We start from the raw sequence: 130,095 nt of genomic DNA, 5'->3' as shown, positions 1-130,095 counted from the left end.
CCTCCTCCTCCCCCTCCTCCTCCTCCTCTTCCGTGTCTTTAATTGCTGCCTTAGGCAGTCGGAATTATCTGCCAGGAGAGAATTCCCCTCCAAGAAAATGCAGCCTCCCTAAAACTGCTTTTGATTTGTAATGGAAACTACTCGGTAGCTAGGACAGGGGCTGATAACTCAGTTCCCACAGCTCATTAAAGCAAAGAATTTTAATAAGTATTTCTGCCTTTTGCAGCCCAGGTATTTGGAAGTCCAGACTGCAGTCAGGCAGCTCTTCTCTGGATTTCATTCTCAAGCCATAAGGCATGCAATGCTTTCTGCTACTCTTGGTTCGAAACAAGTCCGAAGCAAGTTATTTCATCCGTGATTCTCTCAGTCTCCCACCCCAGTTTCAGAACTGCCATCATGTCCAGCCAATGCCGTATATAGTATGGTCAAGTACCTTTCTCCCATAACGATTTCCCTTCAAACAGTTAAATCTTTGGTTTTACCTGAGTTTAACGCAGTGTTTTTAAAAAAAATTTCTGTGACACTTGCTAATTCTCGTTTAACCATGGCTACTAAAATTTGTTTTGCCCTTCAAAACAAAAGAACAAGGTGAATTATATTTGTAATCCCTCAAATAAAGAAAATGTTCCATTGTTTGGGGGGGAGCATAGTCTCAAAAGAAAGGCCTGGAAAATTCTCTTCCATCTCTCCCTGTCCTTCCATTATCAGTTTCTACCCAGGACTGTATCACTCCCCACTTCATGTCCTGCCAGGAACCCCAGTCCCCACCCTTCTACGAAACAGAACTCTTAAAGGTCACGCCTGATTGCCTAATCACAAATCCAGTGGCCCTTTCTCAGATTTCGTTCCTGATGGCTCAGCAACATCTGACCCCATGGACTCCACTCCTTGAAATGCTGGCAGCTTCTTCCTAATGTGTCTGGTCTTTCCTCAGCTCTTATCCTTCCTGTTCTATCAAGAGGCAGTCTGGAGAAGCAGTTAAGAGTGTGGGCTCTGCCCAAAGGGTGAATCCTGGCCCTAGCCCTTGCTAACTGTGTGACTTCGCAGGAGTGATTTACAACCCTGTGCCTCAGTTTCCTCCTCAGTAAAATGGGAAGAAGAAGAGTGGCTATGTCATAAGGCTGTCAGGAAGAGGATGAAATGAGTGTGCCTAGAAAACAGTAAGCACTCAGTCAGTGTCACCTTTTATCATTATAACTTCCTGTTTGGATGCCTTTGGAGACTCTCTTGTAGCTGCAAGATAAAACCGTAACTTTAGCACCTGGTTAGTTTGCTTCCTGCCCCGACCCTTTCCAGTGTGTGCCCACTTCCGAGCCTTTGCTCTGCCCTTCCTTCCCTGGCCAGAGGAGGGAAAGAGAGCTGAGGGCTGTGTCTGCCTGGAGGCTCTGAGCACAGACCGCCTTGTAATGAAAGACATCCTCCCTTGGGCACCAAGCCTATCCCTCTCAGGCAGATTATAAATTACTTAAGGACACCAGCTGTGATTTATACTTAAAAAAAAATATACGCCTCAACATTTAGCACTATACTTTACACATAGTAGGAATTTAACTCATATCTTTGGACTGCCAAAACATTATAGGTTTTCTTAGTCCTTCCAAAATCCTTTTTCCTCCTACACTGAAACTTCTATTGATCAGTCCTAAAGCCCATTTAAGCTTTATATGGGAAAATTGAGTCAACACCACAGGGCGAGTTAACCACTTCAACGTTTTTGGAATAAGGAGGGATATACAGAAATCATTAAAACAATGGGATCACAGGGAGTAATTTAATGCTTTTTAAAAGGAGTTTGAAATCCTACCAACCCATGAAGCTGTTAGGATTTTATAGTGTGTGGAGCTTTTTTCTGTCCTCACACCATCACTCCCAAGTAAAGTGAGCTCTGAGGGTATAAGTGGAAAATCTTCAGACCTTGTCACAGGCCTGCTCCTGAGCCAGTGCTCTAGTCCTGTTTTCTTTCCCCTTACTACCCAGGTGAAGAGGACATTGAGGTTGAATGAAGATCAAAGGAAGGGCTGCCTACTTAAAAAAAAAAAAATTAATCCCATTCCTGACGTTCTTCGTTCTTCGCTGGCATGGCAAATATTCCATCAGTTTCTGCTGTGTATCTGAGGTCGTGTACAGTCACAGAGCTGGGCTACCAATAAAACCAATAGAATTTGTGCTCCCCTGGAAGCCTTAAGGACCATGTTCTTTGCATCTTGAGATTCTATAGCAGGGTTTTTAAGGACCAGCACTTTTGGGACCGGATAATTCCTTGTTGGGGGGAGCTGCCCTGTGCATTGTAGGGTGTTCAGCAGCATCCCTGGCCTCTACCTATTAGATGCCAGTTGCACTACCACCCTCCCCCAGTTGTGATAACCAAAAACGTCTCTACACATTGCCAAATGCCCCCCTGGGAACATTTGGCATCTCCCATTTGAGAACCGTTGCTCTATAGAATCAATCAAGAAAACTCAGCATCTTACCATTTTGTAGAATACCAGAGTGTAGACAGTTGGGGGCAATTGAAGATAAAGATTTTAATAGCTATGAAAGGTAAATTTGGGTTTGAAATTACTAACACAGAGAAAATTTAGTGTTAATAAGCAGTTATAGATTCTATCATAAATAAGAAGTAAACAAATGAAGCAGTTACAGAAATTGAGACCATTCAGGTCTGAACACAGCAGCACATTCTAGGACTGTTTCAATCATCCTTGGAGTATTTTTGTTGGAATTGTATTTAAGTGCCCCACATACTTTTAGGCCTTTGACAGTAAGTATATTAAGCCAAAAATCATTAATATTTCTAGTGAAATCTTGGTTGATTACCAATGGAGAAAATTATATTTGACCTAAGGTAGGCTGGCTCTCTTCACCAGAGTCTGCTTCTGATCACAAACCTGCTTGAAAACAGCACTTTCAGGCACTTCAGGGGCGAAGTAGGAATGACAAGGCACTTTGGGCTTTGGTGAAGGGCAACAATTGATCAGCGATCTCCATGGCTATTAGAAAATTTAACTGTATACTTGTGATTTGAAACCCACCTCCAACTGACAGTCACCATTGTGTTCTTTCTAAATGCAGTAGCTAATTTGCATGCCACACCCCAAAACTGAAAGTAATAGTTAAATATACAGCTTTCTGAAAAATGTTAAGGCTCCAACCTTAGGAGAGACCTGCTTTGGTCAGAGATCACATTTGGTGTATTAATTGCCTTTGAAAAGGAAAAACATACACAAGAAGACCCCAAGATGCTCACTACCCGAGAGTAGAGAAATAAGCCTTGTGCAGTTTCTTGAATCAAGAAGGTCAGGTGGAATTACTGATTCCACAGGTAATTGTGATCATCTTCAATGTTCCAGACTTGTGCTAATAGGTGGAAGGAACTCCAGTGTCGTGTCAGTGCTGTGGACTGGATGGGGACCCCCAAAATGCATATGTTGAAACCCTAACCCCCAGTGTTATTGTATGTGGAGATAGGATCTTTAGGAGGTAGCTGTCTGCAAGCCAGGAAGAGAGCTCTCACCAGAACTAGACCATACTGGCACCCTGATCTTGGACTTTTCAGTCTCCAGAACTCTGAGGAAATAAGTTTCTGTTGTTTAAGCCATGCAGTCTATGGTATTTTGTTATGGCAGCCCGAGCTGACTAATTCATCCAGCATCCTCATTGTACAGATGAGGAAACTGGACCCAGAGAGGTAAACGACTTTCCCACGGTCAAGCTACTAGTTAATGGTAGAACTGGAACACAAAACCTAGGTTTCCTGACTCCTAGTCCAATGTCTATTCCCCTTTCCCCACTGCCTTGGGTCATATAGCACTTTTATTCATTATCTCTAGAACCCGTGGCTCATCACAGTCTTTATACTTGCCCTGTTTATCTCAGCATTGTTGTGAGGATCAGTGAGATGGTACAAAAAAAGGCAGTTTAAGTTTCTGAACTACAAAATATTTTACTAATATAAATATCATACTCAACTCAGATTGTGCCTGGATAGCAGGAATCTATTTGGCTCTGAAAATTGTAAGTTGACCTCTAGTCAAGTCGGAACTTCTGTGAGGTAGTATTAGGCTAGGAGGTCTCAGGTAGGGGGGCTGGCCCTTAGCTTTAGGGAATGAATCAGAGGACGGAGAAGGCAGAAAGAGGTAGGGCACCTGGTTCAGTGGTGTACCATCTCAAAGAACAGCTGAGAGCAAGACAACTGCTCTTTTTTGTTGAATTGTAAAAGTTGTGGGTGATGTGAGTTTGCCTAGTAAGAGAAATGTCCCTCTTATAAGGACAGAATATCAGAGCTGAAAGAGAGCTTGTGGTACCATTTGGAGTTCCTGGTGGTAAACAACAGAACAGTTTATGAACTACAAAATATTTTATAAATGTAAATACAACCATTCTCAACTTTTATTTATTGAAAATATATCATGAAGGAATATGCTTATCTGAAAGTAACAGAAGGTCTGAAAAACAGTGGCTTGAATAGGTAAATAACTTATTTTTATTGTGTAAGAAGTCTAAAGGTGGTGGTCCAGGCTTGCCTTGCTGCTCAGAGATATCATCAGAGGCTAGGGTTCTATTTAGCATTTTGTTCCTCGTGGTCATGAGCAGCTGCTTCACCTCCAAGCATTTCATCTGTATTCCAGGCAGGAGGAAGGAGAGGGACAAATGTGAAGTGCAAAAGCTTTCTCCTCTCCAGGTTTTGCCTTCATTTGGGGGAAGGGACTTATTCCTTTATTTTAATAATCAGAACTGTATCACATGACCACTTCTTAATGCAAAGGCATCTGGGGATTCAAGTATTTTGCTTTCTAGCTTCTAGGGTAGAGGGAAACAAGGGAGAAAGAGTTTGAATGGGGCTTGTGAGTCAAGTTAAAATAACTATCACAGAAGAACATGGCATTTCTGCAGAATCATAGGGGGCTAGAGAGCCAGCCTCAGCAAATAAGCAAGGTGGCCAGGCACAGCTCAAGGACACTGGGCACTCCTGTACTCTTCTAGGCTGGTCACTTCCAGTCAGCATTCATGCCATACCCCTGGACTTCTCATTCCACCACAGCTAGACTTTTGCATTCTTAAGGATTCAAAGTCCTCAGCTGAGCCTGGGTCACATTTCCATGCTGTAGTATATGGGAGGGGTAGGGAATGAGACTATGTGCCCTCCTCTTGGGCTTCCACGATGGACCAGGAGGGAGTCTGCCTGCATCCCATCTTGGAATTCCTCCAAAACGAGAGGATACTCCAATGCTTTGTAGCCACAAATATTCACCATCCCCCTATTTTATAGATGGGGACCCTGGAGCCCAGAAGGAGGAAAGGGCTCAGGCTGTACCACTGAGTGGGTGAAGGGCAGAGGCGGGGTTTTGTCTTATCCTCGTGCACCTGATCTGGTTGGTTCCAGGGAGGCGGCTCCCCTCAGAGTCTTCCCCTCAGAGTCCTTGACATTCCCTAAGGTGAGGGGATTTGTCCTTGGAGGCAGCCCCTCCTTTTCCCAGCAGTCCGTGGGCAGTTCCCTTTCTCTCCCTAGGACCTTCCCAGCGGCTCCTTCCTCTTTGTGTAATGTCTTCCTTTCCAAAAGTAAGAACTACCCTCCCACCTTGCAAACAACACTTAGGACTCTTCTAAGAGAATACTGACTGGGACTTTTTTTATGAAGATACTAGGTGGTACGTATCCCCACCTTCTAAAGAGGAACAGCTAGGCACAACCGCTCAAGATTTATGTAAAGGTGGTTGAACTTTTCTGGCTGCCATCACCCACCTATATCGCCTGTGTGAAGAAAAGACTAGACATTCAAGGAGAGTTGATTCCCTGGGCAGAGTGTGAGGGACAGTGCAATGGTGGGGGGTGGGAGAGCGGGGAGAGCCTTGATTCCTCCCAGCCAAGGGAGAGGGCTCCCAGAGCACCATCAGTTTGGTGCCCCTGACTCAGATCCTTTGGAGATTCCCATAAGGCCTTTTCAGAAGCCATAGCTGCATCCCACGGCACATTCGGCATTTGGACACCAGCCCAGAGAATGCTGTCAGCCAAGGGAGATCTAGAAACAGTCAAGTGCAGAGACTTTAGTCCCTTGACTTCAACCCTTGACAACTCCCCCACCCCAGGCCCACCAGTGATCCTGGGAAGCCAGAGCCATGGAAGAAGGGGAGGAGGAGAGAAAGCAGATTTCACCCCCTTCCCCATCACAAGACCTCAAGCTGTGAGCCATGATCACAGGCTGAGCCACGATCAGGGGAAGAGCTTTGAGCTGGATGTGAGATTGAAAACTTGATTTAGACCAGATGAGTTTTTTTTTTTTTTGAAACACCTGAAAATTAGTCTTAATGGCTGAAATGAGGTGGTTCTCCAAAGTGTAACCAGAAAGCTATAGTCTGTTTGAAGGCAAAGGTTGGAGAGAAATAAAGCTGTTTCTAGTCGTAACCACATTCAGGCTGTTGTTACTCTCCTTTTCCAAAGATAACATTCCAACTTTTGAGAAGAAGCACGGGACTAAGGTATGAGGATTTCTGGAGTCCAGCCCCAGCTATTCCACACGCTAGGAGGGCAGCTCTAGAACAGTCACTTTACTCTCCTGGGTCTTGGCATCCTCTTCCCAAATGATGGGATTGTGCTTTGTGGTTTATGTGTCCCAGAATAATTTCTCTACTCCTCTGAACCGTGCAGTGACTTAAAACAGCAGGACAAAATAATTCGCACAGTGAGTTTGCTTTTCAAATTGTACTTCGGTTCTATTTGTTGGAAGACTCAAGCATAGATGAATGGCATTTGGCAGGAGAAAACCTTAGTACACCCGAAACCCTTAATTATACACGATAGGCAGCTCTGTAGCTTGGTCTGTGTCAAAAGATGCCACATTATCAAATGACACATGGTAGAGATATTCAGAGTTTTTGCAACAGCTTGTTCATCTGTAGCATGATTGGCCTGTGTCAGGTAGCATCCACGTTTTCACCTGAGTCTGCGTTTGAAAACCTGAGGGCTCCTGTATTTAGATTAAAGGCCTCTTGTCTGGTTCCTGTGGAGATGGGTCCGTTGAAATTGATGACACTCAATAGGAAGTTTGGGGCCCATAGCTAGTGACACGTATTTATTTCCAGAGTTTGTATGTAGTTAAATATTATCACCACACTAGGTATAAGTTTTATACACAGCTCTTTATGTATTTTATTACATATGTAATATATAAAAATCACACATAAGTAATACATAAATTAGAAATACTTTTCCTGCAATAAGAAAATCATATGTAACCCTAAAGATAATTATTATTCCCCTTTTGTTCCTATCCTTTCAGACTTGTTATACATGTATACATATATTAATTATCTTTTTCTTTTCATTATTATTTTGGTAAAATACACATAACATAGAATTTACCAGTTTGACTAATTTTTTTTTTTTTTTTTGCGGTACGTGAGCCTCTCACTGTTGTGGCCTCTCCCGTTGCGGAGCACAGGCTCCGGAGGCGCAGGCTCAGCGGCCATGGCTCACAGGCCTAGGCGCTCCGCGGCATGTGGGATCTTCCCGGACCGGGGCACGAACCCGTGTCCCCTGCATCGGCAGGCGGACTCTCAACCACTGAGCCACCAGGGAAGCCCCAGTTTGACTATTTTTAAATGTACAGTTTAGTGACATTAAGTACATTCACATTGTCGTGCAGCCATCACCACCATCCACGTCCAGAACTCTTTTCGTCTTGTGAAACCGAAACTCTGTACCTGTTAAACACAAAAACTCCTTTGCAGCTCCACACCCCCCTACACACACTCTGTGTTATTGATGTCACAAATTTTCTCTTTATATCTTACATTTTTAGGTAGTATACGTTCAGTTTAATAACCTGCTGAAGACAGCAAGGAGGCCTGTGTAACCAAAGTGCTGTGATGAAGGGGGTAGGAAATGAAAACTGGAAAGGGAGCTTGCAGGGCCTTGTGGACCATGGTGAGCACTTGGACTTCATTTAAAATTAACTGGGACGTCTTTGGATAGTGGAGGGCAGAGGAGTAACATGACTTAGTCTCAGAAGGTTCACTGGGCTGCTCCTTAGAGCTTGACTGGTAGGGGTTGGGAGAGGAAACAGGAGAGCAGTGGGGAGGCTCTTTCAGGTGAGAGTTGATGGTGGCGTGGATCAGGTTGCTCTCAGTGGAAGCAGAGGCAAGTGGTTGGATTCTGGATATATGTTGAAGGTAGAGCCGGTAGGATTTGCTGATGGATTGGATGTGGGGTGGGAGAGAAAGAGGAGTCAAGGTTGACTTAAAGGTTCTGGGCTTGAGCAACTGAATGAAATTGCCATTTCCCGAAGTGGAGACGGAGGAGGAGGAGATTTTAGGTGGGGGGAAATGAAGAGTTCTGTTTCAATCACGTTAAGTTTTACAGTCTATTAGATGTCTCACTAAAGAAGTTCAAGTAGGCAGGCAGATACACAAGTCTGGAGTTCAGGGGAAAGAATGGGGCCAGAAATAGAAATTTTGGAGAAAGCCTGTGTGGATGACATTTTAAGCCGTGAGATTGAATGAGCTCACCTAGGCCCTGGCAGAGAGGATAGATGGATAAGATACGAGGCTTGAGTACTGAGCCCTGGGGCACGTCACCATTTAGAGGTCAAGAGGAGGTGGAGGACCCAGGGAAGGAAACTGAGAAGGAACATCCAATGAGGGCAGAGAAAAAGAGAACAAAATATTTCAAGGAGAAGGAAGGAGTGGTCCGTTGTGTCCAATGAGGCTGAGAAACTGAGTGTTGTATTTAGCAACGTGAAGGTCATGGCTCGTACTTGGGATGCGGCTCCCGTCACCAGGGTCTGTGTCTAACCAGTGATGCGGGGGGGACTCCTGAATCAGGCAATTCTCCTTCCTTTTAGTGCTTCTGATTCTTACTGTTCTTCTGTCAGATATTCACATACATTTTGAAATTGGGGCTATATTTTGTCTACACAGATGCTTCACCAAATCCTGTCTGGGAGGAGAGGAAGACATTTTGGGTCCTCTAACTTTCCTTCCTGAAAGATCTATGCCATATTTCTTGATAGAAAATCACATTCCCTGTCTTAACAGTTACCACTTATGTAAAAGAACTTTACCTTTTAGCTGAATGTTAAACATCTCATCCTCTAGGAGATAATTATCTAATTTTCTAAATCAGTTGACTCAAAACAAGTATTCTCTCTTCTCTTGGACCTTCCAAGCAAACAGGTGTTTTTTTCCTGCCTCACAATGGAGAGCAGTCTTGTTTTGGTGTGATCTGTGCTTTAACCGACACTAGTTCCCCTTACATTCATCAACCAACAGTTATTGAACAAAATTCCGACAATAGACTGTATTATATGCATCGAGTCTAATTGGAGAAAGAAACTCTCAGGAAGAGTTTATCAAGTCCCAGGCACAAGTGATTCCCATGGTCAGGGTAGGAAGACCTCAGAGGAAAGCAGGATTGTGAGAAGCTGTGGAGAGTAAGAAAATGTCATGCCCTGGGAAGGTGAGGGGTTAGCTGGGCCTCAAAAGGTAGAAAGGATTTGAAGAGGTAGAGTAAAAGATAATCATGCCAGATATTTGATATCATAGTCAAATTTAATGCTAATTGCAATTACAGTTTATAGTGACAGATTGGCCTGAAGAGATGTCAGAGATAATTCACATTGAATCATGAGCCCATGAAACCCATTCACACTGGCCTGTGCTTGAGAGGCCTATGATATCAAGATTCTAGATTTCCTTTCAGAGGGATATTGATGGTATATAGCGGTAGTGAGGTGCCTTAGAATTTAGAAATAAGATTGCCTTAATTTAGCTCTTCAGTCTCATTCATGTATGAGACACTGAAGATGTATGAATACAGATAGATAGGTCCAGTGTTCAAAAGCCTCGAATGGTGGCGCCAAATCCCCCCAACTGCGAAAGATACTCACATGAAGTCCCCAGAACCTGTAAATGTTACCTTATTTGGAAAAAGATGTGATTAAGTTAAGGATCTTGAGATGAGGTAATTCTGGATTATCAGTATGAAAGTCACGGAGAAGAAGACGTGGCAGTGTGGCCACGGAGGCAGAGATTGGAGTGATGAGACCCAAGCCAAGGAACACCTGGAGTGACCAGAAGCTGGAAGAGGCCAGGACCAGATTCTTCCCCAGAGCCTTCAGAGGGAGCCCAGCCCCACTGACACACTGGTTTTGGACCTTTGGCCTCAAGAACTGTAAGAGAATAAATTTCTATTCTTTAAAAAGAATACCACCAGGCTTCCCTGGTGGCACAGTGGTTGAGAGTCTGCCTGCCGATGCAGGGGACATCGGTTCGTGCCCCGGTCCGGGAAGATCCCACATGCCGCGGAGTGGCTGGGCCCATGAGCCGTGGCCACTAAGCCTGCGTGTCCGTAGCCTGTGCTCCGCAACAGGAGAGGCCACAACAGTGAGAGGCCTGCGTACCGCCAAAAAAAAAAAAAGAGAGAATACCACCAAGTTTGTTGTACTTTGTTATAGTAGCTACAGGAAACTAATGCAGGCGGTATTAGTTATTATGGTATTAAACAAATTGTAAATGTGGGTTTGGAAGAACCCGGAACTTCAGTTAAGATTACCTGCTTTGTGATCTTAGGGAGGCAAGTCCAGACATAACTGTAATATAGCAAGTTTAAACATAATCATTTAACACCCTGTTTAGAGGACAGCTATGTGAATGGAAGTGGGGCAGTTGGCCCCAGACCATGGAGAAGAAGAGCCAGAAAACCAGAAACTTGCAGTGAATGCTGCAGACAGGTGGGCCTGAACTTTGTGGTCTGTCGTGGTACAGGGAAGGCCACTGGGCCTCTCTGTGGCCTGGATGGAGTCCCTTCCTCTTTGCTTGCTGGGTGGTGCCCTGCCTCCTTGCTTTCATTCCATACAACTTACAGTCACTGATCAGCTTCCAGGTGTGCTGACTCTGGGCCCCTGCCAGTGAACTTGAGCATTTTGGATCCTGAAAGAGAAGCTTTCTCTCTTTCTCACACACATACAGATCAATACATTTGCAGCCTTGTTTTTATTCCTTGGGAATTTGATTAGCATGATTTAGCTAATCATGCTAAGGTTGACTCAACCTTGAGATTGACAAAACTAGAAGCCGCATCCTGACACTTACTGAATTTGCCAGCTAAAGCCACACGATGAGACTTTTTGATAGACAGCCTTCGGGTCTTCCAGATACTATCTAGTGTTATTGTTGATCCCTCCATGCTAACTCAGGGACATCATGCTTCTCCCTCAATTTAAGATCTGGGAAATGCATTTATTCAGCATACATTTTTTCTTGGCACTCACATATAGGGGTGTAGCTAGGGGCTGGAGAGCTCCTTAACGTGCCCTTTAGGGAGAATGACCTCAGCTCCTGTATTTGTTTCCTAGGGATGGTGTAACAAAGTACAACAAACTGAGTGGCTTAAAAGAACAGAAATTCATTCTCTCACAGTTCTGGAGGCCATAAGTCTAAGATCAAGGAGTCAACAGGGCTATATTCCCTCCAGAAGCTCTAGGGGCGAATCCTTCTTTGCCAGTTCTGGTGGATTCAGGTCTTCCTTGGCTTGTGGCCTCATCGCTCCAAGCTCTGCATCTGTCTTCACTTGACCTTCTCTGTCTCCTCTTCTGTCTCTTATAAGGAAAGCTGTCATTGGATTAGGGCTTACCCTACTCCATATAACCTTATCTTAACTAATTACAAAGACTGATTTCTGAATAAGATCACATTCTGAGGTTCTGGGTGGACATGAATTTTGTGGGGACACTATTCAACTGACTATATAGCTCCTCAAGTTGGAGAAGCTGCCAGGGCTGGAATGAGTCTTAGGTTATGCTAAAATAAATGTGAGTCAACTACAGCACAGACTAAGTAGATACCAATTTGTTAAGTGCATGGGCTATAAGATAATAAGGAAGCTTGGTAATGATCAAGAGACCACCCTCTCTGGTGGCAGCAGTGATACACAATGATGTCTCCTGTTAATATCCCTAAAGGCACCTCTCCAAACGGGGAACCTGCCCATCTGGCTCTCCTGCCCTCCTCTAATTCAGATCACTCCAGTAGTACTGCTCTCTACAGGTGGAACAAGTTCCCACATCGCCTGCTGTTCTCTGTGGGTGTGGATACCTGTCTCCTGGTGCAGGATCTTCACAGCTTTGTAGCTTTCCATGGACACTGGCAATTCTTCCAAAGGCTCTTTTTCTCCTCTTGGGATAGGTTTGTCTTCTAAGGGCTGCCCCACCCATAGTCACTCTGGTTATCACCCAAGTTATTGCCATCTTGGCATTTGTGCCCCGAGCTCAAAAGGTCACATGAAGGCATGTCTCCATGGCACTCTTGGACTCCATGGGACTCTGTGGAGAAGCTATTGACCTCATCTTTAGCTAGGTTAACCTGTGATGTACTCCAGTGTTGGTTTTTTTCTGATCCTTCCCATCTCAATAAGAAGACAATGTGTTCTATGCCAAAGTGTTACATTCTAGCCTCCCAAACTGTCTTCTTATTCCTCATACACTGGTATGAGACCCTGGAGGGCACATTATGCAAATTAAACCGACCCTATAGGCAAAAACTGCCTGTCCCACCTTGCACTGTGCCTAGGCTACAGCTGTATTGGAGCAAAACATCTGAAACCAGTGAGAAGGGACAAGAACTCAAGTTCTGTGGCTCCCAAGTTGCCACAGGACTTGAGTTCCAAATCCAAGTCACCCACTCACTGACAGTGTAGATCCAGGAAAGGTTTTTAACCTCCTTGAACCCAAGTTCTGTAAATTGTAATTTATCTGTAAATTGGGCCTAAAACTATATACTTTGAAAAATTATGAAAATTTAGTGAGATGGCGAATATATGTGAAAACTCCCAGCATTGTGCTGGTTGCACAGTCACCAGTCCATAAACCTGCTACCGTGATTATGGGCAGAATCCATGACACAGCTGACAAAAAGTGATTGTCTGATAGCACCATGCAGATTCAGGAAAATGTCCAGTGAACCACGTGACTGTAATAACTACCAAGGGTTAGTGTCTTTTCTCTAGATCTTTCCCCATTTTCCTGCCCTTTTCTCTTACCTCAAAGGAAGAATTGTTCTTCCTTTTCAAAACTGAAAATCTCTGTATTCGTGATTCCATCCTTTCCACCTATGGCAGAACTGTATTTACATATTTCATCCCTTTACCTCTGTTGGCTGTATTCCCTCAACAAACCCAAGTTGTGCCTTTGCTTAAAAACACTCTTCCCCCAACTTTGCGGCCCACCCAGGATACATGTAATCTCTCTTTCCATTAGCTGTCAAACTCCTTGAACACTTCTAAAATTGACTAATTCACAAATGTCTGTTTCACGTGACCCTGTGCCGGATGCAGTGATGGACAGTGGACAGCCGTCATGGCTGTCAGCAGAGGATGATACTACCAGGTGTGCTGCTGCTCTGTCTTGTCCAAGACGGTGGCCACATGTGAGCAGCTTCCGGTCTGGCCCTTGCCCAACTCTTTTCCCTCACACGGGGCCCATTAGTCTCTGTTCTCAAACCTCCGCCAGCTTAATTTCAGTTTCCTGAACAGTCTCAGGTTCTCTCCCACAATAAGGAGCAGCACACTTCACCTGATTAGTTCCTTCCTGTGTCTCCTTTAGATTCCAGTATTATTTGCTCAGGGAAACCTTCCATGCCCCCTCCCCACCCTATTTAGGACAGATTCTTGTTTACGTATTCGTAGACTCATCACTCCCTGTGTTCAGACCACTTAACTCAGTTTCTAATTCTGCATTTGTGAGTGTGATTACTTGGCATTCTTCTCCACCCTACCCTAAGCTCTAGGAGAGCAGGGACCATGACTGTTATTACTCATTCTATGCATAGCAGCTAGTATAGTGTCTGTCTGGTGGTAGACCATCATTAAATAGTGGTAGTAGTGTCTTCCAGGAGCTAGTCGGGCAGCAAGTAGAAAATAATGTGTTCTAGTGCTTTGAGCAGAGTATTCTAACGGAGTTATATCCTGTATGTTAAGGGAGCACAGAATAGCAGCAATTAACTCACAGGGGTGTGGGTACAGGTGTGAAGTAATCAGCACATAGCTCTGAAAAGGTGAGTGGGCATTCGCTATGCAAATGCAGCAGAGGGAAGGACTTAAACAAAGAAGTGAAAGAACTTCATGAGTTGAGGGAACTGAGTGAGGTTAGTATGACTGGAGCAAAGGGAACATGTGGAGAAGTAGCAAGAGATGAAGCTGAACAATTGGGACACAGATAATGGAGAGCCTTGCCTATTTCCTTTGGAATGTGAACATGTGTGGAGAGAGCCAGAGATGGTCTTTAAGTAGGAAAATAGTATGACAGATTTGCATTTGAAAAAGACTTGTTTTGGCAACTGGAACTCTCAGACACGGCTGGTGGAATTATAAATACTAGAACCATACTGGAAAGCCGTTTCGCGGTTTCTTATAAAATTTAACGTACACCTATCCCGTGAACTGGCAATTCTACTCCTGCATACTTCTCTAAAATTGAAAATATTATGTCCAAAAAAGACTTACACAAAAATGTTCATGACAGCTTTTTCATACGAGCCAAAACTAGAAACAACTCAATTTTTCATCAACAGATGAATAGAAAAATAAGTTGTGGTATATCCATACAGTTGGACACTACTCAGCAATATAAAGGAACAAACTAGTGAAAATGCAATAACCTAGATGACTCTCACAGACACTGTGTGGACTAAAGAATCCAGACACAAGATAATCCATACCATGTGACTCCATTTATATACAGTTCCAGAACAGGCAAAACTAATCTATGGTGATAGAAATTAAGATTTCAGCTGCCTCTGGGTATCAGGGGCTTGACTGAAAAGAATCACAAGGGAACTTTCTGAGACTACAGAAATGTTGTATATCTTGATTCGAGTGGTGGTTCTGTTTAAACCCATCAAACTTTACACTTATAATTTGTGTGTTTTATTGTGTGTAAATTATGCATCCATTTTTTTAAGTACTAGAGGAAAAAGACTTCTTTGGAAGCAGTTGGAGAATGCTGGAAGAGGGATTGAGAATTGAATTGGGGAGATTGTAACAATGCAGCTGAAAATTTTTAGGGCTGGGATTTAAGCTGTGGGTTTGGAAAAAGAGGGGACACATTTCTGGATTATTGAGGTGATAGGATTTTTTTTCTCTTCTCCCCTCAACCCCCTCCCCTCTAGCAACCACAGTTCTCTGTATCAGTGCCTCTGTTATTTAGTTATGTTGTTCATTTACTTTGTTTTTAAAATTCCATATGTAAGTGAAATCATACAGTATTGTCTTTGTCTGTATTATTTCACTTAGCACCTCTAGGTCCATCCATGTTGTCACAAATGGCAAGATTTCATTCTTTTTTATGGCCAAGTAATACTCCATTGTGTGTATGTATGTATGTGTGTGTGTATCTATAAATCTGTATATCACCACTTCTTTATCCATTTTTCTGTTGATGGGCACTTAGATTGCTTCCATATCTTGGCTATTGTTAATAATGCTGTAATTAACATAGGGGTGCATATATCTTTTCATTTTCTTTGGATAAATACCCAGGAGTGGAATTGCTTGATTGTATGGTAGTTCTATTTTCAGTTTTTTAAGGGGCCTCCATACTGGTTTCCAGAGTAGCCGCGCCAATTTACATTACCACCAACAGTGCACAAGGGTTCCCTTTTTCCACATCCTCACCAACACTTGTCTTCTCTTTTCTTTCCGATAATGGCCATTCTGACAGGTGTGAGGTGATATCTCATTGTGGTTTTGATTTGCATTTCCATGATGATTAGTGATGTTGAGCATCTTTTCATGTGTCTTTTGACCATCTGCGTGTCTTCTTTGGAAAAATGTCTATTCAACTCCTCTGCCCCTTTTTTTTTGTTTGTTTGCGATACACGGGCCTCTCACTGTTGTGGCCTCTCCCGTTGCGGAGCACAGGCTCCGGATGCACAGGCTCAGCGGCCATGGCTCACGGTCCCAGCCGCTCCTCGTCATGTGGGATCTTCCCGGACCAGGGCACGAACCCGTGTCCCCTGCATCGGCTGGCGGACTCTCAACCACTGCGCCACCAGGGAAGCCCATCTCTGCCCATTTTTTAATCGGGTTTTTTGTCTTCTAGATGTTGGGTTGTGTAAGTTCTTTGTGTATTTTGGATATTAACCCCTTATCAGTTATATCATTTGCAGATATCTTCTCCCATTCAGTAGGCAGCCTTTTCATTTTGTTAATAGTTTCCTTCACTGTGCAAAAGCTTTTTAGTTTGATGTAGTCCTATTTGATTATTTTTGCTTTTGTTTCCCTTGCCTGAGGAGACATCCAAAGGAGTATTGCTAAGACTGATGTCAAAGAGCATATTGCCTATGCTTTCTTCTAGAAGTTTTATGGTTTCAGGTCTTTTTCTATGATGATCTTTTATTTATTTATTTTTTGCCACACAGTATGTGGGATCTTAGTTCCCTGACCAGGGATTGAACACTCACCCCTTGCATTGGAAGCATAGAGTCTTAACCACTGTACCGCCAGGGAAGTCCCCCAGGTCTTACATTTAATTAAGTCTTTAATTCATTTTCAGTTTGTTCTTGTATATGGTGTAAGAGAGTAGTCAGTCTGATTCTTTTGCATGTAGTTTTGCCTAGTTTTCCTTATACCATTTATTGAAGAGGCTGTCTTTTCCCCATTGAATATTCTTGCCTCCTTTGTCGTAGATGGATTGACCATATAAGTGTGGGTTCATTTATGGGCTCTCTATTCTGTTCCATTGATCTATGTGTCTGTTTTTATGCCAGTAACATATAGTTTTGATTACTGTAGATTTGTAGTTTGAAATCAGGGAGTGTGATACCTCCAGCTTTGTCTTCTTTCTTAAGACTGCTTTGGCTATTCAGGGTGTTTTGTGTTTCTATACAAATTTTAGAATTATTTGTTCTAGTTCTGTGAAAAAATGCCATTGGCATTTTGATAGGGATTGCATTGAATCTGTAGATTGCCTTGAGTGATATATTCATTTTAACAATATTAATTCTTCCAATCCATGAGCACAGTATGTCTTTCCATTTGTTTGTGTCATCTTTGATTTCTTTCATCAATGTCTTATAGTTTTTCTGAGTACAGGTCTTTTACCTCCTTAGTTATATTTATTCCTAGGCATTTTATTCTTTTTGATGTGATTGTAAATGGGATTGCTTTCTTGATTTCTCTTTCTGATGGTTCTTTTTTAGTGTATAAAATGAAGGTGATAGGAATGACAAAACTTAAAAAGTGATAAGAGGAAAGAGTTAAGAAAACTTTGGGTTGTACCCTTTGGTAGGTAGGTATAGTTGGTGAAAATTGAGAAGCAAGTTTTCGAGGGAGATTTTTGGTGGTGGGAGATGAGTTGAGTTCCAGAAATGTGAGCTTGCTGTGCCCCTGGGGCATCTACATATCCAACAGGTGGAGTTAAATATGGGTCTGAAGCCTGGGGATATTCCAAGGCTGGAGATAAGGATGTGGGGTCGCCAAGAGGTAGGCATCATTGAAATCATCATGAATGGGAGCAGAGACAAGATCTAAAAACAGAACCTTGGAAACCTTGACATTTAAAGGGCAGTAGAGAACAAGGAGCCCATGAAGGAATCTGAGGGGATGTAAAAATGTGCCTCATAGAAGCCAAAGAAGGGGAAAGTGATTCAATAAATAGGCAGGGTTGATGTCAAATGCTGTAGCAGTCAGGTCAGAAAAGAACTGCTTCCACACCACTTCCTCTCTCCTAAGCCCTTCAGATCTCATCAGCTCCTTCCTCATGCTACTGGAATGCTTTTTCCTGAAGGTGGCCAGAGACCTCCAAGTCTCCAGATACCATGACCTATTCCCAGCCTCATCTTTCAACCTCCCTGCAGCATTTGACATCACTGACCATCTCCTTCTCCTTGAAATTCTCTCCCCTAGGCCTTTGTGACTCTATAGGGTCCTTATTACCCTCACGCAACCCTTTCCATGGTTCCCCTTCCTGCTCCTGAACATACTCGTTCCCTGAGGTTTTGCCGCCTTTTCTTCCCTTGACATCGAATTGAAGCATCTTCTCATGGTTAGATCTGTGCTGGGTGCTGATGATACCAGTAAGTGTAACACACGCCTGGCTTCCCAGGAGTTGACAGCATAGCCACAGAGGAAGAGGAAAATAGATCTCAACAATATTGTATGCTAGAAAGTTATTAGCAGGGTTGTCTGGGAATGTGGAAGGACAACTGAGCCTGACAAAGTTAGGAATGAAACAGTAAATAAGAATGCATAGAGCCGTGAAGGGGAAAGTCTAGGAAGGGATGGGATCCTCAGAAATTTCTATGGCTGAAGTCTATGTAGAAAATGTGGGGGTGAAGGGTGAGAGGAGGGTTGGAAATGTAAATGTAGAGAGGTAAATTGCAAAGTATTTTGTATAATCCTAAGGAGTTTAAGTACTGTTCTATATATATAAGCAGTAGGGAGCCAGCTGGGGTCTTAAACAGAGGAAAGGTATGATCACACACACACAAAAATTTTTGGAAGGTAACTAGTTGAATGAAGGATAGAGAGACTGGGAGGAGGCTGGGGGCAGAGGGGCCAGTTAGGGGGCTGTTTCCGTAATTCAAGTGAGAAATGATGAGGATTCGAATTAAGGTAGCAGTGAGAATAGGGAAGGTGATGAAATTCCAGAGATATTTCTGATATAGACTTGAATAGATTAGGCAACTGGTTAGGAGATATGAAAGAGGGAGAGGTTGAGGATGACGGCACAGTTCTTAAATAGGGAGATTTGGGTCAATGGTGACTCCATGATCCCAAATTAAAACCACAAGAATGGAAATAGCCTTTGAATGTAGGTAAACTAATGATTAAGATTCAGACATACTCGGCAATTCCCTGGCGGTCCAGTGGTTACGACTCAGCGCTTTCACTGCCAAGGGCGTGGGTTCGACCCCTGGTCGGTGAACTAAGATCCCACAAGCTGTGCAGCACAGCCAAAAAAAAAAAAAAAGATTTAGACATACTAATTTTTTTTAACATCTTTATTGGAGTATAATTACTTTACAATGGGGTATTAGTTTTTGCTTTATAACAAAGTGAATCAGCTATACATATACATATATCCCCATATCTCCTTCCTCTTGCGTCTCCCTCCCACCCTCCCTATCCCACCCCTCTAGGTGGTCACAAAGCACCTAGCTGATCTCCCTGTGCTATGCAGCTGCTTCCCACTAGCTATTTATTTTACATTTGGGAATGTATATATGCCCATGCCTCTCTCTCACTTCATCCCAGCCTACCCTTCCCCATCACTGTGTCCTCAAGTCCATTCTCTACGTCTGCATCGTTATTCCTGTCCTGCCCTTAGGTTCTTCAGAAACTTTTTTTTTAGATTCCATGTATGTGTGTTAGCATACGGTATTTGTTTTTCTCTTTCTGACTTACTTCACTCTGTATGACAGACTGTAGGTCCATCCACCTCACTGCAAATAATTCAATTTCGTTTCTTTTTATGGCTGAGTAATATTCCATTGTATATATGTGCCACATCTTCTTTATCCATTCATCTGTTGATGAACACTTAGGTTGCTTCCATGTCCTGGCTATTGTAAATAGAGCTGCAATGAACATTGTGGTACATGACTCTCTGAATTATGGTTTTCTCAGGGTATATGCCCAATAGCAGGATTGCTGGGTCGTATGGTAGTTCTATTTTTAGGTTTTTAAGGAACGTCCATACTGTTCTCCATAGTGGCTGTACCAATTTACATTCCCACCAGCAGTGCAAGAGGGTTCCCTTTTCTCCACACCCTCTCTAGCATTTATTGTTTCTAGATTTTTTGATGATGGCCATTCTGACAGGTGTGAGGTGATACCTCATTGTAGTTTTGATTGGCATTTCTCTAATGATTAGTGATGTTGAGCATCCTTTCATGTGTTTGTTGACAATCTGTATATGTTCTTTGGAGAAATGTCTATTTAGGTCTTCTGCCCATTTTTGGATTGGCTTGTTTGTTTTTTTGATATTGAGCTGCATGAGCTGCTTGTTAATTTTGGAGATTAATCCTTGGTCAGTTGCTTCATCTGCAAGTGTTTTCTCCCATTCTGAGGGTTGTCTTTTGGTCTTGTTTATGTTTTTCTTTGCTGTGCAAAAGCTTTGAAGTTTCATTAGGCCCCATTTGTTTATTTTTGTTTTTATTTCCATTTCTCTAGGAGGTGGGTCAAAAAGGATCTTGCCGTGATATATGTCATAGAGTGTTCTGCTTATGTTTTCCTCTAAGAGTTTTATAGTGTCTGGCCTTACATTTAGGTCTTTAATCCATTTGGAGTTTATTTTTGTGTATGGTGTTAGGGAGTGTTCTAATTTCATTCTTTTACATGTAGCTGTCCAGTTTTTCCAGCATCATTCATTGAAGAGGCTGTCTTTTCTCCATTGTATGTTCTTGCCTCCTTTGTTGTAAATTAGGTGCCCATATGTGTGGGGGTTTATCTCTGGGCATTCTATCCTGTACCTTTGATCTATATTTCTGTTTTTGTGCCAGTACCATACTGTCTCGATTAGTGTAGCTTTGTAGAATAGTTGGAGCTCCAGGAGCCTGATTCCTCCAGCTCTGTTTTTCTTTCTCAAGATTGCTTTGGCTATTTGGGGTCTTTTGTGTTTCCATACAAATTGTGAAATTTTTTGTTCTAGTTCTGTGAAAAATGCCAGTGGTAGTTTGATAGGGATTGCATTGAATCTGTAGATTGCTTTGGGTAGTATAGTCATTTTCACAATGTTGATTCTTCCAATCCAAGAACATGGTATATCTCTCCATCTGCTTGTATCATCTTTAATTTTTTTCATCAGTGTCTTAGTTTTCTGCATACAGGTCTTTTGTCTCCTTAGACGTACTAATTTTGAAATTATTATGCAGAGTTTAGTTAGAGCTCTGTTTCAACACAGAGATGGTGGCTGAAGTCCTGGTGTTAGATGAGCCTTTTCAGAAAGCCCATGTAGAAGAGACCATCAGTGGGCAGAGATGGAGCATCAAAGAATATCAGCATTGAAGGGTTGTGAAGAGAAGGAAAAACTTTAAAGGAAATAAAAGCAGAAAGGAAGGAAAGAACAAAGAATCCCCAAAACCAAGAGAATAAAGAGTTTTAATAATCACACGGTCATCAGCAATGTCAAATTTCACAGGAAGTTTTAGGACTAAAGGTGTCCATTGTGTTTGGTAGTTAGGAGGCTCCTGACTAACATATCAAGATCATTTTTATTGCAGGGCAGGGGTGGCAACCACAGTGTTGAAGTAGGAAGAGAAAAATTAGAAAAAGCATAATGTAAAATTTTGTCACATTCAGGCATGCAAATACTCAGAACATCTCCTTTCCACATAATTTTACTCAGGAAAATTACTTGAGGATGTAACTCCAGCGTAAATAAAAGGAATTCAGCAAAGAGGAGGACATGGTATCTGAGGTGGAAAAAAATGGAACCGGGCTTCGCTGGTGGCGCAGTGGTTGGGGGTCCGCCTGCCGATGCAGGGGACGTGGGTTCGTGCCCTGGTCCGGGAGGATCCCACGTGCCGCGGAGCGGCTGGGCCCGTGAGCCATGGCCGCTGGGCCTGCGCGTCCGGAACCAAGCCAGGATAACAGCTGTGCAGCAGATCCATAGAGTAATGTGTCCAAAATTGACCATTTAACAGGAAAATTAGAAATCTTGATGATCTTACCATAAGATGAAGAAAACATATATATATATATACTTTCTGTAAGAAAAAAAGGCAGTGAGAAACTTCAGAAGTATAAAGAAAAACCTGCGGAAGACGTCTGGACTAAGCGCGAAGCATACTAAAGTATAGAATGATTTTGAGCAGCTTGATGGCGTACAAGAAAAGAAAAACAAACCTATATACTTGAACTTTTTCCATCCAGAAACTTCGATAGAAATAGTGTTACATCCCTTTCTGTCCTGATTTAATCACACTACCTGATTCTGCAGTGGATATAATCATAAATATAAATGTTGCTTATTGCTCTACAAGTTTTAGATGCAATTTATGAGCAATTTGCAAAGCATGCAAAAATTCATGTAGCTCCAAAACACACTCTGAATGATTTAAACCTTGACATGTAAAGAAGCATTGGTAATCAATCAATCAGCTAATCGAAAGTTGGAATGTGGAGAAGGGTATTAGTAATTTGATAGCTAACATTTATTGACTCTCCACTATGTCCCACTCCCTATCCTAAGCCTACTATAGGTTATTGAATTCATAACAAAGCTATGAGTTAGGTGCTATTTTTATATCCATTTTCCAGATAAGAAAACTGAAGTACAGAGAGGCTAAGTAACCTGCCCAGGGTCACACAGCTAGAAAATGGAAGCAATGACATTAGCACCCCAGCGATCTGGCTCCAGAGCCTACATCTACATACAATCCACTGTCCTGTCTCCTCAGGAGAGGCCGAGAGAAGTGTCCAGGCCAATGTCTTCATCACACATCCTGGAGGGACAGGAGATACTGACCCAAATGGATGCAGCAGACAGGAAACATATATTTTAAAAAGTAACCTGAGGTGGTTGCCTCTGCAGGTTAGGACTGGGGGGTGGGAGGCTGAGAGGAAAACTTACTTTCTGTCATATTGTATACCTGTGTACCATTTGAATTGTTATTACTATGTGCATAGATTCGTTTCATCATTTAAAACTCCTGGGCTTCCCTGGTGGCGCAGTGGTTGAGAGTCCGCCTGCCGGTCCAGGAGGATCCCACGTGCCGCGGAGCGGCTGAGCCCGTGAGCGGTGGCCGCTGGGCCTGCGCGTCCAGAGCCTGTGCTCCGCAGTGGGAGAGGCCACAACAGTGAGGGGCCCGCGTACCGAAAAAAAAAAAACTCCTACCCTTCCTTTAGGGTAAAAGTTTCCTCCCAAAGCTTCCCTAATTCCTTTAGTAAAAAATGGGCTTTCAATCCTCTGAGATCCTGTAGGGTTTTGTCTCTGTCTCTGCCCTCTTTAGAACCCACTGCTTCTTTATTTTTTCTATTAATTTTTGTGTTTTTAAAAAATTTTTATTGGAGTATAGTTGATTAGAACCCACTACTTCTGACTTTACTACAGTTGCCTTTGAAAATGCCTTGAGGACAGCATCTTTGTCAGATTTATCTCACTGATCACCATAGCCTTGGCACCATGCCCTGCCTATGGTATATGCTCAGTAAATATTGAATGAACTGGATGAGTGGCTTCTTTTAGCACCAGATCATGTCCATTTCTTTCAATTTGGGGAACTTGGAAAATGTAGCTTAAGTATGTCTATGTGTCAGTCATTGTTCTGCCACTGGGGAAGAGGGAGGTGGGAAGAGAAGGAGGTGTGGAGTGGACACTCTGCCTCATTCTTCTATAAGAGCAAAGTCACAAAATGACAACGCTGAAATGAACCTTAGGTCATTACGTCTAACCCCATCATTTTACAGATGAGGAAACTAAGGCCAGGGAGCAGAAAGGACTTGAAAACCTACAGTTAAATTGTAATAGCTGTATCAGCTTAGGTTCTTAAGGGTTTTTTTCCTAATTACCAAAGCAATACATGTTCAATGCTTAGCTTGGGTTTGTTTTTTTTTTTTAACCCCCTATAATCTCTCTCTATTTCTACCTGAACATGGATTTGAGCTTTTATTTTTCTCTTAGAGGTCATGCTTTGTATGTGATATTTTAAGCTGGCACAGATTCTGTTTGGATGTCAGTGAATGATGGATGGGTGGATAAATGGATGAATTAGTGACTTTCCCAGGATAACATAGCTGGTCGGTGACAGTAGCAAACCATCTCACTGAGGGATGCCAAGTACCTGACGCAAAAGCACTTCTGAGTTGCCATGACAACTACAGTAGTCCTCTAATTTCCATCAGAGCATGTGAGGATCAGGGTCAGACCCTTACGTACAGGCACAGAGGTTAAGGCCCAAAGGAGGATGCTCCTTACCAGGCTGTGATGGCACAGCCCAGGCTAGACTCAGGAATCAGCATTTTGTTGAAACCACCACGCCTGGTCTGAAAGAGGGGCCAAGGGAAACGGATCCAAAGGACACTGTTATCCAGACAGCACCATGTGGTGAAGAGATGCAGGAGGCGGACCCAGATTCCAGTCCTGGCTCAGATACTAACTCACTGAGTGACTTTGGGCAGGACCCTGGGCCTCGGTTTGTTTACCTATGAGGTGAGGTTGTTGGACTAGTGCCTAGGTGATGTCCACGGGCTCTTCCAGTGTGAAAATGCCCTGACACTTTGCAATTGCAGGCCACACCAATTGCAACATGTCTCGTCAGAATCCAGAAAAGGCTGGGATTCCAGCCTCAGACCCACATAGAGGAGACATCCCTCCCTGCACCCCTTTGTCACACACAGACTCCGCTCCCCTCTGACAGCCAGCCGGAGCAGTGGGAGGGCAGCCCGAAGGCAGGTAGACCCCCCAACCCTGGCCAGCTGCCCACTTCAGGTGAGGTGGGAGTGGGGCCAGGAGCAGGTGCTCTTCTTCAGAGACTGCCTCCCCCTTTGGAGGCACTTGGGAACCGCTCCAGCTACTAGCGTGGTAAACAAAGAGCCAGGTTCCTTGGCTGGAAGCGGGGTGTGTGTCTCCTACTCCATGAAGATGGGGGCTGGCAGGAGGTCAGCAGTTCTGGGAGCAGTGCTGGGAGGATAAAGAAGCCATCTGGCTAGAGGGGCAAGGTGATCTGGCGACCTTTGGTGACTCTCCATCCATGCCCAGTCCCTGAGGGTCGTGTCCCCCAGCCTGTTCTTGAGCCATCTACCTCCCAAGCCTCTCCACATTCCTGTGCTCATTGCCACTTATACTTCATTCATTCCATAAATATTTCTTGAGCACCTGTTGTTCTGGGTGCTGAGGATACCGTGGTAAATGAGAGAGACACAAAATCCCTGCTCTCAAGGAGCTTATGTTCTAGTGGGGGAGGTACTTAATAAATAATTACTAATCATATAGTATATTATACAGATGGTGAGATGTGCTGTGAAAAGAATAAAGCTGGTAGAGGAGACAGGAAATGTGGGCAGAGCGTATTATTTGAATTAGGGTGGTCCAGAAAGACCTTGCTAATAAGGTGGCATTTGAGAAAAGACCTGAAGGAGGTGAGGGCACAAGCCCTGGGACGTCTCAGGGAAGAGCATCCCAGGCAGAGAAGAGGCCCAGAGTGGGGAGTGTGCTTGACACGTTTGAAGAACGAAGCTAGCATGGCTGGAGAGGTGAGCACAGAGGAGACAGGTGGAAGTTGCAGGGGCTCCAGGGGGCAGGGTACAGAACCTTGAGGGCCGTCACTCGGCAGTCAGGGTAGGGAGCTACTGGAGGTGGTGAGCAGCAGGGTGATGAATCTGCCTTGGGTTTTAAAAGGGTTTCTGCTGGGTGAAGGACAGGCGAAGGAGAAAGCAGGGGGACAGGTGAGCTGTTTATTGCAGTAATCCAGCTGAGAGATGATGGGGGGCGTGGACCAGAGTAGAGAGGTGGTGAGAAGTGTTAAATTTTGGGATGTATCTTGAAGGCAGAACTGACAGATTTGCGGACAGGTTGGATGTGGGGCATGAAAGGAAGGAGTCAGAGATGACCCCAAGGCCTTTTGGCCTGAGCAACTGGAAGGATGGGGTTGTTGTTCACAGAGACGGGAAAGGCTGTGGTGAGGCAGGTGACACATCTAAGTGCAGTTGTCTGGTCAGCAGTTGGTTCCACGAGTCTGGAATTAAGGGGAACAGTTGAGGGTAAAGACGTATTTGGGAGCCATCAGCAAATAGACCTGCACTGTCCAGTATGGTAGCCACTATCCACGAATGGCTTTTTAAATTTGACATAAGTTAAAATTAACTAACATTTAAAATTCAGTCCCTCAAGCACTCTAGCCACAGTTCAAGTGCTCAATAGCCAAATGTTAGCAGGGGCTACCATACTGGACAGCACAGGTATAGAACATTTCCATCATCACAGCAAGCTCGTTGGACAGTGCGTATATGTCTGGATGAGATTCCCAGGGGAGTAAATGGAGAAAAGTGAGCATTTATCTGTTGGCAAGGTGAGGAAGAGTGACCTGTACAGGAGGAGGAAGACCCAGGAAAGGATAGATTCCTAGATGCCAGTAAAGAAAGTGTACTGCAGAAGAGGTCAAATGCATTTATTAGCCAGTGAGCCTGTGCGTCCGGAGCCTGTGCTCCGCAACGGGAGAGGCCACAACAGTGAGAGGCCCGCGTACCGCAAAAAAAAAAAAAAAAAAAAAAAGAAAAGAAAAGAAAAAGAATTGACCCGTAGAGGGACTTCCCTGGCAGTCCAGTGGTTAGGACTGTGCGCTTCCACTGCAGGGGACCCAGAGGTTCAATCCCTGGGCGGGGAACTAAGATCCCACATGCCATGTGGTGTGGCCAAAAAAAAAAAAAAAGCCTGTTTGGAAGAATTGACCAGTAGATTTAACAACAAGTAGGTCATCAGTGACCTCAGTGAGAGCAGTTTTGAGGAGGGGGAGGCAAAAGCTTGAAGGAAGATAGATTCCAGAGAGAAGGAGGAGAGAGGGATTGGAGGCAGCACATGCACACACCTTTTCAGATGAATGTGCTGTGAAGGAGCAGAGAGAGGGGCAGAGGCTTATGATGTTAAGGGAAATTTTCAGGACAAGAGGAGGAGTATAGCATGTTTGAAGCACTTGAGATTAATCCAATGGAGAAGGAGAAATTGATGATGCAAGAGACAGTTGAGAAAACCATGCCTTGAGTAAGGAAGAGCCGACAGGATCTAATCCCCAGCGGTAGGATGGTCTTTGGTTAGATATGGACAATTCATCTGGAGGATGGAGGGAGGGCAGAGTTGGTGGCAAGGCAGCAGGTAAGAGGGAAGCTGGGGAGCATGTGGAGGTTCTCTTGTGATTGCCTCAGTTCCCCCAGGGCAGTAAGGAGTTCATCAGCTGAGTGTGAACAGAGGCATTGGAGGTGTGAGGAGAGAGAGGAAGGCATCGAGTAGTCATCCAGGAAAGCGCGAGAGTGGTGGGATTAGGGGATGGATGTGGGGTTGCCAGGCTGCACCAAGGGCTTGCTTAAAGTCTGTGGTCCTGGGCTTCCCTGGTGGTGCTGTGGTTGAGAATCCGCCTGCCAATGCAGGGGACACGGGTTCGAGCCCTGTTCTGGGAAGATCCCACATGCTGCGGAGCAACTAAGCCCATGTGCCACAACTGCTGAGCCTGCGCTGTAGAACCTGTGCTCCACAAGAGAAGCCACCACAATGAGAGGCCCACGCACCGCAAGGAAGAGTAGCCCCCGCTCGCCACAACTAGGGAAAAGCCCACACGCAGCAGCCAAGACCCAACGCAGCCAAAAATAAATAAACAAAAATATTTTTTAATGAATAAAATCTATCTTTAAAATAAAGAAAAGGCCTGTGGTCCTGCCAGAGCCAACTTCCAGAATTTGCCCTGTTTTACCTCCGTGTGTTCACATATGCAGCTCTTTCTCATAGGAGGGTCCTTTCCATTTCTCTACTCCCTTGTCTGCCCAGCCAACCCGTGGTCCTGCAAGGCACAGCTTGAGCATCAGCCCCTCTGATACCTCCTTCCCTTTCTTTTCAGCAGTGCCCATCCTTCTCCCAGAACTCTGGTAGTGTCACATTATCATTATTTGTTTACATGGGTGTTGCTCGAAGACAGGGGTCAGTAAACACTTTCTACAAAGGGCCAGATAGTGAATATTTTAGGCGTTGTGGGCTGTTTGATCTCTGTCACACTATTCATTCTGCACAAATTGTAGCACAAAAGCAGTCAGACAATACAGAAAAGATTGGGCGTGACTGTGTTCCAGTAAAATGCTATTTACTAAAGCAGGCAGTGGGCTAGATTTTGCCTACGGGCCATAGTCTGCCAGCCCCTGCTCAAGGGGATGGCAGAGATGGTGTCTCAGTTACCTCTGTGGCTCCCATATCTGTTGTCGGATCTGGGTATCGGGTAGGGGCTCAGGAAATGTTTGAATGGATGAAAGATGAATGGATGTGCTGAAATAAATACTTGGCCTGCCGAGATGCTTAGATTACAAGACAGTGCTCCCTCAGACATGCAAGTTTTGGTCTATTTGTCAGTGGTCTGTCATTACAGTCACCTTGTGACTAGGGAAGGATTACTTGCGAGAGCATGAGCCCTGGACACCCGGGAAAGATCGGAGATGGCCTAAGCTGCCACCCTGTCTAGCCAACCTCGCTCCTACTTGTTCCCAGGTGCACAGCCCCCCAGTTCTGAGGGTCCAGCCTCTTCACAAACAAGCCCTCTGTGTTCACTCTCCCTCTGCATGGTTCCTGTGTTCTCCTTCAGCCCACCACCCCTCGGCCCCTGCAAAGAACAGTCATCAGTCGTTTGCAAGGCATGGTGGGAGAATCATAGGCCCTTCCCTGAAGAAGCTCACTCACAGTCTGTGCATCCCTCTAGGGACGCCCTCTGCCTACCCACACCACACTCACCTGAGCTCCTCCTGAAAGCTTGCCATAGCCACCCCAGGCCGCCTGATTCCCCCTTCCTTTCTACTTTTTCACAATTCTGTGCTTCTGCACCGCACTGGGGTTCTCTTGGGTGTGGATTCGCATGTAAATATCATCTCCCCATCACAGTGCACGCTAACAGAGCACAAGGACAGCAGCGTGTGCTTTTGTTTCTCTGAGACCAGCACTGTCCAATAGAAATGTAAGCCACATACACAATTTTAAAATTTTCTAGGGGCACATACAAAGAGTTCAAAGAAACTGGTGAAATTAATTTTAATGTATTTTATATAACCAATATATCTAGAATATTATCATTCCAACGTGTAATCAATATAAAAATGATTTTATTCATACTAGGTCTTCAGTGTCCAGTGTGTATTTTGCATGGACAGAACATCTTAGTTTGGGCTAGCTACACTAGAGTACGTAGTTCATGCAGGGCACGTGGTGGTAGCTGCCTACTAAGTGACTGCATTGAGTCCTCCTTGTGAAGTGCTTCACACCTACTGTCCAACCCTCACAGCAACCATATGAAAGAGGAACTGTTATCCCATTTTCTAGATGAGAAAACTGAGATTTAAGAGGTTGCTTGTACCCAGCTGCTAAGTCACAAAGCTCAAATTTGAACCCAGATCTCGGTCCAAATCCTGTCCTTAAAATAGAATATTTAAGCTGGAAGTTTCTTTAGAAAATGATCCAAATGTCAACTCCATAAATATCACGTGTGTTCTCAGCACCTAGCCCCAGTGTCAGGCTCATCCCAGGAGCTCAAATACTTGAATGGGCGAATCTGGTCTCACTTCACAGATGTGGAAATTGAGAAATGCGGGGAGACTTGTCCAAATCAATCAAAATAGGGAAGTCAGGGGCTTCCCTGGTGGCGCAGTGGTTGAGAGTCCGCCTGCCGATGCAGGGGACACGGGTTCGTGCCCCGGTCCGGGAAGATCCCACATGCCGCGGAGCGGCTGGGCCCGTGAGCCATGGCCGCTGAGCCTGCGCGTCCGGAGCCTGTGCTCCGCAACGGGAGAGCCCACAACAGTGAGAGGCCCGCGTACCACAAAAAAAAAAAAAAAAAAAAAAAAGAGGGAAGTCAGGAGCTAGAACCCACATTGCTGGTTCCCACCGCACTGCTTTTTTTCTGTGTCCTTCTGTCATGCAGATGGTCAACGCCAAAACAGCATGGGAATTTGATATCTGAAGCTTTCTTCGTATTTGCAGGGACAGATTTTAGCAGGCATATTCTTCCCCATCTCCACAGCCTCGGAACGCGCCATAGATCTTCCTTGCAATTCCCTTCTCTCCTCTTAACTCCACCTACCCAGCAGCCCAAAGGACGGGCAGAGCAGTTGAGCCTGCTCCGTGACCGGGACTCCAGGTCTCCAAGTGAAACCGCATAAACCGGCAAAGCTCACTGCACGTGGGCACCACCCCCAGCTTTCATCTCGGGTCACGCTCCATCGTGACAACTTGCGCTGTTTCCTTGGCTGGAGGGCAGCACGAATTTACAACAGGGTCGCGCTAGCTAGCCGCCAGCAGCTGCCTGCCGTGCCTGGATGCCTGCCGTGGTGCCTGGTTAGGGAGGCACCCTGAGGCTCACTTCAGGCCTAGCCAGTCAGCATCCTCCCAGGGAACTCCTAGCAGCCTCCTTCCTGATCAGGTCATAGTAAAGGTCACAAATTGTAGAAGCTTAGAACTGAAAGGGAATTTAACATCATGCATCCTACTGCTCTTCAAAGTGTAATGTCCTACAAGTGTCCCGGGAATCTTGTTAAGATGCAGGTTTCTGATTCAGTAGGTCTGGAATGAGATGAGAATCTGCATTTCTAACAAGCTCTCAGGGGATGTCAATGCTGCTACTGGTCTAGGGACCACACTCAGAAAAGCTAGGATTTTGGTGAGAAAACTAAGGGGGGAGGGATTAATTAAACTCACAGTCAAGTCTCCTCTAAATTTTAACTATACTTACCAACTGTATTTGCTATCTGCAGAATTTGTTGGCACTTATCACAGACTACTTTGTATTAATATCCTTTTCTTCCAATTAGACTGTTAGAAGCAAGGATATATCTTATTCTTCTGTGTATCTCCCTTGAAGTCCCCTCTGAGAGGCTGCATGAGCTGTGAAAGCCCATGTACCTGGGCCTGTGCCTTGGAGGGTCTTGGTACCAGGTGTTCCTGGGATCAGAGGCACAGTGAGGTGGAGCCCAAGTTGGAACTAGAAAGACCTCAGCAGGTACCAGACCTGAGGGGCAAGGCGAGGATGGAAGTGGAAACTTGTAGCTTGGGAGTTAGAAGAGGTGCAGAGGCTTGGAGTCTTTCTGAACACAGTCCACGGATAGAGAGGGAAGGCTGCGGGCTCAGCTCATTATGTGGTGCCCAGGGCGTGGGGCAGAGGCAGTGTGGCTGCTTTGGAAGCAAGGACCCAGGCCCAGCACCGAGTTTTTCCAGGGGCTCTAACGTTTGTTGAATAAATGCACAAATGAAGATCAAAAAAGATGCAGCAGCAATAGTTAAACATATTAGAAGACTCCACATGCTTAGTGATGATTTACACACTTCCTGGCACACTTCAAAAGTGGTAATGGCAGGCTTTTTCTATTTGACTTAAAAATTAATTTTTCTTTTGACCCCAGTGAATCGAGGTCTGTTCAGGGCACACACAGGACCAAGCATAAGCCCATAGACCTGGGGGCCCGAATGGAGTTGCCCAATAAATGCTGGAGGTCAAAGATGGCCCCAGTCTCTCTGTCTGTGTGCTGTGGTACTTATTTTCATAAAGGTAAAAAACAATATGTAATGAAAAGATAAGCCACAAACTTGGAGGAAACATGTGTAAAACACACATCTAATAAAGGACTTGTGTCCATATTATACAAAGAACTCTTTTTTTTTTTGTAAATAAGATCCTTTGTATCATTTTTTTTAATCTTTATTGGAGTATAATTGCTTTACAATGGTATGTTAGTTTCTGCTGTATAACAGAGTGAATCATTTATACATATACATATGTTCCCATATCTCTTCCCTCTTGCGTCTTCCCTCCCACCCTCCCTATCCCACCCCTCCAGGCAGTCACAAAGCACCGAGCTGATCTCCCTGTGCTATGTGGCTGCTTCCCACTAGCTATCTACCTTATGTTCGGTAGTGTATATATGTCCATGCCTCTCTCGCTTTGTCCCAGCTTACCCTTCCCCCTCCCCATATCCTCAAGTCCATTCTCTAGTAGGTCTGTGTCTTTATTCCTGTCTTACCCCTAGGTTCTTCATGATATTTTTTTTCTTAAATGCCATATATATGTGTTAGCATACGGTATTTGTCTTTCTCTTTCTGACTTACTTCACTCTGTATGACAGACTCTAGGTCTATCCACCTCATTACAAATAGCTCAATTTCGTTTCTTTTTATGGCTGAGTAATATTCCATTGTATATATGTGCCACATCTTCTTTATCCATTCATCCGATGATGGACACTTAGGTTGTTTCCATCTCCGGGCTGTTGTAAATAGAGCTGCAGTGAACATTTTGGTACACGACTCTTTTTGAATTATGGTTTTCTCAGGATATATGCCCAGTAGTGGGATTGCTGGGTCATATGGTAGTTCTATTTGTAGTTTTTTAAGGAACCCCCATACTGTTCTCCATAGTGGCTGTACCAATTCACATTCCCACCAGCAGTGCAAGAGTGTTCCCTTTTCTCCACACCCTCTCTAGCATTTATTGTTTCTAGATTTTTTGATGATGGCCATTCTGACTGGTGTGAGATAATATCTCATTGTAGTTTTGATTTGCATTTCTCTAATGATTAATGATGTTGAGCATTCTTTCATGTGTTTTTTGGCAGTCTGTATATCTTCTTTGGAGAAATGTCTATTTAGATCTTCTGCCCATTTTTGGATTGGGTTGTCTGTTTTTTTGTTATTGAGCTGCATGAGCTGCTTGTAAATTTTGGAGATTAATCCTTTGTCAGTTGCTTCATTTGCAAATATTTTCTCCCATCCTGAGGGCTGTCTTTTGGTCTTGTTTATGGTTTCCTTTGCTGTGCAAAAGCTTTGAAGTTTCATTAGGTCCCATTTGTTTATTTTTGTTTTTATTTCCATTTCTCTAGGAGGTGGGTCAAAAAGGATCTTGCTGTGATTTATGTCATAGAGTGTTCTGCCTATGTTTTCCTCTAAGAGTTTGATAGTTTCTGGCCTTACATTTAGGTCTTTAATCCATGTTGAGCTTATTTTTGTGTATGGTGTTAGAGAGTGATCTAATCTCATACTTTTACATGTACCTGTCCAGTTTTCCCAGCACCACTTATGGAAGAGGCTGTCCTTTCTCCACTGTACATTCCTGCCACCTTTATCAAAGATAAGGTGTCCATATGTGCGTGGGTTTATCTCTGGGCTTTCTATCCTGTTCCACTGATCTATCTGTTTTTGTGCCAGTACCATACTGTCTTGATTACTGTAGCTTTGTATTATAGTCTGAAGTCAGGGAGCCTGATTCCTCCAGCTCCGTTTTTCGTTCTCAAGGTTGCTTTGGTTATTCGGGGTCTTTTGTGTTTCCATACAAATTGTGAAATTTTTTGTTCTAGTTCTGTGAAAAATGCCATTGGTAGTTTGATAGGGATTGCATTGAATCTGTAGATTGCTTTGGGTAGTATAGTCATTTTCACAATGTTGATTCTTCCAATCCAAGAACATGGTATATCTCTCCATCTATTTGTATCATCTTTAGTTTCTTTCATCAGTGTCTACAAAGAACTCTTTAAACCTAGTAATAAGAAAATAAACAACCCTGTTGAAAAGTGGACAAAATATCAGAACATCAGATACCTCACCAAAAAAGCTATGCTGATGTCAAATAAGGAGATGAAAAGATGCTCCACATCATATGTCATGAAGGAATGGCAAATTAAAACAAGATACCACTACACACCTCTTAGAATGGTTAAAATCCCAAAACACTTACACCACCAAACACCGGTGAGGCTATAGAGCAACAAGAACTCCCATTCATTGCTGCAGGGAATGCAGCATAGTGAAGCTACTTTGAAAGACAGTTTGGCAGTTTCTTACAAAAATAAACATGCTCTTAACCACATGATCCAGCAAGCACACTCCTAAGTATATACCCAAAGGAGCTGAAAACTGTGTTCACACAAAAACCTGCACACAAATGTTTATGGCAATTTTGTTCATTATTGCCAAAAATTGGAAGAAACTAAGATGTCCTTCGATAGGTGAATGGATAAACAAACTGAGGTGTACCCAGACAATGGAACTTAATCAGCAATAGAAACACATGAGCTATCAGGCCACAAAAAGACATGGATTAAGCTTAAATGCATTTTACTAAGTGATATGGTTACACTGAAAAGGTTACATACTGTACGATTCCACCTATATGACTTTCTGGAAAAGGCAAAACTATAGACACAGTAAAAAGAGCAGTTGTTGTCGGATATTGGTGGGGGGGATTTTTCGGGCAGTGGATCTGTTCTGTATGGTACTGTCATGGTGGACACATGATATTTTGAATCTGTCAAAACCCAGAGAGTGTCCAACACAAAGACTGAACCCTAACAATAAAGTATCAATACTGGTTCATCAGTTGCAACAGATATACCGTTGGAAGCTATGGGGTGGTGGGGAGATGGTCACATGGGAATGCTCTGTACTTTCAATTTTTCTGTAAACTTCAAAACTGCTCTAAAAAATAAAGTCTATTAAATTTTTTAAAATGTGCTACTGAATTCCAAGGGGAGATCAGTTGCTGGGTAATTGCTCATCCATGTTTCTCCTTAGGTGCAAAGATGATCTTGCACATTCACTGCTGACAGCCCCTCCAAAAGCTGCCTGCCTCAAAGCGTTGACTTGGTTTGAGAATTGTCCTCGAGTTTTATGGGTTACTGAGGAATACTTTTTGAATGCAGAAAGCATACTCATGGGGGCCATCTAAGGGCCCTGAATTCTTTTTCTGCCTTTAGAAAAGCTGCTGAACTAAATCTGGCACATAGAAATGTGCCTGAGGGATTTTTCTTTTCTTTTTAAAGGTTTAATTTAATTTTTATTTTATATTGGGGTATAGATGATTTACAGTGTTGTTTTAGTTTCAGGTATACAGCAAAGTGATTCAGTTATACATATATCCATTCTTTTTCAGATTCTTTTCCCATATAGCTTGTCACACAATACTGAGTAGAGTTCCTTGTGCTATACAGTAGGACCTTGTTATTTATCTATTTTATGTATGTTCGTGTGTATATGTTAATCCCAACCTCCTAATTTATCCTTGCCACCCTCTTTCCTCTTTGGTAACCTTAAGTTTGTTTTCAAAGTCTGTAAGTCTCTTTCTATTTTGTAAATAAGTTCATTTGTATCCTCTTTTTAGATTCCACATATAAGTGACATCATATGATATTTGTCTTTGTCTGACTTATTTCACTTAGTATGATGATCTCCATCCATGTTGCTACAAATGGCATGATGTCATTCTTTTCTGCGGCTGAGTAATATTCCATTGTATATATGTACCACATTTTCTTTATCCGTTCCTCTGTTGATGGACGTTTAGGTTGCTTCCACGTCTTGACTATTGTTAATAGTGCTGCAATGAACACTGGGGTGCGTGTATCTTTTCGGATTATGGTTTTCTCCGGATATATGCCCAGGAGTGGGATTGCTGGGTCATATGGTAGTTCTATTTTTAGTTTTTTAAGGAACCTCCATACTGTTCTCCATAGTGATTGTATCAATTTACATTCCCACCAACAGTGTGGGATGGTTCCCTTTTCTCCACATCCTCTTGGCATTTATTGTTTGTAGACTTCGATGATGGCCATTCTGACCAGTGTGAGGTGGTACCTCACTGTAGTTTTGATTTGCATTTCTCTAACAATTAGCAATGTTGAGCATTTTTTTCAAGTGCTTTGAGATTTTTTTTTTTAATTTGCTAATATGAACCCTGACCTTAGTGAGCTTGTAGTCTAGAGTAGATGGTGCAGGAGCCTAAACCACTATAACACAAGATAGAAAAGTGATACATGCACTGAGTGAGGTACCATTAAAGTGGTTGGGAGAGAGATGCCCTTCCCCCACACTGTCTTCAGGTGGAAGCAGTGACACTGGGTTATAGAAGATTGGATGGGAGAGCAGGTATTATGGTTGGGGCCTGTGGAATAGGGGAATCCATGTTCCATGCAGAGAGAATTCCATAAGCAGAGGCAGGGAGGTGGATAATGTGTGTGCATGTGTCCATGTCCTGGGAAAAGTGGTGTCTGCACAAGGTGGCTGGACCATAGCACATGAAGAGCAGGAAGAATGGCTTCAAAGGTTATGGCCAGTTGGTGGCAGCCTCTGAATCACAGGCCAAGGAATTGAGACCATGTTCAGTAAGCAGCGGGGACCAAGCAAACCCCAGCTGTGCTTCAGAAGAGTCATGTGGTAGCAGCATATAAGATGTGTCAGAGAAAAGAAGCCTGGAGGTAAGGATACTTGTCAGAAGACCACTTTGAGGAAGTATCAAGAACCCAGGAAGCTGGAAGCTGTCTCTTCAGCCTCTCAATTCCCATATCCCTTTACCTGTATCTCTTGTATACACTTATCAATTTTTACCTTATGTATCTTTTTTAGTTTAAAAGTAGATTTAGTTCATTATTAAGGAAAATTAGACAACATAGAAACATATAAAGTAAACAGTTCCCTGTAGTCCCACCACCCAGAGATAACTACTGTTAACATTATGGCTCTATCCTTTCAGATCACATTATATAAATCACACTATATTGGCTTTTTTTTTTTTTTACAAATATGAGCATAGTTTTAAAGCCTACTTTTTTTTTTAAGTTAGAAGTTATTTTTTATTTTATTTTATTTTTTTGCGGTACATGGGCCTCCCACTGCTGTAGCCTCTCCCGCTGCGGAGCACAGGCTCCGGATGCGCAGGCTCAGCGGCCATGGCTCACGGGCCCAGCCGCTCCGCGGCACGTGGGATCCTCCCGGACCGGGGCACGAACCCGTGTCCCCTGCATCGGCAGGCGGACTCCCAACCACTGCGCCACCAGGGAAGCCCTTAAAGCATACTTTTTAAAATTACTTTACAGTGAACATCTTTCCTTGTCAATCAGTATTTCTAGATTTCTGTTGTTGTTTTGGTTGGTTTTTGGTTTTGCTTTCCCAGTTTTTAAAATTGTGGTAGAATACGCATAACATGAAATGTACCATTATTGACAATACATTCACAGTGTTGTGCAACCATTACTGTTATTTAGTTCCAGAACATTTTCATAACCCCGAAAGGAAGCCCTGGATCCATTAAGCATTCATTCCCTATTCCTCTCTCCTCAGCCCCTGGCAACCACTTATCTGCTTTCTGTCTCCAGAGATTTATCTGTTCTGGAAATTTCATATAAATGGACCCGTACAATATGTGGCCTTTTGTATCTGGCTTCTTTTACCTATCACAGTGTTTTCAAGGTTCATTATATCTAGATTATCCTTTTTTTTTTTAAACAAAAGATGCTCATGAACAAAAAGCACTGAGAAACAAGACCTCTCCTCAAGATTTCCACTTCCCTACCTCCCTACCTGTTAATAATTTTGGATACAGCATCTGGACCTTTTAGATGAACATATCAAGCAATACGTCCTTCCAACATATTCTGCTGTCTCTCTCTTCCCATCACCTGACATGAATGTGGGAAGATGCCTTAGCTTTTCTAGTCACTTTCAGGATTTAGGACAGGCTCATTTTCAGGTGTTAAAATATCCCATGTAAATCAAAACTTCCATCCAGTCCACACAGCCTGACCTGCAGATCAGCCCTTCTGCTCCTTCCCCACAATTCACTCAGCCTAATCCTGGGATGCTTTTGTAAGTTCCTTAGAAACCCTCCTCCTGTGTTCTGCCCACTCTAACCCCTCTGGGGGCAGTAGGGGAGTTGCATGCACTATTCCACTGGATACTTGCCTAACTTCGGAGGGCTACCTTCAGTTCCTCCTTTTGACACTGTCCCCCTGGAACCCCTCTGGCCTTCTTGGGTGGAGTCCTGTCAAGATGTCCCCTGGAATCTATAACTGTAGAGGGCACTTGCCATATATATGATCATCTTGCATCCTTTTAGTGGCCTTTCTAGATCTGGGGAAATTCCCATATTGAGTCCACCCCCCGTGCAAGGTGGTAGCCTCCCTTGCAGCCAGGATACAGCTGTGTGTTCTATCTCTGCCTATCAGAAGGAGCTGGGACCTAGGATTTGGAAGCTGAGAAGGAGAGGATGTTGGTGTGGTGCAGTGGCATCAGCGATGCTTTTGCTGGAGCAGCGCCAGGGTCCAGTCACTGTTCCTGACCATAGAGTTTTGATGCCTGGCTCTCTGACCCACCTGGCATTCAGCATCCTTTAAAAATGCGTACTCTGCTTAAACTATTGAGTTTAATTTTTACTAAGATCCTTGACCGATGCCACATCCTTGCTTAGCCTGGTGGTTAAGGGCAGGTTGCTCCCACCAATGCTCTCTGTCCCCACCTGGCCACCTCCCATGCCCCAGCCAGCCTGGGAGTCTGGCATATGTTTCTCTTGCCTTCTCTCCTGCAGGCTGTCAGGAGTAGTAGTTACTGGACCAGCTTCACCATCTGTTAGTACGTTCCAAATATATGGTCTGACATCTCTCTTTAGAAAATGTGAGTACTTACCATTCTGTCCTCAACTTTTGGGCATCTGCAAAACTCTGAGACAACAGGAAAAGTCCTATTGCACACCCTGCCACACACATATTTTCTCTATATATTATGTAAGTGGGATCATCATCTACTTGTCATTTTGTAACGTTTTTACTTAATGTTATATTGCAGACAACTTTCCATGTTAATGAGAATAGTACACCTTCATCCATTTTTTAAAAAAATATCAGCCACATTGGTGAAAGAACTATTTATAAACAATAAAAAGCACCCATTTTAAATGCACACTTGGAACCATCACCACAATAAAGGTTTAGAATACTGCCATTATTCCCAAAAGTTCCCTCACGTCCCTTTGCCGTCAGTACTTCCCAATCTTCAGCTCTAGGCAACCATTCAACTTCATCCTTTTCAATAGCTGTATGACAATCCCATAATATAGAAGTTCCTTAATGTATTTAACCAATCTCCTATTGATAGACACTTACATTGCTTTCAATTTATTGTTTTATTGATTCCTTATCAACACATATTTGTGGAGCACCTACTATGTGCTAGGCATGGTGCTATTATAACAATTCAGTGAACTTCTATATGTATATATGTGTGTATGCATTTATTATTTCCCTAAAGTGTATCCCCTAACAGCTGAGTGACTGGGCCAAAAAGTGTGCACGTTAAGATAATTTTGATAAATATTGTTAAATTACCCATCGGCAAATTTGCAACAATTTACACTTCTATCAACAATGTGCATGAATGGCCATTTTCCCACACCATCCTCAGCACTAGGGATTATAAGTCTTTCCCAGTCCATTAGGAGAAAAAATGTTTTGAATTTACGTGTCTTTGCTTACTGATGAGGTGGGCCAACTTAGCGTCTGTGAATTTTATTCTGGAAATCACGGCCCCAGAAGCCAGACTCCCTTGACCTCACCCCTCAGAGTGAGGCTGTGGCCGGGCTCTCTCCACTGAACTGGAAGGACATCCTGTCCTGTTGAAAGTGGGACAAAGGTCATCCTTTGGTTCCTGACAGCTCCCTACCTCCCGCCCCCCTTTTCTTTAAATTAATTAATTAATTAATTTTTGGCTGCATTGGGTCTTCGTTGTTGGGTCTTCGTTGCTGCGCATGGGCTTTCTCTAGTTGCAGCAAGCGGGGGCTACTCTTCGTTGCGGCGTGTGGGCTTCTCATTGTGATGTCTTCTCTTGTTGCAGAGCTCGGGCTCTAGGCACGTGGGCTTCAGTAGTTGCGGCACACGGGCTCAGTAGTTGTGGCTCGCGGGCTCTAGAGCACAGCCTCAATAGTTGTGGCGCACGGGCTTAGTTGCCCTGCGGCATGTGGGATCTTCCCGGACCAGGGCTTGAACCCGTGTCCCCTGCATTGTAAGGCAGATTCTTTACCACTGGACCACCCTGGAAGTCCCCCTACCTCCCCTTGAACAGCCATGTTGGAGAAAGCCCCTCAAGGATGGGGTTGGTCCTAGTCTCTCCTGTGATTGGACCTGCCCCTGCAGGTACACCTGAGGAGGTCCATGTCATTTAGACTTCTAAGCTGGCAGAGAGTGTGGGTGGAAATATAGCAGACTTAAATTAGATATAGTTCCTGACCAACTAGATAAAAATCATTATCAAAGGAGAATTTTAGCAAGAGTCACTCTCTTTTTAACAAGTAAGTATATCAATATATATGTTAGTGCCCCAAATATTACTGGAAACTGTTAGAAAGTGGCACCAGAATTTCCTGTAGTCTCCCCCTCCACTGTGGTGCTCTTCTGTCCTCATTCCCAGGAAGGTCAGATCTGCTTCCATAGATCACAGCTTGTAACTCCTGGGGGTGGGCAAGAGATGGGCACGGGTGGTAACCCAGGACCTGGTTATGTGGTTGGTTTAGTTGGGAAAGGTTAGGGTTTATGGCACAAGGAAGGAAACAGGATCCTCGGGCCTTGACTGTTGCTGAAACAGCTCAGAAATACTGTGACAGGGTAGTTCCTAAGTCAACTATGTCTTTTCTTGTGGTGTAAGGATATCTATTGCTATTTTTGGTTTCATCCTGTCCTCCATTTTCACTCCAGTGCCCATGGAGAAGAGGGTATAATTAAGCAAGTATTTGGACTTATTTGGTCCACAGCCACCCTCTACAGCTTGCAAATGATTAAGACGCTCCCTCAAAAGGGAACTTTCATACTCTGCTGTGGAGTGTGAATTGCTATAGCCCTTTGCAAAGCAGTCTTGTTTTAACCATTAAAATTTAAGATACATACTCTTTAGCCCAGTAGTCTCACTCCTGGGAATCTATCCCATACAAATAAAAATACCAGTACATAATGAAATGTATACAAGGATATTTATTGTAGCATTTTTCACAGTGGCCAAAAAAAAACCCATCTAAAACTGCCTATCAACAGGAACATTGTTAACTAAATTATGGAGCATTCATACCATGGAATATTATGTAGCATAAAAGAAAGAATGAGTTTGAGTTTTACTGCCTGACTTGGGAGAGGGGGATTTCTATAGTTTCCACTGTTGAGTGTGAAAAGCAAAGAGCAGTTAAGTTTGAATAATGTATTTTTTTAATAAAACAAACAATGAGATGTTTATTTGTGCATAATTGTGTAAGCACAAAGAAAAGTAAGGAAAAATATACACAAGCTTAACACTGGTGTGTGTTTGTGAATATGTATATTAAGGGAGGGAGAAGCAGGCAAAAAGGAAAACACAGGTGCCACTAAAGACATGAATTTTATGATAAGCAATTTATATAAAATTATATATTGTACCTGTGTATATATATGAATTAAGAAGTTAGAAAAAATGTCAATCTTTACCTATTGATCAGAAAGGATGTCCATTATATATTGCTAAGTGATAAAAGCAAATCGCAAAGTTGGTTTTGTTTTGTTAAACACAAACCCACAAAAATTAGCCTATATATGTGAGTACGTGCTTGCATAATTCTGAGCAAGGGTTTCCACACCTGGGTATTAACATAAGACCTCAAGGGAGAAGTGGAGGGTTAAAATGGAGGCTGGAGAGAGGTTTATCTTTTTTAAAATATACATCTTTGTATTATTTTATGTGTTGCAGTGGACATTTATCTATAATGTATCAGTGATCTATTGCCACAATAATACCACATAACAAACCACCCCCAAAACTTGGTGGGCTTAAAGAAACAAACCTTTCCTGACAGATGGCTGAAGGAAGAGGAGGATTGTTCCTGCCAGTGTGAGCAGTCGTTAGCTACCTGATATTTATAAGGAAGTTTAGAGCTTTCAAAACACTCCTTTGTAATGCTTCATTCTTCTCACCTCTTTGAATTTTAATTTCTATCTATGCGTCTGTCTTTATCACTAGCCCACTAGTTTCTTGAGTGCATCTCTTTTATCTTGATAACCCCAATGTTTGGTATACTTCCTAGAACACAACAGGTGCTGATAAATGACTAAAGAATGATTTTTTTAAAAAAACAAAGTTTTATTCACCTCCTGGGTCTGTGAGCCTGCGATTTAGGCTGGGCACAGCTGTGTGACTCTTCTGGTCTTGATCCAACTCACATGCCTGGGGGTGGGGGGGGAGGGGAGGTGGGCAGCTGGCTGTTGGCTGTCCTTGGCTGGGGTGACCAGGCATGCAGGCTGTCATGGAAATGTGTACGTGAGAGGGCAGTCCCAATCACATGAATGCTTTTCATGTTTGCTGATACGGTTGTCAGGGTTCTACAGAGAAACAGAAGCAAGAGGATAGATATATATGTGTATTGTCTGTGTGTGTGTGTGTGTGTGTGTGTGTGTGTGTGTGTGTGTGAATAAAGAGATTTATTATAAGGAACTGGCTCACAGGATTATGGAAGCTGAGAAGTCCAGACCCAGTAAAGCCCATAGTGTAAATTCGAGCCTGAGCCTGAAAACAAGAGGCTGGTGCCCCAGCTCAAAGTCAGTGAGGCAGAGAGAGAATTCTTTCTCACTCAGCCTTTTGTTCTCTGTAGGCCATTGACAGATTGGATGAGGCCCACCCATACTGGGGAGGGCAACCTACTTTACTCAGTCTACCAATTCAAATTTTAATCTCATCCAAAACACCCTTGCAGACACACCCAGAAATACTATTTAACCAAATATCCCTTTATGTGTCAAGGTGACATGTAAAACGAAGCATCACAGTTTCCAACCTACGTGGACAAAGCAAGTCATATGGCCAAGCCCAGTGACAGGTGAAGGGGCATTGGAAAGTTATGTGACTTGTCTTCATCCATTTGGGCTGCTGTAACAGAATACCTTAGGCTGGGGGGCTTCAACAACACACATTTATTTCTCAGAATTCTGGAGGCTGGGAAGTCCAAGGTCAAGGTGCTGGCAGATCTCGTGTCTAGTGAGGACTCTTCTGGTTTGCAGTCAGTGGTATTCTGGTTGTATTCTCACATGGCTAAGAAGTCATCTCTCTTGTGTTTCTTCTTATAAGGTACTAAACCCATTTGGGAGGGCTCGTTCCCCATGAGCTAATTACCTTCCAAAGGCCTTACCTCCTAATATCATCACGTTGGGGCTTAAGATTTCAACATATGAGTTTTGAGGGACACGTTCAGTCTGTAACAATGACAAATACAGGAAGGGTGAGAATGGGGTCATTTTTGCATCCTACCATATGTAGTCCAAAAAGTGTTGAAGAAAGAGGACTTCGTCCCTCCATTTACCAAAGAAGAGTCACTTGCCTGGTGCCATGTAGAATTCAATTGCCAAGTTAATTATGTCTGGGTTCTTAACATGTTTAGTCAACATCACATACAGGTGAAGATTGCTTCAGAGATTTGCAAATTGCGGCGTTTACGCTTAAGATCTTAAATCTTACGCTTAAGATTTGCTTGACTGGGACGGAAAAGGCGAAACGTAGGGTTAACAGGGCAGCCACTTGCAGCCCTAGCTCATTGTTGGTGCTTCCCCATATCACAGCTATTTGAGGTCCCCAGGAGCTCTGCAGAATTCTGGAGGGAAAATGACATCAGGCTGGGGTTGAGGAATGCCTGCTGGGGGGGCATCCTTTTCTGCCCAGGCCAGCCAGGGGTGAGGAGCCAGTAGGTCCTTTGTCCCAGCAGGGACAACTTAGGGGAGTGTTTGTTAGGAAAAAGAATATCGAGAGGAAGGGAAGGATTAGAATAACAGTCCTCTTTGTTTTCTTCTCGGAATACCTGAGTAATTTCAGATCTAGTTTTGTGTGATCTCGTTTTGTGTTTCCCCTGCTTTATGAGACTGGTAATAGTTGAGAGGCTGTGTAAGTGAGGAGGCGCAAACAATAGAAAGTAAGAGGGGTCCACGGGAGACTGTGCCTCACCTAGAAAAGAGAGCCACTGTGCGCTCCCTGCCCACTTGCTTAGCCACTAAGGATTGTGCAGTGGACTGGAGATCAGAGTGGGAGAATGCTCGGAGACATGATTGATTTTCTTCATTTTCACTTCTTGTTAACGGAGCAAGGTGTGAATGGGTCAGGGTAGCAACAAGGATGACTTCATGTTGTTATACACCAACCTTTCTCTTCTAGCATAAGAATCACCCTTCTCCGCCTGGGGGTGTGGAACATCATGTCTGTGAAAGGTGCCTGAGTGGCTTCTCCCTAGGAGCAGATTCTACAGCGAGCTTTAGGATGTCAAAACTGAACCCCACACACATGCAATGCTCTCTAACTAAAAGAGCCCCAAGGTTTGGCAAGAACACATCTTTCACATCTCCTGCCGACCAGTTACCAACACTTGGCCAGTCTTGTTTGGAGACCCAGGAAACTTATTCAGCGGAGTGTCCAAACCTGGTCTGGCAGACAATTGGTTATACACACAATAGCTCCTTCCTGTCCTTGCTTGTTAAGAGAACTGAGATTTGTTTATGGAAACAATATGCACAGCTCCAAAGGCTGAATCATGATTGGTCTAGGCTCCCATATCACTCCTTACTCCCTTGGCCAGCTGTGCGTTGTCCTCGGTTCCTTTGCAGCCGTGTGACTGCACTCTGCGCAAGAGACATCAGATGTTGACTAGAGGACTTGGAGAGATGATGCTGACTGAATAAAAGATCAAAGCTTCGTGAGGAGAAAGCCTTTGATTCTTTTTTTTTTTTACATCTTAATTGGAGTAAACCTTTGATTCTTTTCTTGTTTGGGAGCTAGTGTGAGGATGTGCAAGCTGGAGCTGCAGCAACCATTCTGCAACCACAAGGCAACAAGTGTGAATAATGCATCGCACAGGGGATGGGGGAATGGAAAGATGCAAAGAGCTTGGGTCCTTGGTGATACCTTTGAGCCACTGCCTCCAGGCCTCTTGCTATGTAAGATAATTAAAAGTCTTCACTGCCTAAGTCACTGTTAGCCAGATATTCTGTTACTGGCAAATAAAAAGTATTCCTAACTGATATATCTGGTCATCTTCAGCCTGGCCAGGGTAGGTTTTGCTGACAATTCCACCACACTAGCTTTGTAACCAGTTAACTTCATCTGCAAAATATGTTGGGAAAAAATACCTTCTTTATTACCTCAAGCAAACTTTCTGAATCACAAGATCAGAGCGTGGTCTGTGGATCAGCAAATCATTATCCCCTGGGGTTTCTTCAAAATGTAGACTCTCAAGCTTGCACCCCAGACACACTAAATTAGAAATTTCATGGGTAGAGCTATCAATCTGTGTCTTCATAAACCTTCCAGGTGATTCAGTTGCAATGGAAAGTGTAAGACCACTGATACTGAGGGTCAACTGGAGTGGTTGCATGTCAGAAACACCAGGGGAACTTTAAAAAGATTCTCAAACTCCACCGGCAGAGTTCTGATTCAGCATTTCTGTAGTGTAACCTATGAATTTATATTTCCCAGAAGGCCCCCAGGTGATTCACAGTGAAACCAGGTTTGGTAACCAATGGAATGCATATGAAAGCAGGTCACCTATGCCAAGGGGCTGTCACTCTAGTAAGAGATGAGGAATAGACCTGGTCACCCCGGGGACAGGTGAGCTGAATTATGGATTTTCTCACCTGGTAGGTAAGGGAACTGACTGCTTGATCTTAGAAGTCTTCTTCAGCTCTAAGGTTCCTAGGATGCCCACTTGAACTTTGCAGATCTGGCTGGAACAAGCAAATATGGTCTTGGCAAATTACGTAGACAGACTCATGAGCAACAAGTGGAAAGGACTGGAATTTTACTAAAGTTTAAACAGCAGCCTTGCTCCCCACCACTGCCAGACCCAGTAAATCCAAAACAGGTTTTCTCTTCTGCCTTTACCAGGTTTATGAGACACAGCAGGTTTGCACTTCAGATGTTCATTTATAGAGTGCTAGACTACACCTGCTTCACGCTAGGCTTGTGCTTTGGGCGTTCTTTCCTTTGGAAAATGTTATTTTTAAAGAACATCATCTTAAGGCATCTTGCCTTCTAAAGTGTGCTACTTGTTAAGGATCAAAACTTCTGAAGCAGCCTACTTGCTGTCCATCCAAATATGATTTTAACCCTCTCTCCTGCCTCATCTCTGCCTTGTACAGGAGATGCCAATCATTTCTTCCCCACTCCCACATCTCCTTCCAGGAAACTGCAGTCCCTGTTTCCAGCGAGCCTGTTCCCCCACTCTACCCCTGAGTGAGTGTTTAAATCCGTGACACTGTGGAAAATAAACAACAACACCTCATTGATTGACTTTGGAAGATTATTTTGAAAACCAATAAATAAAGTGGGAAAAGTTAAGCATTTATCCTTCCTTTTCTATATGAACTGTACCTTAGGCTAATCAAATAGTTGATGAGGGGGAGTTTTTCTTCATAGAAGCTGATAAATGAAGAAGGAAAGGTGAAATCATAGCATGATCCTTTTGCAAGGCCTAATGAATTAATGGATCTAGGAGGCAACCATCAATGGCTGTTATGTCACAAAAAGAGAAAAAAGAAGACATTCTGTGTCTCTGAATGGAAGTCATGACACTGCCTATAGTCTTGCAAAAAAAAAGTTCCACCTGAATCTGATTAAAGTCTATAGACTAAAATTTACAGGAAATATAGAGGACAGAGGAACATGTTAAATGAAAACGAAGGGATACAATCACCATAATCCAGACTGTGGGAAACTTTCTAAGACAAATGATCTAGTTTTTCCAACAAATTGCACAGAAAACATAAGACACAGGGGGAAACCTGTAGATTAAATGAGACTGAAGAGTCATATTAACCAATCATAATGTGTGGACCTTGTTTGGCTCCTGATTCAACAAACCTTTAAAAATTACAGGAAAAACAAGGAAATGTGAACAATTCCTGGATATTTGATAATATGAAGAAAATATTGTTGATTTAGTAGTGATGATAGTTTTGTGGTTACATCTTTTAAAAGGAATCCTTATTCTTAGAGCTACGTATTGAAACATTTACAGGTGAATGAAATGACGTCGGAGATTTCTTTCAAAATAATCATGAGAGGTGGGGAAAGGGCAGGATACAGAGAAGCCTGTCCCTGAGCTGTTAACTGTTGAAGTGGGTGATGACTAACTAGAATTTCACTGTACAGTTCCCTACAATTCTCTATATTTGAAATTTTCCTTCCTAAAAAGTCAAATTAAAACACTTTCATTTCTATTTTTTATATATATTTTATATTAGCCATAATATATTAGTATAGGAGTTGATGTTTATTTTTTAATAAATATAGATTTATCAAGTTTTACTTGTTCTTCACTGCTAAGCATACCCCAAAATTTTGGAGCTTTTTATTTTTCACACTTGCCTGCCCAGCTGGACTGGAAGGTCCATGGAAGCAGAGACCTTCCTAGTATATTCTCCACAGAGCTAATACCTTGTGGAGCGTGTAAAGTGCCCACCCTGGGAATACAGCTCGTTAAAGCACCATTCCAGAAGGGAGTATTGCTCACCTGGTCTCCTATTTGTGGACACCTCCATCCCGTCTTCATTGTTAGTGGAGGATGGACAGTCCACACGACCATTCCTACCAGTGGGAGGAGTTGGTTAGCTTGAGGCTTTGTAGAGAGAACAGAAACGATTGAAACTGACTAAATCTGTGTTATGGAATGGAGACCATTATAAATTTACTATGCAGTTAATACTACAAATACTACAGGAGAGTTCTGGCTTTTACATGTAGACCCTCTTTACGAAAGTATAAGGTAAAGTGAAACCACTGGCAAGGTGTGGCTACAAAATGTCTGTCCAAATTCTCTTTGCTGTTGTCCCTGCCTCTTGGTTCCATGTTGTTGTTGTTATTGTTTTTGCCCCAGAAACATCTGGTGTGAAAACGGTGGTCCCCTGTATTAAAGCCCTTATGATTTTAGAAAGCTCTCCATCTCTCTTATTTCCGGTTGCTCGAAATTCAGGCTTTCCCAGGATTTCCTCAGTTTCCTTTAACTTGAGCTCTCACTTTTCTTTTTCTTTTTAAATAAATTTATTTATTTATTTATATTTTTGGCTGCGTTGGGTCTTCATTGCTGCACGCGGGCTTTCTCTAGTTGTGGCGAGCAGGGGCTATTCTTCATTGCGGTGCGTGGGCTTCTCTTCTTGCAGAGCACGGGTTCTAGAGCACAGGCTCAGCAGTTGTGGCACACAGGCTTAGTTGCTGCACGGCATGTGGGATCTTCCCGGACCAGGGCTCAAACCCGTGTCCCCTGCATTGGCAGGCAGATTCTTAACCACTGCGCCACCAGGGAAGCCTCTCACTTTTCTTAATTACACAGAAGTTAGAGACACTTCTCCACTTTGTAAATTTACCATCACTGCTTACTCCAGGAGCACCTTTTACTTCTGCGTGATGTAACAATTCTATCCCTTTGTCCCTCCTGAGCTTCAGGATTGGGAGAGGGTATTCATCCTGGGTTGATGTCTTGTAGGAAAAGCAGTTTGCAATTAGAATATAACTTACAAAAGGACCGCCCCTTGGAGTAACCTCCCTTGTAACTTGTTCAAAATCACCCAGAACATGGGTCTGTCTCCTTGTCTTTGTACATTCTGCCTGATTGTTACTGTCTCCCAGAAGACTTCTAGGTGGTACCACAGCATCCATTTATAGAAAAGTATACTCTATTTACCTAGTCTGGATTTTAAGAAGAAATCTTACACTCGGCCATCCAAATGCTTTCAACAGACCGTGCAATTTAAATTTATAAAACAGTAACTATGTCCATAAAAGCCAACACTACATGCCAGGCACTATTCTAGGTGTTCTACATGTATTAACTCATTTAGTTAGTTCTATTATTATTCCCATTTTATAGGTGGACAAACTGAGGACAGAGGGCTAGTGAGTCGGAGCCAGGCTCTGACTATTTTTGGGACAGCAGTCTTGAAGCAGATCTTATTTCCCTGCCCTGGGATTGAACCTAGCAGCTAGTCCACCAGGGGCTAGAGGCCAGAAGCAAAGTTCCCTGGTTCTTACCTCCTTTGAAAGCAAAAATGTTTCAAGGAGGCAAAAACTGCAAAACAGATACAAAATTTATTATAAGAGGCACAGCACAACGGTATGGGAGAGCACAGAGAGAAACAGTTTATTTATTTTTTTGTTGTTTTGTTTTGTTTTGCGGTACGCGGGCCTCTCACTGTTGTGGCCTCTCCCGTTGCGGAGCACAGGCTCCGGACGCGCAGGCTCAGTGGCCATGGCTCACGGGCCCAGCCACTCCGCGGCATCCTCCCGGTCCGGGGCACGAACCCGTGTCCCCTGCATCGGCAGGCGGACTCTCAACCACTGCGCCTCCAGGGAAGCCCAGAAACAGTTTATTTATCGAAGTCAGAAGCAAGGCAGAAATACACACCCAGAGAGGAGTGCAGGCGTCCTGAATGAGGAGGCAGTAAAGAGGGGATTGAAATCACTTATATATGGCAGTCTTTCTGGTCTTTGTTTACATTTGGCCAATTATCTTGTTTCTTTCCTCACACCTGACTGGCCCTGGGACCCTCCCCAACTTTTTGCACAACTTTTTGCTAGGATGGATCCCACCGCAGAGGCCTGTGGGGGTATGTCCACACTTATTATGGGGTGGCGCCCCTTCCCTTTTTGACCCCCAAGGAGCCTTCCTGTGCATGTGCAGACAGGGAAGTTTTCCTTGACCTCAGGAGTGGTCATCTTATCTCTTTACTTCAGCAGAGCTCAGCGTCTGCCACTAACTTTGTCCTTGAAGCGTCTGGGTGAGAACAAAGCTTCCATTTTACTCCACTTGACAGACACCAGCTGTCCAGCCCAGGGGCCCATCTATCTCCTCACTCATGACCACAGGCAGGCTGGCTCTAGGGTGTGCTGCCTGTCTCCCGGAGAGACCCAATTGGGAAGAAGCGAGGAACACCTGGAAGAGTGGAGAGACAGAACTACCAGAGGAGAGGGAAATCTCAGGAGAAAGAAATTTCTGGGAAAATGAGATTTTTTAAAAAAAAAATTTATTTATTTTTATTTATTTATTATTTTTGGCTGTGTTGGGTCTTCATAGCTGCGCGTGGCTTTCTCTAGTTGCCGCGAGCGGGGGCTACTCTTCGTTGCAGTACGTGGGCTTCTCATTGCGGTGGCTTCTCTCGTTGTGGAGCACGGGCTCTAGAGCGCGCGGACTTCGGTAGATGCAGCGCGTGGGCTCAGTAGTTGTGGCTCGCAGGCTCTAGAGTGCAGGCTCAGTAGTTGTGGCTCATGGGCTTCGTTGCTCCGCGGCATGTGGGATCTTCCCGGACTAGGGCTCGAACCCGTGCCCCCTGCATTGGCAGGTGGATTCTTAACCACTGCGCCACCAGGGAAGCCCGGAAAACGAGATTTTTGAGACAAACCTGATTTTTGAGATTCCTAAAGCTGAAGTATAAAGTTACCCTGGTTTTTCCTTGTCTATTTAGTAGAAAGAGCTGTGGTCCAACCTGGCTCTCTGCCATCTCTGTGTGACACAGAAAAGTCACTTTATCACTCTGGGCCTGTTTTTTCATCTCTAAAAAAGAGTAAAATTATGCCTATTGCTATCCGCCGTAGGTAATGGTAGGAATCTGTTCACTATTACTTTGAAGGAAAGTCCATATGGAAGAATGTTCTAAGGGCTTCCATTTTTAGATGAGCTTAGGAGGACTTTGGTTTGACATCTGAGTGTAATCAATTCCTACTATTCAATTATTTGTTTTCAGGGCACCACATTTGTATGCCTTATAGAACCCACACTTGGACATGCTGACATCAGGCTTCAAGACAGCTGAGCCCCACTAGACACCCAAAAAACCCATGGCTCTGGTTGCATCTTTCAACATGACCAGTCCGCAGTAAGTAGCATTGGGATCGGCTCTCTGTGGATACTGAGTTGGCACATCAGTATTGGGGGTACAGCCAATAGCTCCTTCCCCAGCCCTGTAGAGATGGAGGGGCTCCAGGTGGTTTTGTCCTTGAGCCTGACATTAAAATAATGTGTTAAAATCTACTTTTTCTCAGAGTTACCTTATTCATGTCATCTCATCTTTTAGTTCAAATAGGCAGAGGAATTCTGCAATCCAAAACTGGGATTGTAATCCCATTGCTAATCCAGTGGGATTGCTAATATCAGATTGGCCGAAACAAGTCTCATGACTGAACACAGCATCAAGGGTGGAGAAATATACTCTTCCCTTTGATGGGAAACTCCAAAGTCACGTGGCAAAGTGAGGGGTGCAGAGCAGAGCCACTGATACGTGTTGTCCACCATACTGTTCTTCATATTCAAGACCAGGGAGTAGTCCCAGTACTCAGGCTATAACTGTGAGACCTTCACTCCCCCTAAAGGAGGCCTTGTCTCCTCCCGCTGAGATGATCCATGGCCAGAGATGGTGCTGGGCCACCATGACCATTGGCAAGAGGGGAACAGAGGGCAGGAAGGCAGGAGTAGCTTATTCCATGCTTCTCAGAGCCACATCCTGTTAGTTTCAGAAACTCACCCCAGCCCTCCATGAACATCTCATTGATCAGAAAGCTCTACTTGTTCAGTTTGGCAGTCCACAGTTTCCAAAAGAACAAATTCGACCTAGCATCTACTTTTTGGGAAACATCTGGAAGAGCCAGGATTCCCCCCATGAACACCCACACTTTCATTTCAATTGTTGAGAAACACAGAAGCTTCACATCCTGTGACTGTTCTGTCTGAAGATCTTGAGTCATTTTGTAAATGCCACACCATGATGAGTACTATTATCTGTGCTTGACAGGTAGCAAAGAGCTAAGGTTTAAATAAAGCCTACAAAAGAGAAGTGGGGCATTGGAAATTACTTGGTGAATTCAGGTAGTTTAGGCAGCCAATCTGTGGTGTTCAAGGAAAAATCCCACCTTTTTCTCAATTATCTGGGATGATTCAAGCAAAAGAGAAGTAGGCAGATTCAGTTCCAAACTTTCTGGATAACTGCCACTGTGTATTATTGGTTAGCTTTCAATGGTGGTTGGAAAAATTTAGAATGTAGTACTGTCCAGCCAAGTGTAGGAACTTATCACTCCAGAGCCCCTCCCACCTGCTCCATATTTCTCACATCCATGTCAGATCACAGAGAAAGAATAGAGCCTCTATTCCACCTCTTCATGCTTCAGCTGGAGAAACTGAGGCCCCAGAGGAGGTCCGCAGAAGTCAGCATTGGAATCGGCACCAGAGCCCCTGAACAGTTTATCGCAGACTGGGCTGCATTACAACCGGGCTCTCAGTGTTCCCTCAAATGTTTAATTTTTACTCCTCTCCACTGTTTGTCCAGAGGCACAAGACCCAGCCCCTCAGATTCTACAGATGAAATAGGGTCAAGGATGTGTTGGGGGAACCAAAGATGGCAGCCCAGGAAGTTAAAGGAAAATGATCCAGCCCACCATCTCCTCACGGTGTAGCTGTTGGTGTTTGGGAAGAAGAGTTCTTAGTTACTGAACACACTGCAGGATGTGTAATGTCCCCTTTCTTAGTTATGTCATTAGTGACCTCCTTTGGTAATGTGACAGCCACAAATGCCTCCACCAATTGTCAAATACCCCTGGTGGGTTGGGAGGTAGTCCTGCCTCTGGTTGAGATGCCCTGTAATGCCAATGGAGTTGTGGGTTACTTGCAGTGCCCTAGGTGAGCCTGATGGTAACCTAGTAGGAGACCCAAAACCCCTCAGACATTTGTTCAAGTGACCCCCATTTCCTACTGTCAACCTTATAAAGGGAGCTGTAGTAGGACCTGTTTAAGTAGGAAGGGAGTGGCACCCAGAACAGCTGGCCCCTCCTGTCCTCACTGCCCCAAGGCTCACTTGGTCCCTACAGGCCTCCAGGTCAGCTCCCCAAGCACCAGCAGTACATCCAGTTGTGAACAAACACCTCTCTTCTCTATTGTGGTACAGATGGTAGAAACATTCCCGAGGACCTTTACAAAGAAACACGGAAGACAATTTAAAAGAATGTATTACTCCAACATAAAGTCTAGTTATTGAGAAGCCTAAAAGTCTAAGTCCTGGCTTTGCTGGTTGGCAGAGTTTCCATCTGGGTCTTTACCTCCCTTTGATGAAGGACTCTGCCCCCCAAACCTCATATTTTAAGATCTGAGCATGCTTCCACTTTTCCCCAGCTCGTGAGGGAGATGCGGCTGGTAGGGCCTCAGTCCAGTCCCTGGGTTGGCCAGCGGGGAAGAATGGTGACCTCACACTTCCCCTGCCCTCCTCCAGCACAGATTCTGGTGCATTCTCCCTCTTTGCCTTGGGGAATGGAAAAATCATTTTGTTCTTGAGGGATGACTCTGCCCTGTTGCCATCCCCAACTCAGGCCTGCCACAGAAGGAGGAACTTCCGAAGTTGAGATCATCTCCCAACAAGTAGACGAAGAAACCAAGAGCATTGCTCCCGTGCAGCTGGTGAACTTTGCCTATCGGGACTTGCCCCTGGCTGCGGTTGACCTCTCCACGGTGGGCTCGCAGCTCCTGTCAAATCTGGATGAAGATTACCAAAGAGAAGGGTAGGTGTTGGTACCATTGAGTAGCTAAGACGTCTCTTGCATAACTCCCTGGGTTTCCATGGGTACCTACAGCAAGGCAGCCCAGAGGTGAGAGGTGCTGAATAGTAAGAGACCAGAAGTTCACATCAGGCCACCCCGGCTCTTCTCCTCAGATATTGTTTCCTCAGAAAAAGGCTGTGGGCACAGAAAGTATCTGTCGCTGCTAGACAACCTATTAAGCGACATTTGCTTGGAACTCGGGGAATTATAAAATTAAAGGCTGTCACACTGCATAATAGCCCATCCAATACTCAATCTGGACACCTGGGAATCAAGAGACCAACAGGATTTAGTGTGACTCACCCAAGGTCTCAGTGCCTATAAAGAATGGATTTAGAATATACTTTCTTTTTATCAAGTCTTCTTTCACCAGGGACGAGATGGGGAAGAAAGCATGTGTGCAGTAACATGCTAAGGGTGGGAGGGAATTTAGCACCATTCAGCCAGGAGCTTTGCAGACCTTAAAAAGGTCTGCTGCTTTTTCCAGTGAGAACAAATAGCATATGCTGGCCCCTGATTCAAAGGAGCGGCCCCTACCTACTCCTACTTAACTGGTCAATCAGATTGGATGCCTTTGTTCAATCTGGACAGGGGAGACACAGCAGTGACACCCTCCATTCACGTGGGGGAAGCTGAAGGCTGGACAAAGGCAAGAACAGGTCCTGGGGTCACAGGGCAGGTCAGACTTTCCCCAGCCCCACCCTGTTGCTCTTAGATATAGACTTTTAAACATTGGCCAGGAGCTTGGGAGCCAGTTCTGGGCTACTCTCCTTCCTCAGATGCCACCGTTAAATATTTTGGAACATGCTGACAGCTTTGAATATAAAAACGAAGGGTTGCCAGGTTATTTTAGAAGCAAATGAGAAGCCTTAGCTACAATTAAATTTTCAGAGCTTGGATTCCCTGTAAGTGTTTTTGAAGGGCCTCCCCGCCTTCCTAAGTTAAATTGCCTAACAATTGTGAAACCATACACCTTTTGCAAAAGCTTCACTCCAGTGGCTTTCTCTGAAAATATAATTTTTTCCAAGTACTGTGCTTAGAGTCAGCAAGGCATTGGAAACAAGGGTAGGCAAACGGGTTGGAAATAGTTCAGGGTGGCCTGGCAGAGGGTGGCAGCATTCTGAGCGTGGGCAGCACCATCCGACCAGCTTCTCCAGGTCTCCAGGTCCTTGGCTCCGCCAGAGATGTTGGCGGTCAAGCCTTCCTTGAGCACCTGGCTACTGTGCCACTGCCCTCTGGAGGTCAAAATTGGTAGTGCAGCCTGGTATCCTGCCCCAGCCATTCTCATGGACTCATTTCCCGCCCCACCAGCGCCACCTTTAGGCTCTTTTCAAGTTTATAGTCGGAAGGCAAGGAAAGAAGCGGGAAGACCTTGGAGGATCTAGTTCCAGACCCTATCCACACCTGCACCCTGTAGGCATACGCACCACAGGTGGTCCAGGCTTTGGGGGCACCACTCCTTAGCCTGAACTGGAGAAGGCAGAGTCTCTGCTTTGTCATTCCATTTGCTTCTGAATCAGGCCCTTGCAAGATTTCTTCTGAGCAGGGAGAATACAAATGGGATGCCTGCAAGGCAGAGAGGCTCTTGATTTGGTTTGAGTCTCCAGGTGTGCCCTGGAAAGCTGCTCCTGTTGGGTAAATAGGAAGCAGCCGGATGAGGAGATTTGCTTCGCTGCTGGAGTTCTCGGCAGCGGGCTCCATTGGCAGCTAGAGGGCTTCCTGGAGGAAGGAAGAGCAGGCACAGGACACAAGCCAGGTGACAAGGAAGCAGAACAAAAGCACACTGTGAAGGGGGGAAAAAGCCTCTCTTCACAAGCTTCTTGGCTTTTGCTGCATTTCCTGGGGTTTTCCCCAAATTTCCAACCTGGCCCTTTCTGAAATGATGCAAAACAACACGATTTACAGTTCTGGTAGGTCTTCGAAAAGCTTTGGTGTAAGTCTTGTCAAATACACCTCTTCCTAGTAAGGGAAGTGTTATATATAGGAATGAATCTTTTCTGTAGGAAATGAAGGGACCTCAGGGACCCCAGCAAGATAGTGCCCAGCCACCCCACCATTTACTTCTTTTGAGCTCAGTGGTATTTCAGTGCTTTTAAGTTTCCCAGAATCTGAGAATTTTAGAGCTGGAAAAATCCATAGAAAGTATATATTCTAAATATTCTAATAGGATAGCAGAGTCCAGAGAGTGGAAGGAACTTGCCCAAGGTCACACAGTGACAGAGACAAAAATAGAGCCCTGGCTCCTGATCCAGGCTGGCACTACTGGGCTTCCATTTGTCACCTGTCCCTTTACAACATCACAGTTGTGACTATGGTTAGCATGCATTGTACATGATACCGCTGTTAGGCTATACTGTCAAAGGCCCTTAACTTTTTGGCGTGCAGTCACTGAGATGTAGGTAAACCCCTAGGCACAGGTGGAAGAGTTTCATCTGTCTCAAGCTCCTTGACTTTCCTAACAGTGCTTTGTCCTTCTCGTGGACCTGCCTAGCAGATCTTAAACTGCAGAGCTATCTGTTGTCTACCCTCTTTGCTTCTACACACAGACTGCTGAGGGCTCAGGTAGGAAAGTCAGACAACTGTGCAGATTGGTGCTGTCTTAGTCTGGTGGGGCTGCCATAGCAAAGGACCACAGACTGGGTGGCTTAAACAACAGGTATTTATTTTCTCACAGTTCTGGAAGTGTGAAGTCCAAGATTGAAGTGCCAACAGAGTCAGTGGCTGGTGAGAGCTCTCTCTTTGGGCTGCAGACAGCTGCTTTCTCGCTGTGTTCTCACATGGCCATTCCTCATTGTGCATGAGTGGAGAGAAAGAGTGAGCTCTGGTCTCTTCCTCTTCTTATAAGGGCACTAATCCCATCATTAGTCATTAGGGGCCCCACCCTGACCTCATCTAAACCTAATTACCTCCCAGAAGCCCCACCTCCAAATACCATCACATCAGGGTGGGGTGGGTCCGGTGCTTAGGGCTTCAACATACGAACTGGGGGGGTGGGGGGGGGAGGACACAAACATTCAGTCTATAAAAGCACCTCCCAGACTCAAGGCCTCCAGTCTCAACTTGCTTCTCAGTTTTGCCTAACAGTTCTCTGTGGTCCTGGTTAGCTTTCACTCCTGGTCCCCAGGTGGCCATTTCAGATTGTTTCCATTTCCCCCAAGCCTTCTCTTGCCCCCAGCAGATGACCTCCTCTCCTCCTTCCCTAAGAAAGTAGAAGCAGTCACAGATGAGCTTCACCCCACGCCTCAGTCCCTCGCTTCCTCCCTTCTAGGGCCAACCTCACCTCAGTTCTGATTCCCCTCCCCTCACACCTTCTCATGAACTGTGCTGCATCAGTTGCATCCTCACACTGACTCGTCACACACACAAGGTCTCTCACATCCCCCCTTGACTCCATGCCCCCGTTAGCTGCCACTATCTCTCTCTTCCTCTTTGCAGCCAAACTTCTTAAAAGCCTCATCTGCACTAGCCATGCCCCCTTTGCTCTCTCCCATTCATTCCTCAGCCTGCTGCAGTCCAGCTTTAGCCCCATCCACACCGTGGAAACTGCTCTCCTCAAGGTCATCAACGGCCTCCGTGTTGCTAGGGTCCTTACACTGTCCTCTGTCCAGCATTTGAAAACGTCACCCACTCCCCGCCCTTGAAACACAGTCTTGTGTGTCCTCTGCTCTATCACACTTTCTGGATTTTCTTCCTACCTCTCTGGCTGTCCATTCTAGGCCTTTTAAAACTTGTTCTTTCTCTGCTTTGTCCTTAGATGTTGGGGTTCTTCGTTTTCTGTCTTTGGCCAGTTTAGCTCTACTAATTCTACCCACTGGGTAATTGCATCCACCCCCATAACCAAAATTCACATTCTTCAGCTTGTAACTTTCAAAGCTGAGTCTCTAGCACAGCTGCTCTCTCTTTCTCTCTCTCTCTCTCTCTCTCTCTCTCTCTCTCTCTCTCTCTCTCTCTCAAACTTCTGGCTCACATCCAACTACTTCCTGGACATCTCCACAGGATCCCAGACACACCTAGAATCCTAACAAGTGTCTGTGGAATTATCTGTTCTTCTACCTCTGAGTTGGCTGCATATTTGAGCAAATATTGAGCAAATGTTCTTGTCTCCACCCAAGTCATTGCTAAAAATAGCCTTTTTGGTGACAGCACTTAAATCCCGCCTGAGGAACCATTATCTGCCCAACCAGGACTTCTGACCATCTCAAACCCAACAAGGCCCCAAACTGAACTGTCTTTTCCCAAAACGTATTCTGTCTGGCCCCAGTCAGTGGATCTAGACTTACCTGGCTGGCCTCCCCAACCCATTACCAGAGGGAGTCACATGTGCATGTTGGCTCATTTACAATGACCCTCAGCCTCCTTCCTGCCTCAACAGGAGCCAGTGGCTTCCAAGACACCAAAGATCCATGAAGCCAGTCGGTCAGGCATAGTCACCACTGGAACTTGCATCCTTCTTCCTCCCCTGCTCTGGCTCCCTCTTGTCCATGTCCCACTGCCCATGAAGCCGCTGACACTGACAGTGTCCACTGTGGGAACACTAGTGCCCAGTTCAGGGCCTTTCAGAAACCACAATCCCACAGGATGCCCATGCAAGGTGGGCAAGAAAAGCCTCCCCTCCCCCCAGACTCTGTACCAAGCTATCAGTGAGCCCAGAAGTGTCTCTGCTTATGGCCACTGCTCTGGTCCTATTTGCTTCTGGCCTTCACTTCTCTACACCCAGGTCTCCGGTTCAATCCAAGGGGCTGCACTGACACATCATGCCAGCTACACCATCACCATCACCATCACCATCACCATCATTATCATCCTTTCCCTCCTTGCATCTTCCCCCCAGCCATGCTCCTCCTCCTTCAATAGTGCTAAAACACGGATCTCCATGAATGTCTGCCAATGTGAACAGACAGAGGAGGGGGAAGGGGAACAGAGGACGTTCTTGAGCACTTCTGAGCCCCAGCTGAGCCAGCCACAGCGCCCCACTACATCGGTACCCTGAGAGAGCAGCTTAATTCCTTCTCCTTCGTCCTCATGTTCTGTCATCTCCAAGTCCTGTACCTTTCTACTGCCCTAATATCTCTCCACTGCATCATCCTTCTCACAAAGGATTGGTAACCCTATCAGCCAGGTGCTTTGGACTGCATACCACAGGAAGCCTATCTCAGACTCAAACAATGAGGGTTTTCATCAGCCCATGGCCCATGGAGCCCAGAGCTAGGGCAGCTTTGAGGTTGGTCCAGACCCTCAACAGTAGCAACAAGGACCAGATTCCTTCTATCTGTCCACTCTGCTGTCAACAGTGTTAGCTTCATCCTGATGCTGTAAGGCTCCCCTTATTTTTTGAGAGGGCTGCCCTTGGTAATCTGGCCACATCCTTCTTCATACATGTCTGGCAACAGAGAATGGCTACCCATCATTCTCTTTTAAGAGCAGCAAAGAACTTTCCCAGAATCCTTTAGTTGCTCTCTCCTCACGTCCCATTGGCTAGAATTGGGTCACATGGTAAGGGGTATGGGAATCCACAGCCCAGTCAGGGCCACCCCTTGAACTGTGTCATTTCCCAAAACACACTGCTGTTACCCCATGGGTCAAGGGTGGGATGGATATTGGAGAATTGCCTGCAATACACCACAGTCTCTAAGAGAGCCAAGCCTCCATTCATAGCTTTTGATCCAGAATTAGAACTTCCCTTTTTCCTTTCTAGTCAGTGTTCGATTTGGAAAAGATCTAGAAGCATGTCTGCCTTCTCAGACTGTTTCTTCAGTAACTTGGTTGGCTCGATTATTTCGCTCAGATACAGTTTGAATTGTGTCCACTATCCCAGGGGACAACGCTTTGTGTTTCCATGTAACCAGAGCCCCTTCTGCCTGGTTGCCTTTGTACATCACCCCATTCAACAGTGGGAAAGTTAGACACAGAACTGCTTCTCAGTGAACCAACTGTCCACCTTTGGAAGAGGGACACTGGATTTGCAGGAGGCTAACTCATGGCACAGACTGGGAGTTCTACTCTTTCTCAACCAGCTACACTACATTGAAGGCCTGGTTGGTTTGCAGGGTCTGGGCTAGACAAGAGGCCACAGCAGGCAGAAAATTCGGAGAAGCGCAGAACCTCCACCCTCGGGAAGCTCACAGCCGATAGGAAAAATGATGGTGACAATATATGTGTGAGGAAGGCGGTGAAGGCAAGGGTCATCACCCCCTTTTATAGAGGAGACTCTGGGCCACATCGAGAGATAGTGCTACCCATCTTTTTAGTGGAAAGAGGGTGCAGAGAGGGTCATGGAAGAGTAGGTAGGATAGTCTTTGTCAAAATATAAAAACAAAGTAAGAAATGAAAGATATTCAGCCTTTTGTAATTATTTACATTTTAGGGTTCTAAGAGGTCTGACCTGATTGGTCAGGGCCAGACCCCCAGATGGGAGAAGCTTGGAGGAAGGCTGGGTAGACAGAAAGGGATGTTATTGCTTGGAGATGATGCCAATGGCACATTTCTGCTGGAACTTAACAATCAGAGAAAGAAAACCTAATGGTTTTGAGATGTCAGGCTAGGAAAAGATGACAGGGTCCAATATAGCAACATCTTTAAATAAGGACTGAAATAATTTTAGATATGCCAGCAAACAAAGGCTGGAGGCAAAGAGGGAGGAGGGGAGGTACCCCCTGAGCCATAACCCCCAATTCCCTTCTCTTTTCCCATACTGTCCAGCCCAAGGACCACCCCCTCCAGAAAGTCTTCTGTCTCCCACCCCACCCAGGCCAGAGCCTCACCTTGGTGCACCCATAGCCCTTGACCTTCTTCTATCTCAGCACTTATGACACTGAACTCTACTCTGGTACTGGACCAAGTGCTCCCTCAGGGCAGAGATCAGATCCTTTGAGCCTGGAACGTGAGGAGTGTTGATTAAATGAAGGAATGACTTGAGCGAGTGAGTGGATGAGTGAGGCTGGGTTAAGATAAGGATTAGAAGAGAAGGGGAAGGCCACTTCCATTTGGGGAGAGTTGGGGGCTGGCTCTAGACCTGTGTGGCATCCAGGAAGAACCACAGGAAGGGACCAGGCTTCTCACTCCCCACAACTCAAGGCCATGGTCTGTGGCTGGCCCACCTTTGAGCATCCCTGCTAATTCCACACCCCCTCCACAAAGTCATCCTAAAAGAAATAAATCAGATTTGCCTCAGAACATGCCCACTTCACTTAGTACAATCTTAGCATCCTTTTAGAAGAAGGGAAGGCTTTTTGGGGTTCAGGGTTAAGAGGCATTTCCATCCCTGCCATGACCTTGCAAGTGCAAAGTCCAGAAGTTCTGCATCACGTGGCTTGTGAAGTCTTTGATTCATTTTTCCCTCAAGGAAGAAAAAAAGTTAAAAAGAGCTTCCTTATTCCATTTGCTTGATGCCAAGGAGATTTGTCTCTAATAAAATTCTGCCTCTTCCTCTGGCACACCAGCTGTCCCTGGACCCAAGCTGACCCTGTGACCCACGACTCTTTATATTTTTTGTAGGCTTAGGCTTCCATGAGGGTTCTTGATGTCCCAAACAGGAAATAAAGGTTTGATTCAGATCAAAAAGTATTTTCTGGTAAGCACAGGTGAGCCTATTTCCTGTAGTCCAAGAACTGCAAAGATTTTATATTGATTAAGAAGACAGTAAGTTCACAGATACATTATTTCTTAGTGAAATAAACCTCTTGTCCCCACCTACTCACAGGGCAGGGTGTACAGCCTCTGGAGAGCACTAGGTGGCGGCAGAGCACCTCTGACCACCTTCGCGTGGGTGCGTGAGCGCTGCATGGAATGGGGTGGGGGACTTGAAGCCAAGGCCAGGTCGCCCAAGGAAAGTGAGCTGACTTTATGGGATTTGGGGGTCTCCAGTCATCTGCGGAGGCCCTTGAGATCTGAACTTTAGCCAAAGAGAAGAAGAGGGAGCTGGCCATCCCGGGATTTGCCAAGCCACATCTCAGAACCAGGGAGAGCTGGACAGAGAAGTGGGCGTGGGGTGTGCCTGAAAGCCGTAGCCCACTGGTTCCCACCAGGGTAGGAAGCTGACCTCATTCGGGCAGCCCTGCCTACAAAGCATAGCGTGAAGGAGACTCTCAGGCTTCTGGCCAGTTCCCAGAATTGAGGACTCGAGGTGGGAGAGGGTCTTGTGGCCCCTTGGTCCAGCAGGGCCCCACTCCCTCCCCTGAGTAGGCTTGAACCCCATGGAAGCCCTTCAGAGATGTGTGGGCAATGCCCTGGGTTCCCCCAAGTAGGGGCAGCCAGTCGATGGTGCGTATTAGTCATTGTGTTCCCAGAGAGGGGTTGGTGGCTCGCCAAGCGGGGTGACAGCTCCTGGGCTGGGCTCTTGCCACCACACCCTGCTGTCTTTCCCAGCCCTTGCATTTCCCAGGGTGCAAGAAATCTGAGATTCTGGAACAGGAACATGTCAGACTCCCGTGACCCCAGCTGCACACAGCCCTCCTCCCTCCCTCCGCCCCAAGGCAGTGGGGCTAACCTTTAGCTCTGATTGCAGAACGGAAGCTGCTCGTTTGGGAACTTCAATTTCTTCAGTTCCCCCAAGGGCTGGGAGAGTCACCTCTGACCTCCAACCTGAGAGTCCTCGTGACTGCAGTGTGTTGTGTGCTCGCATTTCTGGGCGTTTTGTGCTGCTGTGGCTTGCCTCTTGGAATTGGGTACAGGAACACAGGGGATGCTTGACAGTGCTTTTCCTGCTCTTCTGGTTCTCCCTGCGAGAGTGAGAAAGAAGTCCAAGGGTGTCCCTGCGGGTGTTGGGTTGATGGTTCTCATGGGTGGGTCTTTGTCTCTCTGAAGAAGTTCTGCACATGTGAGCTCATTTCCTTCTCCTGCCTTTTCCTCTCCCTTTATGTGTTTAGCTTTTCAGGGTAGTCTGGGGCAAAGAGCTCATTGCATAGTCTGAATTCCCTTATCAGGCTGCGGACTCCATGCGGATGAAGGCCCTGGGCACTCTACAGTGCCTGGCACTTGGTGAGCGTGTAATGACTATGTGCAGAATGGAACGGATGTCGAAACTGCCCATATCTAGATGATTAGTCCCTTTTCTAATGCTCACATGCCTAAATCATCATAGTACATACGAATGGTAGCCGTGTCGTAAGCATTATGTTATGGGCTTTATGTATGTTATTTTTAGTATTTTAGAACAACGATTCTGCAGTAAGATAGTCCTTATTCCCATTTGGGAGCTTAGGAAACTGGGGATCAAAGATCGCACTCAGAGTTCAGGCAGTGGTGGGGCTACAGTTACCACCAAAACCTAGACAGTTGGAAGGGTCTGGCTTTCCCCATTGTTTGTCAACAGAGAAAAAAATAGAAGGAATTGTCTTTTAAAACTACTAGATGAGTTAACATTTGTAAAGTGCTCGGAATAGCATACATACATAGTAAGTGCCTTATAAGTGTTTGCTAAATCAATAAAAATAAAACCCAGGTCAGTGCCAGAAGTTGGATTTAAGTCAGCTTCGTGGCTTTCTCTGACAGTATTTTAATCCTCGGGAATAAATACAGTAAAGAAAAATCAAGTGGGGCCATAGGAGGTTCTGCTGACAAAAACACCACCAAGTCTGTGGCTCCAGGCTGCAGGTGTTTAGCATCACAAAATTGGAGCATCTCAGGGCCTGGACGGGTCTCAACTGCCCAGTCCCGGGGTTTGAACTCGGATCCCAGGTATCCTTAGAAGACCTATCAGTGAGAATCAAGGGGTCCGTGCACCCCTTGGAATGTTATGCACAGTGTTGTGGTTTTGTGCACTGTTCAGGTATGGGGCCACGGTTTTCATGCCCTGGAGAGCTCTGCAACGCAGAAGGGTTCTGAGGCTCTGATCTAGCAGTGCCTCCCAAGGTCATAGTTGAGACAGGTTGGGGAGGCTCAGCACCCCAGACTTCATTAAGGCTTCAACTACACGCCCTTTCTTTGGGGACTTGATGGATGGAAGTCTCCATTGAGTAGGACTGGCAGGCCATCTGGTCTGGCCACCTACTGGGAAATAAGCTCTTCTGTGATCTTCTGCCTCCTCCAGGGACATCATGACTGTCCCCTGCCTGTGGACTTTGCAAGCAACTTGGGGGTCTCCACAATCCCCATACCTCGCCACCGCCCCTTCCCCCCATCGTGCATCCTCCCAGCCACGCCAGCCTGGCAGCCACACTGTGGATTGCCAGGGTGGGAGAAGCCAGACCCCCCCAGGAGCAAACACAGCCCCTGCCATCCTGGCACTGCACAGAGCAATTCTGCTCTACCTTTCAGAACGGGGCTGTTTCAGTGCCAGGCTTGGGAATGCTGCCTGATGGAGCAGTGACCTGGAGCCGCCTCCTTCTGGGCCACTCTCGTGGCTTGACCTCATATAAAGGATTCATCAGAAACTTGCCAGAGTTCATTTTAATATTCTAAAAGTTATCCTCTCCAACTTTTATGAAGACACCTAAGTATAGAAAGCAGAAGAAGTAAGGGTACTCGGCCTCTCCTCCCTCTCCAGGGTTTCTCTGAGGCCGCAGGAGTGACTGGTGCACCCACACAGCAGAACAGTCACCTGCCTGCCAGGAGATGCCATCTGGTTGGTATTTACAGACTTTGGCAGCCGAAGCCGGCCTCCTGGAGCTGTCCCCTCGCTGCCACTGCACCGATAGGAAATTGAGAGACGCCTGCCCTCTGGTGGTGATCCTGGGGATAACGCCACCCTGAAAACCAGCTCTAGGGCTTTGATGGGCTGAACGCTCAAGAGATGGAGGAAGGTATCTTTTCTAATTAAAGAGTCAATGCTGATTTCCCTTTTGACCCATTAAACTCCTTGAGTCATTATTTAATCACTCAGGGATATTTTGAAGCTGGAAAGATTCTATTTTTCTACTAAAACCCAGTCTCCTAGGAATATCTGAGTCATTTGAATTTCAGAGGAAATTTTATTAGTAGCTGGGATTTCCAAACACTGGGGCAGCCAGAAAGTCTTCTGCTTCATCCCAGCCTCTTTTCTGGAGTCTTGGGGTCCATGGTCCTGCTCTTCAGGGAGCTGGAAGCCCAGAGCCTGCTTGGACTCCAGCTTCAGCCTCAGGTCTGGGCTAAGAAGCCCTCGATGCCCCCAAACACATATGCTCAGTCTCAGTGCTACTTTCTGCTCCCCAGGGAGCCTACCTGCTTCCCCATTCCCTCAGTGTTGGGTCCTGCACCTCGGCCCCAAGGGCTGGCTGGGGACCTGCTTGCCTTCACTGCTTCATCTCTCCTGCACCCAGACTCCCTTTGCCATGCCCTGCCCACCTCCTGAGCTACCCGTTACCTCTTGTTAAATCCAAAGCAGTGGTTGTCACCTAAATCACCCAGGATCTCACTGAGATGCAGACACTTTTCAGTGGGTATGGGAAGGCCCAAGAGTCCGCATTTCTGACAAGGTCCCACGTGATGCTGATGCTGCTGGTCTACGGAGCCCACTGAGCATCAAGGACCAAGGACAGTGGTTCTCAATCTCAGCTGCACATTGGAATCACCTAAGGAGATCAAAACATGCTAAGGCCTGGGTCCCACCCCATAGTGTGTGGTTTGCGTGGTCTGGTGTGTGGCCCAGGCACTGGGATTTTTAAAAGCTCTGTTAGTGGTCCTCGGATCAGCCAGGGTTGAGAACCACTGACCTGGAAACAGATTGCAGCCCCCCTGCCGCCACTCCTCAGCCGCTACTGTATCCCTGGACACCATCCTTTCTTGGATGGGTGGTCTCCCTCCATCTGCTTCAGTTGAGTCCTCCCCTGTGTGTATTGTCCTGGGGTTCACATAGAGTGTGTGCAAATAGCACCCCTTGAACTTGTGCACAAAGGGGGTTTCAGGAAGTCACCCCCAGATGGGCATGGTTGAGGGGTTTGTAGTGGAAGGCAGAGCAGAGGTGGGGGGAACCACTGGGCTGGTGCGGGAGTGGAAGCACAGGACCAGGGCAGTGAGTATGGGCTCCACTTTGCAGCTGCCTTGGGCTTTTTTGGGAACTGCGTTGGTTGCCCCATGGGCTGTGGGAACACCTGCAACACCTGCTCGGGGTGGGGTTAGGTCAGCTGCCCCCAGCCCTGAAGGGGAAGCCCTTCCGGGTGAGGCCTACCCTGATCACCTAGTTTAAAATGTCACCCTTCATGCCCCCCTTTTCTCCCACAGTACCTACCACCTTGTAGGACACCATCTCGTTTCCTAATTCGTTATGTTTATTGTTTGACCCTCACCCACTGGAATGTCAACTGCCCTAGAGCCGTGGCCTGTGTTGAGCACAGTGCCTGACTAGCACATGGGGTGTCTGGCGTTCACTTGACTTCCAGACCTTCCCCTCCCTGCCTGGTTTCTGAGTCCTGCCACCTTCCTGGCCCCTCCCTGGCTGCTTCCCGAGGCCGAGGAGTGCCGTGGTGCCAGGGCAAGGCTCGCATTGCCAGCTTTGGACTACAGGTCCCCACTTTGCACCGACTGCTTCCCAATAACCAAACCTGGGTCTGCTTAGGAAGTTTTTCTGATCAAACAAGAAAATGAAAAGCAACATCTTTTCTTCTTTTTTCTGGCTGCACCTTGCAGCACGCGGGATCTTAGTTCCCCAACCAGGGATAGAACCCGTGCCCCCTATATTGGGAGCGTGAAGTCTTAGCCACTGGACCGCCAGGGAAGTCCCAAAAGCAACATCTTAACATTTGAAGCCGCAACATAAAATGACTTTTCGTTCCCATGGAGAGGCAGGTCAAGTGTGGAGTCTCCTTTTTAGAGGCAAAGCCTGCCACTTGAAGAAACAAATGGTTTGTTTCATCCCTTTCTCTCCCTTTCTCCCCTTGGGACCTTCCTCTCAGGGTAGAAGGCCCGGTCTCTGAGGGATGCACCCCACGCTTCTGGGGTGCACAAGACACAGATGAGATCAGGTGCCCCGCTTCTCACACTGGACGTGCAGGCGAGTCTTCCTCTGGTTGCTCAGCATGGCAGCCCAGCCCAGGCAGACGGCTTTGGCAGCTGCCCTTTTCATTTATCACTGCGGAGGGTGCTTGCCTCAGATTTCAGGTGACAGTGAAATGGCATCAGTGTAGGGGCTACAGACGATTGGACTGGGTTTTAGAGAGGATGTGGAATTGGAGCTGGGTCTCCTTTGGGAACCGGGGAGGAGGGCAGGAGGGTAGGAGGCCGCAGGAAACTTCCAGAGGGAGTGCCGAGGCAGCTGGAGGCTGGGCGAGAACTGGGGTGAGAGGTGCGAAAGATTAAAATAGGGCCAGCGGAAGGGGGCGGGGATGTCACACTATGGGAAAAGGAGGGGTGACACTCTCGGGATGTATCAGGAGGAGAGGAGGTCAGCCAAGTAATGATGGCCAAAGGTACCTTACAATTCAAAGGGTCTTTCATAGGCAAAAAGCATACACAGCTGATAGCACCTGTGCGTGGAGCCTCCAGGATTCTCTGTGCCAGGTAGGGCACGGCTGTCCCTGACCACTCTGGTCCTTCTTTCCTGGCCTCCTGGACAGACACGCTCAGCCCTCCCACAGGTGTCCTTCACGTGGTCTTTCCTTTCCTGACACTGTCTTCTAATCTGTATCCCAGGGATCCCATGCATTCCTCTGACCAAATCCCAGCCACCCTCACCAGGCCCCCTCAAGACCCCTCTGCTCTGAATTTAGGGCTGTCAGTTTAGCAAATAAGAATAGAGGACACCCATTTAAATTTAAGTTTCAGATAAACAATGAATCAATTTTTTTAGTGTAAGTATATCCTATACAACATTTGGGACATACTTATACTAGAAAATCGTTGATAGATTGTTTACCTGAGATATAACTGCTTGTCCCGTATTTTCTCTGGCAACCCTACTGAGCTCCACATGGTATCAGTTTGGGGTTTACCCTGTAGCCTGTTGCTTTTGGGTGGCCCTCGTGAACCTGCAGGAAGGTGGAGAGAAGTGGTTCCACGGGGGACTTTGAAACCCATCTGCAGGCCTTCATCGATGGCCTTCTGTCTGGCCTCCGCTCACCTTTGTCCCCCTGTCTTCTGCTTGTCCTCAGTGAGAACCCTCTCTTCTGCCTGGCAGCTCTCCTCGCTTCTCGCCCCATGCTCTTGGCCATGGGCGAGGGTGTCTCCCATCAGCCATCCTCTGCTTGTCCAAAAATGCCTCCCTCCTCTTCCCCCGTCACCTGAAAGCCAAATTTCCTTGAAGAGCCATGAGCTTTGTCCCGCTTTCCAACAGCTGGGGCCTCCTTCAAGCTTTCCCTTGATGGACCGTGGGGAAGAAATCTCCCTGAAGCACCTACCTTATTCCTTCGAGGAGAAGGGAGCACCTCAAGGCAGAGCTCCCCTTTCCAGAGACACCCTCGGGATCTTCAGGGATGGGTACCGGCCGCTTTGCAGCAGGCTCCAGCCGATTGCTCCCTCTGGACAGGAAGGACAGTGGGTGACGGCCGAATCTTTGGGCCATCAGATAATTTATCATCATTATCACCATCACCATCAACTACATGGTGCTTTACAGGTCAGATGCATCTTCTCATTTAACTGTCAATAACCCTGGAGGCTAAGGAGTTTTACAGATGGGGAGGCTGACGTCCGGAGTGCCTTTGACATGGTCCCGGGAGGCTGAAGGCCAAGCCAGAAGTGAGGACTCCCCAGCCAGTGCTGTCTCTGGTGTCCTAGGGCACCTAATTCTTCCTCATCGAGGCAGGCAGGCGGGTCCAGCTTGTAAACAACCCACCAAGGCAGTGAGGTTTGACTTCACCATCCCCATGCCCCCTTAGAGGCACCCCCTTTTCACCAGGATCTTGTGTTCCTGAAGGGAGTGGATCAAATGCCCTAAGGGGCCCACCAGCTCTGAGATTCTGTGCCTTCTCTCCACTTCCAAACCTACTCAGGAAAGATTTCATTGTTGGTGGCCTCATGTCTATGTGTGAACGTTCGCGATCATCTAGTCAAAGGCTTCCCAAAAGACGGTCCATAGAACACTAGTCCCTCCAGGTGCTACATGAGAAAAGGGTGCGTGGGCCAGTGAGTTTGGGAAAAACTGATACTGTAATCCCTTTTGGAGCACAGTGATGCATGATAGCATATTAATGGCACTAAAAGGTCCTGCAGAGAAAAATATCCACTTAACTTTTTTTTATAATTTTTTAAGATTTTTATTTATTTTTGCCTGCACTGGGTCTTCGTTCCAGTGCGCGGGCTTTCTCTAGTTGTGGCGAGTGGGGGCTACTCTTCATTGTGGTGCACGGGTTTCTCATTGAGGTGGCTTCTCTTGTTGTGGAGCATGGGCTCTAGGCGCATGGGCTTCAGTAGTTGTGGCTCGCGGGCTCAGTAGTTGTGGCTCACGGGCTCTAGAGCGCACGCTCAGTAGTTGTGGCACATGGGCTTAGTTGCTCCGTGGCATGTGGGATCTTCCCGGCCCAGGACTCGAACCTGTGTGCCTTACATTGGCAGGCAGATTCTTAACCACTGAGCCACCAGGGAAGCCCTATCCACTTAACTTTGACCCAAATTTTCTAAAACTTATCCAACCCTAGTAACTTTTTATTGAGTAACAATCATTAACTTTCTGTGGAACTAGCATTCCTTACAATCTACTTTGAGAAACAGGGATCAGTTCAAATCTTTCCTTGTATAGCTGAAAAAACAGAAAATTCACTTACGAATTCATTGAGCATTTATTAGAGGTGGGCTGAGGGTATCCTAAATGCAGAGCCTGTGCTAGGTTCTGAGACCTATGCGGAAGTATAATATAATAAGTGTAATAATAATAATTCATGCAGCACTTACCACATAGCCAGGCTCTCCACTAACCTTTGTGGTCTTCCATCTTTACAAGAAGCCTAGGAGATGTGGTTTTGTACCCATTTTAAAGATGAGGAGACTGAAGCACAGGGAGATGCTGTGAGCTGCCCGGGTCAGCCTGTATACCGAGCTCCATCTCTTAATGAGATGTTTCTGGTCTTCATCATTCTACCTAGTGGTCCCTTGAAGAAAGCTGTGTTTCATCAGGAAGCACAGAGCCGGGGAGGTGTTGAGAGCAGGGCTGTGGTGGGGACGTCACCCCCTCTCAGTGCCTCCTCCCCCACTTTTGTCCCCGCAGGTCTACCTGGCTGAAGCCGTGCTGTGGGAAGAGAGCAGCCGTGTGGCAGGTATTTTTGCTCAGTGCAAGTGTCAACAGTTTCCTGGTAGCCTGTGTAATATTGGTGGTGATTCTCCTGACTCTGGAACTTCTAATAGATATAAAGCTTCTCCAGTGTGAGTAGCAAGAGAGATACATATGTAAATACATATGATGTCAATATTCCATGTGCATCCATCAGGGGTCCCCAACTAGCAGTGTGATCTGCCCCCAGCCTGACGGCACTGCCCACCCCGGCCCCATGGCTCATGGGTATGACCACTGGGAGGAAAGCATCTGGCAGCTTCTCTCCCTGCCACCCCCAGCATCGCTTTGCCCTGCTCCGCCCAATGTGGCCTCTTCACTCCCCTTCCCCAGCATTCCATGATCAGAAACTGATGAGATCCAAAATGTTGGGGACCCCTGTGTGCACCTTTTTTTTTTATTGTTCCCATTTGAAATTTTCCAGGTTGGAATTTGCTGTAGCTTAAAGAGAGTTCCCATGTGTGGAGGCGTCTCACCTTGTAGTAACTAATAATGACAGCAGCCACAGTGACGCTATGATTCCTTGTATTTTTATCCATCTGTAAGTTGGCAGTGTTATTTATCTATAACGTGATCATTTTGAAAGCACTTCTCCATGTATTTGACCCTAGCAGCAACCCTATGAGACAAGCAAGACTGGTATTTTCCCTTTTTATGGATTTGGGAATTAAACTTGGGAGAAGTTAGACTTTTCCTAGTTGAGAGGTATTAGAGCTGGGACTTCAAGCCATCAGGCCAGTTTTCTTTCCCAACCTGGTCCTCTTGGTGTTCGTCCTAGTTTCATGTTCACGGGAGCCTGACGCACATGGCAGCAGATAGCTTGTCTGCCACCTCTTCTGTCCTTCCAGGTGTCCCTTGGCAGCACGTCTGTCAGAGCGGAGGGCCCTCTTCCTGCCTCCCACCCTGTAGACCCCTGTTTGGTGCACCAGCAGGGGGCCAAGGGTCTTGACTCTTGGCTTTGGCTGAGTGAGTGGTTTCTGGTAGAGCTCCTGGTTCCCCAGAGGTCCCCCAGTCAGAAGACGGCTCATTCAAGTGCAAATTAAAAGAAGAAATGAAATTGTTGACCGCCCCCCACCCGAGAGATTTCCTTTCCTGCCATTGGCCAACTTCCAGGACTGTAGATCTGGCCACCCCCGGACCCATTCAGTCATCTTAGACTTATTCTCAAATGCCCCCAGACCCTTTACTGGAGTCTCTGTATTCAGGGTCCGTCCTATTCAGGGTTCCAAGTCCTATTAGCCTTCCCTACTCTCTGAGAGAGGATGGCGGGGAGTGCAGAATTGCTTTTGTCTGATAAGCCTCGTTGGCTTTTGTACAGCTGGTGGCCCCTTGGTTCCAATCAAAGTATCTTCCAGCAGAAAGTGACTAGCACTGATTTTACAGTCAACCTGTCTTCAATTAAACCATGTTGTATACTTTCCCTCCTACTCATTGGTATGTCTGCTTTTTATGAGGTCTGACCATAACAGAGTCATTCTTTCCTGGGTTATACTTGGGGCTCCTGGCCACTCAGGCATTGAGTAGAACTGAGAACACGGCCGACACTGGAATTTTGCTTAAAACTAAGCATCCAGGAGATTGATTTTGGTGGGAGATCCACTAGCAGCTCATAAAAGGCATCTTAAATTCCATAAAATGCACAATCAGAGATTTATTGCTCTTCTAAAGCAAACCATAAAAAAAGGCACAGGAATTCATTTGAGAAATAATGGGGAGAGATTTTATGCTTCCAGAATCATCTGGAGGTCTTTTCAGAGTCACACAGGCCTCAGCCTCCCGGTTCCCACTCGTATTCATGTGACCCAGGACGGAAAGAATCCACAGTGTGGCAGGACTTGCCTTCTGAGGCTCGTATTGGTCCAAAGCCAGGAACCCCAAAGTCTCCCACTTGGAACCTGTCTTTGAAGCCTCCTTCCCCCAGGACATGCTCCAGGACCTTGTTTCCACCCACCCCCAGGGCTTGCCGATGTCAGAGCTCTGGGGGAGGCTGTGGGTTCCTCTCTTTCGGCCACCCCACCCCACTGATAGCTCTGGGCATCTTTCCTTGTCCCCCAGGGGATCTGAGCTGCGTGCTGACCAGAGGGAAGTGTGCTCCCAGCTGCATTCCTGCACCTTGTTTTAGTCCTGCCCCACTGTCTGGGGACGTTCTACCAGTATCTCTTTTAGGCTGGCCCTCTGAGGGGGCATCCCCTCCCACCCACTCTCCATCAGAGCCCACCTGACCTTGTCCTGGGCCCCAGCACCCTACTTTTGGCCTTACTCCCTGATAAACAATGCTCCGCTACAGCTCAGAGGCTGGTCACGGCCCCTGTATTGTGAAAGGGCCTGCCAGAGGTGCTGCCTTAATGCCAAGAATTGCCTGGTGGAAGGTGGGGTGGGAGCTTTCAGTGGCCGATAGCTCTCCCCGCTCATACTCTGGCATCCGGAGGCGTGGCAGCCCCCAGCTGCTCGCTCTGCCACTTTCGCGAGGCTGACACCCTGCCCCACCACTGGTGTCCTCGCCAGTCCCGGCTCCTGCCTTCTCCCCCAGAAGACCCTGGCTGACGCCGCTGTCTCAGCCACTCAGAATTTTCAGAATGAGAAGAGTAAGCTTGCCTTAAGCCCCACTCACAGTGCACAGTGCTTTGGGGGTGAATTGTGGGGATTTCTGGAAGCTCGTCTAGATCTGACCGAAGCTGCCCACCCAGGTCTGAGATGTCTTCCTGCTCCCTCTGGAAGGCTCCCCTGGAAGGCTTCTTTCTGGGCACAAAGCCCACGGTGGCTGATGGGACTGAGCTGGAGCTCTGAGAGGCAGCCCGTTGGATGGAGGGAAGAACAGCATCACCGGCCCACCAGCCTCCCACCACCTCCATCACAGACACCCCTTAAAGCTGCCTGGTGTTCTCTGGCCCGAATGCATCCAGTTCTAAATACTGATGCTCCGGGCTCCTGGAGGCCTGCCTCCACGCTGTGAGGCCCCCTCTACAGTTGCACCTAATTCCTTGCTCCTAAAATTGGCCCCTGTTATTGTGCTTTTGCAGTTTCCAGTGCATTCCAGTTTGCTGGCGTGATACACTGGATCAGTCTGGTCATTCTCTCAGTGTTCTTCTCAGAGGTAGGTCGAGACTTGGGCCCTGTGACCGTCTCTTTAGGGCAACTCCTGGCCCGGGGAGACCAAGCTTTATCCTCTAAACACTTTCTAGTGACAGACCCTCTGCCAGACCTTGAGGCTGCAAAGAGGGAGACACGATGCAGGGAGCTGAGTTCTGTGCTGGGCCTCAGCGGGTGACCCAGACGGTGAGCAGGTGTCGTCCAGGTGAGGGTAGATGGTGACATCTGTGAAGGTGAGACTGAGTGAGACATAGTTGAAGGAGAGCAAATAGTTCGTGTGACTGGTAAGGAGAAGGTGGAGGCCGGGCTGAAGCCCAGGGGGCTGGAGGTGAGGAGACTAATTAGGACGCTGTGGCCATGGTCCTGGGTACAGAGGTGACTTGCCCCTCGGGGCCGAGGCCCAGGGGGCAGAGAGGGCGGAGTCACAGGGCTGGGCAGTGGACTGGACCCAGTGCTTCAGTGGGTACACGGTCTGGCTAGACTGAGCTGTGCCCCCTCTGTGGGAGCAAAGGGGCACGTGTCTGGGATGAGGGAGCATGGGTGCCCTGCGCCGTTGCTAGAGCCAGCTGATGAAGCCCGAGTCCGTATCTCTATGTGTGAGGTAAGAGGGAAAAAGCACCTGGAAGCTCGTGGACCCTGGGTTTTGGTGGGAGCTGATAGCCCTGAGTGGGTCTGAAATGTGTGGGAACAGCTCCCCCACCCTGACGTGGGGGTGAATGACGCATCCTCTGAGCAGCTCCCAGCCTCTCACAGTGACCCCCCGGCCTGTGTTTCGGGGCATTGACTTGGGGCTGCTCCCGGCAGGTTCTTCAGGGGAAGCCGAGAAGACTGGGCTTCATCCTCTGTGCGGTGGCGGGTCTTTGAAGGACTGGAGAGTTTTGTGTGGAAATCCTGTTCCTCCTAACAGAAGACAGGCCCAAGTCAGCTGGCCACTGGCCCACTCCCTGTGTGTGCCCTCAGCCCCACGACCACAGGTCCACATTAGCCCATGCAGAGCCCCAGTGGGGCCTTTCAGCATGGTCAGCAACCGTGGGCGGAAAGAAAGGAATACGGTACAGAGCCTGCTGGGGTGGCATGTGTGCCTGCACGTGTGCACGTGCACACGCACACACAGCTTACACCGGCAAGGGTCTCAGAGGCAGAGGGGGCTCTGAGTCCCAGAGCCCAGCGGGGCCTTGAAGGAGGAAGGATGCTCCGGGAGAGCAATGCTGTGGGTGGAGGTACGGAGGAAAAGTTTTTTGTACTGTGATCAGGGAGCCCAAGGAGTTAGGCACCCCAGGGTCCTCCTGGGCCGGCTCTGACCCCACCTAATGGCACGCACTTTCTCTCTCAGACTCAGGGGAGGCCTGGGCCTCAGGCCTTGAATCCAGAATCCTGAGTCTGGGTGTGGGGTGTGGTGGGGCTGATCAGCAGGCATTCCAAGCATGGAACATTCTTTCCCAGGCCTCGGCTCCCGCAGCCCACGGGGTTGGCAGGCGAGGACTCCAACACTGCCCTTCCTGGGAAGCGTCCCTAACAGCTCGCCGAGGTCATTGCCCTGGAGGCGCCTCAGACCCCCGAATAGTGCCTGCTCCCCAGCCTGCTGCCCCTTGGAGGGTCCTGCCCTCCTGGCCCCCTTTGTCTCCGCTCACTGGGATTCCCTCCCATGCGCACATGGGCCGTGGCCAGATGTCTCCTTGATGCAGACCTTGGAAAATGTGCCATGTGTCTGTGACTGCCAACAAAAATGTTTCATCAGTTGCTGTGGTTCTTCCGTCCGTCCCTCTGCTTTGGTTTTATTGGCTTTGCAGAATTTATTACCCAGTGTTAATTTGGCATTCCCTTCCTGTCGCTGCCGAAGACGAGCCACCTGAAACAGACAAGCGCCAGTGCAGAGGAATCGCGGCCTCAGATCCCCCCTCCGCCCCCCACCCCCAAGCCACGGAAGAGGCTGGGCTTCCCACAGGCTCAGCAGGGAGAGCTGGGGGCTGGCGGAGGATGACTGTGACCTTGGACCTGGTTAGAGATGGTGAGGGTGGGGGTGGAGCTGTAAGGTGAGAGTAACAGAGGAGTAACAGAGGAGTAACGGGGTAACAGGAGTAACAGAGGGGTAACAGAGGAGTAACAGAGAGGTAACAGAGGCGTAACAGGAAAGTAACCAGGGAGACCTGCCTCCCCCAGTACACCCAGCCCAGCGTGAGCAGAGGGGCTGGTACCCAGTGATCTCGTGAGGAGGCAGCCCAGCTAGCAAGCCGGGGTTTCCACGGAGCTCCCGGGAGAACCTAGCATCCGAAGAGGTTAGCACAGTCCCATAGAGGCCCCCTCCCCCTGCTCCCCGGAGGGCTGGAAATGTGCGAAGGTGTCTGTGCTTCTCACAATGACTGGGGCACAATGACTGGGGCACAATGACTCCCTCTTTCTAGTGGGAAGGGCCAGGGCAGCCAAACATCCCTCAGCCACAGAGCAGGCCCTGCGTTATTTGCCTGCTGAAAATGCCAGCAATGTCCCTTTAAAACCACATGGACGAGGACGGCAGCCCAGGGTCACACAGCCAGTTCCCACCAAAAGCGGCCCAAGGCTCTGGACTCTTCGTCTGGTCCGTCACCACTGCATCCTCCCCATGGCCCTAGTGCCGGCAGGTGGGGAGCAGACCAAGTATCTGGGGGAAGGGCCTGGGCCAGCAACTGAGAAAGAAAAAGCCCAGCCCTGGAATACCTCTGACTACAAACCCAGCACAACTGGCATGCCGCCTCACCTAGGGAGAAGCGAATGCCACCCCTTCGGGGCTGGCCTTTCTTCTTCTGGGAAATGGCTGCAGGCCAAGGGTGGGAGTCAGTCCGAGCCAGATGACTTAACATGGGTGTGGTGTCACAGGCAAATTCCAAGAAAGTCCAACCCAAAGGACTCCTGATGCCAGGCAGCCTTTCACCTTGTGCTGAGCGATATTCCACCCCTTGTCTCAACTGAGCTTTAGGACAGCCCCTGAATTGGGCGGGACACTTTGTGAGTTAGGAAACTGAGTCCTATAGGAGGAGCAGAAACCTGCCAGGCCTGCAGGTGGGACAGATGCAGGCCTCGGGGTGGGTGTGCAGTGGGCCAGCCCCTCCTTGCCCGTCTCAGAGCTCTGAGGGCGGCTCCAGGGAAGATGCCCCGGAGGACAGAGCTAGGCCCACAGAAGAGAAGTGCAGCGCTGGTTTGGCCTCAGTTTGAGGACATCTATTCAAATAGGCCGAGCTATTCACCAGTGAGGCAGGTGCTTTTCAAAGTGGTGAGAGCAGGCGCCCCGCACCCAGTCAGGCTGTCTGGGTGCCCTACAGGGGCCCGAGGTGAAAATGGGTGCCTGGGAGGCTTCTGGGTCCTGCCGTGCTAGGTCAGGCAGGGTCATCCCACTTCCATGGGGCCCTGCAGCACCGAGATGGGGCAGAGCCTTCGGAATCCAGATGGAGAATTGTGCTAACGGTGTTTCCAAAGTGCCCCCCTGCCCTTGGCTGAGACCAGGCCCAGCAACCACTTGCCACCAGGGAGGCCAGCAGCTTCTCTTCCTGAGACCGCATGAGGCCTTGGGGCCCGGCCAGGCTGGGCCTTAGTACAGGTCATGGGGTGTCGGCCCCATCCCCTAATTGGGGTGGAGATGCAGAGAGGCCCTGCTCTTCCTGGGAGAGGAGAAAGCCAACCCTCGGCTGGCCTTCTAGACAGGAGCCTCAAGGCAGTGGCTTCGGCGTCCTCTTCCTCGTCCTCCTCCTCCTCCTATTTATTATCATTAGGATTCAAGTGAGGTGAAATTTACATAACAAAACATTTTAAAGGTTCAGTGGCATTTAGCACACACACAGTGTTGTGTGACCATCACCCCTTCCTAGTTCCAAAGCATTTTCATCACCCCCAAAGGAGACCCTGTCCCCATTAAGTGGCCACTCCCCCATCCCCCCTTTTCCCCAGCCACCGCCGACCACTAATCTGTTTCTATGAACTTAACTCTTCTGCATATTTCATATAAGCGGAATTGTATGATGTATGACTTTTTTTTTTTTGTGGTACGCGGGCCTCTCACTGCTGTGGCCTCTCCCGTTGCAGAGCACAGGCTCCGGACGCGCAGGCTCAGCGGCCATGGCTCACGGGCCCAGCCGCTCCGCGGCATGTGGGATCCTCCCGGACCGGGGCACGAACCCGTGTCCCCTGCATCGGCAGGCGGACTCTCAACCACTGTGCCACCAGGGAAGCCCGATGTATGACCTTTTGTGTCTGGCCCTTTCATGCAGCACGGTTTCAAGTTCATCCACGTTGTAGCATGCATCAGTGCCTTGTTCCTTTTTATGTCTCGATACTATTCCATTGTATGGATAGACCACATTTTGTGTATCCACCTGTCAGTTGATCAAGGTTTCCTTTAACATCAGCTATTAGGGCCACCTCGTTCTCCCCGGCACTGCCTCTTAAAGTTGTCCTCGGCTGCGCTGGGTCTCGAGGGAGTCTGGCCTGCTGGGTTACCTGTGCTGTGTGCCAAGCGAGGGCCGTTGCCAAACTAAACTGAGCCAGGGCCTCCCTCATCTGTGCACATCAGCAGCCACCCCAAGATTCTGGATCTGTGAGGGGTCCCTCTCCTGCCTGCTTCCTCCTCCCAGGGGGGCCCTGGTGAGCCTCAGTCATCAGATGGGAGGCAAGAGGGTTGTGCTTCTTTTTTTTTAAATTTATTTTTTATTTTATGTTGGAGTATAGTTGATTAACAATGTTGTGGTAGTTTCAGGTGTACAGCAAAGTGATTCAGGTATACATATACACGTATCTATTCTTCTTCAAATTCTTTTCCCATTTAGGTTGTTACACAATATTGAGCAGAGTTCCCCGTGCTATACAGTAGGTCCTTGTTGGTTATCCATTTTAAGCATAGCAGTGTGTACATGTCAATCCCAAACTCCCTAACTATCCCTTCCCCCCGGTAACCATAAATTCCGTTCTCTAAGTCTGTGAGTCTGTTTCTGTTCTGTAAATAAGTTCACTTGTATCATATAAGTGATATCATATGATATTTCTCTTTCTCTATCTCACTTACTTTACTCAGTATGACAATTTCTAGGTCCATCTGTGTTGCTGCAAAATGGCATTATTTCATTCTTTTTAACGGCTGAGTAATAGTTCATTGTATATATGTACCACATCTTCTTTATTCATTCCCCTGTCGATGGAATTTAGGTTGCCTCCATGTCTTGGCTATTGTAAACAGTGCTGCAAAGAACTTTGTGGTGCTGTATCCTTTCAGACCATGTTTTTCTCCAGATATATATCCAGGAGTGGGATCGCTGGATCATATGGCAACTCTATTTTTAGTTTTTTAAGGAACCTCCATACTGTTCTCCATAGTGGCTCTATCAATTTACATTCCCACCAACAGTGCAAGAGGGTTCCCTTTTCTCCACACCCTCTCCAGCATTTATTGTTTGTAGATTTTTTGGTGATGGCCATTCTGACCGGTGTGAGGTGATACCTCATTGTGGTTTTGATTTGCATTTCTCTAATGATTAGTGATGTTGAGCATCCTTTCATGTGTTTGTTGACAATCTGTATATCTTCTTTGGAGAAATGTCTATTTAGGTCTTCTGCCCATTTTTGGATTGGCTTGTTTGTTTTCTTGATATTGAGCTGCATGAGCTGCTTGTAAATTTTGGAGATGAATCCTTTGTAAGACGGCGAACTTAATCGATGAATGTTTTGTGTGTTCTGACTGCTCCACCCACCAGCTGTTCCCCAGTCTCTCTCCCTTCCCTCAGCCTCTCTATTCACTGAGACACAGTATTGAAATCAGGCCAGTTAATAACTCTGTAACGGCCTCTAAGTGTTCAAGTGAAAAGAAGAGTCACACATCTCTCACTTTAAATCAAAAGCTAGAAATGGTGAAGCTTAGTGAGGAAGGCATGTCAGAAGCAGAGACAGGCCAGAAACTAGTCCTCCTGCATCAAACAGTTAGCCAAGTTGCGAATGCAAAGGAAACTTTCTTGAAGGAAATTAAAAGTGCTACTCCAGTGAACACACGAAGGCTGAGAAAGGGAAATAGCTTTACTGCTGCTATGGAGAAAGTTGTAGTGGTCTGGATAGAAGATCAAACCAGCCACAACATTCCCTTAAGCCAAAGCCTACTCCAAAGCAAGGCCCTAATTCTGTGAAGGCTGAGAGAGGCCAGGAAGCTGCAGAAGAAAAGTTGGAAGCTAGCAGAGTTTGGTTCATGAGGTTGATGGAAAGACGCCATCTCCATTACGTAAAAGTACCTGGTGAGGCAGCAAGCGCTGATGTAGAAGCTGCAGCGAGTTATCCAGAAGATCTAGTTAAGATCATGAATGAAGGTAGCTACACAAAACAAAGGACTTTCAATGTAGACGAAACAGGCTTCTACTGGAAGAAGATGCCATCTAGAACTTTCATAGCAAGAGAGGAAAAGTCAGTGCTGGCTTCAAAGCTTCAAAGGACAGGCTGACTCTCTTGTTAGGGACTTAGGCAGCTGGTGACTTTAAGCTGAAGCCAATCCTCATTTACCATTCTGGAAATCCTAGGGCCCTTAAGAGTCATGCTAAGTCTACTCTGCCTGTGCTGTAAAATGGAACAACAAAGCCTGGATGCCAGCACATCTCTTTACAGTATGGTTTACTGAATATTTTAAGCCCACTGTTGATACCTACTTTCTTTCCACATATTACTGCTCACTGGCAATGTGCCTGGTCACCCAGGAGCTCTGATGGAGAGGTACAAGGAGATTCATGTTGTTTTCATGCCTGCTAACATCTATTCTGCAGCCCATGGATCAAGGAGTAATTTTGACTTTTTGGTCTTATTCTTTAAGAAATACATTTTGTAAGGCTCTAGCTGCTACAGTTAGTGATTTCTCTGATGGATTTGGGCAAAATAAATTGAAAACCTTCTGGAAAGGATTCACTACTCTGGATGCCATTGGGAACATTCATGATTCATGGGAAGAAGTCAGAATAGCAGCATTAATGGGAGTTTGGAAGAGGTTGATGCCAACCCTCATGGATGACTCTGAGGGGTTCAAGACTTCAGTGGAAGAAATAACTGCAGATGTGGTAGAAGTAGCAAGAGAGCTAGACTTAGAAGTGGAGCCTGAAGATGTGACTGAATTACTGCAGTCTCATGATGAAACTTTCATAGGTGAGGAGTTGCTTCTTATGGGTGGGCAAAGAAAGTGGTTTCCTGAGATGGAATCTACTGCTGGTGAAGATTGCCGAAACGACAACAAAGGATTTAGAATGTTGCATAAACTTAGTTGATGGAGCAGCAGCAGGGTTTGAGAGGATTGACTCCAGTTTTGAAAGAAGTTCTGCTATGGTAAAATGCAATCAGAGAACGTTGCCTGCCGCAGAGAAATCATTCGTGAAAGGAAGAGTCAATCCAAGCAGCAAACTTCTTGTTATCTTATCTTAAGAAATCTCCACAGTCACCCAACCTTCAGCAAACACCACCCTGATCAGTCAGCAGCCATCAACATCGAGGCAAGATCCTCCACAGCGAAAAGATTACAACTTGCTCGAGACTCAGAGGGTTATTAGCATTTTTTAGCAATAACTATGTTTTAACCAAGGTATATACGTTATTTCTTTAGACATAATGCTATTGCACACTTAATAGACTACAATGTAGTGTAAACATAACTTTTATATGCACTGGGAAATCAAAAAATTCCTGTGACTTGCTTTATTGCAATATTCGCTTTTAAAATTTTTAGAAGTATGGTTGACTTACAGTGTTGTGTTAATTTCTGCTATACAGCAAAGTGATTCAGTTATACATATATATACTTTTTTATATTCTTTTCCATTATGGTTTATCATAGGAATTTTTTTTTTTTTTTGCGGTTCGTGGGCCTCTCACTGTTGTGACCTCTCCCGTTGCGGAGCACAGGCTCCGGACGCGCGGGTTCAGCGGCCATGGCTCACGGGCCCAGCCGCTCCACGGCATGTGGGATCTTCCCGGACCGGGACACGAACCCGTGTCCCCTGCATCGGCAGGCAGACTCTCAACCACTGCACCACCAGGGAAGCCCCAATCATAGGATTTTTTAAAATAAATTTATTTATTTGTCTATTTATTTTTGGCTGTGTTGGGTCTTTGTTCCTGTGCATGGGCTTTCTCTAGTTGCGGCGAGTGGGGCCTACTCTTCGTTGCGGTGCACGGGCTTCTCGTTGCAGTGGCTTCTCTTGTTGTGGAGCACAGGCTCTAGGCACACAGGCTCAGTAGTTGTGGCCCACGGGCTCTGGAGTGCAGGCTTAGTAGTTGTGGTGCACGGACTTAGTTGCTCCGCGGCATGTGGGATCCTCCCAGACCAGCGCTCGAACCCGTGTCCCCTGCATTGGCAGGCGGATTCTCAACCACTGCACCACCAGGGAATTCCCCTATCATAGGATATTGAATATAGTTCCCTGTGCTATACAATAGGACCTTGTTGTTAATCCATCGTATATATAATAGTTCGCATCTGCTAATCCCAAACTCCCAATCCTTCCCTCCCCCACCCATCTCCCCCTTGGCAACCACAAGTCTGTTCTCTATGTCTGTGAATCTGTTTCTGTTTCCTAGATATGTTCATTTGTGTTGTATTTTAGCTCCCACATATGAGTGATATCATACGGTATTCGTCTTTCTCTTTCTGACTTCACTTAGTATGATAATCTCTAGGTCCATCCATGTTGCTGAAAATGGCATTATTTCATTCTTTTTTATGGCCGAGTAATATTCCCCTGTATACATGTACCACATCTCCTTCATCCATTCATCTGTCGATGGACATTTAGGTTGCTTCCATGTCTTGGCTGTTGTGAATAGTGCTGCTATGAACATAGGGGTGCATGTGTCTTTTCGCATTATAGTTTTGTCTGGATACATGCCCAGGAGTGGGGTTGCTTGATCATATGGCAACTCTATTTTTGGTTTTTTGAGGAGCTACCATACTCAATATTCGCTTTATTGAGGTGGTCTGGAACTGAACCTGCAATATCTCCAAGGTGGGCCTGTATAGTCTTCTGTCTCCCCCATCACCTGGCATAGGGCTGAGCATCTGACACCCACCAATGAAGGCGTGAATAAATTAAACATGTGAGAAATTCTTTTTCAAAATCTTGTTTTCATTTCTTCATTTGCCATGACCTTGACAATGATCTTAGGGAGCATGAAAGTTGGATATAGAGATGAATTTTCTAAACAAGTTGGAATGTACTGCTTTAGACAATGTCAAGCTCACCGTTGGTGGAAGTCTGCAAGCTCAGGCTAGATGACCAGCTCATTGGGCTACCAGACAAGGGATGAAAAATCATTGGAAGGTGGTTGGGCCATGCAACATAACCTTTAAGGTCCTCCCTCCAGCTCTGAGATTCTAGAAATAATCCCAGGTCCAGAACATTCCACTTAACACCACATTCTCAGCAACAACTGATCCGTGCAAGTGGGGAGAGCTGGGCTAATACTTCTACCTCCTGGAGGAGGGACCTAGTAGGGAAGAAGCACATTCTCAGTGACCCTTGGCCTCAGACACAGACCAAGACCTCATGCCGGGCTGTCAGGGTGACATTCAGAAGGAGCTGAGAGGCCACCACACAGACAACCCAAAGTTTGGGTCCCTGGTGACTCCTCTGGATAAGCACAAGGCTCCATCTCATCACCCTGATGTATAACAACAATCCTCATGTTTACAAAGATAATTCTGCCCATTGTAGAAAATTAAGAAAATACAGACAAGACAAAATGAGAAAAAACAAATCGCCCACAGACAACCACTATTAACTTGGTTTACGCCCAGTGAGCCTTTTTCAATGCCCAAGTGTGTATGTACACACTTTTTCCTTAAGAAAAACGGGGTTATAGTGGACCTGATATTCTGGAACCCACTTTTTGTCTATGAATATTTTGCAAATGTCTTTTCATGTACATACTTTTACAACCACATGCTTGGGATTCTACCTAGTGTTTTTTTTTTTAATTAGCAAATAGTTGAAACACATCAAAAACATAGTGAATCATTTAATGCACACATGTGTTCCCACCACCCAGCTTTGTCAAATCCTAACATTTTGGCAATCCCCTGCCATACAATGGCTGCAGCCATTGTACAATGTCCGCAGCCATTGTACAATGTCCCCAGATTAACCCTCATCTTGGACTTGTAGGATTTCTCCCCGTTTTCTGCTGTTATAAACAGCAACAGCCCTGAAGACTCACCCCATCTCAGTGTGACTCAGTTTGGGTTTAAAAGCAGTGACCCTTGAGCCCGTGTGACGCCACCCCCTGCTCCTCTCCTGCCCAGAGTTCTCCCTTCCGCCCTCGCCTGGCACCACTTCTGGCTGTTTCTGGCTGTCGTGGCAGGTCCTCCCACCCAGGTGGCAGTTCATTCGTGTGGGCCAGTGGCATAGAGGGAAGGTCAGGCCCAGGCTCTGAGCCTCCTGGTTCAGCCTCCTGCCAGCTTTCTGGTCCTGGGGAGGTCACTTTGCTTCTCTGAACATCAGCCTTCCTCGTCTGTAAGAGGAGGTTAAAAATATCCACCTTAGAGGGATTCTGTGAGAAATGAAATAATGTGTATAAAGTTCCTCTATTAGTCTAGGTTTTCCAGAGAAACAAAACCAACAAATATAACCTAGATGTGTATATTTATGTAATAAAAGAGATTTACAACTTCTTGGTTCACGTGGTGATGGAGGTCAAGAAATGCCCCAGATCTGTAGGGGGCAAAAGCTGGAGGCCCAGGAGAGCTGATGATATGCATCTCAGTGCACGTCGGAGTCTGCAATGTCCCAATTCAAAGACAGTCAAGCAGAGAGAGCAAATCCTTCCTCCCTCTGCCTTTTGTTTTTATCAGGTGGATTGGATTGGATGAGGCCCGTTCATGTTGGGGAGGGCAATCAGCTTCTTCTCATTCTTCCAGTTCAAATGCTAATCTCATCCGAAACACCCTCCCGGACACACCCCAAATGAGGTCTGGCCAGATATCTGGGCACCCTGCGGCCCAGCCAAGTTGACACGTAAAATTAACCTCCTAGCTCCTAATACAGAGCCTGGCACAGAGGAAAGACTTGATAAATGGAAGCTCTTGTTAATTTATTCATTCAGCCCACATTTTTGAGTGACTCCTTGCCAGGTGCTGTAGGTGGTACTGGGCGTGAGGATTCTGCCCTGATAATCAAGATGCAGGCCCAGCTCAGGTGTTTGCAGTCTACTGGGAAGCCGCCAAGGGGACGTGTGTAATGAGAGAACCGGAAATGGAGCTTAAGTCTCCTGCTGCAGTCAGTAGGAGACCTCAGAGGGGAAGCAGGCTGCTTGCGGATGTGTGAGGTGCTAGGTGCATGGTGGGGATAGAGGACCTTCAGGCAGCAGTCACAGAGCAGACAAGGGACAGCGTGAGCGACCACAGCATGCCTGGTTGTTGACTACAGCAGGGAATGGTGAGAGATGTCCTGGGCACCAGGCCAGGTCATGAAATACCTTCCATGTCTTGCTCAGGAGTGGGGGTCTTGTTTTGAAGGCAGTGGGGAGGAGGCTCCAGGCAGGAGGAGCGGGTGATGAAGTTGGACTTTTAGAGAAATCCCTCTGGCAGCTGGTAAGGAGCAGGGGTTGGAGGTGGGGGGAGACTGGAATTTAGAGACTATTTAGGAGGTGCCATTTAGCTGTAAGAGGTTAAAGGTTTGACCCAGAGCAGTGGAAGTGGGACGGAGGAAGGGACAAGCTGGACGGAGTTGAAGGAACTAAACTCTGCAGGACTTGGGGACCGGCCACCCTGGGGGAGGGGGCACATGCGAGCGAGAGTGAGGGTGAGCACGACTTCCGGGGGATGCTGGCCTCCTAAGAGGGGGTGGGGATGCCCTGTGCTAAGCCTGGGAACTGCTGCAGGAGGAGGTCTCAGCTGGAGTCGTGGACTGGGTGGGGCTTCAGGGTGTCGGGTGCGAGTTGAAGCCAAGGGTGCAATTGTCCGGGGATAAGGGAGCGTGAGAGGAGAAGAAATGGAGCCCCAGGAAACAATTTTGGGATGGAAAGCTGACTGAGAAGGTGTAGCCAGGGAGGTGGGAGGAGAACCCAGAGGGTGTGGGATCCTGGAAACAAAAGGAGGCCTTCTAGAACAAGGAAGCTGGCAGCACACCTGAAGCTGCTGAGGGGTCATTGGTAACCGGGGGCGAGCAGTTTTCCTGGAATGTTGGGTGCTGGCATCAGACTGCAGTGGGTTTAGTGGAGGCATCTCTTCAGAAACTTGGGAGAACATGGGGTCAGTGAGAGATGTTTCAGGATGGAGGAAGTGGAGATGTTCATATGCCCAGAGGGAGTTCTGGGACAAACCTTGCACATCATGTGGGTTCCAGTTTCTCTCTTCGTCACCCAAGCCTAGCACGGTGCCCCCTGCACGGTGAGCACACAGCCAGGGCATGTCAGTGCTTAATTCACTGCCGTTTGGTCATGTTGTCACCACTGTGCTCTACCCTGTGGGTCTTGAACCCATTCTTATAAGGTAGCCGGGAACCTCCTGCCAAAATGAACCCAGCATGGCGGGAGACAGTGCAGCCAGTGTGCCTGGGAGCCCAGGTCCCTGGAGATATGAGCTGCTGCCTCTCGGAAGGGGGTCATCTTTAGACCCCTAGGGAGGAGGCAGTCTCCATTCACCATCCTCTTCCGCACAGATTTGGAAGACTTGAGGGTGAAGGAGGGAAGGGGTGGCTGCTGGCTCTGCTCCTGTTTTATCAACGCCTAACCCCAGGGGGCACCCTTGTGCTGCCTGCAATCACTCCTCAACCTGTGCATGTCATCCAGCAAAGCTTTCTTTTGCAAACCAGTTCAAGACTGCTTTTAGCCCCCACAAACGTTCCTCACATTTCCTAAGTTCTCCTTGTAGCTGGATCCTGGACTCCATGTCTTCCTTTTGTTGCTCTAGTTTAACCGGGGGCTTGCAGAGGAGGGAGCCTGTAGCCGTCTTGGCAGCAAAAACTTGCCCAAGGGTACATCTGCTTCTTGAGGAAGTACCAGGGGTCAGCCCCCAGCGGCCTGCTGCCCATCGTGTGTCTTCCTCAGGCCAGGCTGTTCCCCTAAGCCGTGCAGCACCCCGCTCCCCAACGCCACCGGCTGCAGCCTTGCAGGGGCACAAGCTCAGGGCGAGATGTGTGCTGCTCCCTTTTCCCTGGCTGGTGGGCCTGGCTTTGGGGATGGCTCTGCAGGGAGCAAGGGTGCCAGCCCCCACTCTGCTCACCAGGCAGTGAGCCAGGGGATCTCCCTCTGCTTGGGGAAGGGGTGCCTTTGAAAAATTTGCTCAAAGGCGTCTGATAGACTAGCAGGTGTTTCTGCCTGCATCTCCCAGGGTTCCTAAACCCTAGGAAACTCATCAGGCCTCATCCCAGGGAAAGAGGCCGATTCCCCTAAGGGGAGGGGCTCAGGCCTCAGGCGGCAGGAGGCCAGGAGTCCTTGCTGCCACCTGAGCAAGGCAGGGCCTGGAGCAGATGCAGAGGGTCAGGACTTCCCATCCTCCCCTCGTGCTGCCTGAAGCCTGAGCCCCTTCCCTTGGGAGAAATGAGGGGAGTCCCTCCTGAGAGCGGGGCTTGCCGAGGGAAAAGATGAGGCCTCTGGGGTGGGAAGGAAGAGGGGCCTGGGGACCAGAAGGTTTACCTGCCCCTCTCAGCCTCAGTTTGTGCATCTGTAAAATGGCACAAGAGCTTGGATTATAGTAAATAATAAATGGTGCCATCCTGGAGACTTTGCCAAGACTCTGGCCTATCTTGATTGTCAGAGCATCCTCATCTCTGGAAGGTGAGACTGGAATGAAGGAGGCTGAAAACCCTTAGTCCCAGGTGGGACAGAGGCAGCTGGAGCTGAGGGTCCAGGTCCCTCAGTCCCAACCCCCTCAAAGCCCTTTGCAAATCTTGGGGGCAGGATTTCAAGGCCATGGGCCCTGGGGTGGGGGTGGGTGATAAAAATAACCCCTCCTTAGTGTCCTCCTGCAGTTCTGTTAACAAAGCTCTTTCCAACAGAGCTTTGTAGCAGCTGGCTACCTGAGGCAGGCAGCACGGGGTCACTAGTTCTGCCTTCCTGCAGGCTGACTGAGGGCTTCGGCCGATGTCCCATGGTTAGTAAGGGATAGTCAGAGCCCAAAAGGGGGACCTGACCTTTGACTCCTGATCTAACTCTCTTTCTCCTTCTTGCATCTGGGCATGTGGTCTCCCTGGGTTTACCCAGGGCATTGTCACCTTACACATCCCTGCCGTTCTGTTGGATACTCCAGGGGAGTTTGTTAAAAAAAAAAAAAAGGCGTATTTCTGGGCCCTGCACCCAGAGATCCTGACATCCTGGATCTTCATGAGAGCCCAGGAATCTCCATTTTAAACAAAATCCCCAGATGTTGCTAAAGCAGGGGGTCCTTGCCTGCACATTGAGACACACAGGCCAACAATGGGTTAGTCAGTCTGGATGAGACCCGTGCTGGGGGCCGTGACGCGGCAGGGCAGCATGGCCAGGTCCCTACCTCCACGGACAGCTAAGGTTGCTGCAGGGGAAAAACCCCTGGGTGGAGTGTTTCAGAGCTGGGTTCTCATTCCACCTTTGACCCTGACTCGGAACAGCCAGTTCCAGGCCATTTCCCATCTACAGCAGGAGGCTAGCCCAGGAGCTGTTTCCCAAGCCATCTCCACAACTGCCTTTTGGCTGTTCTGTTTCCATGGGCTGGGCTAGGAAGGAAAGTCTCCCTCACAGGGTGGGTCCCCTGTGGATGGGCCAGCAAGGAGGGAAGGCAAATAGGTGGCCAGTACTCCCGCTGTTCCACTTGCCTACCTGGTACCACCTTGACCCATAAGCCCATGCAACCTCCATCCCTTCCTAGAGCACAGAGGCCCCGCCGGTGCTGTCTGCTGTCTGCTCATCCCCTCTCTGGGGTTCCTGGCTGAGTTTCAGCCTGGCCAGCTCCCTTCCTCATACCCACACTGACTTTTTAGTAAATGCTGCTTTGTTTATAAAGCAGGATGATTCCTTTTAAATGAGGTAACCTAGAGGAGTCAAATTCATAGAGATGGAAAGTAGATGGTGGTTGCCAGGGGCTGTGGGAAGGGGGAGTTGATGGTTCATGGGCACAGAGTTTCAATTTGGGGTGATGAAAAAGTTCTGGAGGTGGATGGTGGTGACGGTTACACAACACTGTGAATGTGCGTAATGCCGCAGTTCAGTTTTAGAAATGGTTAAAATGGTATAATTCATGTTTGTATATTTGACCACAATTTCCAAAGACGAAGCAGCAGCAGGGCGGGGAGAAGGGGGTGTCACATCCGGACCAGGCCCTGTTCCTCTCTGTGCTAGCCTGGACTTTTTGCCGTGGGAGCCCCAGAATTGGGATTTTGAGGTGGATGTGGCTGGTGTATCATTTCAGAGGAGACAAATACTGAGTTTCAAAGTCAGCACAGTTTGAGGGAGTGAACAGCAGCAAAAGAAACTAGGACAGTATCTGGCGTTCTTATGCAGCTTGGGCCCAAAAGTCAAACACCTCCGGGTCCAAAGGCCGACTCCCCTCCCAATGCCTGAGTGACCTTGGGCAGCTTCCTTAACCTCTCTGAGCTTCAGCTTCCCCTTCAGTAAAATGAGAATCATGTGTGAGGAGGGTTGGCCCAGGATCTGCAACCTACTGATATGTACCAGATGGCAAATGTTAGTCTCAATGAATTGGAAGATTTGTATCTTCTAACTCATCTCTCTAGCAGAAGGGGAAACTGAGGCCCAGAGAGCTTATTTGACTTGCCCAAGGCCACACCGCCAGCCGATTACTGAGCTGTGACCTCAAGATATTGGACTCCAACCCAGATCTCTCTGCACCTACTCGAAGCTGTGGTGCAGTTAAGCGAGAGATTGGGAAGCCACGTGGAATGGGCATCAGGCTGCCACATGTCCCTGTGTGTTCTCAAACATGGTGACAGAGCTGGCCGCCACCAGCATCCCTCCTTCTCATCTCTTCAGGATAGTCCTTTATGGGGAAGAGGTAAATTTTAGCAGCCAAGCCTTTTTGTGGCTTAAGTGTGGGTAGAGATCCCTAGGCTTTCTACAGCTTTGCCACATTCAGATGGCTGGCCTTGTACTATAGGCATGTGGGAGCAGGGACCTCACCTGGTGTGAATTACTGTGAACTTCTCATCTTGGTTCAAGGAAGGGCCTATGACAATTGTACCAGGGTCATATGAGACCAGCTTTTAAGTATCTTCTTTGGAGAAAGATGTACTCTTGGTGAGGAAACCGCCACAGAAGGCGGAGGCATTGGAGTGAGTTCCTGAGGGCTTTAAGGAATCAGACATGCATGCATTTGTTCATTCATTCCCAACTTGTAATCACTCAGTGTCACTCTATGCCAGGGATTAGGGGTAAAGGAGAGAAATCAGACAGTGTCTCTTGAGCCTGAATTGGGGGATCAGGTAGATAGTCACCACAAAGTAAGATAAAGTCCAAGGGAGGGAGGGTGGTGATTGATGTTCCAAGGCCTATAGGAACACCCAGGAAAGAGGCACCGAGCCTGGGGAGGGTAGAAAAGCTTCATGGAGGTGACGTTTGAGCCGTGGCCAGAAGGAGAAGGCCTTTCCAAGAAGAGGAAGGGGAAAAGGCCCTGCTGGTTAGCACACAGGCCAAGATGCTATAACAAGAAAACCAAAAACACATGGACTTAATTAAACAAGGTGGGGTCAGCAGTTAAGGCTTACGTGGTGGCTTGGGGCTGGTGGGGGCCCAGCATGCTTGTTGCCAGCCCTCCCTAACTGAAGACACCTCCCCACCACACCTACACACCCACATTCTAGTCTTTGGGAAGAGGGAAATAGGAGGACGAGCCTAATCCCTTAAAGGTCGCAACCAGGAGGTGGTACACAGAGCTTCTCTCCTTATAAGCCATTGGCCAGAACTTGGTCACATGGCCACTACAGATGCAAGGAAGGCTGGGAAATGTAGTCTTTATCTGGGTGGCCATGCTGAAATTCCAATTATTGTATAAGGAGAGAAGAGAGATTGGGGGTGGGGGGAAGTCAATGCGGGAGTCAAAGCCACATGCAAAGACAAGGCAAAGGAGAAAGAGCTTGCATATTTGTTGATTTGCAAGTGGTTTGTGACATGACAGGAGTGCAACAGATGACTGGAGAAGGAGGCAGGGTCCTGCGTATCATTCCAAGGATTCAGAGTGTATGTGTATGTAATGGGAGCATTAAAGGTGCTTAGCCAGGGGCTGGCACAGGCGGTGACGCAGACCTGAGCTAGGGCACTCAAAGCGGGGGTGGAGAGAGCACGTGGGCTGAGAAACACTTAGGGGGTGGTGAAGACTTCTCCCATTATTGAACAGGAAGCAGAGCCCTTGATTCCGAGCTCTGGAATCCTCTCCGCCGGGAGGAGGGGGGAGGGAGAACAATAACCATAACCTCTTTTCTCACTTCCTCTCAGACTGTTCTTCGGATAGTGGTGCTCGGGATCTGGGATTACATTGAAAACAAAATAGAGGTAAAGACCAATGTCCATCTGTACCCCCCAAGCCAGCCATCCTGGAAGCCAGGAAATGTCACTGTCCCATCCATCCCAGGGTGGGAGACATCAACAAAGGCCATCTCCTTCCCACACTGGACACAGGAGTCTGTTCAGCTGTGCCTTTGGGTGGGTGGGGAGGGGGATGAACTGAGAAAGTTTCCAGCAAAGGAATGGTCTAAAAAATCTCCTTGACTTTCTGCAAAATTTTTAAAGTTATTCCTTTTTTTTTTAACATCTTTATTGGAGTATAATTGCTTTACAATGGTGTGTTAGTTTCTGCTTTATAACAAAGTGAATCAGTTATACATATACATATATCCCCATATCCCCTCCTTCTTGTGTCTCCCTCCCACCCTCCCTATCCCACCCCTCTAGGTGGTCACGAACCACGGAGCTGATCTCCCTGTGCTATGCGGCTGCTTTCCACTAGCTATCAGTTTTACATTTGGTGGTGTCTATATGTCCATGCCATAAAAAGTTATTCTTGAATCATTTTGGAAAGCTTTTGAAATGTGTTTTAAAACAAATCCACTCTAAAATGGCCCCATGATCAGAGAGCTGAGTGGGGGAACCATAAAAGTGTTTCTCAGCCTGGGTTTCTGCAGAGCAAACCGGTTGCTTTGTTTTGTATAAAAGCAGGTGGCGTGTGGTGGGTGGAGATGAGGTGCGGGAGAGGCTGGCTGACCCCCAGAGTTTGGTGTGCACAGGACAAGGCAAGGCTGTCAGTGTCTGCTGCCCACTCCTTCCTCACCACCCCATTCCCCACCACACACACTTTTTAGCCTCTTTGGGCCAAATGCTGGGAGCAGACATAGGGGCCTGGCCTGTGGAAGTCTCAGACCAGGCCAGGCTGGAACAGGCAGATGGAAGGTCAAGGCCCAGAGCTGAAGCGCAGGCTGGGTCCCCTTCTCTCCGAGCTTTGCCTCCACGCAGCGTTAGAGACTCAGCACCAGCACCAGATGCAGATGAGACGTGGGCTCTAGGCCGTTGCTTCCCAGGGGGAAGGGGCCTGCCTTTCAGCCTCCACTGCCAGTGAGGGATTCAGTGAGGCCAGCACAGGAAACCTGCGACACGGGATGCAAGCCCTATCCCGAGAAGGGACAAGATGCTGGAGACATATGCTTGCAAAAGAAGCTTGGAACAGCCCGAGGCCGTCTGAACCAAGGCTGGCGATGGGCTGAGGTCACTTGGAGGAGAGAGAGTGCTCAGGGGCACGTCTGGGGTGGGAGGTCCCTAAAGACTAAGGAGGGTCACGAGAGGCAGCCAGGGATGGGGGTGAACTTCTGAGGGGGGTGCAGGGGATCACTGGCCAGCACCAGCTGCTTTGCCTGACCTGGTCTCTGGTCCCAGGACATTCAGGAAGTTGGCCCAGGGCACTGAAATCCACCTCCTCTCACAGGTGTTTGATGGGGCTGTGATCATCCTGTCCTTGGCCCCGATGGTGGCGTCCACTGTGGCTAATGGGCCCAGGAGCCCCTGGGATGCCATCAGCCTCATCGTCATGCTCCGGATCTGGCGGGTGAAGAGGGTCATTGATGGTGAGTGGCCCGAAAGGGGTGAGTTCGAGGCAGGAAGGATGGTCTCTGGGGTCTCTCATCCCCTTATCGGGGTACCCTCTCCCTGGTCCCCAGCCCCATGTCCCATCCTGTGAACACTGTGGGGTTTGACATCTTGCCAGGGAGCCCCTAATCCAGAGTACTCATCAAACTGAGATGTGATCAGGTCCAGCTTTGTAAGGCCCACACGGGAAAGGCACTGGGAGATCATCTAGTCCATTCCTCTCATTTCACAGATGGGGAAACTGAAGCCAAGAGGGATGAGGGTCACACAGGAAACCAGCTCTGAGTCAGCAGTGAAGCCCAGGACCCCTGAAGCTCTGAACAGCTGTGAAGCTGTTCAGCTTCCCCCATCTGCACAGGCTCTGCTCTTGGCTCTGTCCCTGAGGGGCTGCCACTGGCTGGGAGCTCATGGGGCCCCGTAATCCAGAGTCCAGGCTCTCTCTCTGGGTCTCAATATATGTCTTTTATAAGTAGGATCCACTGTGAGTAACAGAGACTCAGAATAGCAGTGACTAAGACAAAACAGAAGCTTATCTCTCCCACATGAAAGCCTGGGCCAGTGAGGTAGGCAGTCCAGGGCCAATAAGGAGCTTCTGAAGTCATGATTCCAGGTTCCTCTTGTATTGTTGCTTTGCTGCGCATGGCCTGCTTTCCAAAGTCACCCTCCTGGTTCAAGATGGCTGCTTCAGTGCCTGCCATCACATCCTCATTTCGGCCAATAGGAAAAAGGAAGGGAGGAAGAAGATAAAGAAGCAAAAGGAAAGCCCCAGCTGCCTTTTCTTTTTACACATCTTTATTGAGATATAGTTCACACACCGTAAAACACACATTTAAAGTACACAATTGAATGATTTTTAGTATATTCATAGAATTGTGCAAACATCACCAAAATCTAAGTTTGGAGCATTTTTATCACTTCAAAAAGAAACCCATACCCATTAATTAGCAGTCACTCCCCATTCCCCTCCAGCCTTAAGCAACCACTAATCTACTTTCTGTCTGAATAGATTTACCTCTTCTGGACATTTCATATAAGTGGAATCGTTTATGTGGTCTGTTGTGTTTGGCATCTTTCACTTAACAGAATGTTTTCAAGGCTGATCCACGTTGTAGTGTGCATCAGTACTTTATTCCTTTTTATTGTCAAATAGTATTCTACTGTATAGATATACCACATTTTATTTATCCATTTGTCAGTTGATGGACATTTAGTCTGTTTCCACTTTGGGCTGCTGTGGACACTCATGTACAAGTTTTTGTATGGACATATGTTTTCATTTCTCTTAGATTCCTGGGTATGGAATTACTGGGGCCATATGGTCACTCCTTGTTGAATATTTTGAAGAACTCCTGTTTTCCAGAGCAGCTGCCCCATTTTACATTCCCACCAGCAATGTGGGAGGGTTCTAATATTTCCACTTCCTCCTCAACTCCAGGTGCCTTTTAAGGAAGGCTTCTGGAAGCCGCTGCACAACACCTGCACTTGCATCCTGTCGTCCAGGATGTAGTCTCATGGCTTCTCACAGCTGCAAAGGAGACTGGAAAATATAGTCCTCATACCAGGCAGCTGTGCACACAGCCAAAATTAAGGGTTCTTCTATCACTATGGAAAAGGAAAAAAAAAACAACGATATCTTAGTCGTGATGGGTTAGGGTTCTAGCCCTCTTATAGTTTCTGGGTGCTGTTGGGTACCTGACACCACCGCCCCCGCCCCAGTTCTTCCAGGAACCACACCTGGGCCTGAGCCTGCTGCTGGCTGGATGCTGGGACCAGCCCCTCCTCCACCAAGCCCTGCCGCTGCCAAGCTGTTCACGGGGCTGTCTCTGTTTTCCAGCCTACGTCCTGCCTGTGAAGGTGGAGATGGAGATGGTCATCCAGCAGTATGAGAAGGCCAAGGTCATCCAGGACGAGCAGCTGGAGAGACTGACGCAGATCTGTCAGGAGCAAGGGGTAACGCGTGGTCACTCTCAGTTCTGCCCAGTTCCGTCCAGGGCTGAGGACCCTAGTGGTTTCTAAAGTCCCCTAGGGTGCCAGAGCTGCAGGTGCCCTGCGGTCAGCGACCTCCTCCAGTCCCTTCACAGACACATGGGAACCTGAGGCCCAGAGTGGGGAGACGCGTCTCTAAGGTCACTCATGCCCAGCCCAGCCCAGCCAGGCCCGGACTCCGCCCTGGCTCTAAGGCCAGGCTTCTTTTCATCTCTCCGTGGTGACCAGTCAGCTCTCCAACCTGAACCGGCTGAGTCATCCCCTCAGTTATCAGGGTCTTCTGGGCACTGGGCACGGCGGTCTCTGAAGCAGGGGTCGGATTCTGTGTACAGAGGTTGCTGGGCACCGCTGTGGGCCAGTTGCCACCCAGGACCCCCAGATACACTAGAGAGGTTTCAGCAGCGCCCTCTGCCCTCTAGGAACCCTGGCAAAGACTCAGAGACAGGGACGGGCCCTCCAAGGCTGTGCTGGGCAGAGCCAGGGGGACGGGCAACCGGGGCTCGGAGAGGGTCTGTCTGGGAATCCAGAGGCTTCTCTCAAGGTCCAGCCCCCCAATCCTCTGCTCCCTCCCCCCGGACTTCAACCAAGTCACACACTTCTTTGCCCTCAGTTCTTTCCTCCCTAAGATGAGGGGACCGCTCCCATGTGAGTGGGACAGACAGCCCCTTCTATAGGAGTTTAGGGGAGGGGACTGGGGTGCTCAGGAGGTCGGAGGACAGCAGGGCCCTGCAGCAAGGCTGCAAAGCGCTGTAGAAACATAGCCTCAAGTGCAGGGAATGTTCTAGTACCAGCCGTGCAGGGTGGGAATGCCACAGAGCGACTAGCTCGCAAGGTGGTGGGAACGTGTGTGGGAGGATGGGCCCCAGCCCCGAAGCCCTCGCTGTCAGCCTCCAAGGGTCCTGGGAACTCACTGCCGCGGGCCGTGCTCGTTCGCACCCGGAGCTGCTTCTCCCTCTAAACTGGATGCTCCCCTAGGGCAGGCTTCGTCCAACTCGTGTTTGTCCCCAGCCCAGCACCCCATACGTGTGGGTCTCCTGGCTCCCCAGCCCCAGGCTCTCGTGGCTGGAGGAGGCGCTGGAGCGGGTGGGGAGTGTGTGGAATTACCCCACAGGAACACGCAGGCCACGTCTTCCAAGTCATCCCCTTGGAATATCTGTCCGGGAACATTTATCTCTTTATCTACTTGGGGAATACCACGGCCTTTCACTTCAGCACAAAACGCTTATGAGTGACAGGAGGGGCCATCAGGGGACACAGTCCCCAGGGGCACATTGTCCATGGGGTCCCGGGAGTGGGGCCGTCTACACGGAGTGCTAGGCTGGGGAGAAGAATGATGCTCCAGTCCCGAAGCAGTTGGCATCAGCTTCGTGCTTACCCGTGCATCTGGTCAGCCAGGAGTGTGCACAGGACAGGCCCCTGCCCTCAGGAGGCTCTGGGTGACTCGGGGCATTTAGCAGGCCCACGATAGACAGCAGCAGTCCCGTGTAATGCATGCTTCAGCAGGGACACGTCGGGGGCTCTGGGGGCGGTGGGGTGGACGGGTTTCCAGAGGCGCTGACATTGAGCCACGGACCCCTGGAGAAGGGCGCCAGGTAGAGGGGACAGGTGAGGCACGAGAGTGGGCATTGTGCTGGGGGAATCAAGGCTGTTCAGGGTGTGAGCAGAGGCGGGGAGTGGGGGGATTTGGAGGCAGGCTTGGGGAGGGCTGCAGGGCTGACCAGGGAGTTTGGGCTTCATCTAGTTGTGAGGGAAGAAGCCTGGAGTGTTAGAAGCAGGGCCGGGGGGATTTGCTCAGATTTGAGTTTTTGGTGCATCTTTCTGGAAGCCTTTGAAGGACGGATGGGAGAGGCAGGAGTGGAGACGGGAAGCCCGGTAGAGGTGGTAGAACCACCAAGGGGAATGCGGCCTGGGCTTGGGGCAGAGGGAGGTGGAGGGGTCAGGGAGAGGACAGCTCAAGTGTCGTCTAGGACCCGGCCAGAGCGTGGTCAGGCAGCTCTCAGTCTGCTGTCTAATAGGAAAATGAATGCTCTGCTTCGTTGCATTTGGCCACGTGAAAGACACAGACACAGCGCCGCATCTGCCCTCCATAAATGCATGGCCACGTTAACAGCCCACGTGCTGCGTGGCTGATGGCAGGCCACCCCTCCTGGTTTCCACTGTGACCCCGTCCTGAGCCCCCGGGGACCCCACCTTCCTGCCGTCCCGGTTCACGTCACCCTCTATATGTGGCCTCCTTCCCAGGGGTCTGGGCCAGAGGGAGACTCCCTTGGATTCTGCACAGGAAAGAGCCAATAAATAAAGACAGATTCCCTCTACGTAGTGACATCTGGAAAAGAGATAAACAGAAACAAACCATTTTAATTTAAAAAACACCTGAAGCCTGTCATCTTAGTTAAGACAGCAAAAAAGGGCCAGATGGCAGGCTGCCAGGGAGGGGGGAGGGGCTGGCCAGAGCCACACGCTGGGTCACTGGGTTCTGCAGAGAAACCACGAACGCTGCTCTCCCAGAGCCGTGCCCGCTCCACAGGGTGGAGCAAATAGACACCTCATTTTCAGCTGGATTTTAAGACCAGGCTTGGGACTTGACTGAGCAAAAAATGCCCTTAAAGAAATGTGAATGCTGGCTCGTGGAATGCCAGGGATGGCTAGGCCCTTTGAGAGAATAGTGCCTGGAATGGTTAGGATGTTAGGGACAGACCTGAGTGCAAAGCCAGCTTGGCTACTTGTGGCTTTGGGCACCAAGGGGACCTCTGTGGACCTTGGTTTTCCTAATCTGAAAAATGGGGATAATAACACAATCCTTGAAGGATGGCTGTGTGATTGCTTAGCCTAAAGCCTGGCACGTGATAAATGGTGACTCTATGGGAACTAACCACCCATTTCTCCACGTACACCCATTTTACAGATAAGAAAATTGAGAAGTGGTGACTTGCCCAAGAGCACAGAGCTAAGAGAGGGCTTTTAGAGCCAGGAGTAGATCCAGGTGTCCTATCTGTGAAGGGTGCTCTTCCCCAGCCCACCTTGCTAAGGATCATGTTCTATGACATTTTTATACCCATGTCACTTCTCAGGGCTCGGTGAAAACATTGATTAGACTGTGCACCAGGGTGTCTTTAAACCACTGCCTGAGGACAACTCTTCTCTTGCAGGCACAAACCTGGCTGCCCTCAGCTCTCTCAATAGCATTTCCAAAGAGTCTCTTGCTGCTGCCCTCACTCCCACCTCCCCCAACCCCATTCCAGGTCATTCTGTTCATCTTTGTCACAAACTCTTGCGCTCTCTCTCTCTCTCTGCCAGCAGGAATTCTTAGGGCTTAATGAAGCAATTTCCAAACTGAATTTGTATATGCTACCTAAGAAATTGAAATTTACCCAAAATTACAATGAAGTGTGTAGAATCTCAGTTTAAACAAAACACTCACTTTGCGTTCACCTTGCTCTCTGCCTGGCATGTATTTGTAAAACTGTTTGCCAACACTTCACTCATCTTAGCTCTTTTTAAAAATAAACTTTATTTTTTAGAACAGTTTTAGATTTATAGGAAAATTGTGATGATAGTACAGAGTTCCCATATACCCTGTACCCCTTTCCCCCATTATTAACATCTTACATTAGTATCATACATTTGTTACAATTAATGAACCAATATTGATATGTTATTATCAAGGCCCACATATTGTTCAGATTTCCTTAGTTTTTATCGAATGTCCTTGATCTGTTCCAGGATCCCATCCAGAACACCACATGACATTGAGTCATCATGTCTCCTTGGGCTCCTCTTGGCTATAAAAGTTCCTCAGACTTGCCTTGTTTGTGATGGCCTTGACAGTTTCGAGGAGTTCTGGTCAGGTATTTTATAGGATGTCTCTCTGTTGGGATTTGACTGATGCTTTTCTCGTGATTAGATTGGAGTTCTGGGTTTTGGGGAGGGAGACAGAGGTCCCGTGCCATTCTCATCCCATCATATCAAAGGTACATACTGTCACTATGACATCACCGTGGATGTTGACGCTGACGTAGTGTTTGTCAGGTCTCTCCGCTGTAAAGTGACTCTTTTTAAATTCATCTTAGCTTTTTTAGAAAGCTTAAATTGCTTCTTACTGTGACCCTGTGGAGACTCTTGGGTGACATGCTTTGCCAGCTTCTTGCATGAATATCTTGCACATTTTATCTTCTGTGCCACATGGCATCTCATTCTTACCACAGGCCACGCCCAAGGTGCCCCAGAACTCCCTTGTGTTATAGATGAGGGGCCCCTGGATTTGGCAGTTGGAGGAATCTGAGGCCAGTTAGGAGATTAGGATGGAACAGGGGTCTCTTACAGCTCATTCTAATCCTTTCCTCCCCCCGGATCACACTGGCCTTCTGGTCTTCACAGGGAGACAGGATTCAGTGCTTCCCTCGTTCCCTCATCTCTCCTGACTACTGGCTCACCTCATCCTTAGCAGATTCCTACTGGAAAGAGGAGCCCAGAGGGGCCAGGGTTGGGGCGGGGGGAGGGAGGGGGACACTGTTGGTCAGTCTCACCTTTCCCAAGCCCTGGATGACCTTCTGCAGCCTTCTTCCAGATGGCTCATTTCTGTGGTGGAAGCAGGTCGCCTCAGACCCCTGCATTCAACAGTCCTTCGACTGGAAGGCCCTTTCACTTTTATTTTGCACTGTATTTGGATTTTGTTCTCTGCCCGTCCAGCCAGAATTTTCTTAGGCACTCATCTCTCTGGTACACAGATGGATTCCAGAGGTGGGGTGCTAGTTCCTGCCCTTCAGAGAGATGGTGTGAACTTTTTGTCTCTTTCTTTGTACTGACTGCTTCAGAAATCAAAGCTATTTTAGATGCAGTGGTTAAATCAATGCAGTGATATATTCTTCCAACTTGTTTTAAGAAACAACTTCTGAGGTTTTAGTACATCCCTGCCCAGGACCTTGCTCTGATTCCAAAACATATTCTGAAGTCCCCATTGTACTTGCTCTTTGCTCTATAAGCCTTGCAACAACTTTTGGTCCAAAATAATATGATCCAACTCAGCTCATGGTCGAAGTTTGTTTCTCTTCCCTGCTGGGCCCTGTGGGACCAGTTAAGTTCTTCTTCCTCAGCACCATCCACCCTGAGACCACTGGCAAAAGACCCAGGGAGATGGGGCTCAGTCTAGGGTGACTTGAGGCCCAGCAAGGAGGCCAGTGGAACTCTGTGAGCCCCTTAGGTCAGCCTTAGACCTGGGGCAGGCGGTGGTCTCTGAAAGAAGAGTTCTGTGCGGGGGCAGCTGGGAAGGTGGAGAGCATCCTCTTACCGTGGGAATCAGCAAGTGGGATTCTAACCTCAGCTCCACCAATAACCCTCTTAACCCCTGGACCTCAGGATCCTCATTGGAAAAATGGAGGAAACAAGGCTTATGTCACAAGGATGCTGTGAATATCAGATTAGTTCAAGTAATATATAAAGTCTGGCCCACTGGAGTCTCTCAGTAAATGTTAAAAAAGAGAGAGAACAAAAATAATACTAAATCATTTATATAATGGTGACCATTTACAAATGTGCTGCCACGTGTTTTAGCTCATTTTGACTTTGATGGTCAAAGTTGGCAGGCTGGGTATTATTAATCCTTTTATAGATGGAAAGGCTGAGTCTGCGAGAGGCTGCTGCCTGCCCAGTGTCTCACTGTTTGTCATGGAAGGAAGGGCTGGGGTGGAACTCAGAGTTCAGTGTCCATTTTCCTCCACCAGAAATAGGGCATCCGTACAAGTCACTGTTAGAATGAGTAACACAAGCTGCTCCATTAAACAAATCCAGACATCTCAGTGGCCGAACACAAGAGGAGCGTGTTTGTCACCCACACCGCAGCCCAATGCAATTACTTTGGGGAGGGGGTTAAGGGACACTGTTCCACACAGTCACTCTGGCCTCCAGGCTCTTCCCGTGTCATGGCTCTTTCTTATTCTAAGTGTTTGGAGTTTTCTCCCTTCAGCCAGGGGATGAAGAAAGGGAGGGTAGAGAATTGTGCACAGATGTTTACTGGCTGGGCCTGAAAGCGGTGACATTGTTTCTGCCCCCATTTCGTGGGAGGACTCAGTTACACGGTCACACCTGAGGCACCAGATGCTGACAAAAGTAGTCTGAGTGCCCAAGGAGAAAACAGTCACCTGCACAGTCACCTAATAGGCTCACGATGTTTCTACCTCCATTCCCCGCTTCCCACTAGCAGGAGGTACCATCACAATGATTAATCCTTCCTGGATGATGCAAGTCTCCCTGGCCTGTTTCCTGAAGAAACAGGACGATAACCTGGACCCTAGGCGATAGGCATTCCCGCTGGAGGCAGGTGGGGGGCGGTGTCCACTCCACTGTCCTTTGAGGGCCAGCAGCCCCTTCAGCAGGTCACGAGCAGCAGGAAAGGGGTTCTATCCTGGCTCTGGGGGTGTCGCTAGATGCTGACTTGTTCCAGAGAGCCCCCTCTTTTCTTGCAGAGGCCACAAGCCCCCAGCTCAGCACAATAGTCTTTGTTACCCGGATTATTCAAGATCCACACTGTGGGAAGTGAATTTTTTTTTTTTAAACATGGGCAGTGATTTGTAAAACAGCCGATAGCTTTAATGACAAGCCTATTTAGCTGATAAAATTAGCCATCAGAGGAATAATTTATGTTATCCTTTTGCCATAATTTAAATTTATGGCCAACTACCAGTCATCTTCACAGTGGATGGAAAGGGGCCAAGGTCGAATTCAGCTTCACCCTGCTCCTAAATCATTAGTTTGCAACTGTCTCCTGAGTTTTATTGTTACCAACAATGGCGAAACTAATGGAAATAAACATTGGATGCCATCCCAATAGCAGATGGGTTTGAAGGCAGGGCAGTCTGTGCAGACAGCGCTAATAGGATGGAAGAAAATTATTGCTATTGCATTAGATACCATCGAGCTTCTGGCCAAAGTGTGCATCGATCAGGCCAAGGCCCTGTCAGTTGTACTTCACAAACCAGACCATTAAAGGCAGAGATGGGCTGGGTGTGCCCGCCCTGCCGCCCACCCCCCCCCCCGCCCCCACCGGGGTCTGGCCCCGCCTGGGCATGCATTAAAAGCCCAGCCCAATGGAAGGGGCCTGACTCACTCCAGTAATGCACGCTGAGGGCTTCCCTGTGGATCCCAGCAGATCTGGTCAGGTTATCTGATTAGAAATACTTAGCTAATAATGTGCATTAAGAAGGGCTGTGACTGCACTTTCCTTCTTCCCAAGTCATTGGATGGTCTTTTTTTCCCCACTGGACCAGTTTGTCAGTGGAAAATTTGCTTCATTTTATCCTCAAAACCACCATGCACTTTCTGTCCCAGAGGCCCAGGCTCACGTGAACCTGGAGAGCCTCAGCGCTATGGGTGTTTCTCCTTATCTGTGTTTAGCAGTTTGACTATAGGGTTTCTAGGTGTGGGATTTTTGTATTTATCCTCCTTAGGGTTCGGATTTGTGGGTTGGTGTTTTCATTAGATTTGCAAAGTTTTTGGCCATCATTTATTTATTGCTTCTGTCCCATCCTATCAGTCTCCTTCTGGAGCTCTAATTACATATGTTAGACCTTCTGATCATGCCTCACTTTTTCCTTATACCCTATTTTGTTCCCCCATTCTCTCTCTTTTTTCTTTTTCTGGCTGTAACTTTTTTTTTTTTTATAAATTTATTAATTTATTTTTACTTTTGGCTGTGTTGGGTTTTCGTTGCTGTGCATGGGCTTTCTCTAGTTGCGGTGAGCTGGGGCTACTCTTCGTTGCGCTGTGCGGGCTTCTCATCGCAGTGGCTTCTCTTGTTGCAGAGCACGGGCTCTAGGCGCACGGGCTCTAGAGCGCAGGCTCAGTAGTTGTGGCGCACAGGCTTAGTTGCTCCTCAGCATGTGGGATATTCCCGGACCAGGGATCGATCCCGTGTCCTTGGCATTGGCAGGCAGATTCTTAACCACTGCACCACCAGGGAAATCCCTGGCTGTAACTTTTAGTATTTTTCTATAGACCTATCCTCAAGTTCAACATCCCTGTCTTCTACCGTGTCCAGTCTGCTGTTAAACCCATCCAACTGAGTGCTCAATTTCAAATATTGTATATTAAGGTCCTAAAAGTTTCATTTGATTCTTTTTCTAGGTTCTATTTCTCCACTGAAATGCTACAACTATTTTGTCCATCTTTTCCCACACTTCTCTAACTGCTTTATGATTTGATAATCGATCCCTTTTTCCTGCTTGTTTGCATGAATAGTAATTCTTATTGTACGCTACACATTGTTGATGCATTTTAGAGGTTCTGGGTTATGTTATCTTTCTCTAAAGAGTTGGCTGTCTGACAGTGAGGCATTTCCGTAGGAGCAGGGGATGGCCCTGAAGACAGCACCAAGAATTAACTGGCCCTTGCAGTTTGTTCCCTCCCAGTTAGAGTCCCAGAGCTTGTTATAGACCAGAATTCAGCTGCTCCGTTAGCCTTACTGAACACACAGTGAAACTGAGGCCCAAAGAGGAAAGGAGACTTACCAAAGTCAGAGTGAGGGAGGGGTGATGGGCCGAGAGTTGAGGCTCCTCCTCCAGCCCTGGCTTTTTCCCCACATGGGGGCCCTCCTGCTCTTTCCTGGCCCCCGTTACCATCAAGCTCCCCCATATTCTGTTTGAGCTGGGTCACTTCCATCTCTCCCTTAAGGCTTCAAGTTCCCTGACACAGGATCTGGGGGGCTGGAAGCCAGAGATATGGGTTCTGGGCCCAACTTTGCTCTGATGCACCATGTAGTCCTAGCCTTTACCCCACACTGTCCCCCAGCACAAAAGCCTCCTGCCCATCACAGGGCCTCAGTTCACCCATCTGACTAAAGAGGCCCTGCTCTCCTAGGACCCCTTGACAACCCTTCATCAACTGGAGAAGCACATGTGGCCATGTTCAGCATATGGGAATCAGGAACCAGGCTCTGAGGGTCCCAGCTAGAACATCCAGACAGTCCCCTGGGCTGTCACAGCCAGTGACCAGAGCTGAGAGCCATTTAACCCATCTGCAGTGTCTCCGTAAGGAGTCAGCCATTCCTTCTCAGGGTGAGGGATCAGAGTATCCAGCCACCCCATGCCCTCTGGGTGTGAAGCTTGTAAAAATATGTCCCCAAAGCAGGTTGCCTCCTCCCTCACCTGCATTCCAATCCATGCCCATGCTGACACTTCTACCTCCTAAAGTCTTCATCTTCATCTCCACTGTCTCTACCCTAGTCCAAATTCTGGTCATCCCTGGCCTGCACTGTTGCAGCAGCCTCCCAGCTGGTATGCCCATGTCCGCCCTGGCTTACCCCCAGCCAGTTCATTCCCCGCTCAGCTGTCAGCACAGTCCTCTCAAGATGCTCATCTGAATCACCACTCCTCCACCTCCACCCCTCCACCTTTCTGTTCAGAAGATTTCAGTGGTATATTGTTTCTCTTTAAATAAGGGCTGAAGTCCTTAAAATGTCTTACCATGGCTACAAGGCTCTGCCTGGTGTGACCCCTGCTGACCTCCCCCAACACCTCTTACCTCCCGGTCTCTGTCTCCCGGACACACCGTGCCTCTTCTGCCACAAATGTCACCCAGAGCTAGCCCTTAGAACTCTCCTGGGACATTTGTTCCCTGCAGTGCCACAGACAGTGCCTGTCGCTGGGGCCACCCAGGACTCACTATGAAGCTGGGAGAGGCAGTTTCATTCCAATACACGTAACAGAATTTTAACGTTTCCCTCACCATGCTTTACCTGACTTCTTAGTGAATAAATGAATAAAGGAGTGAATGGGGGAACTACCATACACTCGGGTTCATATTTCTAGCCTAAAACTTATTTCAGTGTACATGCCTATGTCTGCACATGTGGGCTTGGGCAAGCCATGGCCTCTGGCGTCTGGCCTGAATTCCAGTGGGACACTCATGGGCAGCTCTGTATCAATTACAAGTTATCAATAATGCATCTGTTCAGAGTGGCCTAGGAGGCCATTAGCTAGGGCTGCCGGCCCTGATGAGCGGCCTTGGAGAAAGTGGGCTGGGTATGCCCATGGGAAGTTCAGATCAGCCTGGGCAGGAGGGGCTCCCAGCCCCAGCAGAGCTAAGGAGGGTTGCCTAATGGGCCCTACGTGACATCTGAGACCTTGCTGCGAGAAGGGTGGCTCGAGCCCTCTCCCCCTGCACAGAAGGCCACTCTATAATGAGCTAGTCTCGCTTTCTCACTTTCTGAGACCAGTGGCCCCATTCGAGTACTGGGTTGTTGAGATCCAGGTCTGAGCCTAGTCTGAGACCAGAGTTAGGGCCCAGTGTGTGACCAGGATGTGGTCTTAGTATGTGACTTGGGTCAGGACTCAATGTGTGACCAAGCTTGGGGCTCAGTGTTGGGGCTCAGGCTTTGCCTCAGCTTTGGGTTAAGGTTGGGGCCCAGTTTGTGGCTGGAGTTAGGGCTCAGCCTGAAACCGCAGAAAAAAGCTGGGCAAAGCTGACTAGTTTCACACATTGATTTATTGATTCATTCAGCAGTATTTACCGAGTGCCTTCTGTGTACCAAGCAACAAAACAGGCAAGATCCCTGCTCTTACAGAGATTATATTCTATATTCTATTCTTATATAGATTATATTCTATATCCCTGCTCTTACAGAGCGGTGAGGGTGGCAGTGGTGTGCTGGAGCTCCCACTGACTCGTGAGAGCCAGCTGTGCACATTTCTTCACAATTCTGCATGACATCATGTTGGTAGTTTGCAATTGGCCATGGTGGGAGTATTTTTACCAGAGATTAGCATGTACTATAAATCAGGCCTCTTTTTTTCTATACCAGCACACTACTGCAGCTGAACTGACCGACCACACGTGTTTATCTGATCTCCTTCCCCAAACTCCACCGAGATGATAGTAAAGAAAAAAATCATAAACACATAAGAATTAAGAAACTCTCTTTAAGTCCTGTCCATCAGGACAAAGAGGACACAGATTTCAGTGGATTTAGGGAAACGGGGAGCGATTTAGCAGAGTGGAGAATCTATACCTAAAGTGTCTAAAGAGGTGGATAGTGAGGGAAATGGGCTAATTCCCCCCTCAGTACCCTTTAGAGTTTGGGAGGAACGGGGTGAATGTGAAGCTGACCACAGGGGAGAGGGGTTGGCTAGAAGTCTGTACACATAATATTTGAACCCTCCACGTCCCCTCCCAAGTTCTGCACACTCCCCCATCATACAAGAGGCAAGAGGTTCGTCCCCTGGAGAAATGGAACCAGAGGGCTCTGCAGGTGGGCACTGGGTGAGGCAGAGGCCTGGCGAGAGGTTCGGGGCTGAAAATGAGGATTAGGTGAAAGTCCTTTCATCTAATGGCTGGACCCTCTGCTCCATTTTTCTGCCCTGCTCCCAGCACAGAGGCAGCCAGAGGTGTGTCCTCAGGCAGGAGGCTGATGAACTCTGGGAAAACCTGAGTGTTCCCAGAGACAAAATTTGTGAACACTGACATTGAGAAGTTGCCCCGATGCCTGGCCACCCTAGTGTTAGTGAATGCTTCAACTGTGTGTTTCACTTTTGTCAAAAGAAAAATAATAAAACATTAAAATAAACAAAAATACCAGAAGGTGCTAAGTGCAATGTAGAGAATTCAAACAGAGTGATGTGATGGAGTGCCTGGGTGGCTGCCTTAGGTCAGGGGTCGGGGAAGGCCTCCAAGAGGGGGAGCCAGCCGTGTGATATGGGACCAGAGGTCCCTGGGAAAGGGACCTGAGACCAACACACACTTAGTGTGTTTAAGGAATGACGAGAAGGCCTGTGTCACAGCAGGAGGTAAAGGGAGAAAGAATGTGGTGAAGTGAACCAGGTAAGCAGAGCCAGAACATGCACCTGTTATGTAAGCCAAGGGTAAAAGTTTGGGTTTTTCTCCCACCCGAGGTCTATGGACAAGGGGGTGACATGATCTGATCTAGGTTTACGAGAATCCCTCTGACCCCTGTTGGCGAATGGACGGTAGAGGGCCGTAGGGCTGCAGTCATCCAGGTGAGAGCTGTCAGTGGAGGTGGAGGGAGGTGGGCAGGCTTGTGGTAGCACTTAGGGAGCTGGACTTGAGGGCAGATTGGATGGCAAGGATAAGGGAAAGTGCGGAAGCAAGGGAGGAGATTGCATTTTTGGGGATACAGCTAAAATGAGATGAAAACACCTAAGGAGCAGGTGTGGGGATAGAGCGAAGAGTCCTGTTTAGACTATGTTGAGTTTGTGACACCTGTGCCCCAATTCTGTGTTGCTGTCAGGTAGGCAGTTGGAGATTTGATCTGACATTGCAGGGACGGGCCAGGGCTGGGGATTGGGATCATGGGCAAGTAGGTAATCTCCTAGGTAGGGAGCCCAGGCCCGGGGACTCCCTGGGACTCCTCTACCCGCCTCCCTGCTTCAGGCCTTTGGGGGTTTGACTGGAAGTTGTGGGGTTATGCAAAAGCGATGCAATGTGTGTTTGGAACACTAGGTGGCAGTGAAAGATCTCCTTCCTCCTGAGCCCACGGCCAGGCCCTTCAGTGTCAGACCCAAACTTTGCCTTCACCCAGATGGCCCAGGGAGGCCCCAGAGTGTGAACAGCCGTCTCAGCCACAAACTCAAGAGGCATCTGGAAGCCTCTCTAGGCAACCTTCCCCAACAACAACAAAAAATGAAACCAAAATAAAAATGTGTGCAGCTTTTTACAAAGCCTTTATGAAGCCCTCAAGTCCTCAGAGAGCTCTGTGGGGTGATAACCCCTGTTTTACAGATGAGAACACATGGCAGTACGCCGCAGGGTGGGAACTAGAGTCCAGTGTAGTCTGGCCAGCCCTCGGAACACTTCCTAGAAGAGGGGATATGGGCGTTGCTGGAAGGCAGATGGGTCAGGCGCAGCCCAGTAAGCCACAATGGGCTCCCACTGGCTAGTTACACTGACCCTGAGTATTGCGGGGTTTCCCGTCTTCCACGAATCATCAGTGTGGGACACCAGAATAAGGCTCTTGGGTGGCACGTTTAGGCAAGTAACCAGAACGAATCCCGTTCCCTGACTCCTCTTCCTCCGATGCTCTTCCCGCAAACCACGGCTGTGTTTCCTCTCACGGCCATCTTGTCTTCACTATGGGGCCAGACTACACAGTATCCGAGGTGAGACACAGGAACGTGTTTTTTATTACTCGGAAAAGGCTCCAGAAACGTCAGAGACTCTTGCGACTAGTGTCGTTGGGAGATTTGTAAGGAACGCCCCCTCTAGCCTTGGGATGCTCAGCCCGTTCCTCCCCGCTCCCCCAAGAGCAAAGCGCCCAGACGTCGGGCTCGGGCCGGGTCCACGCCCCCCCCACCCCGCCCCTCCGCAGCCCACCACCCACCGCCCCGCTCTTTCTTGCAGTTTGAGATCCGGCAGCTGCGGGCGCACCTGGCGCAGCAGGACTTAGACCTGGCGGCCGAGCGCGAGGCGGCGCTGCAGGCCCCTCACGTGCTCAGCCAGCCGCGCAGCCGCTACAAGGTGGTGGAGGCCGGTACGTGGGCCGAGACCGCGGATGAGAGCGTCGTGGAGGAGCTGCAGCCCGTGCAAGGTGAGCCCGCCCGCGGCCTCCCCGGTCCCGTCGTGGGGAGCCCCGTCCCCACCCCTGCCCTAGGGCTCTGTGCACAGCTTCCCGGAGTTGGAGCACGCCTCCTGGCAGGACCGTGCCCCCATCTCGGCCCACGATTGTGGCGGTGGCGGTGGTGGTGACCCTCAGATCAGTGCCCCCGGGACCACCTTTCTGAGCCTCGGAGAAAGCGTTCAGGTAAGCTCCCTTGACCCGACCTCTACATGATCTCAGTGGCGTGTACTCATTTCATGCCTGTGGGCCACTGGCTGCTTTGCGTGCACTATTTCCCCAGTCCTCGCGGTAACCGCCTGCAGGAGGCTTGACTTTCCTACTTTATGGATGAAGGAACTGCGACCCAGAAAAGTTGTCCAAAGGTGCCTCAGTAATAAATGGCAGAGCTAGGCTTCCGGCCAGATGCCTAGGACTTTCCTACTGGACTGCCCAGCCCACTAAGGCCCAGATAGTAAGTTCAGGCCTGGGGCCCAGAACACCCCAGAACCTATGCTTTGGGGATGGTAGTAAATTGATGGGCAGGTGATGTTGGTGGGAATGGGAGTGCCGGCCATACCCTAGGGCAGAATACTCTGTAGAAGACCAGCTGTGTCACCTTGTAGAGGGGAATTAACCTTTCTGGGTCTTGGTTTTACCAGCTGTCAAATGGGAACAATGCTGAGCTTTCCCCACAGGGTTGTTGTGAGGCTCCAGGAAGCAGGTGAAAGTGGCTTCCAGAATTGCAAAGTAGTCCTGCAAATGTCAGGTGGTATTATTTCGTGATTGGGGGTGAAAGTACCCTCACCTGGTGATGCAGCCGTGTCAGGTTTGGGCCTTTGGGAGGTTTGGAGAGACTGTGTTCTCATGGGCTCAGGCCAGGAATCAGCCTCGGCTCAGGGGGCACGGCGGGGGAGATCTGTGGTCTTGCTGGAGCCCCGGGGGAATCCTGGGAGCATGAACATGAACGCTCATGTCTGAGTCCTCCCTGCCCCAACTTGCACCTGAAAATGTTATCACTAAAATGATGGTTAAGGGATTTCTTCACTTTACCAAGATATTTTTTTAAAGTATCGATGTCCCCTAATAATTCAGAATACATTTTTGGGTCCCCATTTTTTACCTAAAGGTAAGGGAACTAAGATTCATCAGACTCCTCCAAGAGAAGCTTTTTACAGTGTGATTTCATTTCATCCTCACACCTCCTTTCTCTCATACGGAGGAGGAAACTCAGACCCAAAGAGGTCAAGAGAATTTCATGGGGTCACACAAAAGAAATGGAGGTGCTGGGCTTGGAACCGAGGCTGTGGGATCCTAAACTCCAGCTTGATCTGGGGCCCGCTTTGCCTTGGCATGCTGTGTGCTCCTTGCCAGGGCAGCGGCAGCCAGCAGGGCTGGGCAGGTTGGGCAGCAGGAAGCCAGAGCTCCAGACTCTGCCACTTCCCGGCTCTGTGACTTGGGGCTTCCGTGTTCCCTTCTGCAGAGTGGACTCGTCACTCCAGCTCTGTCTGCCTTACAGGAAGTCTGGGGAACTGATGGATGTGAGAAAGCTCTGTAGGCTGTAAGGCACTGTGAACAGGTTTTGGGGAGCGGGGTGATTGCTATTATGATCTTTTGAGAGACCTTCCAACCTTAGAACTGTAGAATTTGGGGGGTAGGAGGGAATTCTGAGTCCAGCTCTTCAGCTGATACGTTAATCCCATCTATTACACCTGCCAAGAGTTTTACCTTCCTCTAAGAATAGGTACCCCGAACCTCCCAGAGAAGCCCATGCCAACCCAACATCAGATGGCTCTGCCTGTTAGAAAATTCTTCCTCAGGCTGTGCTGAGGTCCGCCCCCGGCACCCACCTCTCCCACATGGACGAAGCTTTTATATATAGGCCTGGTGGGTGCCCTCCCAGCTGAGATATCCTTTCGGAGACTGGCCTCTGAGTGTTTTCTCCTCCAGAGACTGTCACCTGCATTCCCACAACCAGTCCTCAGGGGACAAGCTCTCCAAGTTCTTGCTGTCCTGCCCCTCCCTGAGCATCCCAGTGTTTCAGTCACGCAGTTCTTGGGGAGCTGCAAGACCAGGGCGGAGTGTCGAGGGGCCACCCCTGCCTTTTTTCTGGACCCAAGACCCCTGTGACAAGGCCAGAAAACTCCTGAGCCTTGTGATGGCTGCCTGGCCTGAGCTCACAGGTGACCCAGGCCCACATGGCTCTGTCGAGCTCCGTGTCCCTGCGGCCCATCCTTGGGCAGCGCACTTTCTGTACCCCCTGTATTTTGACATTCATTTGTGTTCAGCTGTAGCTTGTTTGATTCCTGCCTTTACTCCGGGTTTCTAGGACTTTGTAGATCCTGACTCGTCACCAGTTCCTTCCGGTTTTACTGCCTACATATATCGTGAAACATTCCCCTTTTCCATGTGCATTGTTCAGCCTTCCTTATCTCTGGACCTCGGCTGGCTCCGTGACCTCAGCTTTGCCCCCATAGATGCCCTCTTCAGTCCTTTGTCCCCCCCCTACACACACACAGTCATCTTTCATAAATCCTTCATGTCGCTCCCTGAGTTAACACCTTGGCTGGTATCTCCTAGGGCTGCCGAAACAAAGTACTGCAAACTGGGTGGCTTTAACAACAGAAGTTTACTGTCTCACAGTTCTGGAGGCTGGAAGTCTGAGATTAAGGACTTGGTAGGGTTGGTTCCTTCTGAGGGCTGTGAGGGAGCATCTGTTTCAGGCCTCTCCCCCAGCTTCTGGTGCTTTGCTGCTAATCCTTGGCATTCCTTAGCTTGTAGCATCACTCTGACCTCTGCCTTCTCTTCACATGGTGTTCTCCCTCAGTGTGTGTCTGTGTCCAAATTTCCCTTTTCATAAGGACCTTAGTCATGTTGGGTCTGGGGCCCATCCTACTCCAGTATGATCTCATCATTTTTTTTTTTAATACATTTATTTATTTTTGGCTGCATTGGGTCTTCGTTGCTGCGCACGGGCTTTCTCTAGTTGTGGTGAGCAGGGGCTACTCTTCCTTGTGGTGCACGGGCTTCTCATTGCAGTGGCTTCTTTTGTTGCGGAGCATGGGCTCTAGGCGTGCGGGCTTCAGTAATTGTGGCTTGTGGGCTCTAGAGCGCAGGCTCAGTAGTTGTAGCGCACGGGCTTAGTTGCTCCGCAGCATGTGGGATCTTCCCGGACCAGGGCTCGAACCCGTGTCCCCTGCATTGGCAGGTGGATTCTTTTTTAAAAAATTAATTAATTAATTTATTTATTTTTGGCTGTGTTGCGTCTTCATTTCTGTGCGAGGGCTTTCTCTAGTTGCAGTGAGCAGGGGCCACTCTTCATCGCGGTGCGTGGGCCTCTCACTGTCGCAGCCTCTCTTGTTGCAGAGCACAGGCTCCAGACATGCAGGCTCAGTAGTTGTGGCTCACGGGCCTAGTTGCTCCGCGGCATGTGGGATCTTCCCAGACCAGGGCTCGAACCCGTGTCCCCTGCATCGGCAGGCAGATTCTCAACCATTGCGCCACCAGGGAAGCCCAGCAGGCGGATTCTTAACCACTCTGCCACCAGGGAAGTCCAGCCTCATCTTAACTAATTATATATGCAACAATCACATTTCCAAATTAGGAGATCACAGTCTGAGGTACTGGGGGTTAGGATTTCAACATATGACTTTGGGGGGTAGGACGCAATGATTCAACTCATAACAGGTGGCATATAAGACCCTTGCTGGTCTTGTCCCAGGCTGGCCACTCCCCCGACCCCCGCCATCTCATTTCCTTCCAGTCTGCACTCTGTCTTCACTTGCACTCTAGCTGAGTGAAACATCTTTGCGTTTGGGAAGTGCTCTGCGCAGTAGTAAGTCTCTGAGCCTTTCCACACGTTGTTCACTGGCAGGACAGGCCTGCCTGCCAAACTTCTTTAAACATCCTTAAAACCCGTCCCAGAGTGAGCTCCCCGTCACCACGCCCTTCTCCTGAGACCTTATACAATCTCCCACAAGGCCCCAAGTATGCCAAGTCGCTCCCACACTTTATCTTCGGGGCCCACTGCGCCTGGCCCTCAGCAGGTTCCCCTTAAAGTCTGTTGCATGGAATGTAATCTGCAAGCCCATAACTGATCGAAGAACAAAATAAGGCTTGTGGACATCACTTGTTTCCCTTGGGTCCTGCAATCCTGGGTTTTCTCTCGGAGCTCGGGGGCATCTGGCAATAGCCCACTCCAAAAACCCCACTCCTGGCTTTCAGCTCCCCATGCTGGTGCTTATGGAATCCAGAATAAAAGAATATAATATAACAAGAATATAAGAATCTTCTTTTTGAAAGTTCTCCTGGAAGTCAGTGGCAGCTGTTGCCCACTTTGTCTTGCTTTCCAAGGATGCAAAGAGCAGGTTTACAGTCTCCTGGTCCATCACAGGACCTTCCTCCTGATGGAGCAGAGGGGGCGGGAGCAGCCGCTTCCTTGCTCTCCCTAGTGGCCAGCCTCCTTGCCCTGCCCATGGCAGCTGCTCACCTGATGCTTGAGCCTGCCCGGTGCTGTTCTGTCTTCAGCTGAGCCCACCTTGAAACACCTGAGCACAGCTGAGCACCTCCAGTACAGCCACACATTCTGCAGCACCTCTCTGTCTCTCTCATCAGGAGACTGAGCTCTTGAGATAACAGCATGGCCGTTGCTATCCCCCAGCCAATGACCTCCAGACCCTGGACACCTGATGCCACATTTGGATTCACAGGGAGTCAAGATCGGGGGTCAGAGAGTCTGCAAACAAACAAAGCCTTTAAAATAATCCCACACATTCTAGTGCTGTGAAGCTTTGAGTGCCTCCCTCTCTACCCTGTTCCTCCTCTCTCTGCAGTCCCCATAGTGGGCAACTTCCAGGAGGAAGTGGAGGGACACAGAATAAGAAGGGAGAAAGTGACTGGCTGCATGTGCCAGCTAGGGTGTTATGGGGTCTGTGCTGACCCTCCCGGAAACTAGAGGCGTGCCTGAACGAGGCACTCAGGCCTCCCATAGAGGTGGCAAACGTGCACCCCTGGGAGCAGTTGCAAATGCCCTTCCCATCTAGTCCTAGAATCCCACCCCTGCTCTCCTTTATCTCCTCTGTGACACCCCCTACCTCCCAGCTCTCTAGATGCACACCTGCCTACCCCAGCCCACTCAGTAGAGCATAGCGCATTCCTGGTCTGCCACTTGATGGCCAACCCCCAGAGCTGTCAATAGAAAAGGCAGTGCCTCTGAGGCAGAGGGCAGAAGCCTGGGGGGCTAGCAAGTGGCATGCATGATTCACAGCCTCAGATGGGCCAGGGAGACAGGGCACCCCAGCTGATCTCTCTTTGACCAGGAGCTGTGTCCAGGGAGGGATTTCCACATCATTAGAAATTACGGCTAGACAAGCTAGGGGCGCACTGGGCCACGCTGGAGACGGAGAAAGGTCAACGTTCATTGCTCACCGTGACCTTCAGGCCAGCGAGGGCCCTGAAGCTCACCATATCACACTAGTACACAGACCATCTGGGGATTAACCTGCAGACAACAGCGATAAGTCTCAGGACCCTTGGGCAAGGGCCTTGCTCCAGTGGGGGATGGCAGCCCAGGAGGGCGGGAGTGCCATCCTCAGCCCGGGCAGAAGTGGCTCCTGCAGTCTCAACAGTTGCCAGCAGGTCACAGTCAGACTAATGCCGACCAGCTTCTGTTTCAACTTGCTCCAGCACAAATCATTTTTAAAACCCAGGCGGCAAAGTTGCAGGCTTTGGGGCCTGCCAAGTTCACAGTGCCCCTGTGTAGTCATTAATACTTCCCTCCCAAATTTATTAGTCTTGAAGCTCACCCATAACTTCTGAATTACAGCCCCTGGTGGGAGTGCCGCAGCTTTCACCATATATCACAGTGAGCCTCGGCGTCCCCCCGTGCTGCACCAGCGCTCAGAGAAACTCCCCCAGAGGTGCACCAGGCCCGCAGAGCTGGCACCAGTGTTTAACCTTGGGAGAGGAGGGGCCTGTGTGCCAATGGAGGCAAGCCGGGGTTTCTGCCATCACTGGCCTCCTGATGTGTGTGCCTGATGGGGGCCCCTGGGGACCCCGGGGAGCCCCAGAGCTATAGAACTAGAACTGGGCAGCGAGGCAGCTGACAGGGCAGAGCTGGTGTGGGTGGTACTGAGGGAAGGACGTGGGTTTAAGACTCAGGGCTGGGTTTGAATCTCAACTTGGCCTTGAACAAGTTACTTAAACTCTCTGAGCAGGTCTGGCTTTATGGTGGGGTGACCCATACAGTCACCAAGGGCCTCACATTTGGTTCGATGCTCTGCTGTCACTCTTGAAATTCATAATGCTTTTTTTCTTTCAGTGAGGTATAATTGACATATATAATTGACATTAGTTTCAGGTATACTAGGTAATAATTTGATATTTGTATATACTGCAGAGTCACAATAACCCTAGTTAACATCCATCACTATACATAGTTACAGAATTTTATTTCTTGTCATGAGAACTTTTAAGATTTATTCTCTTAGCAACTTTCAAACATAAAATACAATATTAACTATAGTGACCAGGCTGTATCATATCCCCATGACATTTATTTTATAACCAGAAGTTTGTACCTTTTGACCTCTTTCACCCACCCATTTCACCCACACCCCAGCCCCTGCCTCTGGGAACCACCAATCAGTCCTCTGTATCCGTTTCTTTTTAGTTTTGTTCTGTTTTTATTTTCTATTTTATTTTTTAACATCTTTATTAGAGTAAAATTGCTTTACAATGGTGTGTTAGTTTCTGCTTTATAACAAAGTGAATCAGCTATATGTATACATATATCCTCATATCCCCTCCCTCTTACGTCTCCCTCCCACCCTCCCTATCCCACCCCTCTAGGTGGTCACAAAGCACCGAACTGATCTCCCTGTGCTATGCAGCTTCTTCCCACTAGCTATCTATTTTACGTTTGGTAGTGTATATATGTCCATGCCACTCTCTCACTTTGTCACAGCTTACCCTTCCTCCTCGCCATATCCTCAAGTCCATTCTCTAGTAGGTCTGTGTCTTTATTCCTGTCTTACCCCTAGGTTCTTCATGACATTTTTTTTTCTTAAATTCCATATATATGTGTTAGCATACGGTATTTGTCTTTCTCTTTCTGACTTACTTCACTCTGTATGACAGATTCTAGGACCATCCACCTCATTACAAACAGCTAAATTTCGTTTCGTTTTATGGCTGAGTAATATTCCATTGTATATATGTGCCAGGTCTTCTTTATCCATTCATCCGATGATGGACACTTAGGTTGCTTCCATGTCCTGGCTATTGTAAATAGAGCTGCAATGAACATTTTGGTACATGACTATTTGTGAATTATGGTTTTCTCAGGGTATATGCCCAGTAGTGGGATTGCTGGGTCATATGGTAGTTCTATTTGTAGTTTTTTTAAGGAACCTCCATACTTTTCTCCATAGTGGCTGTACCAATTCACATTCCCACCAGCAGTGCAAGAGTGTTCCCTTTTCTCCACACCCTCTCCAGCATTTATTGTTTCTAGATTTTTTGATGATGGCCATTCTGACTGGTGTGAGATGATATCTCATTGTAGTTTTGATTTGCATTTCTCTAATGATTAATGACGTGGAGCATTCTTTCATGTGTTTGTTGGCAGTCTGTATATCTTCTTTGGAGAAATGTCTATTTAGGTCTTCTGCCCATTTTTGGATTGGGTTGTTTTTTTTTTTGATATTGAGCTGCATGAGCTGCTTGTAAATTTTGGAGATTAATCCTTTGTCAGTTGCTTCATTTGCAAATATTTTCTCCCATTCTGAGGGTTGTCTTTTGGTCGTGTATATGGTTTCTTTTGCTGTGAAAAAACTTTGAAGTTTCATTAGGTCCCATTTGTTTATTTTTGTTTTTCTTTCCATTTCTCTAGGAGGTGGGTCAAAAAGGATCTTGCTGTGATTTATGTCATAGAGTGTTCTGCCTATGTTTTCCTCTAAGAGTTTTATAGTGTCTGACCTTATATTTAGGTCTTTAATCCATTTTGAGTTTATTTTTGTATACGGTGTGAGGGAATATTCTAATTTCATTCTTTTACATGTAGCTTTCCCAGTTTTTCCAGCACCACTTATTGAAGAGGCTGTCTTTTCTCCATTGTATATTCTTGCCTCCTTTATCAAAGATAAGGTGACCATATGTGCGTGGGTTTATCTCTGGGCTTTCTATCCTGTTCCATTGATCTATATTTCTGTTTTTGTGCCAGTACCATACTGTCTTGGTTACTGTAGCTTTGTAGTACAGTCTGAAGTCCAGGATCCTGATTCCTCCAGCTCTGTTTTTCTTTCTCAAGATTGCTTTGGCTATTCAGGGTCTTTTGTGTTTCCATACAAATTGTGAAATTTTTCATTCTAGTTCTCTGGAAAATGCCATTGGTAGTTTCACAGGGGTTGCATTGAATCTGTAGATTGCTTTGGGTAGTATAGTAATTTTCACAATGTTGATTCTTCCAATCCAAGAACATTGTATATCTCTCCATCTGTTTGTCTCACCTTTAATTTCTTTTGTCAGTGTCTTAAAGTTTTCGGCATACAGGTCTTTTGTCTCCCTAGGTAGGTTTATTCCTAGGTACTTTATTCTTTTTGTTGCAGTGGTAAATGGGAGTGTTTCCTTAATTTCTCTTTCAGATTTTTCATCATTAGTGTATAGGAATGCAAGAGATTTCTGTGCATTAATTTTGGATCCTGCTACTCTACCAAATTCATTGATTAGCTCTAGTAGTTTTCTGGTAACATCTTTGGGATTCTCTATGTATAGTATCATGTCATCTGCAAACAGTGACAGTTCTACTTCTTTTCTGAATTGGATTCATCTTATGTCTTTTTCTTCTCTGATTGCTGTGGCTAAAACTTCCAAAACTATGTTGAATAATAGTGGTGAGGGTGGGCAACCTTGTCGTGTTCCTGATCTTAGTGGAAGTGGTTTCATTTTTTCACCATTGGGAACGATGTTGGCTGTGGGGTTTTCATATATGGCCTTTATTATGTTGAGGTACATTCCCTCTTTGCCTGCTTTCTGGTGGGTTTTTATCATAAATGGGTGTTGAATTTTGTCGAAAGCTTTTTCTGCATTTATTGAGATGATCATATGGTTTTTATCCTTCAGTTTGTTAGTATGGTGTATGACATTGATTGATTTGCGTATATTGAGGAATCCTTGCATTCCTGGAATAAACCTCACTTGATCATGGTGTACGATCCTTTTAATGTGCTGTTGGATTCTGTTTGCTAGTATTTTGTTGAGGATTTTTGCATCTATGTTCATCACTGATATAGCCTGTAGTTTTCTTTTTTCGTGACATCTCTGTCTGGTTTTGGTATCAGGGTGATGGTGTCCTTGTAGAATGCGTTTGAGAGTGTTCCTCCCTCTGCTATATTTTGGAAGAGTTTGAGAATGATAGGTGTTAGCTCTTCTCTAAATGTTTGATAGGATTGTTTGATAGCTTGTGAAGCCATCTGGTCCTGGGCTTTTGTTTGTTGGAAGGTGTTTTTTTATTTTTTTTCGGTACGCAGGCCTCTCACTGTTGTGGCCTCTCCCATTGCAGAGCACAGGCTCCGGATGCGCAGGCTCAGCGGCCATGGCTTATGGGCCCAGCCACTCCGTGGCATGTGGGATCTTCCTGGACTTGGACATGAACCCGTGTCCCCTGCATCAGCAGGCGGACTCTCAACCACTGCGCCACTAGGGAAGCACCTGTTGGAATATTTTTAATCACAGTTTCAATTTCGTTGCTTGTGATTGGTCTGTTTATATTTTCTATTTCTTCCTGGTTCAGTCTCAGAAGGTTTTGCTTTTCTAAGAATTTATCCATTTCTTCCAGGTTGTCCATTTTATTAGCATATAGTTGCTTGTAGTAATCTCTCATGATCCTTTGTATTTCTGCACTGTCAGTTGTTACATCTCCTTTTTCATTTCTAATACTGTTGATTTGAGTCTTCTGCCTTTTTTTCTTGATGACTGTTGCTAATGTTTTATCAATTTTATTTATCTCCTCAAAGAACCAGCTTTTAGTTTTATTGATCTTTGGTATCATTTCCTTCATTTCTTTTTCATTTATTTCTGATCTGATTTTTATGACTTCTTCCTTCTGCTAACTTTGTGGGGGTTTTTTGTTCTTCTTTCTCTAATTGCTTTAGGTGTAAGATTAGGTTCTTTATTTGAGATTTTTCTTGTTTCTTGAGGTAGGATTGTATTGCTATAAACTTGCCTCTTAGAACTGCTTTTGCTGCACCCCATATGTTTTGGGTTGTCGTGTTTTCATTGTCATTTGTTTCTAAGTATTTTTTGATTTCCTCTTTGATTTCTTCAGTGATCTCTTGGTTATTTAGTAGCGTATTATTTAGCTTCCATGTGTTTGTATTTTTTGCCGAATTTTTCCTGTAATTGATATCTAGTCTCATAGTGTTGTGGTCAGAAAGGATACTTGATGCGATTTCAATTTTCTTAAATTTACCGAGGCTTGACTTGTGACCCAAGACATGATCTATCCTGGAAGAATGTTCCTTGAGCACTTGAGAAGAAATTGTATTCTCTTGGTTTTGGATGGAATGTCCTATAAATATCAATTAAGTCCACCTTGTTTAATGTGTCATTCAAAGCTTGTGTTTCCTTATTTATTTTCATTTTGGATGATCTGTCCAGTGGTTAAAGTGGGGTGTTAAAGTCCCCCACTGTGATTGTGTTACTGTCGATTTCCCCTTTTATGGCTGTTAGCATTTGCCTTATGAATTGAGGGGCTCCTATGTTGGGTGCATAAATATGTACAATTGTTATATCTTCTTCTTGGATTGATCCTTTGATCATTATGTAGTGTCCTTCTTTGTCTCTTGTAATAGTCTTTATTTTAATGTCTATTTTGTCTGATATGAGAATTGCTACTGGAGTTTTCTTTTGATTTCCATTTGCATGGAATATCTTTTTCCATCCCCTCACTTCAGTTTGTATGTGTCTCTAAGTCTGAAGTGGGTCTCTTGTAGACAGCATATATATGGGTCTTGTTTTTGTATCCATTCAGCCAGTCTATGTCTCTTGGTTGGAGCATTTAATCCATTTACATTTAAGGTAGTTATCAATATGTATGTTCCTATTACCATTTTCTTAATTGTTTTGGGTTTGTTTTTGTAGGTCTTTTCCTTCTCTTGTGTTTCCTGCCTAGAGAAGTTCCTTTAGCATTTGTTGTAAAGCTGGTTTGGTGGTGCTGAATTCTCTTAGCTTTTGCTTGTATGTAAAGGTTTTAATTTCTCCATCAAATCTGAATGAGATCCTTGCTGTGTAGGGTAATCTTGGTTTTAGGTTCTTTCCTTTCATCACTTTAAATATGTTCTGCCGCTGCCTTCTGGCTTGCAGAGTTTCTGCTGAAAGATCAGCTGTTAATCTTATGGGGATTCCCTTGTATGTTATTTGTTGTTTTTCCCTTGCTGCTTTTAATATTTTTTCTTTGTGTTTAATTTTTGATAGTTTGATTACTATGTGTCTTGGCATGTTTCTCCTTGGATTAATCCTGTATGGGACTCTCTGTGCTTCCTGGACTTGATTGACTATTTCCTTTCCCATATTAGGGAAGTTTTCAACTATAATCTCTTCAAGTATTTTCTCAATCCTTTTCTTTTTTCTCTTCTTCTTCTGGGACCCGTATAATTCGAATGTTGGTGCGTTTAATGTTGTCCCAGAGGTCTCTGAGACTGTCCACAATTCTTTTCATTCTTTATTCTGCTCTGCAGTAGTTATTTCCACTATTTTATCTTCCAGTTCACTTATCTGTTCTTCTGCATCCATTATTCTGCTGTTGATTTGTTCTAGAGAATTTTTAATTTCATTTATTGTGTTGTTCATCATTGCTTTTTTGCTCTTTAGTTCTTCTAGGTCCTTGTTGAATGTTTCTTGTATTTTCTCCATTCTGTTTCCAAGATTTTGGATCATCTTTACTATCATTACTCTGAATTCTTTTTCAGGTAGACTGCCTATTTCCTCTTCATTTGTTTGGTCTGGTGGGTTTTTACTTTGCTCCTTCATCTGCTGCTTATTTCTCTATCTTCTCATTTTGCTTAACTTACTGTGTTTGGGGTCTCCTTTTTGAAGGCTGCAAGTTTGTAGTTCCTGTTGTTTTTGGTGTCTGCCCCCAGTGGGTAAGGTTTGTCCAGTGGGTTGTGTAGGCTTCCTGTTGGAGGGGACTGGTGCCTGTGTTCTGGTGGATGAGGCTGGATCTTGTCTTTCTGGTGGGCAGGGCCACATCCAGTGGTGTGTTTTGGGGCGTCTGTGAACTTATTATGATTTTAGGCAGCCTCTCCACTAATGGGTGGGGTTTTGTTCCTGTCTTGCTAGCCGTTTGGCATGGGGTGTCCAGCAGTGGAGCTCGCTGGTCATTGAGTGGAGCTGGATCTTAGTATTGAGATGGAGATATATGGGAGAGCTCTCACTGATTGATATAACGTGGGGCCGGGAGGTCTCTGGTGATCCAATGTCCTGAACTTGGCTCTCCCACCTCAGAGGCTCAGTCCTGACACCCGGCCGGAGCACCAAGACCCTGTCAGCCACACGGCTCAGAAGAGAGGGGAGAAAAAAATGAAAGAAAAATTTTAAAATTAAAATAAAGTTATTAAAATAAAAAAATATAAAAAGTAATAAAAAAAAAAGAGCAACCAAACCAGTAAACAAATCCACCCGTGATAACAAGTGCTAAAAACTATACTAAGATAAACATAAAAATCAGTTACTAGTCTGTCACATACAGCAAATCCCAAGTCTACAGTTGCTCCCAAAGTCCACTGCCTCAATTGTGGGATGATTCGTTGTGTATTCAGGTATTCCACAGATGCAGGGTACATCAAGTTGATAGTGGAGATTTAGTCTGCTGCTCCTGAGCCTGCATGGAGAAATTTCCCTTTCTCTTCTTTGTTCGCACAGCTCCTGGGGTTCAGCTTTGGATTTGGCCCTGCCTCTGCATGTAGGTCGCCCTCTGGCATCTGTTCTTCGCCCAGACAGGAGGGGGTTAAAGGAATGGCTGATTAGGGGGCTCTGGCTTACTCAGGCCGGGGGGAGGGAGGGGTACGGAATGCAAGGTGAGCCTGTGGCCGCAGAGGCCGGCGTGACATTGCAACAGCCTGGGGCATGCCATGTGTTCTTCCGGAGAAGTTGTCCCTGGATCACGGGACCCTGGCAGTGGCGGGCTGCACTGGCTCCCGGGAGGGGAGATGTGGATAGTGACCTGTGCTTGCACACAGGATTCTTGGTGGCTACAGCAGCAGCCTTAGCGTTTCATGCCCGCCTCTGGTGTCCACACTGATAGCCGTGGCTCGTGACCATCTCTCAAGCTCATTTAGGCGGTGCTCTGAATCTCCTCTCCTCGAACACCCCAAAACAATGGTCTCTTGACTCTTAGGGAGTTCCAGACTTTTTCCCAGACTCCCTCCGGGCTAGCTGTGGCGCACTAGCCCCCTTCAGGCTGTGTTCATGCAGCCAACCCCAGTCCATTCCCTGGGATCTGACATCTGAAGCCTAAGCCTCAGCTCCCAGCCCTCACCCACCCCGGCGAGTGAGCAGACAAGCCTCTCAGCCTGGTGAGTGCTGGGCGGCAGCAATCCTCTGTGCAGGAATCTCTCTGCTTTGCCCTCTGCACCTCTCTTGCTGTGCTCTCCTCTGTGGCTCTGAAGCTTCCCCCTGCCTACCCCCCATTTCCACCAGTGAAGGGGCTTCCTAATGCGTGGAAACTTTTCCTCCTTTACAGCTCCCTCGCCGAGGTGCAGGTCCCATCCCTATTCTTTTGTCACTGTTTTTCCTTTTGCCCTACTCAGGTACATGGGGAGTATCTTGCCTTTTGGGAAGTCTGAGGTCTTCTGCCAGAATTCAGTAGGTATTCTGTAGGAGTTGTTCCACATGTAGATGTACTTTTGATGTATTTGTGGGGAGGAAGGTGATCTCCACGTCTTACTCCTCCGCCATCTTGAAGGTCCTCCTGTTTTGTTTTTAGATTCCACATAAAAGTGAGATCGTACCTTGTCTTTGTCTGACTTATTTCACTTAAGCATAATGCCCTCTGGTCCATACAGGTTGTTGCAAATGGCAAGATTTCATTCTTTTTTACGGATGAATAACATTCCATTGTATGTATATGTGTATGTATGTATGTATATGTATATATCACATCTTCTTTACCCATTCATCTATTGATGGACACTTAGGTTGTTTCCATATCTTGGCTATTATAAATAATGCTGCTATGTACATTGGGGTGCATGTATCTTTTCAAATTAGTGTTTTTGTTTTCTTCAGATATATACCAAGGAGTAGAATTGCTGGATCATATGGTAGTTCTTAGTTTTTTGAGGAGCCTCCATACTGTTTTCCACAGTGGCTACACCAATGTAGATTCCCACTAACAGTGTACTTGGGTTCCCTTTTATCTATCTTCTCTCCAACACTTGTTATCTCTTGTCGTTTTGATAATAGCCATTCTACAAGTGTGAGGTGATATCTCTCTGTGGTTCTGATTTACATTTCCCTGATGATTAGTAAAGTTGAGCACCTTTTCATGTACCTTTGCCTTATTGTATGTCTTCTTTGGGAATATGTCTATTCAGATTCATTTTTTAATTGGATTTTCTGCTATTGAGTTGTATGAGTTCTTTATATATATTGGATATTAACTCTTATCAGATATGATTTGCGAATATTTTCTCCCATTCGGTAAGTTGCCTTTCATTTTGTTGATGGTTTCCTTTCCTGTGCAGAAACTTTTTAATTTGGTATAGTCCCAGTTATTTTTGCTTTTGTTTTTGCTTTTAGTGTCAAATCCAAAAACGCATTGCCAAGACCAATGTCAAGGAGTTTACCTACTGCCTATATTTTCTTCTAGGAGTTTTATGGTTTCAGGTTTTACATTCAAGTCTTTTTTTTTTTTTTTGACTCTGATTTTAATTTTTATACAGCAGGTTCTTATTAGTTATCTATTTTATACATATTAGTGTATATGTGTCAATCCCAATCTCCCAGTTCATCCCACCACCACCCTCTCTCCCTGCTTTCCCCCACTTGGTGTCCATACATTTGTTCTGTACATCTGTGTCTCTATTTCTGCCTTGCAGACTGGTTCATCTGTACCATTTTTTTGGATTCCGCATGTATGCATTAATATACGATATTTGTTTTTCTCTTTCTGACTTACTTCACACTGTATGACAGTCTCTAAGTCCATCCACATCTCTACAATTGACCCAATTTCTTTCCTTTATATGGCTGAGTAATATTCCATTTTATATATGTACCACTTCTTCTTTATCTGTTCGTCTGTTGATGGGCATTTAGGTTGCTTCCATGACCTGGCTATTGTAAATAGTGCTGCAGTGAACGTTGGGGTGCATGTGTCTTTTTGAATTATGGTTTTCTCTGTGTATATGCCCAGTAGTGGGATTGCTGGGTCATATGGTAATTCTATTTTTAGTTTTTAAGGAACCTCCATACTGTTCTCCATAGTGGCTGTATCAATTTACATTCCCACCAACAGTGCAAGAGGGTTCCCTTTTCTCCACACCCTCTCCAGCATTTGTTGTTTGTAGATTTTCTGATGATGCCCATTCTAACCTGTGTGAGGTGATACCTCATTGTAGTTTTGATTTGCATTTCTCTAATAATTAGTGATGTTTGAGCATTCTTTCATGTGTTTGTTGGCCATCTGTATGTCTTCTTTGGAGAAATATCTATTTAGGTCTTCTGCCCATTTTTGATTGGGTTGTTTGTTTTTTTAATACTGAGCTGCATGAGCTGTTTATATATTTTGGAGATTAATCCTTTGTCAGTTGCTTCATTTGCAAATATTTTCTCCCATTCTGAGGGTAGTCTTTTGGTCTTGATTATGGTTTCCTTTGCTGTGCAAAAGCTTTTAAGTTTCATTAGGTCCCATTTGTTTATTTTTGTTTTTATTTCCATTTCTCTAGGAGGTGGGTCAAAAAGGATCTTACTGTGATTTCTGTCATAGAGTGTTCTGCCTATGTTTTCCTCTAAGAGTTTGATAGTTTCTGGCCTTATATTTAGGTCTTTAATCCATTTTGAGCTCATTTTTGTGTATGGTGTTAGGGAGTGATCTAATTTCATACTTTTACCTGTCCAGTTTTCCCAGTACCACTTATTGAAGAGGCTGTCCTTTCTCCACTGTACATTCCTGCCACCTTTATCAAAGATAAGGTGACCACATGTGCGTGGGTTTATCTCTGGGCTTTCTATCCTGTTCCATTGATCTTTCTGTTTTAGTGCCAGGACCATACTGTCTTGATTACTGTAGCTTTGTAGTATAGTCTGAAGTCAGGGAGCCTGATTCCTCTTGCTCCGTTTTTCGTTCTCAAGATTGCTTTGGCTATTCGGGGTCTTTTGTGTTTCCATACAAATTGTTAAATTTTTTGTTCTAGTTCTGTGAAAAATGCCAGTGGTAGTTTGATAGGGATTGCATTGAATCTGTAGATTGCTTTGAGTAGTAGCAATCTACTACTTGTTGATTCTTCCAATCCAAGAACATGGTATGTCTCTCCATCTATTTGTATTGTCTTTAATTTCTTTCATCAGTGTCTTATAATTTTCTGCATACAGATCTTTTGTCTCCTTAGGTAGGTTTATTCCTAGATATTTTATTCTTTTTGTTGCAATGGTAAATGGGAGTGTTTTCTTGATTTCACTTTCAGAAGTTTCATCATTAGTGTATAGGAATGCCAGAGATTTCTGTGCATTAATTTTGTATCCTGCTACTTTACCAAATTCATTGATTAGCTCTAGCAGTTTTCTGGTAGCATCTTTAGGATTCTCTATGTATAGTATCATGTCATCTGCAAACAGTGACAGCTTTACTTCTTTTCGATTTGGATTCCTTTTATTTCCTTTTCTTCTCTGATTGCTGTGGCTAAAACTTCCAAAACTATGTTGAATAAGAGTGGTGAGAGTGGGCAACCTTGTCTTGTTCCTGATCTTGGTGGAAATGCTTTCAGTTTTTCACCATTGAGGACGATGTTGGCTGTGGCTGGGTTTGTCATATATGGCCTTTATTATGTTGAGGAAAGTTCCCTCTATGCCTACTTTCTGCAGGGTTTTTATCATAAATGGGTGTTGAATTTTGTCAAAAGCTTTCTCTGCATCTATTGAGATGATCATATGCTTTTCCTCCTTCAGTTTGTTAATATGGTGTATCATGTTGATTGATTTGCGTATATTGAAGAATCCTTGCATTTCTGGAATAAACCCCACTTGATCATGGTGTATGATCCGTTTAATGTGCTGTTGGATTCTGTTTGCTAGTATTTTGTTGAGGATTTTTGCATCTATGTTCATCAGTGATATGACCCTGATTATTAGAGCTGCTCACCAAAGAGGTAGGAGTCCCCTTCCCTGAGGTGCACAGGCCCTGGTGGGGAGAGCCCCCCGTCAGGCAGATGTTGAGGTGATTCCTGCACTGGGGGTTCGGGACACAGCTCAGATGCCTCTGGTCCCTTCCCACTCTGCTCTGACTCCACCTCTTGGAACTTCAGGGCTAGCAGAGGGGTTGGGAGCCGGCTGTTGCAATCTCTAAGAGCCCCGCTGGCCCCCTCGTGGTACAGATAAAGAAACTGAGGCCCAGAGAGGGGCTGTGGCGTGCCCAGGTTCCCATGGTGGGCGCAAGAGCCCAGGCTCTGGGTTTTTCTCATTCACTCCAGGCCACCCCCTGAGAGTGGCCCCTTTGGGATTCATGGGTCTGTGGATACTTTAGCTGAGTTCATTGTCCTGCCCATGTCACATGGCCCTCTACAGCCCCATCACAGGTGCCTGCTGCCATGGCCTCAGGATAAAACCAAGATGATAAGAGACCAGAACCTCCCACCTCCCACTACCCAGGGTGGCCTGCAGGGCTAGACAGCATTTACAACATAAATTATGAAGGACCATGGAGAAGAGTGTTGCTGTCTGATTCTGAGGGAGTGTTGCTGGTTGATCCTGAAGCAGGGCCTGGAGCCAGCCTGGGGCCCCTCCCTCAGCTCAGACATTAGTGAAAAACACACCTTTTTTCATTTAAAAAAAAAATGAAATGACCACAGGCATTTAACGATCAAAAGAGGCCAAAAAAGCTTTTAAGAGCCAGGTTGCTGTGTGTGCTGCCACCTAGTCTCCCAGTGTCAGGGCAGACTGGCTTCTGCAGCCATCTCAGGTGTGCCCAGGAAGGTGGCCACAGAAAGCATCAGGCCCAATCACCTGCAGACCATGGCTTCTTGGGGTGTGGACCCCAGTCCTTCCCTTCTGCCCCATCAGGCACCACCCAGCCTCCCTCAGGGCCTGTCTTCCTCACCCGGGCACTGTGGTCTCTGTTCTCCTGTCTTAAAGTCTGACACCTTCCCAGCCACTCTCTCCACAACCTTGGGAGTGACTCACACCTGACCATGTTCACACTTTCCGGTGGCTCCTCACTGTACTTGAGGCAAAGCTAAGCTCCTTAGGATGGCTTTTGGGGTCTCCTGTCATCTGCTTTTCCTCCTATGGGCAGGCCTCTCTGTGAAGTTCTCACCTCTCCTCTCTCCATTCCTTCCCCACCCCTTCAGGAAAATGAACCAACATTTCTTTGAGACCCTGTTCCCCTACCATCTCTCTTGACCTGGACAGCTTTACACCTTCTCATTTGTTATTCATTCAATAACTGTTTAGTGAGCACTTACCATGTGCTGGGAACAGTGTAGGGGGTGGGCATGCCCAGCGCCCATGTCCTTTCCTGTACAGCGTGGAAGACCGAGGGGGCTGTCGCTGATGATCAGCACCTGGCTGTGTGTGGCTGCAAATGGGGCTTTGAGGCTTTTGCACTGAGGACAGCATTCCCGGTGACCCTGAGAACCTCAGATGGATTCAGAGACTCAGGACATCCAGGCAGGGAAGGCCCTGAGGAACTATTTCCACACCCCTTATCTCAGAGAGGGGGAAACTGAGGACAGAGAAGGAAAGGGCCTGTACATACCACACAGCAAGCTGGAGATGCTCCCTGATACCCAGTCCAGCCCAGCCCTGGGGCAGATGAGACATGCAGTCCCCCACGGAGGATCAAAGCGTCAGAGAGCTTGTGGGAGACAAGTGCCTGCCTCCCCTCGTGGTAATGGGGGGGCAGGGGCAGGAATACTGGGGGAGGAGCGAGAGCCGGCCACAGCCCCTGCCTCTTGGACTCTCTGGCTTACCATCACACTCACCCTTCTCTGTCCCCACCTCCATAGAAGCTGCAGTGAAAGATGACATGAACAGCTACATCAGCCAGTACTACAATGGCCCCAGCAGTGGTAAGTGTGTGTCGGCGGCTGTTCTGCATGTACCAGAACTTCTGTGTGGCCCTGTGCCAGAGGTAACCCTGGCAACCCCTAACATCCAGGCTAGGGACAACTCGACCTGGCTGTCCATCTCCCAGCACCTGTGAACCATAACTGCAGGCAGGGTTCAAGGCTCCCAGCAAACTCTAGCGCTAGAGCTGTGGATGCCGGGGTGGGAATGCTCTGGGATCGCCAAAGAGAGCTGCGTGGGCGACCCTGGAATGGAAGGGGGCTGGAATCTAGACGTCTAAGTGACCTCAGCGCCTCCCAACCTGAGAACCTTTCAGGATGAGCATGATGGGGGTGAGATAGCAGCGTAATTGGGCTCGAGAAGCCACAGGCATTGGGCATGTCCTTGCTTGATTTATGTTTCATTCTTGCACTTCAGAAAGTCTTAGGGGACCTAGTGGTCTTCACTTATGGAAAAGGTTCAGTTTAAAAATAATACTCAGTCCTTCAACGTCTTGTTTCTCCTTAGCCAATGTCTTGAATCTTGTAGTTTGGGTTTCACAGCCCTTAAATCCTGGTAAACTCCGTTGTAAGGCTAGACTCCCTCTTCTGTCTCCTCTTCCAAAGCCTTATCTAACCTGCTGATCTCAAAGACCACCATCTCCCAGTACAGTCTCCCCACCACTTTAGAGAGAAACCTTGACCACACTACACCCACTATGATTCAGCCCCTTGATACTTCTCACTTAGAGAAAAGACATTTTGAGGTGTCCTCCACCCTCCCCCTACAATGCATCATATAGAGATTAATCAGTCTTCTGAAGGCACAGCTCTGGTCATGTCACTATCACACTGGACCCATTTAAAACTCTGACCCCCTCTGACCATGAAATTCAAATTCCTTGTCGTGGCACACCATGCTTTCTGAGTTAGGATGGGCTAGGTTATGCCACAGTGGCAATAACCCCACATCTGTGTGGTTTAAATAAATCAACAAAGGCCCATGGCACACTGGCCAGGGGCTCTGTGCCCAGGCTGTCATCTTTACTCTAGCACCCAGCAGGCAGAACACCTGTCACCCCTTCCAGAACAGTGTTGACTGCCAGAGCAAAGCACGTCTGGTTTACATAGCTTCTCTGGGAAATGCCACTGGTCAGTTCTCACAGATGATTGGCCAAGTCACGTCACGTGTCCGCACTTGAGCTCAGCAAGATGGGGAGGCATAATCCTCCCTCAGGGCGGTCAGTGAATATTGGACAACTGGACCGCCTACCAAGACCTCTCCCAGCAAAGCCCATTCACACTCACTGCCCACCGTCCAGCCCCATTCCTAGACCCGCCCCCATCAGGGCACGCAGAGGTGTGGCAAGGGCGGAGTGTGACCCACATCCCCTCCTTCCTTGCAGACAGCGGTGCCCCAGAGCCAGCTGTGTGCGTGGTCACCACGGCGGCCATAGACATCCACCAGCCCATCTCCTCTGACCTCTTTTCTGTCGATGTGCCCCTGAAGCTTGGCAGCGATGGTACCTGCGCCAGCGCCACCTCTGAGAGCGCCTCCCGCTCCACTCACGGCTCCGTCACCCAGGCACAGAGTGACAGCAGCCAGACGCTGGGCTCCTCCATGGACTGCAGCACCGCCCGCGAGGAGCCGTCCTCTGAGCCTAGCCCCTCCCCCCTGCCACTGCCACCACTGCCGCCACCACCTCAGCAGGAGACGGCAGAGGCCACAGTCCAGGAACTGTTGTCCTCCCTGTCAGAGGACCCCTGCCCATCCCGGAGGGCCTTGGACCCAGCCTCCCTTGCCCGGCCCAGCACAGCGGGCTTGGCCCAAACCAGCCCTGAGCTGGAGCACAGGGTAAGTCTGTTCAACCAGAAGAACCAGGAGGGCTTCACTGTCTTTCAGATCAAGCCTGTCATCCATTTCCAGCCTGCTGCACCTGTGCTGGAGGAGAAGTTCAGATCTTTGGAATCCAAAGAGCAAAAGTTGCACAGGGTCCCTGAAGCCTAGAGCCTCCGGGCAGGCTGGGAGGGAGCAGGGCAGCCAGCCGTCTCACGCTCTCCCAGGGCCCTGGAGGCTACCGGGGCCACACAAGGGGCCCAGGAGCCCTCCTGGCCTCCCTCAGGGTGCTGCCTGCCTCCAGGGAGGTGACGCCAGGCCAGGAGGCCGCACGCCTCAGACCTCAAAGCCCAGAGCTGGCGCCTCCTCTCACCCTGCTCAGGGGAGGGTGGTGCTCGTGGCTGGGGTTTTTTTAAACCACTTTTACAAAAACCAGCCTGTGGCCCAGCTTCAGCAGGGCAGAGTGCGGGGGCCAGCTCAGCCTCTTCCGTTGCCTTTGTTCCTGATGCCCACCCCGGACCCCCGGGAACAGCACTGTGAGCAGGGGCTATCCAGCCCCAACCCCAAGCCGTCTTTTCCAGGAATCCTGGGTGGAGCCAACACAATCACACACAGACCACCATCTGAGCCTATTTCATTTGTCCTCATTCTCTCATTTAGGCATGAGCATTTCTGAGTCTTTTCAAGACAAATCTAGTTTTCACCTTCACAGGACATAAAGGGATGGATCTGAAGGTGGGTGGGAGGGTCAGGGGGGTGGGGGGACAGCCATTTTCCAATCTTGGCTTTAATAATAAAAACCACCTGCACTGAGACTTCCAGTTGGCAGAGGTGTTCCTTTGGTTGCTAGTCCAAGTGAGGACCCCAGCATAGCTTGTTTGGGTTCGAGTTGGCCTTGAAAACCAACCCAGGGAGCCCCAACCCCTCTCTGGTGTCCCCGAGGCCGTTATAGAGTGGAAGGAGCCCTGGACCCCGGGAGGAAAGCGCTCACACTGCCTGCCTGTGTGACTGTCAACTAGTACCTTCCCTTCCCTCATCTCCCCACCAAAATGGAGCTCAGAATACTGTGTTCCTTGCTGACAACTCCCAGACGCAGCTCACTGACCCAGGGCTCCATCCCTCAGGGATCTTGAACTTAGCAGGTCCAAAGCTGAGCATGATATCTTGCCCGCAGCCTGCGCCTCCTCCCGGGTTCCCAGCCAGGGCACCACCATCCACCCAGCCATGAACGTGAATGAATGTTGGCTCCCTTCTCATCCCCCACAAGCAGTCAAGGAACGCTGGCCATTCTGCACTCCAAGTCACCTGCCCCAGACCCCATCATCACAGCCTTGCTAAGGCCCAGGCCCAGCTCTGGCTCCACCCGCCTCCAATCAGTGTGTCCCCACCCGGGCTGCTGAGCCTGGTCACTGTCTCCCTTGCTGAAAAGCCTCCAAGGGATTTTTATGACCACTATGTTTCATTTTCTATGTCCAGAAGAAAAAGGGAAGGTAATTTTTTTCATTTCAAGGGCTCCCATTGCCTCAACTGAGTTTCTTGGTGGGGTCACAACTCCTAAATGAGCTCACTTGCCTGCCCCCTGGCCGCCCCTCCCAACCTGCTCTTTCTCCCCTCCGTGTGTGTGCAGGTTGTTCTCACTACTCATGTGTCTCACTAGTAGGTCAGGGTGTCCTCCCAGCTCCTGTGGCCCCTTGGACTCACCCTGACAGTGCAGTCAGTGATCCCCTGGCTTGGTCAGCATCTGCGTCCCCTTGGTCCTCAAGATCAGGGATCAGGCCCGAGTCCCACTAAAACCCTAGAGCCCGCGTAAGGCCACAGGCTTGGGCACGGAGTCACTCAGGAAAGACGGCTGAATTGGAAAAAAAGGAGGGAAATTACCACATGCAGACAAAGAACACCTTCATGATTTGTGGGGAGATCAGCACCTGTCAAAAAAGATATTAAAGGGGGCAGTGTCCAACCAAGCTGTTTTGGGGTGTAATCTGAGGCATTCCAGTCACCAGCAGCATAGTTACAGCTTCCATTACTGAGCACTCTGTAAGGCCTCTACACACTTGGGCTCCTGTAACCTTCTGATGACCCTGTGAGGTGGTAACACGGCCCATTTTACAGGTGTAGCACCCAAGGCTGAGAGGTTTAAGAAACTTCTCTGAGGTCAAACACTAATAAGAGAGGCACTGAAACTGGAGCCCAAATCTG

The 130,095-nt window shown here is 47.4% G+C and overlaps 1 protein-coding gene across 2 annotated transcripts; it reads left to right on the top strand.

The window, feature by feature from the left end:
* Window positions 1-50,199: 50,199 nt before the first annotated feature.
* On the top strand, window positions 50,200-129,882 carry TMEM266 (transmembrane protein 266). 2 transcript variants are annotated; one of them, XM_029236797.1, is made up of 10 exons: window positions 50,200-50,334; window positions 52,811-52,999; window positions 69,090-69,244; window positions 72,173-72,246; window positions 89,640-89,696; window positions 91,120-91,258; window positions 93,115-93,230; window positions 106,611-106,797; window positions 126,021-126,083; window positions 127,466-128,707. In XM_029236797.1, exons 1-10 carry the CDS (start codon window positions 50,297-50,299, stop codon window positions 128,065-128,067), a joined length of 1,620 nt encoding a protein of 539 aa, XP_029092630.1. In that variant the 5' UTR covers window positions 50,200-50,296; the 3' UTR covers window positions 128,068-128,707. The 2 variants fall into 2 exon arrangements, with proteins under 2 accessions (XP_029092630.1, XP_029092631.1); XM_029236798.1 differs by lacking the exons at window positions 50,200-50,334; window positions 52,811-52,999 and having other exon boundaries at window positions 69,096-69,138; window positions 127,466-129,882.
* The last annotated feature ends 213 nt before the right edge of the window (window positions 129,883-130,095 follow it).

Source organism: Monodon monoceros, unplaced genomic scaffold (genome assembly GCF_005190385.1).
Source record: "Monodon monoceros isolate NGI ecotype Baffin Bay Population unplaced genomic scaffold, NGI_Narwhal_1 Super_Scaffold_21, whole genome shotgun sequence".
Classification (NCBI taxonomy): Eukaryota; Metazoa; Chordata; class Mammalia; order Artiodactyla; family Monodontidae; genus Monodon; species Monodon monoceros.
This window is presented reverse-complemented; position numbering and strand designations above follow the sequence as displayed.

Bases quoted from the DNA above. Each gene is read 5' to 3' on its own strand.
- TMEM266 (XM_029236797.1), top strand. From the start codon at position 50,297: ATGGCTCTGGTTGCATCTTTCAACATGACCAGTCCGCA. The intron at 50,335-52,810 runs GTAAGTAGCATT...TCCCCAACTCAG, and splicing joins TTCAACATGACCAGTCCGCA to GCCTGCCACAGAAGGAGGAA. The intron at 69,245-72,172 runs GTGAGTAGCAAG...GTGCTTTTGCAG, and splicing joins AGATATAAAGCTTCTCCAGT to TTTCCAGTGCATTCCAGTTT.